At 43.8% G+C, this 125,058-nt stretch overlaps 1 pseudogene across 1 annotated transcript; it reads left to right on the top strand.

Annotated features, from left to right (window-relative positions):
- The first annotated feature begins 23,409 nt into the window (after positions 1–23,409).
- On the top strand, positions 23,410–108,922 carry LOC311137794 (talin-2-like; annotated as a pseudogene). The gene is made up of 56 exons: positions 23,410–23,545; positions 25,820–25,917; positions 26,123–26,252; positions 26,868–27,026; positions 29,677–29,819; positions 48,753–48,880; positions 48,982–49,045; positions 49,206–49,310; positions 50,650–50,805; positions 53,352–53,453; positions 53,582–53,658; positions 54,603–54,789; positions 54,931–55,044; positions 55,529–55,637; positions 56,301–56,509; positions 56,822–56,920; positions 57,242–57,409; positions 58,687–58,981; positions 60,340–60,506; positions 61,229–61,357; positions 62,663–62,776; positions 63,080–63,328; positions 63,430–63,558; positions 63,687–63,789; positions 64,346–64,428; positions 64,878–65,086; positions 66,018–66,137; positions 68,551–68,748; positions 72,442–72,581; positions 73,202–73,295; positions 73,965–74,054; positions 74,168–74,290; positions 74,651–74,794; positions 75,195–75,356; positions 75,976–76,116; positions 78,690–78,871; positions 80,107–80,242; positions 80,325–80,426; positions 84,539–84,709; positions 84,893–85,039; positions 85,695–85,796; positions 85,910–86,029; positions 91,174–91,320; positions 92,598–92,764; positions 93,046–93,229; positions 93,630–93,755; positions 95,098–95,214; positions 95,920–96,105; positions 96,975–97,082; positions 97,206–97,311; positions 104,668–104,792; positions 107,016–107,141; positions 107,237–107,299; positions 107,428–107,610; positions 107,729–107,854; positions 108,794–108,922. The product of its transcript is annotated as a talin-2-like (transcript).
- Positions 108,923–125,058: the final 16,136 nt, after the last annotated feature.

Below are 125,058 nucleotides of genomic sequence, written 5' to 3'. Positions count from 1 at the left end.
ATTGCCACTCCTATTTGCCATATCTTCAATTTAAGCCTACTAGAAAGTGTGTCCCCCAGTCCTGGAGGGAAGCTAAAGTCATTCCCCTACCCAAGAATAGTAAAGCCCCCTTTACTGGTTCAAATAGCCGACCAATCAGCCTGTTACCAACCCTTAGTAAACTTCTGAAAGAAATGCTGTTTGACCAGATACAATGCTATTCAACAGACTTTCAGCACGCTTATAGGGACGGACACTCAACAAGCAGAGCACTTACACAAATGACTGATGATTGGCTGAGAGAAATTGATGAAAAAATTATATTGGGGGCTGTCTTGTTAGACTTCAGTGCAGCTTTTGACATTATCGATCATAGTCTGCTGCTGGAAAAACGAATGTGTTATGGCTTTACACCCCCATCTATAATGTGGATAAAGAGTTACTTGTCTAACAGAACACAGAGGGTGTTCTTTAATGGAAGCCTATCAAACATAATCCAGGTAGAATCAGGAATTCCCCAAGGTAGCTGTTTAGGCCCCTTACTTTTTTAAAATCTTTACTAATGACATGCCACTGGCTTTGAGTAAAACCAGTGTGTCTATGTATGCGGATGACTCAACACTATACACGTCAGCTACTACAGGAACTGAAATGACTGCAACACTTAACAAAGAGCTGCAGTTAGTTTCAAATGGGTAGCAAGGAATAAGTTAGTCCTAAATATTTCCAAAACTAAAATCATTGTATTTGGGACAAATCATTCACTCAACTACATCTCGTAATGAATAATGTGGAAATTGAGCAAGTTGAGGTGACTAAACTGCTTGGAGTAACCCTGGATTGTAAACTGTCATGGTCAAAACATATTGATACAACAGTAGCTAAGATGGGGAGAAGTCTGTCCATAATAAAGAGCGGCTCTGCCTTAACAACACTATCAACAAGTTAGGTCCTACAGGCCCTAGTTTTGTCGCACCTAGACTACTGTTCAGTAGTGTGGTCAGGTGCCACAAAGAGGGACTTGGGAAAATTGCAGTTGGCTCAGAACAGGGCAGCACGGCTGGCCCTTAAAAGTACATGGAGACCTAATATTAATGACATACATGTCAATCTCTCATGGCTCAAAGTGGAAGAGAGATTGACTTCATCACGACTTGTTTTTGTAAGAGGTGTTGACAAGCTAAATGTACTGAGCTGTCTGTTTTAAAATACTAGCACACAGCTCGGACACCCATGCATACCCCACAAGACATATGCCACCAGAGGTCTCTTCACAGTCCCCAAGTCCAGAACAGACAAGGGAGGCGCACACTACTACATAGAGCCATGACTACATGGAACTCTATTCCACATCAATTAACTGATGCAAGTAGTAGAATCAGATTTAAAAAACTGGTAAATATACACCTTATGGAACAACAGGGACTGTGAAGAGACACACTCAAAGGTACAGATATTGTTGTATAGAGGTATTAAACATTTTGTATTGTGGGTATGTAGTGGTGTAATAATGTTATATGATGTATTGTTGTATCTTTTGTTTTATATTTAATGTAAGTGCTTTAATATGTTTGGACCCCAGGACGAATAGCTGCTGCGTTGGCAGCAGCTAATTGGGATTCCTAATAAATACAAATACAAAGTATGACCTCATGCTGCACTGAGTGGGCTGAGTTGCAAGGCGAGATAGTGTGGCAGATGCAAGCTGAACTCCTGACTCCACTCATACTCACTATGTCAGATCACTAACTTACACGTAAGACCAACATCAGATTTGTGGCAGAGATTTACAAAAGATCCAAGATCCCAGATGTTATATCAAGAAAAATCGATGTAATACTTTAATGCTGCTTAGGGAACAGCCAGGTAAGGGGCTCTGAAAACATCTCTTTCTCTGCCCTCTTCTGACCAGAGGGACCACTCAGGCTTGAAGAGAGGAATCCAAACATACCCTCCCACAGTCTTGAAGAGTGGAGCTAGGGAATCCAGTCAGGCTTGGAGGCCATGACAACCCTGGGTGTCTGTACACAGAGATGGAAGAAGCGACACCCTAATTATTTCTGGTTCATATACAGTCAATGAACTAAGCAAACCAGACCCAGCTGCTTATGCATTGGTGCCTATTGGAGAGCCACCCTGTTAAGAAGACCAGAACTGACACATTTTTTGAACGGCCTGAGTGGGACATCTTAAATTATCCACCATCCTTGGTGTACAGTCCAGTGACTGACTGACTGACTACAGCTGTTGAGTGGAGCTCTGCTCTTGCCTCTTCTTCTCTAGTAGCTCCTCCTACCATGGCCAAGTCACAGTCTGGTTCTTCATGTCTAACAGTGAGCCCAGCAAAGCTTTATTATAGTATACTGTATCCTGTGAGTGCCTGATCTATTCCCTCTAGAATTTCTTTAACATTACATAGTATATTATAAATCCTTTGTATGTTCTGCAATTACAATGCCTTCAGAAAGTATTCACACCCCTTGACTCTTTCCACATTTTGTTGTGTTACAGCCTGAATTTAAAATTGATTGAATTTATATGTTGTGTCACTGGCCTACACACAATACCCCATAATGTCAAATTGGAATTATGCTTTTTGAAATGTTTACACATTAATTAAAAATGAAAAGCTGAAATGTCTTGAGTCATTAAGTATTCAACCCCTTTGTTATGGCTAGCCTAAATATGTTCAGGAGTAAAAATTTGCTTAACAAGTCACATAAGTTGCGTGGACTGTGTGTTCAATAATAGTGTTTAACATGATTTTTTAATGACTACCTCATCGCTGTACCCCACATATACAATTATCTGTAAGGTCCCTCAGTCGAGCAGTGAATTGAAAACACAGATTCAACCACAAAGACCAGGGAGGTTTTCCAATGCCTCGCAAAGAAGGGCATCTGTTCACTAGTTTACTCCAATTAGGGAAGGGGTGGTGGGGTTGGAAAGTAATAGGGGAAATATATTTTTTAAAGGATGTGTATGTATGTATATCTGTGTATCTGTGTATCTGTGTATCTGTGTATCTGTGTATCTGTGTATCTGTGTATGTATGTATGTATGCATGTATGCATGTATGCATGTATGCATGTATGCATGTATGCATGTATGCATGTATGCATGTATGCATGTATGCATGTATGCATGTATGCATGCATGCATGCAGTGAGGGGAAAAAAGTATTTGATCCCCTGCTGATTTTGTACGTTTGCCCACTGACAAAGAAATGATCAGTCTATAATTTTAATGGTAGGTTTATTTGAACAGTGAGAGACAGAATAGCAACAAAAAAAATCCAGAAAAACGCATGTCAAAAATGTTATAAATTGATTTGCATTTTAATGAGGGAAATAAGTATTTGACCCCTCTGCAAAACATGACTTAGTACTTGGTGGCAAAAACCTTGTTGGCAATCACAGAGGTCAGACGTTTCTTGTAGTTGGCCACCAGGTTTGAACACATCTCAGGAGGCATTTTGTCCCTCAGGAAGCGGCACAGGTCCTAATCCAGGCACTTGTCATCTCCCGTCTGGATTACTGCAACTCGCTGTTGGCTGGGCTCCCTGCCTGTGCCATTAAACCCCTACAACTCATCCAGAATGCCGCAGCCCGTCTGGTGTTCAACCTTCCCAAGTTCTCTCACGTCACCCCCCTCCTCCGCACACTCCACTGGCTTCCAGTTGAAGCTCGCATCCGTTACAAGACCATGGTGCTTGCCTATGGAGCAGTGAGGGGAACGGCACCTCCGTACCTTCAGGCTCTGATCAGTCCCTACACCCAAACGAGGGCATTGCGTTCATCCACCTCTGGCCTGCTGGCTCCCCTTCCTCTGCGGAAGCATAGTTCCCGCTCAGCCCAGTCAAAACTGTTCGCTGCTCTGGCACCCCAATGGTGGAACAAGCTCCCTCACGACGCCAGGACAGCGGAGTCACTCACCACCTTCCGGAGACATTTGAAACCCCACCTCTTTAAGGAATACCTGGGATAGGATAAAGTAATCCTTCTACCCCCCCCCCCCCCCCCCCAAAAAAATATAAATGTAAATGTAAAATGTCCCACTCCTCTTTGCAGATCTTCTCCAAGTCATTAAGGTTTCGAGGCTGACGTTTGGCAACTCGAACCTTCAGCTCCCTCCACAGATTTTCTATGGGATTAAGGTCTGGAGACTGGCTAGGCCACTCCAGGACCTTAATGTGCTTCTTCTTGAGCCACTCCTTTGTTGCCTTGGCCGTGTGTTTTGGGTTATTGTCATTCTGGAATACCCATCCACGACCCATTTTCAATGCCCTGGCTGAGGGAAGGAGGTTCTCACCCAAGATTTGACGGTACATGGCCCCGTCCATCGTCCCTTTGATGCGGTGAAGTTGTCCTGTCCCCTTAGCAGGAAAACACCCCCAAAGCATAATGTTTCCACCTCCATGTTTGACGGTGGGGATGGTGTTCTTGGGGTCATAGGCAGCATTCCTCCTCCTCCAAACACTGCGAGTTGAGTTGATGCCAAAGAGCTCCATTTTGGTCTCATCTGACCACAACACTTTCACCCAGTTCTCCTCTGAATCATTCAGATGTTCATTGGAAAACTGCAGACGGGCATGTACAGTGGGGAGAACAAGTATTTGATACACTGCTGATTTTGCAGGTTTTCCTACTTACAAAGCATGTAGAGGTCTGTAATTTTTTATCGTTGGTACACTTCAACTGTGAGAGATGGAAACTAAAACCAAAATCCAGAAAATCACATTGTATGATTTTTAAGTAATTAATTTGCATTTTATTGCATGACATAAGTATTTGATCACCTACCAACCAGTAAGAATTCCGGCTCTCACAGACCTGTTCGTTTTTCTTTAAGAAGCCCTCCTGTTCTCCACTCATTACCTGTATTAACTGCACCTGTTTGAACTCGTTACCTGTATAAAAGACACCTGGCCACACACTCAATCAAACAGACTCCAACCTCTCCACAATAGCCAAGACCAGAGAGCTGTGTAAGGACATCAGGGATAAAATTGTAGACCTGCACAAGGCTGGGATGGGCTACAGGACAATAGGCAAGCAGCTTGGTGAGAAGGCAACAACTGTTGGCGCAATTATTAGAAAATGGAAGAAGTTCAAGATGACGGTCAATCACCCTCGGTCTGGGGCTCCATGTAAGATCTCACCTGGTGGGGCATCAATGATCATGAAGAAGGTGAGGGATCAGCCCAGAACTACACGGCAGGACCTGGTCAATGACCTGAAGAGAGCTGGGACCACAGTCTCAAAGAAAACCATTAGTAACACACTACGCCGTTATGGATTAAAATCCTGCAGCGCACGCAAGGTCCCCCTGCTCAAGCCAGCGCATGTCCAGGCCCGTCTGAAGTTTGCCAATGACCATCTGGATGATCCAGAGGAGGAATGGGAGAAGGTCATGTGGTCTGATGAGACAAAAATAGAGCTTTTTGGTCTAAACTCCACTCGCTGTGTTTGGAGGAAGAAGAAGGATGAGTACAACCCCAAGAACACCATCCCAACCGTGAAGCATGGAGGTTGAAACATCATTCTTTGGGGATGCTTTTCTGCAAAGGGGACAGGACGACTGCACCGTATTGAGGGGAGGATGGATGGGGCCATGTATCGCGAGATCTTGGCCAACAACCTCCTTCCCTCAGTAAGAGCATTGAAGATGGGTCGTGGCTGGGTCTTCCAGCATGACAACGACCCGAAACACACAGCCAGGGCAACTAAGGAGTGGCTCCGTAAGAAGCATCTCAAGGTCCTGGAGTGGCCTAGCCAGTCTCCAGACCTGAACCCAATAGAAAATCTTTGGAGGGAGCTGAATGTCCATATTGCCCAGCGACAGCCCCGAAACCTGGAGGATCTGGAGAAGGTCTGTATGGAGGAATGGGCCAAAATCCCTGCTGCAGTGTGTGCAAACCTGGTCAAGACCTACAGGAAACGTATGATCTCTGTAATTGCAAACAAAGGTTTCTGTACCAAATATTAAGTTCTGCTTTTCTGATGTATCAAATACTTATGTCATGCAATAAAATGCAAATTAATTTTTGTTTAGTCTGGATTTTTGTTTTAGATTCCGTCACTCACAGTTGAAGTGTACCTATGATAAAAATTACAGACCTCTACATGCTTTGTAAGTAGGAAAACCTGCAAAATCGGAAGTGTATAAAATACTTGTTCTCCCCACTGTATATGTGCTTTCTTGAGCAGGGGGACATTGCGGGTGCTGCAGGATTTCAGTCCTTCGCGGCGTAGTTTGTTACCAATTGTTTTCTTGGTGACTATGGTCCCAGCTGCCTTGAGATCATTGACAAGATCCTCCCGTGTAGTTCTGGGTTGATTCCTCACCGTTCTCATGATCATTGCAACTCCACGAGGTGAGATCTTGCATGGAGCCCCAGGCCGAGGGAGATTGACAGGTTTTTTGTGTTTCTTCCATTTGCGAATAATCGCACCAACTGTTTTCACCTTCTCACCAAGCTGCATGGCGATGGTCTTGTAGCCCATTCCAGCCTTGTGTAGGTCTACAATCTTGTCCCTGACATCCTTGGAGAGCTTATTGGTCTTGGCCATGGTGGAGAGTTTGGAATCTGATTGATTGATTGCCTCTGTGGACAGTTGTCTTTTATACAGGTAACAAGCTGAGATTAGGAGCACTCCCTTTAAGAGTGTGCTCCTAATCTCAGCTCGTTACCTGTATAAAAGACACCTGGGAGCCAGAAATCTTTCTGATTGAGAGGGGGTCAAATACTTATTTCCCTCATTAAAATGCAAATCAATTTATAACATTTTTGACATGCATTTTTCTGGATTTGTTTGTTGTTATTCTGTCTCTCACTGTTCAAATAAACCTACTATTAAAATGATAGACTGATCATTTCTTTGTCAGTGGGCAAATGTACAAAATCAGCAGGGGATCAAATACTTCAAAGACTGCAAAGAATGGGGCAAAGAATTTAACTATGTCCTGAATACAAAGCGTTATGTTTGGGGCAAATCCAACACAACTCATCACTGAGTACCACTCTTCATATTTTCAAGCATGGTGGTGGCTCAGTCATGTTATGGGTATGCTTGTCATCGGCAGGGAGTTTTTTAGGATGAAAAGAAACGCAATAGAGCTAAGCACAGGCTAAATCCTAGATAAAAACCTGGTTCTGTCTGCTTTCCAACAGACACTGGAAGACAAATTCACCTTTCAGGAGGACAAACTGACTATCCTACCGATCCTTGACTTCGGCGATGTCATTTACAAAATAGCCTCCAACACTCTACTCAGCAAATTGGATGTTGTCTATCACAGTGCCATCCGTTTTGTCTCCAAAGCCCCATATAATACCCACCACTGTGACCTGTACGCTCTTGTTGGCTGGTCCTCACTACATATTCGTCGCCAAACCCACTGGCTCCAGGCCATCTATAAATCACTGCTAGGCAAATCCCCGCCTTATCTTAGCTCATTGGTCACCATAGCAACACCCACCCGTAGTCTGCGCTCCAGCGGGTATATCTCACTGGTCATCCCCAAAGCCAACACCTCCTTTGGCCGCAATTCCTTCCAGTTCTCTGCTGCCAATGACTGGAACAAATTGCAAAAATCTCTGAAGCTGGAGACACTTATCTCCCTCACTAACTTTAAGCATCAGTTGTCAGAGCACCTTACCGATCACTGCACCTGTACACAGCCCATCTGAAATTAGCCCGCCCAACTACCTCATCCCTATATTGTTATTTATTTTGCTCATTTGTACCCCAGTATCTCTATTTGCACATCATCTCTTGCACATCTATCATTCCAGTGTTAATACTAATTGTAATTATTTTGCACTATAGCCTATTTTATTGCCTTACCTCCATAACTTGCTAAATTTGCACACTGTATATTATATGTATTTCTGTTGTATTTTTGACTTTGTTTTGTTTTACCCCATATGTAACTCTGTGTTGTTGTTTTTATCGCACTGCTTTGCTTTATCTTGGCCAGGTCGCAGTTGTAAATGAGAACTTGTTCTCAACTGGTTTACCTGGTTAAATAAAGGTGAAATAAAATAAATAAATAAAAAACAATAACCTAAAACACCAAAGGCCATGTTTACCGTGCATTGATGTGAAGGTTAAAACTAATACAGTGCCTTCGGAAAGTATTCAGACCCCTTGACTTTTTCCACATTTTGTTACGTTACATCCTTATTCTAAAATTGATCTTTTTTTTATGTCGTCTTCAATCTACACACATTAACCCATAATGACGAAGAAAAAATGTTCTGCAAATGTATTACAAATAAAAACATGATCACATTTACATAAGTATTCAGACCCTTTACTCAGTACTTTGTTGAAGCACCTTTGGCAGCGATTACAGGATCGAGTCTTCTTGGGTATGATGCTTCAAGCTTGGCAGAACTGTATTTGTGGAGTTTCTCCCATTCTTCTCTGCAGATCCTCAAGCTCTGTCAGGTTGGATGGGGAGTGTTGCTTCACAGCTATTTGCAGGTCTCTCCAGAGAGGCTCTGGCTGGGCCAATCAAGCACATTTAGAGACTTGTCCCCAAGCCACTCCTGCGTTGTCTTTGCTGTGTGCTTAGGTTCGTTGTCCTGTTGGAAGGTAAACCTTCGCCCCAGTCTGAGGTGCTGAGCGCTCTGGAGCAGGTTTTCATCAAGTGTCTCTCTGTACTTTGCTCCGTTCATCTTTGCCTCAAATCCTGACTAGTCCCCCAGTCCCTGCTGCTGAAAAACACCCCCACTACATGCTGCTGCCACCACCATGCTTCACGGTAGGGATGGTGCCAGGTTTCCTTCAGACGTGATGCTTGGCATTCAGGCCTGAAGAGTTCAATCTTGGTTTCATCAGACCAGAGAATCTTGTTTCTCATGGTCTGAGGGTCTTTAGGTGCCTTTTGGCAAACCCCAAGCGGGCTGTCATGTGTCTTTTACTGAGGAGTGGCTTCCGTCTGGCCACTCTACCATAAAGGCCTGATTGGTGGAGGGCTGCAGAGATGGTTGTCCTTCTGGGAGTTTCTCCCATCTCCACAGAGGAACTCTAGAGCTCTGTCAGAGTGACCATCGGGTTTTTGGTCACCTCCCTGACCAAGGCCCTTCTCCCCCGATTGCTCAGTTTGGCTGGGCGGCCAACTATAGGAAGAGCCTTGGGGGTTACAAACGTCTTCCATTTAAGAATGATGGAGGCCACTGTGTTCTTGGGGTCCTTCAATGCTGCAGACATTTTTTGGTACCCTTCCCCAGATCTATGCCTTGACACAATCCTGTCTCGGAGCTCTACGGACAATTGCTTCGACCTCATGGCTTGGTTTTTACTCTGACATGCACTGTCAACTGTGGGACCTTATATATACGGGTGTGTGCCTTTTTCAAATAATGTCCAACCAATTGAATTGACCACAGGTGGACTCCAAGTTGTAGAAACATCTCAAGGATGATCAATGGAAACAGGATGCACCTGAGCTCAATTTCAAGTGTCATAGCACTTGAAATAGCAATGGGTCTGAATACTTATGTAAATAAGGTATTTCTGTTTAAAGATTTTAATACATTTGCTAAAATTTCTAAAATAAACTGTTTTCGCTTTGTCATTATGGGGTATTGTGTGTAAATTGCTGAGGAATTTGTTTTATTTAATCCATTTCATAATAAGGCTGTAACGTAACAGAATGTGGAAAAGGTCAAGTGGTCGGAATACGTTCCAAAGGCATTGTACACTGGAGATGCTTAATAAGACGATATTGAATGATCCTGTGTGGCCTCGTTACAGTTTTGACTTAAATCGGCTTGAAAATATATGGCAAGACTTGAAAATGGCTGTCTAGCAATGATCAACAACTAACTTGACAGAGCTTGAAGAATTAAAAAAAGAATAATATGCAATTATTGTACAATCCAGGTTTGCAAAGTTCTTAGAGACGTACCTAGAAAGATTCACAGCTGTAATCGTTGCCAAATGTGATTCTAACATGTATTGACTCAGGGGTGTGAATACTTATGTAAATGAGATATTTCTATACAGAATAAAAATATAAACCAACGTGCAACAATTTCTACGATTTTTACTAAGTTTCAGTTCATTTAAGGAAATCAGTCAATTTAAATAAATTCATTAGGCCCTAATCTATGGATTTCACATGACTGGGAATACAGATATGCATATAAAAAAAAAGTTAGGGGTGTGGATCAGAACCAGTCAGTATCTGGTGTGACCATGCAGCACGACACATCTCCTTCACATAGAGTTGATCAGGCTGTTGATTGTGCCCTGTGGAAAGTTGTCCAACTCCTCTTCAATGGCTGTGCAAAGTTGCTGGATATTACGGTAACTGGATCACGCTGCCGTACAGGTTGTTCCATAGCATCCCAAACATGCTCATTGGGTGACATGTCTGGTGAGTATGCAGGCCTTGAAAGAACTTGGAATTTTTCAGCTTCCAGGAATTGTGTACAGATCCTTGCAACATGAGGCCATGCATTATCATGCTGAAACATGAGGTGATGGCGGCGGATGAATGGCATGACAATGTGCCTCAGGATCTCGTCACGTTATTTCTGTGCATTCAAATTGCCATTGATATTATGCAATTGTGTTCATTGTCCATAGCTTATGCCTGCCCCTACCATAACCCCACCACCACCATGAGGCACTCTGTTCACAACGTTGACATCAGCAAACCTCTCGCCCACACGACACCATACACATGGTCTGCAGTTGTGAGGCCTGTTGGACGTACTGCTAAATTCTCTAAAATTATGTTTGAGGCGGCTTAAGGTAGAGAAATGAACATTCAATTCTCTGGCAACAGCTCTGGTGGACATTCTGCAGTCAGCATGCCTATTGCACACTCCCTCAAAAACTTGAGACATCTGTGGCATTGTGTTGTGTGACAAAACTGCACATTTTAGAGTGGCCTTTTATTGTCCCCAGCACAAGGTGCACCTGTGTAATGATCATGCTTTTGAATCAGCTTCTTCATATGTCACACCTGTCAGGTGGATGGATAATGCTCACTAACAGGGATGTAAACACATTTGTTCACAACATTTGATAGAAATAAGCTTTTTGTGGGTATGGAACATTTCTGGGATCTGTTATTTCAGCACATGAAACATTGGGACCAACACTACATGTTGCGTTTATATTTTTGTTAAGTATATATTTCATTTTCGATACATTTGCAAAAATGTCTAAAAACATGTTTTCACATTTTCATTATGGGGTATAATCTGTAGATGGTGAGAGAGATAAATATATTGGATCCATTTTGAATTTAATCTAACACAACAAAATGTGGAATAAGTCAAGGGGTATGAATACTATCTGAAGGCACTGTAGTTGGAGAAATGTCAACAAATAAGCTGTGCTCCTTTTGAAAGTAATCAAAGTGGAGCAAGTATCATTTTAGAACTACCTCTTATTTCTTTCTTTCTTTTTTTTGGGGTGGGGGGGGGGGGGGGTAGATCAGCTTTAATATTGCAAATAGATTGTAACTTCCATCACTGTTCTTGTAGAGGGAAACCATCATATTAGCTCTACTAAATGGCAGAGTGGTTTCCTCTTAAATGCTTAGGAAGATGGGATCCCTGTGAAGCAGCACTTGAGGACATTCTACTTTGCTGGGTATTTTTAGCTAGAGTAAAAGGAGCTGCTTTCTCCCTGCCCCTGCGACGAGGGTAAGATTGACCATTTCTGTCAGCATCTGTATCTTCAAATGACATTAGAGGAAAGCCTATATCCTCTCTGAGTCAGCGCCAGTGGAGACACAACAGCCTGCTCCTCGTTACTGTCGGAGACATACTTCCTATATGCAGGGGTCAAATAGTGAATTTGCTGATGGCTTAACGTTGCAAGTGCTGAACCGTTTGCCTTACAGTCGGCATTCACAACCAAGAACACTCCAACTTAGGGTATTTTATTCCATACTGTAACATGAAGTATGACAGTTATTTCGAAGCCTCTCCTGATGACCTTACAATATCCCTCTGCTGAATAAAATTGTGTGCAATGCATTGTCTGTAGAGAAGGACAAACATGGGGGCGGTAGGTAGCCGCGAGGTTAGTGGGTTGGGCCAGTAATCAAAAGGTCGCTGGTTCAAATCCCAGAGCCGACCAGGTGAAAAATATGTCGCTGTGCCCTTGAGCAAGGCACTTAACCCCAATTGCTCCAGGGGCGCTGGACATTGGTGACCCTGGCCGTGACCCCTCTCCCAGCGGGTATCTCGGGGGAGTTGGGATATGCAAGAAACACATTTCCATTACACACTTGGAACAATTAACACTTGTACAAGAGTATAACTGGACAAATATAAGCACCCCCAAAATTATTATTATTGTTTTTACATGGTTCATTGTTCATGGGCACAAGGCCAGTCTGAAGATGTCTTTGTATTGGAAGAGAGGAACATTAGAGTGAAGGCCTCAGCTTGATGGTTAGTCACGGTGGTTGTATTTAGTTCAGCCCACAAATAGGCCAAACTATGGCTAAGTGTTCTGAGAACAGAAGTGGGTTTAACAAGGACATCTTGATATGTAAAGAATAGGAAGGTGATGTGTAGATTATGCCATTGCTTTGAATGCCATTGCTTTTGTGTGAGCCAAGTTTATTAGTCGTATGTACAGGATACACATTTTATACACCATCCATTGAAATGCTTACTTGCAGGTTCCTTCTCGACAATGCAAACCAAACTTTAGTTTTATGTACATTAGGGGAACAGATAATTACAGTATGTGTAATTACAGTATGTTTACTCAACTTCAAATCTGCTCACAGGAGCCTGGAAAGCCTACTCATACAAAAAGTGCAGTTTTTTATGATTAAGGTTAGTTAACGATCTCACTGGCTGCATGATAGATGTGATATTTATGTGAAACATGTAGATATATGATATGTGTGATGAGGATCAATCTGACAGAGTGATGTATCTCCTGTCTCATTTGGTATTCACAACCCAGGGTAGTTAAAGAGATGGGTCATCATTTGCTGCTGCAAGTTCTGTGGATAAATCAGGCCTGGCTCTTAACTGAGGATGTATTTATGATGGCTGCTTAATGCCTCTCTGCTAGCAAGCTGTTCTTCAAACCTCTGATTTACTCTTTTCCAATTAAAACGCGTTTCACTCGAATGTCATTAAATTCAGAAGTAGCACATGAGGCTAGTGGCCTTGAAATCAGATTAAATTAACTCACCTGACCTTGACTTTCTGCCTTAGTAAAGTGCTAATGTTTGTGTTAGGTTGTATCGTAATCATGGGGCTTGAATGTTATTTGCTATTGAGAGCTGGTGTTGTTAAGATTTGGATTTAATGATATCTGGATGGAATATATCAGGTCATCTTTAGTGGATGTGACTGCAGCTCCCAGAGGGCTATTAGCCCCATGTTGTTCAAACCTCATGTAGGTAATGGTACAGACCAGAACATGAAGGATATTCTATAGTGGGATATCCTACCTATCCTTGTCATGTTTTTACCAGATGGCCAACAATATATATTCTGTTGACATGTACACAATCTCTCTTATAGTGCTCCTAAGCATCACTTCGGATACGTCCGTGTGTTCCAGGCCTCCCCCACCCCTACTGTGTGCCTAGAGGTGACCCCAGGAGACATGCCCCAGGCCTGCAGCAGTTTGACCTGTCTTTTAATCAGAGCGGGATTGAAAGGGGGGATGAATGTGGAGCGTGAGTGGAGGGTATAGCGATGAGAGAAAGAAACCCAAGGAAAGATGGCATTCATCAGCATATCCTCCTAAGCACATGAAACCTTTCATCCGTCTCTCTCCCACCTTCTCAGAGAAACACTGATGATGGATTTATTCTCATCCCACTTGCCAGTCACATACAGATGTAGGATCTTAATTTCAAATCAAAAATACAATTTGATTGATTTGATTTGAGCACTCTTTTTTTGCTAAGTATTTGCAGATGAGCTTTGTGATTTACTGAAAACCCACACTAACACACAGTTATATTGCAATTTTCATGTAGTCTACTTTTGGCCAGCTAATTGCCTAACCACCGATCAAGCAACGTTATGGACTAAAGGTTCAAATCCTGTTGCTGCAGGATTATTTTGCTGTGACAATATAGGTCAAATTAAGATCCTACATATGTATTTGTTTAATTAACAATCATAACTAGAGAAGTACATTTCCTGAAGAAAATGTGTGTGCTTGCTAGCTTTTTAAAGTATTAATAGTTTTGAAATAAGTTACAGTAGTGGAAGTGGTAGTAATGGTAGTGACTGGTTATAGTAGAAAAAATAGTTAGATATACATTGATTGATTGATTGATTGATAGGATAGGATAGCTTGAACATGTGAAAGTTGGTTTGGTGTCTCTAGCTTGAACGGTTCAAGAGTTACTGTTGGTGAGTTATTTTATTGTAATTTATGCAAATGTATATAGTTATAGTTGATAAACATTTGTAAGAATTTGAAGTTAGGTTAGCCTGAATGTTTTAAAGTTGGCCAAGGAGCAGGAGCACTTTGAATAACTACCACTGAATGTCTATGATTCTCATTCAAAACCATGTTAATTTATGCACATTTAAAAGGGTTTTACTGTAGTTACAAAAGTATAAATAGTATCAAAAAGCCTTTGACAAGCAATCTAAGTAGGGTCAGTCTGAACATCTCAATGTTGGTTTGGTGTTGATAGCTTAAATGGTGTAGGAGTAGATGCGTGCCCGAATAAAACAAATGTCCCAACGAATGTAAGTCTATGGGCCTTTTATTGCCATTGAAATGCATTGGGAGCTCATTTAAATATTGTTGTAGTACAAAAAGTATAAATGCTATCAAAAATATGTTCTCAAGCACTCTAAGCTGGGGCAGTCTGCACATTTGAGCAGGCAGAATTATAGTAATAACAGTATGTAAGAAATTGAGAGCTGTGCTTTACCTTCACCACGACTATCCAATGAATTAATGTACAGCTTAGGCATTTGCATGCTCTTAGACAAGGGAATCAGTTATAGGTCTGAGGTTGTTTTAAATCTTATTAGAGCTTGTTAAAATCTCCTCACCCTGACTAGGCTGGGATATGGAGCTGGTATGCTAATCAACCTTTGATCCTTATAGGGCTCTGCTTCTGCTATTTACAGCTAGTGCTGCTGCATGAGAAGGTTGATTCTATTAGTAAATCCAGATAAATGCATTTTTAGCTTCAACCCGCATGTTTTCCTCTTATTTGCTGATAGAGGACTAGCGTTGTTGAGAAATTGTATGTTTATGATCATTATCCATGTTTCGGTAGGCCATTAAGATTTGTTAGTCTTTTCTTTGCCATGACCTTGAAATTCACTTAGTAGCTAAGGTGATGGGGGTGGGTGTTTTGTATCTATGTAGCCTAACACGGGTGTTGCAACAATACAGAATTTTGATTCTGGTGTTGTAAGAATAAAGGTGTGGTTTATGTTTTTGTTTTCTATTACTGCCTGATCTAATTTGGTTGTAAACCTTCATCTTTTATTAAGGTACTTGCTCTAATATAGGTCAGGAGGTTATTTATGTTTCATATGCTTGTGGGATTAATGTTTGTGTATGTAGATACAGTATGTTACTTTGTATTTGAATGTTCAGCAGCTTTTTTTTGTGTGTGTGTATTTATAATCACTGCACATTGTGTTGTCTGCATTGTGCACCCAATCTATTTGGGTTTGAACACATTGAGAGGGTTCATCAGTACTACAGTGGGGAAAAAAAGTATTTAGTCAGCCACCAATTGTGCAAGTTCTCCCACTTAAAAATATGAGAGAGGCCTGTAATTTTCATCATAGGTACACGTCAACTATGACAGACAAAATGAGAAAAAAAATTCCAGAAAATCACATTGTAGGATTTTTAATGAATTTATTTGCAAATTATGGTGGAAAATAAGTATTTGGTCACCTACAAACAAGCAAGATTTCTGGCTCTCACAGACCTGTAACTTCTTCTTTAAGAGGCTCCTCTGTCCTCCACTCGTTACCTGTATTAATGGCACCTGTTTGAGCTTGTTATCAGTATAAAAGACACCTGTCCACAACCTCAAACAGTCACACTCCAAACTCCACTATGGCCAAGACCAAAGAGCTGTCAAAGGACACCAGAAACAAAATTGTAGACCTGCACCAGGCTGGGAAGACTGAATCTGCAATAGGTAAGCAGCTTGGTTTGAAGAAATCAACTGTGGGAGCAATTATTAGGAAATGGAAGACATACAAGACCAGTGATAATCTCCCTCGATCTGGGGCTCCACGCAAGATCTACCTCGTGGGGTCAAAATGATCACAAGAACGGTGAGCAAAAATCCCAGAACCACACGGGGGGACCTAGTGAATGACCTGCAGAGAGCTGGGACCAAAGTAACAAAGCCTACCATCAGTAACACACTACGCCGCCAGGGACTCAAATCCTGCTTAAGCCAGTACATGTCCAGGACCGTCTGAAGTTTGCTAGAGTGCATTTGGATGATCCGGAAGAGGATTGGGAGAATGTCATATGGTCAGATGAAACCAAAATATAACTTTTTGGGAACAACTCAACTTGTCGTGTTTGGAGGACAAAGAATGCTGAGTTGCATCCAAAGAACACCATACCTACTGTGAAGCATGGGTGTGGAAACATCATGCTTTGGGGCTGTGTTTCTGCAAAGGGACCAGGACGACTGATCCGTGTAAAGGAAAGAATGAATGGGGCCATGTATCGTGAGATTTTGAGTGAAAACCTCCTTCCATCAGCAAGGGCATTGAAGATGAAACGTAACTGGGTCTTTCAGCATGACAATGATCCCAAACACACCGCCCGGGCAACGAAGGAGTGGCTTCGTAAGAAGCATTTCAAGGTCCTGGAGTGGCCTAGCCAGTCTCCAGATCTCAACCCCATAGAAAATCTTTGGAGGGAGTTGAAAGTCTGTGTTGCCCAGTGACAGCCCCAAAACATCACTGCTCTAGAGGAGATCTGCATGGAGGAATGGGCCAAAATACCAGCAACAGTGTGTGAAAACCTTGTGAAGACTTACAGAAAACGTTTGACCTGTGTCATTGCCAACAAAGGGTATATAACAAAGTATTGAGAAACTTTTGTTATTGACCAAATACTTATTTTCCACCATAATTTGCAAATAAATTCATTAAAAATCCTACAATGTGATTTTCTGGATTTTTTTTCCTCATTTTGTCTGTCATAGTTGACGTGTACCTATGATGAAAATTACAGGCCTCTCTCATCTTTTTAAGTGGGAGAACTTGCACAATTGGTGGCTGACTAAATACTTTTTTTCCCCACTGTATATGTTTCACTGTTGGCTTGTCTTTTGACTTTAAAGATGCTATATTAGGCCATCAAGCAGCTGTAAGATTTGACCATACACAGCTCGAAGTCATAGCCACAGCTAGCTTCCCATGTACCTCAGGAATTCTGGAGAACTAATTCCAGATTGTGTTGTAGCCTACATTGTCTGACTTTAATTTTGATGGGGCATGAGAAAATAGTTTAAACGATTTACTTGGGCCTATTCTGTTATTATTAGTTTAAAAGCCATCAAAAAAATTAAAATAAATCCATTGTGGCAATGGAGGTTTGTTGGTGATGCCCCAATTCCACAAAACATAGTGATCAGCAATCGCATTCAGCAATGATCAAACAGTCTCCAATGAAGTGATCATGTCCAACATGTCCATCCAGCTCCCTGTTGACTGTCTGACTCTATGACTGATACTCTACTAATCCAGGCTGAGTAGGAGACAGTGGCCGGTCGGGGGCTCTGCTCTCTGCTATTGTTATTACAACAAATCATTAGACATGAATCCCCTCCAGATGGCTTCTGACTTCAGCTCTTATTGAATTGCCCTCCAAGCTGCTCTTCTCTAATGTTTTGAGTAGTAAACAAACCTACCAGTAACTTAATACTGGAAGCCCTGTGGATAGATGAGAGAAAGCCCTGGTAATGGTACTATTTTAAGTCCACTTTTAAGCATAATGTTTCAGTGTATACAGTAGAAACCCATTCGTTCTGTGTTGATATATCTGTAGTTGCGATCTGCTTGCTCCATTTTGTGTCGTCTCTGCTCTGTGATGGGTCCGTGTCGGCCTGAAAGCTTAGCTAATGAGAAGCTTGCTGCTGCTGTTGAGTGTTTGCCAGAGGAGAGGAACTCTGTGAGAAATGGGTTCTCACACTGCTACTGCTACTGTTAGCTCCGCTCCAGAGTAGTGATTATCCCCCTGGGTTTCATAATGTGGCTGCTCCCTCTCTCTCATCCTCTCTCGCTCTCTCTCTCTGGAGTGACTGCTGGCCTTCACTTGAGAATTTCAGTGATTTGCAATGGCAAGGTCGATAATGGCGCCAGAGGGGATGGCTGCTGTTTTACTGGCTCCTAAACAACTGTGCTATTTTGTGTGTTTTTCGCATTGTTTGTAACTTATTTTGTACGTAATGTTTCTGCTACTGTCTCTTATGACCGAAAAGAGCTTCTGGATATCAGAACAGTGATTACTCACCTCGAACTGGACGAAGATTTTTTCTTAATGTGTCTGACGCAAAGGATATACTGTTGCTCCCGGACCAGGCCCAAATCCCCGTCATTCGCATGAAGAAAAGACGGAGATAGAGAGGGTGCAGATCCAGGTGACTTGTGAGAATTCGTCAGCGAGTGGGTAACCCGCCTCTACCATCCGTTCTATTGGCCAACGTGCAATCACTGGAGAATAAACTGGATGAGCTCCGTTCGAGACTATCCTACCAACGGGACACTAAAAACTGTAATATCTTATGTTTCACCGACTCGTGGCTGAATGACGACACAGATAATATACAGTTGGCTGGGTTTTCCGTGCCTCGGCAGGACAGAACAGCTCCGTCCAGTAAGACGAGGGGGGGTGGTGTGTGTCTATTTGTCAATAACAGCTGGTGCTCTGTCTAATATTAATGAAGTCTCGGGATTGCTCGCCTGAGGTAGAGTACCTCATGATAAGCTGTAGACCACACTACCTACCAAGATAATTTTCATCTATATTTTTTGTAGCTGTCTATTTACCACCACAAACCAATGCTGGCACTAAGACCGCACTCAACTAGCTATATAAGGCCATAAGCAAACAAGTGTGATGAGGTGTGAATGACGGAGTCAGGCGCAGGAGGTAAAACACCAAAATCCAGAGTTTATTCAGTGTACATGAATAAAGCGCAGCAAGCGTCAAAACGAAACAAGCACAAGGGAAAAATCCACCTTGGCTACATACAAGGAAAGAGTAGCTCAACCGAGCTACTCACTCTCACAATGAACAATCACTCACAAAGGACAAGGGGGGCAGAGGGAACACTTATACACAGACTAATGAGGGAATGAGTACCAGGTGTGTGTGATTGACAAGACAAGACAAGACAAATGGAGTGATGATAAATGGAGCGGTATTGGCTAGTAAGCCGGTGACGACGAACGCCGAAACCTGCCCGAGCAAGGAGGAGGGGCAGCCTCAGCTGAATTCGTGACAACAAGAAAATGCTCATCCAGAAGCGGCGCTCCTAGTGGCCGGGGACTTTAATGCAGGCAAACTTAAATACGTTTTTCCTAATTTCCAGAGGAAAAAAACTCTAGACCACCTTTACTCCACACTCAGAGACGCGTACAAAGCTCTCCCTCGCCCTCCATTTGGCAAATCTGACCATAATTCTATCCTCCTGATTCCTGCCTACAAGCAAAAACTAAAGCAGTGGTCAGATGATGCGGATGCTACGCTACAGGACTGTTTTGCCAGCACAGACTGGAATATGTTCCGGGATTCATCCAATGGCATTGAGTATACCACCTCAGTCACCGGCTTCATCAATAAGTGCATCGACGACGTCATCCCCACAGTGACCGTACGTACATATCACAACCAGAAGCCATGGATTACAGGCACATCCGCACCGAGCTAAAGGATAGAGTTGCCACTTTCAAGGAGCGGGACACTTATCCGGACGCTTATAAGAAATCCCTCTATGCCCTCAGACGAACCATCAAACAGGCAAAGCGTCAATACAGGACTAAAATTGAATCCTACTACACTGGCTCTGATGCTCGTCGGATGTGGCAGGGCTTGCAAACTATTATGGACTACAAAGGTAAACCCAGCCGCATAGCTGCCCAGTGACGAGATCCTACCAGACGAGCTATATTCCTTATATGCTCGCTTCGAGGCAAGCAACACTGAAGCATGCATGAGAGCAACAGCTGTTCCGGACGACTGTGTGATCACGCTCTCCGTAGCCGATGTGAGCAAGACCTTTAAATAGGTCAACATTCACAAGGCCGCAGAGCCAGACGGATTACCAAGCAGTGTACTCAGAGCATGCACGGACCAACTGGCAAGTGTCTTCACTGACATTTTCAACCTCTCCCTGACCGAGTCTGTAATACCTACATGTTTCAAGCAGACCACCATAATCCCTGTGCCCAAGAAAGCGACGGTAACCTGCATAAATGACTACCGCCCCGTAGTACTCTCGTTGGTAGCCATGCAATGCTTTGAAAGGCTGTTCATGGCTCACATCAACACCATCATCCCGGAAACCCTAGACCCACTCCAATTTGCATACCGCCCCAACAGGTCTACAGATGACGCAATCTCAATCGCACTCCACACTGCCCTTTCCCACCTGGACAAAAGGAACACCTATGTGAGAATGCTGTTCATTGACTACAGCTCAGCGTTCAACACCATAGTGCCCACAAAGCTCATCACTAAACTAAGGACCCTGGGACTAAACACCTCCCTCTGCAACTGGATCCTGGACTTCCTGACGGGCCGCCCCCAGGTGGTAAGGGTAGGCAACAACACATCTGCCACGCTGATCCTCAACACGGGGGCCTCTCACGGGTGGGTGCTTAGTCCCCTTCTGTACTCCCTGTTCACCCACGACTGTGAGGCCAAGCACGACTCCAACACCATCATTAAGTTTGCTGACGACACAACGGTGGTAGGCCTGATCACCGACAATGATGAGACAGCCTATAGGGAGGAGGTCAGAGACCTGGCAGTGTGGTGCCAGGACAACAACCTCTCCCTCAATGGGAGCAAGACAAAGGAGCTGATCGTGGACTACAGGAAAAGGAGGGAAGAACACACCCCCATTCACATCAACAGGGCTGTAGTGGAGCGGGTTGAGAGTTTCATGTTCCTTGGTGTCCACATCACCAACAAACTATCATGGTCCAAACACACCAAGACAGTGGTGAAGAGGGCACGACCATTCCTTTTCCCCCTCAGGAGACTGAAAAGATTTGTCATGGGTCCCCAGATCCTCAAAATTTCTACAGCTGCACCATCGAGAGCATCCTGACCGGTTGCATCACCGCCTGGTATGGCAACTGCTCTGCATCTGACCGTAAGGCGCTACACAGGGTAGTGCTTACGGCTTTGTACATCACTGGTGCCAAGCTTCCTGCCATCCAGGACCTCTATACCAGGTGGTGTCAGAGGAACGCCCTAAAAATTGTTAAAGACTCCAGCCACCCTAGTCATAGACTGTTCTCTCTGCTACCGCATGGCAAGCGGTACCGGAGCTACAAGTATAGGTCCAAAAGGCTCCTTAACAGCTTCTACCCCCATGCCATAAGACTGCTGAACAATTCATCAAATGGCCACCCGGGCTATTTGCATTGACCTGTGCATAGTCACTTTATCCCTACCTACATGTACAATTTACCTCGACTTACCTGTACCCCCACACATTGACTCGGTACCGGTACCCCCTGTATATAGCCTAGTTTTTGTTGTTTTATTGTGTTTTTCTATTTATTTTTTACTTTAGTTTATTTGGTAAATATTTTCTAACTCTATTTTCTGAAAACTGCATTGTTGGTTAAGGGCTTGTAAGTAAGCATTTCACGGTAAGGTCTACACCTGTTGTATTCAGCGCATGTGACAAATATAATTTGATTATACTTTTTTTTCCCCAAGGTCTTTTTGATGAAATGATATCCTTATTGACTACAACAGGAATGTTATAATTTTTCATGCATCATATATTAATTTGATTCTCATAAGCCTAAATGGCGGAGCTTTGTGCTTTTAGACAGAGCTTTGAGCTTTTGACGGTTGTAAAGCAAAAACTTGATAGAAAGGAACGGGTGTTCTATCCTTTACGCGCTGTCTGAGTTCCATTGAATGATTCTGGTTGTCTTCAGCTCCTCCTCCTACAATGTATATATTCCAAGGTCACAACGGAATATACTGTGCAGTTCCTGCTTTCAAAATACATCTTTAGACTTTTGAATATCACCACATAGTAAAAGGCCATGTTACACCCTACTGCCCTTATAATTTTCCCTGAATCAGGGCTTTGTGTGGCATAGCCCATCCTCTATGTGTGCACACATGCCTGTGTATGCAAGTGTGTGTGTGTGTGTGTGGCCTGGGCTAGCTGGGCCACATGTGGCCTGTATAACAGAGACTAACCACACATCTGAGCCACAAAGGCGCTGCAGGACTCCTGTGGCAGGTTGTATGGAGCAGGTTCCATGCAGAGCCATTACCTCTGGCTCTTTGTGCTGAGGGCCTATCAGGAGAGAAAAGTGGGGCTGCAGGAGCAGGGGAGAGTCACTACTATGAAAGACTGCTAGTCAGAGGGGACCTCATTCACAACCACATCATTATAAACTTTTTCTCTGAAATTGCTCACAGAATGATTGTATGGGGAAACATTTTGTCATGGCTATATTTCTCTTAATGGAGTCAATTGGATGATTCACAAGTACAGCTTACTTATGACCTTTGTCCCCAAGAAGGACATAGTGAATGTCAATTTATATTATCCATAATACAGTGTTCCCCTGTACAGTATATCTAACATAAATGATATGCGCCCCCTCTACCATAAAGGGGAAAATTGAGGGTTGACTGAAAATGGTCTTGTCATCCAGATTTGACAGTGCACTGGGTAGAGAAAATAATTGCTGAACTAAATTCGGGGAAAAAAGAGAGAGGCCTAACTGTTGGAGAGATCCATTGTGAACAGTTTTCCCTCCCAGCTAAGGGAAAGAGGGGTGGGGGTGGGGGGTGGTCAACACAGATAATGATGCTGCTCTACAATGTCATTTTCTGTGTAGCATCTTCTGTCCTATTATTGTAGCTGATTACAGAGACATTTGCTTTCTGCTGAAAGGTTATGCTGCTCACCTTGGCTCAGCTCAGCATATGCTAAACACTGCCAGTAAGCAATTCTACTTATTTCTTAACCTTTAAGAAATAGGGAGGGATGGAAACTAGCTGATGCATTACTCATTCAAAGCAGCACTTCTACAATGTACCTGAGGACAATTATATCCATATCCTGTGTATGCTGTTCTGATGTACATATCCAATGTCATGCTATTCACATTTCCCTGAGCCACAGATATCTAAACAGATCTGTTTGTGTTTTTCAGGTGTGTAGGTTGATGATACCAATACACCACCAGTGAAAATGGTGGCCCTGTCACTCAAGATATGTGTCCGCCAGTGCAATGTGGTGAAGACCATGCAGTTTGAGCCCTCCACTCCAGTGTATGACGCCTGCAGGATCATCAGGGAGAGGGTTCCGGAAGCCCAGACTGGCCAAGGTGAGAGATGCCTAAAAATTGGGCATATGTCTGTAAATGGGGCCTCTTTGAATGTCAGAAATCTTCACTTGCATGAGGCTCAGTTGCACTAAGAGAAAAAATAAATGTGAAAACTACATACAGTGAGGGAAAAAAGTATTTGATCCCCTGCTGATTTTGTACGTATGTCAATAATGTTATAAATTGATTTGCATTTTAATGAGGGAAATAAGTATTTGACCCCCTCTCAATCAGAAAGATTTGTGGCTACCAGGTGTCTTTTATACAGGTAACGAGCTGAGATCAGGAGCACACTCTTAAAGGGAGTGCTCCTAATCTCAGCTTGTTACTTGTATAAAAGACACCTGTCCACAGCTTGGTGAGAAGGTGACAACAGTTGGTGCGATTATTCGCAAATGGAAGAAACACAAAGAACTGTCAATCTCCCTCGGCCTGGGGCTCCATGCAAGATCTCACCTCGTGGAGTTGCAATGATCATGAGAACGGTGAGGAATCAACCCAGAACTACACGGGAGGATCTTGTCAATGATCTCAAGGCAGCTGGGACCATAGTCACCCAAAAAACAATTGGTAACACACTACGCCGTGAAGGACTGAAATCCTGCAGCGCCCGCAAGGTCCCCCTGCTCAAGAAAGCACATATACAGGCCCATCTGAAGTTTGCCAATGAACATCTGAATGATTCAGAGGAGAACTGGGTGAAAGTGTTGTGGTCAGATGAGACCAAAATGGAGCTCTTTCGCATCAACTCAACTCGCCGTGTTTGGAGGAGGAGGAATGCTGCCTATGACCCCAAGAACACCATCCCCACCATCAAACATGGAGGTGGAAACATTATGCTTTGTGGGTGTTTTTCTGCTAAGGGGACAGGACAACTTCACCGCATCAAGGGGACGATGGACGGGGCCATGTACCGTCAAATCTTGGGTGAGAACCTCCAGGGCATTGAAAATGTGTCGTGGATGGGTATTCCAGCATGACAATGACCCAAAACACACGGCCAAGGCAACAAATGAGTGGCTCAAGAAGAACCACATTAAAGTCCTAGAGTGGCCTAGCCAGTCTCCAGACCTTAATCCCATAGAAAATATGTGGAGGGAGCTGAAGGTTCGAGTTGCCAAACGTCAGCCTCGAAACCTTAATGACTTGGAGAAGATCTGCAAAGAGGAGTTGAACAAAATCCCTCCTGAGATGTGTGCAAACCTGGTGGCCAACTACAAGAAACGTCTGACCTCTGTGATTGCCAACAAGGGTTTTGCCACCAAGTACTAAATCATGTTTTGCAGAGGGGTCAAATACTTATTTCCCAGCTCGTTACCTGTATAAAAGACACCTGGGAGCCAGAAATCTTTCTGATTGAGAGGGGGTCAAATACTTATTTCCCTCATTAAAATGCAAATCAATTTCTAACATTTTTGACATGCGTTTTTCTGGATTTTTGTTGTTGTTATTCTGTCTCTCACTGTTCAAATAAACCTACCATTAAAATTATAGACTGATCATGTCTTTGTCAGTGGGCAAACGTACAAAATCAGCAGGGGATCAAATACTTTTTTCCCTCACTGTAATTACTTGTGTAAGTCGCTCTGTACTGAATGCTGTAGTCATATCTGCTAAAAAAAATGTCTAAATTGTAATGTAAAACAAGGCATTAGAGTGTCTGATCTCCAGTTCTGTTTCAGAGTGCATGAAAATGATACAAACGGTTCAGAGCTGTTTAAGCAGGAGATAAAACCCCATGTCACGCACAGCATGGCTTTCTGACTACAGAAAGACAGGAAACAGTTTCAAAGCCTTACAGTCTATGCTCTCTGTCTGAGGAGACTGGTTCGATCTGGGTCTGTGGGCGGTGTTCCTCCCTTGCGGAGGTGTCAGTTAGGCAGGCTGGAGAGGCTCTCTGTGGTGTTAGATAGTCAGGCTGGAGAGGCTTTTTAAGCTGTGAGCTCTCATTAGGCTTTAGAACAGATGTATATCAGCTAGAGAGTCTGATGTGCAGCCATGATACCCTTCTTTCCCAACTGAATGTCATTATATGGATTATTCATAGGAATGTCAATGAGATCAGAATAAGAGGCATCCTCTGCATCATGAAACAGTATCTACATGAGATGCAGTCAAAACATTGTTTTGTCAAAATAGACAGTAGTATCTTTCATTTGGACAGCCAGCAACATGTGTACTCTTTGGTGGCTCATACTATTTAAACAGTCAATCAAGCAACTGTTCCCATTATTTCTCTAATATACGTAAGTTCTCTCTGTGTCTCTGTTTCAGCCTCTGATTACGGCCTGTTTCTCTCTGATGATGATCCCAGAAAAGGAATCTGGTTGGAGTCTGGGAGGACTCTGGATTACTACATGCTCCGGAACGGGGTAAAGCCCAATCATAGAGCCCAATCAGACCCCTGGACCACACCTCACTCAGTTCTATTTAAATCTGAAGCAGTGTTGAGAAGTCTGTGGAAGATCTGACTTAGATTTTCTACTTACATACAGATGTTTAGGTGTTCTCTTCTTGGTTTATGTCACATTCCATCAAAGGTAATGCGTCTGATTCCTCTCTCCCCTTGTTTCTCAGGATGTCTTGGAGTACAAAAAGAAACAGAGGCCCCAGAAGATCAAGATGCTGGACGGGGCAGTTAAAACTATCATGGTGGATGACTCTAAAACCGTGGGAGAGCTGCTTGTTACCATATGCAGTAGAATAGGTGGGTAACCTCTCTCCAACTGGACGAGACCCAGTCAACCACTAGCCTTAAATTATTAAACATGGTCCTATTTTTAGCTCACTGTTACAGCATCTGCCTTACAGTATGGATGCACATCCCCTACCTTTCAGAACATGACAATTAGCTATGGTACTGGCATAGTCCAGGTTTTATATCATTTAGATATGTTTGATGGTGTAAAACGTATTTTTCCCCTCTGTTGAAATTATGGGTGGTAATTGTGAAGCCATAGACTGTACTGTCCTCTCCTCTCATGGAGGTGTTCCTTCCCACAGCCATATATTTCAATTACGCTGGGCTGCGTGTGCCCAAACTCAATTGGGTGAGGAGAAGAGAGACGTCTGTTTGATCTATTTATTGGCTGGTGTTTGTTTAGAGAGGGCTTTCTGCTTGGCTTCTCCTCTTATGAATTCCCACTTTAGTTTTCTGGCTGCTCTCCAGTTTCCCCCACTCTTTTTTCTGGGCAGAGGGAGGTAGAGAGGGAGGACGGAAGAAGCAGGGGATGGTTTCTCTGATATGGCACAGCTCAAAGTGCTGGCTCTATGCTCTAGACTGCTCCCTCTCTGAGAGTTTCCTGGCTGTGTCTCCTTTCAGGAATCACCAACTACGAGGAGTACTCCCTGCTCCAGGAGGGGGTGGAGGAGAAGAAGGAGGATGGTCATGGGACAGGCACCCTGAAGAAGGACAGGACTCTGCTCCGAGACGAGAGGAAGATGGAGAAGCTCAAAGCCAAACTCCACACAGACGATGACTGTGAGTTTGAAGAGCACTTCCAAAAGAACCCAAAATGTGTTGTTAATAGTCCAGTATTACATGCTCCCAGTCAACCTCCCTAGCTATCTCTCATTAATAAATACATGTAAGTCCAGTATCATCTCATTTTAACATGTGCTTTATAGTACTGTATCAATGTTTAATTAAATTCAAATGTTTATCTTACCACCATGTGACAGAAACAGGGACGTCACCAGGACCTGGCTTTCGGGGCTATAGCCCCGAATGATTTTGGGTCAGCCCTGAATCTTTTGCACTGCTGTGATGGTGTAAAAAAAAAAATGGTCAACTGAATGAGCCGCTTAGTTCATAAAGCTGTGATTAGGTGAAACTCCTGAAGTCATCCAATTGTTATAATAAGGGGTGTATAGTGCTTGCAACAGAGTGACTATGTCTCGCAACATCACTTAATGATTAATTAGTGTTCTACATAACAAACCGAATATAATAGCATAGATAATGTTAGGCTACTGTTAGACCAAAAGCAACACGTCATTTCTTATGACAATAAGATGATTGTGCTGAAATGTTGCTTTTTCTTTCTCATGAGGACAGAACTCAACAGTACACGCCATATGCTTTGATTGAAACAAAATACAGGTGGCTGTGTTTAACTCCATCTGCTCTAGAATTTGATTAAACATTAGTTAGGCTACTTAGCCTACATCATTCAAGAAGATCAAAATGCATTTTCCCATGATACTGATTGGGATCAAATAGTTGGCATGCATGCAGCATGGACGTTTCGCCTGTAAAACGTGAATAATTATCATTCACAATTGTCAGTGATGATTGCCTAATTTATAATAAGGTAGGCCTTATTTGATGTTTTAGGATTTAAAAAAATAGAACATTTTCATTGACCCACTTCTGTGTAGGCATAGGCAATTGTGCAATTTGAATGACGCATTGTATGTATATTCTAAAATGATTTTACACAATAGGCTACATGTTGGTACCAACTTTCATGACGTAATAATAATAAAAAAGTGTGCTCCGGTAGGCTACCTAACAAAATTGCACTACACCACTGGTTATAATACATGAAAAGCAATTGCCATGTGTGGTCAACTGATAATTCCAGCACCGTTTTGATTGGGACAGCATCATTGCGCTGCTTTGAGAAAAGTATGGGAACTCATCTTGATAAATCAATCAATGTCCGATAATTTTTTTCACTGAATCTTCGTTTGGATATTTGTTTACAATTAGGCTGGGAAGTGTTAGCTAAGTTGATGTGAGTTCTCATGATCATTAGTCTAGCAATTGAAAGCAATGCAGATCTTCTCCACACACACATTAGGCCAATAGCCTACCTGATGAGCTTCCCTGATGTTTTCCTGAACTTTTCAATAATCTTCTGATGCATTTCAGTCACAGCCTACTGATCCAAATGCACATTTTTACACTTTTCCCATAAGCTATTTAAGTCATTGACATATTTTCTTATTGGTTAAAAGGGTAATAAGGCCTACATTGTTTCAATAACAGTTTAGCTGAAACCACTATTGGCTTCATTGACTTACTGAATTTATTATTTTGTAATTGTAGGGTAGGCTACTTTCTGATACATTATTTTAAATATTATTGTACCAGTAGGCCTACCTACACAATAACCTCATATGGGGTTACTGACCACAATCCATTGAATTATTAATAAGAAGTGTTGATTATTTGGCCTTGGGGAGAGCAGAGTGCATGGAAGAAAACCTAGCGCCGCAGAAATAAAGGAAATCATTGAAAATACTACACCAGAGAGCATCATTTAGCCACAGAAGATCAATAGCTTCTTTAAAAAAATTGCTGTAGATTGAGTTTTGTCACATTATGAGCGCGTAAGCCTACAGTCGGGAATCCCGCAATTGGGCAGCCCGCGCCGCAAATATCAAACAGCTGATTGTCGAGTTATGGCTGTCAATGTGGATGTCAATGAACAGCAGGCAGCAGCTAAAAGGTCTTTTGCAATATTTCAAAATACAATTGAAGGAAAAACTGTTTGGATAAATGAGTGCCACTGGAAAGTTGCTGGACTATAATTTCCTCATATTGTAGGTCTAAGATCTGTGTATCCACTCTTTTCATTGGCCTATGCTATTTGTTGCATTTAAGACATGGGTCGTTAATTTTATTGATCTCAGTATGTCAATATCAGAGTAGCTTGTCATTTTGTGTGGTCTATATATATATTTTTTTGTATTATCAGTCATGTAAAATTAATGTAGAATTGCAGGAAATGATTTTAGAAAAGGCCATTTCTTTCTCGGACCGGCAAACCCCTTAGCCCCTGGTCTTCAGGACTGAGCCGTGAATGTTATGAAACTCCCTGGACAGACATTTTATTCTGAAAAGTTTTAATTCATAAATCATCTTCAAACTGTCACAAAATCTGTCTTTAGCAGAACAGTATGCAAATTACTGCCCTCATGTTCAGTCGAGAACTTCACTTGGTCATGATTAATTAGTTTGTTTTTAGACATAAAAAAGTAAAACAGACTTTTTGTCTGTTCTGTCATTATTTATTATCTAGACCTATCTGCTTATTTGACTGTCAGCATGCCCAATCCCAGTAGCAGAAGTGTATGTTTCTCTGTATATGTACGTGAGTGTGTTTTTCTTTTTCTGTTGCCAGTGAACTGGCTGGACCACAGCCGGACATTCAGAGAGCAGGGGGTGGAGGAGAGTGAGATGCTGCTGCTCAGACGCAAGTTCTTCTACTCCGACCAGAATGTGGACTCACGAGACCCTGTCCAGCTCAACCTCCTCTATGTACAGGTCAGACCTCTTTTTCTCACCATGCTCATTGCTGCCCAGCATAGAGTAATACAGCTGTAGTATACTAGCCTCCTCAATTCCCCTCAACTCTGCCCTCTCCTGACTCTTCATGTAGCCCTACGGTCAATAAAACAGACATCAGCACAAACACAGCTGAAACTGCTGCCCAATGCTATGGGGCTGTAGCTCCTAGACAGCCTAGCTTGATGTACTGTCCTATAGCCTTGCTGGCTTGTGCAGCTTTGCTGGTACTGCAGTTCTCAGAGAATGAGCTGGGCCTGGCTTACAGGAGTATGTGTATGTGGATCACAGACAGGGTAGCTTATGTTGCCGTGCCGTTGCTGCTGTGCTGTGGGGATTGGGTCAGCCTGGTAAGGCTGGTTATACACTACAGTGTTGTTGTACACTACAGTGTAGATGGAGTAAGAGAGAGGGCTGCTGACACAGGGGGTCCCCTGGGGGGGTCAGCTGAGCCTGCACTACATCAGGCAGGCTTTGCTCACTGCACACCTCACTGCATCCACATTAGCTTCCCCTGCCTAAAGGTTGAAAGGAGAGCTCCCCGCTGACACCTGGACTCACAGAGGAGCACGCTATACACAGTACTGTACACATATATACACACACACGCATGCGCGCACACACACACGCATGCGCGCACACTCACTTAGACACATAAACTCTGTCTTTCAAAGATAATTTGTAAAAATCCAAATAACTTCACAGATCTTCATTGTAAAGGGTTTAAATACTGTTTCCCATGCTTGTCCAATGAACCATAAACAATTAATGAACATGCACCTGTGGAACGGTTGTTAAGACACAGACGGTAGGCAATTAAGGTCACAGTTATGAAAACTTAGGACACTAAAGAGACCTTTCTACTGACTCTGAAAAACACCAAAAGAAAGATGCCCAGGGTCCCTGCTCATCTGAGTCAACGTGCCTTAGGCATGCTGCAAGGAGGCATGAGGACTGCAGATGTGGCCAGGGCAATAAATTGCAATGCCCGTACTGTGAGATGCCTAAGACAGCGCTACAGGGAGACAGGACGGACAGCTGATCGTCCTCGCAGCGGCAGACCACGTGTAACAACACCTGCACAGGATCGGTACATCCGAACATCACACCTGCGGGACAGGTACAGGATGGCAACAACAACTGCCCGAGTTACACCAGGAACGCATCAGGGCTCAGACTCTCCGCAATAGGCTGAGAGAGGCTGGACTGAGGGCTTGTAGGCCTGTTGTAAGGCAGGTCCTCACCAGACATCACCGGCAACAACGTCGCCTATGGGCACAAACCCACTGTCGCTGGACCAGACAGGACTGGCAGAAAATGCTCTTCACTGACGAGTCGCGGTTTTGTCTCACCAGGGGTGATGGTCGGATTCACGTTTATCGTCAAAGGAATGAGCGTTACACCAAGGCCTGTACATTTTTTTAAACATTTTTAGTCATTTAGCAGACGCTCTTATCCAGAGCGACTTACAGTTAGTGAATACATATTTTTTTTTTTTTATTATTATTATTTTTTTTTATTTTTTTATACTGGCCCCCCGTGGGAAACGAACCCACAACCCTGGCGTTGCAAACGCCATGCTCTATCAACTGAGCTACATCCCTGCCGGCCATTCCCTCCCCTACCCTGGACGACGCTGGGCCAATTGTGCGCCGCCCATGAGTCTCCCGGTCGCGGCCGGCTGCGACAGAGCCTGGATTCGAACCAGGATCTCTAGTGTCACAGTTAGAACTGCGATGCAGTGCCTTAGACCACTGCGCCACTCAGGAGGTCAGTGGGGCGGTGTGTCACAGCATCATCGGACTGAGCTTGTTGTCATTGCAAGCAATCTCAACGCTGTGCGTTACAGGGAAGACATCCTCCTCCCTCATGTGGTACCCTTCCTGCAGGCTCATCCTGACCCTCCAGCATGATAATGCCACCAGCCATACTGCTCGTTCTGTGCGTGATTTCCTGCAAGACAGGAATGTCAGTGTTCTGCCATGGCCAGCGAAGAGCCCGGATCTCAATCCATTGAGCACGTATGGGACCTGTTGAATCGGAGGGTGAGGGCTACGGCCATTCCCCCCAGAAATGTCAGGGAACTTGCAGGTGCCTTGGTGGAAGAGTGGGGTAACATCTCACAGCAAGAACTGGCAAATCTGGTGCAGTCCATGAGAAGGAGATGCACTACAGTACTTAACCTCTTCAGCCCGAGGTTCCCCATATCCTCCCGCAATCTCAAACAATGACGTAGTACGGTTTTTAAAAACGTGTGAATACCTGAATGTGATACACTACTGGAACGAGAAGCGTCTCAACTGTGAATCTAGCTAAACTGTTGTTGCCCAAATAAAATAATATTCAGACTCCAAGCAAATATATAAGCATATAGCAAAACCAGTACTGTATTTTGAAACCGTGCATGCTCGTATATTCGTAGACAGATAACTTATTTTTCTCAACCTATTTACACAAACGATACACCATTCGAAAGCTGCTACCTCACAGATTCCAACAGTGATAGCCGTGTTCCTCTATGACCAACACTAAACTATTAATCATTTTATTTATCACAACAACAAACTGCGTCTTACCTTTGTTGTTTTTGTTACCAAAGTAGTGTCTGATCGAATAAAACAACTTGAAAAGATACTCTAGTGTCTCTCTCTCATTCCGAGTCGATTTCAATGAGTTTACATTGTTTTACATGGCCAAGAATGTGTTTGAAGATGAATCAGTATTTTGTTTCAATCACAACAGGCACTGTTTTGTCGCCATCTTCTGGATATATAATGCAATCCCAGTGGCTTGCAATTGTGCTAATCTAATTCTACTGATCCAGAACTTTCGATAGAGGGGTCACATGTCAAAATCGACCAACCGGTTGTTGAAATATCCATGTGCGCAGCTCATTGTATCACATTAGTTGACTTGCTGCATTAAGCATGGTTACGCAGAGCGCACAACAGCACTTGAATTTCGGAGGGAAAACGCAAGGTTTCTAAAAATATGGCAGGCTCTAGTAAGAAATATACAGTTACAGAGGCGTTAGCAATTGTAACAGATGAAAGTTGGACTCCATGTATCCCCATTGACTCTGAATCGGACGATGAGGACCTGCTTAGACCAGATTAACCAGACCCCAATGACGAGAACGAAGGTTATCGTGTCCAGGGCCCTACTCAGCTTGCTAGCTAAACTAGCAAGCTAAACTAAGCTAGCTAGCGAGCTAAGCTAGCTAGCTAGTTACCTAAACTAGCGGTAATTTACGTTGAGCTTCAGTTAATCAAATAGATAGAATGAATGTAGCTAGCTAGCTAGTCCTGCAAGGATCACAATGTTTATTGTACGATAACACTTTTATTGGCTAAGTAGAGGCCCACACGCAAGTTTACTTACAATAGAATGCTATGTGTATTATTTCTTGTCACCGAATGATCACTTTAGTCAACACGTATAGAGGTCTGGGAGAACATTGGAAACAACATCAAAACAGTTGTATTTTGATGGAATGTACACATACAGTGATATGTTAGTGAAATTAAATGACTTTTGCTGTCTGGTACCTGATAAAAGTCAAATGGCACTGATGGTGCCCAAATCTATCCAAATGTCTCCATTTGGTAATCCGCCTAAACATACTTCAACTAAAACCCCTACAACTTTGGTTTACTTTACTTTATTGGCATCAAACTTCACATAAGTACTCATCAGATATTGGGCTATGGTCCCATAGTGTTTAGGGGCTGCAGCTGCATAAGTCCAATAAAGCATTCCCTATAAAACCTGAAGTTACTTTCAGGCGGAATCAAAACCTCCCAATTTATGCTGTGTTGTAGCTTCATGTACTCTGACACAGTAATACCCACATTAATTATTTCACTTCAAGATACATCTCACATGTGTTACCTTTTCTTTTGCTACCAAGATCATGTTTTGGAGATATACTCTATTCAATTTGGGCATGCATTTTCGAGGCAGGCACTTTAGCCAGGTGCCAAGTGATGAAGAGGTTAATGCAGCTGGTGGCCACACCAGATACTGACTGTTACTTTTGATTTTGATCCCCCCTTTGTTCAGGGACACATTATTCAATTTCTGTTAGTCACATGTCTGTGGAACTTGTTCAGTTTATGTCTCAGTTGTTGAATCTTTTTATGTTCATAAAAATATTTACACATGTTAAGTTACACATGGGCGGCAGGTAGCTTAGTGGTTAAGAGCGTTGTGCCAGTAACCGAAAGGTCGCTGGTTCTATTCCCCGAGCCCACTAGGTGAAAAATCTGTCGATGTGCCCTTGAGCAAGGCACTTAACCCTAATTGCTCCTGTAAGTCGCTCTGGATAAGAGCGTCTGCTAAATGACCAATTATTTATTATAATTATTAAGTTTGCTGAAAATAAACGCAGTTAACAGTGAGAGGACGTTTCTTTTTTTTGCTGAGTTTACATAAATACTGTACTGTACATCCATAGTTAACCCCCTCCTAGTAATACATGCTGCATCGGAGCTACAGTCCATAAATACAAAAATAAAAATATATACACTATCCATTCTCCCTATCCTCCCTTTCACTCTTTTATCTCTCCCTCTTGCCCTGACTCCCTCCGTCTTTCTCTGTTTTTGCCTCACACCCTCTCAATCCCATAAAAATCCTGACACATCCACACCCGCTTACCCTGGCACACATTGCAGTGCTTTGCTCCCTCATGCACTCCCTTCCCTCACAAACACAAGCCCGTATTCTTTCTCACAAAAACACATTTCCTTCCTCTAGCTGTTCCTCCCTTTGCTCCTCTTGCTGCCTTCCCCCTCCCTTTCTTTTTTTCACTCAGTCACACTCAGTCACACACACACATAGAAGCATGCACGCACACACACATACACACACACCCACACATGCTGAACACAGAGTCCCCCCCACATGGCATTGCCTCAGACTCCAGTGACTCTAATTTGTCACAATATTAAAGAGGCCTGACAAAGCAAGAAGAGAGGGAGTATTCTCTGGCTGGAACACACCCCAGGCCCCACATCCACTCTTTCTCTCCTTCCTTCCAAGACTTCTCCCTCTGCAGTGCTCTCAGATGCATCTCCGGAACATGACCGTACTACACATGCTTCTTGTCAATGTCTCTATTCTGCTACGATGGAATAGTCCTCATTCACCATGCAGCCATTACCATAGGAGACTGAGTTAGTAGGTTCATTTAGTGAGTGTAGATTATAATATCAACCCTGGGATTCCTTAGGGAGAGCCTCTTAGTGATGAGCCCCAATGTTTATTAATGATGTGCAGCTTCCATGATCTCATCCGCTCCCCCTCCACGCAGCGGGGGTCTCCAGCAGTTACAGCCCCAGCATTCATACCCAGACACCAGACAATCCCCTCCTGTCACACATCTATCTACTCCACTACTACAGGAAATACAGTACTGGAGCACCATGGCAACAACATTTCTGTTATGTGTGTGTGTGTGTGCGCATGTGTGTTTGAGCTCATTGTTTCTCCAAATGATGGGGTTTTGTCTAGGGTTGGGCGGTATCCAGATGTCCATACCTTCATACTGTTCCTGCACACAAGGGGCACCATTTCTTTCCAACGTATTATTTAAAATGTTGTTATGCTGAAAAATACTAACAAAGTACTAGCGAATTCCCATTGTGGACGCTAGCTAAATGCTAATGTAACGCAGGTTACTTTTCATTACTAGTGAGATTCCAGTAACCAATCATATTGTATTATATTGTGATATGTTTACAAGTTGACAGCTATTACAAATCAGCTGTCAGAAGCTGCATGACGTGCAGTTTATTTTGATCCAATCAAAACTCAATATTCTATCTTAGTCCCTCCTAACCTCACGTTCTACACCAGTGGGCGCCAACGTGTTGAAAAGGAGCTAGAACTGAACGTGAAGAGCTACCGCCATTCTATGGAAGAAAAACTAAGTTTCAAATCGTCGTGAAAAGTTGTATAAAACTGAACTAAAAAGAGAAAACCGGATATTAACACTCACTTATCTATCCGAACATGCTGTGAAGGGGTTGGGGGAAAGATTGTTTTTTGAGTATGGATTCAGTTCCACCAAGGATGGCGAGCCACCCGAACCCAGGACATCCCTATGAAGATTTGCATGCGAAGATTTATTTTTCCTTTTCCTTGGAGGACACTGAATTTGCACTGCCATACTACGGTGTGGTAGGATTCACAGTTGAAGATGGAGACGAGCTATTTGCAAAAAATGGTGAGAAGCCGTCCAGCTACTTGCAAAGGTTACAGGTTACCCTGAGCACGGCCATGAGAACAGGTGGTGTTCCAGCTGATGAACTTGATCGTCATCTCCTGAGGCAGTTCTGTCGAGGTTGCTGGGACAATGCTCTGATAACGGACCTCCAGCTGGAACAGAAGAAAAGCAAACCACCTTCATTTGCTGAATTGTTGCTCCTCCTTTTCATAGAAGAGGATAAGCATGAAGCAAAAATAACTCTCATGAAGCAACACCTTGGTGCTGCTAAGCAACTCTGGTGCCTCCAAGCATTGTGTAATGTCCCACCTGCAACAAGCATGTCTTAGTCCTTCCTCTGAGGATACCAGTGAAACTGAGCATTTAAAAAAACAGATAGCTGAACTCAAAAGTCAGCTCACAAACCTCAAGACACAAAATCGAACCCCCCCCCAAAAGACCTACTACCATTGTAGCTCCTAGTAAAGCCAAAACAAAACAAACTAATGCCTGTGAAGCAACCAAGTTCAAGCCACAAGCCTAACAGCAAGCCCCAGCCTTGGTATTGCTTTCAGTGCAGTGAAGATGGCCACATAGCAGCAACCTGTGAAAGTGAATCCAACCCCTCATTGGTTACAACTTAGAGAAAGACAGCTCCAGTGGGAGGCTCAAAATCCCTCTTCAGACACCAAACAGTTAAACTGAGGCCAGGTCCTGTTGAGGGACAAACAGGAGCAGAGGAAACCAAACCACATCCCACTGTAACCAAAAAATACTCACTCAAACGTGTCCAGATCAATGAGCACACAGTCAATCTCCCCAAAGGGTTAGTTTGTACCAAGAGCACAGCACAAGTTACTATTGCTGGAACATAAACAAACTGTCTCTTGGACACAGGTTCACAAGTCAGCACTGTCCCCCTGTCATTCTATGAGCAACATCTATGAAGCCAAGCAATTAACCCATTGAACAGTCTACTGGAAGTAGAGGGTGCCGATAGGCAGGAAGTTCCCTACCTGGGTTATCTAGATCTCACTCAATAATTGGGAATTTCCCAAAATAATTTGTAGGGACTGACATTGAAGTCCAGACCTTAGCATTGGTTATACTCAAGAACAAGTGCTGATTGGCACCAACACCCTTGACATTCTCTACTCTGATTATTCTCAGCTGTAACGTGACAATCACCAGCCATTACTACATGGCTACAGAGCAGTGTTAAAAATCCTTGAGCTCAGGCGTGAAGAAGCAGTCAACAGTAACCTAGCATTGGTTAGACTTCAGGGTAAAATCCCAGAGGTGGTTCCTGCAAATCAAACTGTTGTCCTCCAGGGGTCAGTCAGGGTCCATGAGTCCCACTCTGAGAAATGGGCCCTCATCGAGCCGCCATCGTTGTCCTCCTTGCCAGGCGGGATTATGGTGTCCAGCGAGTTGATCTCCCTTCCTACAAGGCAAAACTGCAAGTTACCTGTTGTTCTGAGAAACAAAACATGCCATGACATCATCATTCCAGCAAAGACTGTGTTGGCAGAGGTGCACGCCATCCAGTTGGTAAAGAAACACACTGTTTCTACATACAAGTCTCCAGACCATCCGAAAGAGTCAGCTGAAACCTCTAGTTTAAGCTTCAACTTTGAAGGATGCATATGCCCTTCCAAACCTGGAGGAGACTTTCTCCGTCCTAACTGGGTCTAAGTGGTTCTCCGTTCTTGATCTAAAATCAGGATACTACCAAATTGAAATGGAGGAGTCGGACAAAGAAAAAACAGCATTTGTGTGCCCCTTAGGGTTTTGGGAGTTCAATCGTATGCCACAAGGGATCACAAATGCACCAAGCACGTTTCAACAGCTAATGGAGCACTGTATGGATGACATTAACCTGAAGGAGGTTCTTGTTTTCATCGATGACCTAATCGTTTTCTCCGAGTCCATTGAAAAACATGAAAGCAGGCTGCTTAAAGTTCTTCAGCGTCTCAAGGAGTACGGGCTGAAATTATCGGCAGAAAAATGAAGGTTCTTCCAGACCTCTGACCTCATGTCAGAGAATGGAGTTGAAACTGACCCTGAAAAGATTGAAACGCTAAAAACCTGGCCATATCCAAGAACTCTCAAAGAGCTGCGGTCTGGTTATTTTACTGGAGGTTCATCCAGGACTACTCTAGTATCGTCAAGCCTCTAAACAACCTTACCTCTGGATATCCCCCACTACACAAGGGGAACAGAAAGAAAGAGAAAAGTAGTGAGGTGTCACAACCCCAAGGAACCATTTGGAAACCGATGGAAACCCATCTGTGAGCAAGCATTTGACACCGTCATTGAAAAGCTCACCTCAGCCCCTGTCCTGGGCTTTGCCAACCCCAAGCTCCCCTACATCCTGCACACAGATGCATCAAGATGGGATTCCAGTCATTCCTCATTTGTCAGAGAAGGTGCTGATGGAAAAACAAAGAGCTGACGCCAGCATCAGAGAGGTCGTCTCTCAGTTGGAAACAGGGGATAAACCTCCTCCCACTGTTGGAGCCGAGCTCCCAGAACTCCCTCTGTTGCTGTGTGAGTGGAACCGGTTGGAGCTAAATAATGGTGTTCTTTACAGGAGAAGGCAGGAAGGAGCCATCACTACTTTTCAGTTAGTGCTTCCTGAAGAGCTGAGAGCAGTTGCATTGAAAAGTCTGCATGATGATATGGGCCATATGGGCATCGAGCACACGCTGGATCTCATATGATCCCGGTTCTATTGGCCCAAGATGTCAATGTCTGTGGAGGAGAATATTAAGACCTGTGACCGCTGTGTGCAACGTGAAACCCTCCCAAAGAAAGCTGCACCTCTAGTTAGCGTTAAGACCAGCAGGCCTTTGGAGCTAGTATGCATGGACTTGCTTTCTTTGGAGCCTGATCATAGTAACATAAAGGATATACTGGTAATTACAGATACTTTTACCAAGTACGCAGTGGCCATACCGACTCCCAACCAGAAAGCCTGCACCGTTGCAAAGTCTCTCTGGGACCACTTCATTGTGCACCACGGCTTTCCTGAGCACCTCCACAGTGACCAAGGTCCTGATTTTGAATCACAAACAATCAAAGAGCTGTGTGAGATTTCTGGAATCAAGAAAGTGAGAACAACGCCATATCATCCAAGAGGAAATCCTGTTGAGCGTTTTAACAGGACGCTTCTCCAGATGCTTGGTACTCTGAGCATGAATGACAAAACTCACTGGCGTGACTTTGTTAAACCACTTGTACATGCATACAACTGCACAAAGAATGAAGTCACCGGCTACACTCCATATGAACTAATGTTCGGGAGACAACCTAGACTACCAGTTGACATAGCCTTCAACCTACCTGTTAATGACCAGAAGAGATTGCATTCACAGTATGTGCAAGACTTGAAGAGTCACCTGGAAGAGAGCTACAGGATATCCACCCGGAACGCTCTCAAAAGAGCTGAACGAAACAAGAACAGATTTGACAGGCATGTCACAGAGTCCACCCTTGACGTTGGTAACAGAGTTCTTGTGAGAAATGTTAAACTGAGAGAGAAACATAAGTTGGCTGATAAGTAGGAAACTGACATTTATGTAGTTACCAAACGTGCAAGTGATATATCAGTGTATATAGAGTCAAGCCTGAGAGAAAGGATGGTCCACTGCGCACTCTGCACCGTGACCTTTTACTGCCTTGTGGATTCTTGTCTACGACTACACCTGAAAAACCTGTCACGTCGCAGCACATCCAAAAACCTTGCACACGCCTTCATCCAGGTGCTGATGTGACCGAAAAGGATGAGACACATTCTGATGACGACTTCTGGGTTGAAAAACCGAAGTCAAGAGCCTGTTAGGGTTACCAAGGTCTATGATACTCACAGGTTGAGCAACCCTCCTTGTCGTTCCATCGAGGAAGAGCCTGATGAAGTTACAGCAGACCAAGAAGTCCTTGCAGAAGAAGTTGGAACAGTACATCAGACTGAACAGTACATTACCTGAACAAGACAACTTACCTGAACATTCTGCAGATCCTCTCGAAGAAGTTTCTCTCATCATAGACGAAGAGTTACACATTTTCTCTGACATGTCTGAAAGTGATGAAGAGACAAATAACACAAGGGATGTTGTCCCTGTTGAACGTGCTCCAGTTGACCCTGTATCTGTGGAGACAAATAATAGTAAACAGCAACATGAGGAAACTGCCAGCACTGTCCAGCATTCTTTCAGGCAGCGAGAGAGACCAGAAAGGCTTCAGTACTCTGTTTGGAAATCCCCTAAGCTTTGTTTTTCAGTCCTTGTTCCAAGGTTTAAGTGCAGCCCTCACAAGTTCACTGAATGGATCTGATCACTCAGAAGTTAAACAAAAAGTGTTTCCTGTGCAAGCTCATCCAGTGACCATACAGCCAACAAGAAGATGCAACGGGACGTGCATACCTTCAAGAGGGGAGGGTGTAACGCAGGTCAACTAATGTTGAATACTTGTGAGATTCCAGTAACCAATCATATTATATTATATTGTGATATGTTTAAAAGTTGTCAACTATTACAAATCAGCTGTCAGAAGCTGCATGATGAGCAATTTATTTTAGCCAATTAAAAATCAATATTATATCTTAGTCCCTCTCCTAACCTCACGTTCTACACCAGTGGGCGCCAACATGTTGAAAAGGAGCTAGAACGGAAAGTGAAGAGCTACCGCCATTCAATGGAAGAAAAACTAAGTTTCAAATCGTCGTGAGAAGTTGTATAAAACTGAACTAAAAAGAGATATATTAACACTCACTTATCTATCCGAACATGCTGTGAAGGGGTTGAGGGAAAGATTTGGTCAGGTTTTTTAAAGTATGGATTCAGTTCCACCAAGGATGGCGAGCCACCCGAACCCAGGACATCCCTAAGAAGATTTGCATGCGAAGACACTGAATTTCCACTGCCATACTACGGTGTAGTAGGATTCTTTGTTGCAAGACGACATAGCACCATACATTGCAGTGGGACTGTCATAAGCACATACCACATTTACACACCTTACAGTGTTTATTGATAGGCACAGTCACTCAAATGTGATTCCATCTCATAGTGGTTTATAAGTTATTATTTGTGAATTGGGTTGTTTATTGTATTTGTATTGAACTTTGAACATTGAAAGCTGAGATACCCTCAGATTAAAATAGTTGGGTGGACCCTAGTAAACTATAGGCGGGATATATGGCCGATATCTAAGTCTATTGTACTGTTGATGTATTGAATTCATATTGAGCTCATTGTACAAATTTCACATAGCAATATTTACTCAAGGAAATTATTTTCCTAAATTATTCAGTCTGCAGTCTTCATTTCTCCCTACTGCTCCAGTAGCGAACCTAACTGGTCCAATAGGCTTAAACATTCAGTACCCCATAGTGTTAAGCAAATGTTACACTAACGAATGCTAACAAACAACTATCTCAAAAGGCTATACTCACACTTGCCAAGTACCTCAACGCCTTGTTGAACACAGATTTAGAGTTTTTTTTTTAATTAGCCTCCGACTCCTTAGAGTCGCTATGCGTCGATAATAAAAATACATCTTAAATCCTTACCGTGTACCTATGTTTGTCATCTGTTGTTGCGTGCCTTTCTTTGTTTGCTCAAATCCATACTTTTTAATATAACGTTAATCAAATACAATCACCAACTGTTTCCTTGAGATTCAATTGGCAACTCTTAGAGCAACAGCAATGAGGAAACAGTCGGTGGTTCTATTTGATTAACATTTTTCTAAAATGTATGGATTTCAGCACTTGGCAATACTCACACTTGATCCAGAGGGGGATTGATTGTCTCTGCTGTAACCAAGAAGCTTAATATTGAAAGCTAGCCACCTAACATTATAGCTAGCAAGTTAGCAAACCAAATGCATAGCTGGAGACCTGAGCTGGAGAAAATGTGTTTGGCACATCTAAGATAGTTAACTTATAGTTATAAGATATTTAGCTGGCAAACATTAGTAGTGACTTTCAAGTGTAAGTTCATCACCTCTTGTGCTGATCAACAGTGGATCGGCACGTCACGTTTGTGCCATGTGGTTTTTGTAAACACACATTCCATTTCTTTGTGAGCGGGGGTAATGAAAATCATACCGGCGGTACTTCAAAGTACCCCGGTATACGGTAAATATGGTATAGCGCCCAAGCCTAGTTTTGTCCCCCTTTTCATCAGAGCTTCAGTTTCTTGATTGTTATTGTATGTAGATTCTCATGTAGATGCAGTATATGTTTAACCAATCCAGTCCATTCTAAATAGAATATCCATGTGTTTTGCTGTGGCACAGAGGTCCTTGTTATTGATTTGCCTATTGATTTATTGTCTGGTTAGTTGGGTGATTTACGGTGGTATGAATTAGGCAATTATCTCATTGTCAGCATTTGTTTATTGCTGTAATATTCCCCCCAGGTTAATGGTGGAACTCTTTAGGGTACAGTTGTAGACTGATGGGGAGAGTGGGGTATGTTGAGCTATGTTTTGCATTCAGCATCACTACGTCAAGGGAAATATAGTATTCTTTCTAACAAAGATATCTACATATATTTCAGAATGTTGTGTATCCCTGGAAATAATCAGAATTCATGTAAACATAACAGTTTTGAAAACATAGCTTGTCCAAAAAAAAGTGGTCTCTTGGCACAACTTATGGGGTAGGTTGAGGATAGTTACAGAGTAAGTTGAGCTGCCTTGGGGTTAGTGGGTGATAGTGTCCTGTGACAGTGGGTGATGGTGCTGGTAGGTCAAAGTTTAATTAATGGATGTGGGTGTGGTATATTTTATATCTTAAAGGTATGCCTACATTCAGATATACACTGAGTGTACAAAACATTAAGGACACGTGTTCCTTCCATGACATAGACTGACCAGGTGAATCCAGGTGAAAGCTATGATCCCTTATTGATGTCACATGTTAAATCCACTTCAATCACTGTAGATGAAGGGGAGGAGACAGGTTAAAGAAGGATTTTTAAGCCTTGAGACAATTGAGACATGGATTGTGTAGGTGTGCCATTTAGAGGTTGAATTGGCAAGACTAAATATTTGAGCGGGGTATGGTAGGTGATGCCAGGCACATGGTTTGTGTCAAGAACTGCAACGCTGCTGTGTTTTTCACGATCAACAGTTTCACATGTGTACCAAGAATGGCCGACCACCCAAAGGACATTCAGCCAACTTGATACAACTGTGGGAACCAATGGCGTCAACATGGGCCAGCATCCCTGTGGAACGCTTTCGACACTTTGTATAGTCCATGCCCCGACAAATTGAGGCTGTTCTGAGAGCGGGGGGCGGGGGGGGTCTGCGAGATTCTTAATATATTTAGCAAGCTCAAACTCCATGTCATCAGATAAGACCTTGTATGCCTCTGCTATTCTATCATAGCTTCTCTTTCTCACAGGTGCATGTTCATTTTCTTTTTTCTCAGTGTACCTCTTCAGTGTCATTCAGTAAAACAATGTATCCCTTGCTGCTGCTTAAATGGACTTCCTCCCTTCTCTCACTTCCTTGGCTGCTCTCTCAAGAACCTCAAGCGGGTTAAACCCCTGCTTGTTTTACGTTTGTATTCACAGTGTGTGATGATGTATGCTCTGTATCAATAAATTTTTTATCTTAAATTCATATGCATGACACATTGCAAAAATACTATGCATATTATGCATAAAACTGACTAAATGTAATCATCATTTGTATGGGGTATGGTGGCCATTGGCTCAATGCTAGAGGGCAGATAGCTCCACCCATACGGATCGCGAGAGAGAGAGCCAGCGAGAGAGAGAGCCAGCGAGAGAGAGAGAGACAGCGAGAGAGAGAGAGAGAGAGAGAGAGACAGCGAGAGAGAGAGAGAGACAGCGAGAGAGAGAGAGAGACAGCGAGAGAGAGAGAGAGAGACAGCGAGAGAGAGAGAGAGACAGCGAGAGAGAGAGAGAGAGAGAGACAGCGAGAGAGAGAGAGAGACAGCGAGAGAGAGAGAGAGAGAGAGAGCGAGACAGCGAGAGAGAGAGCGAGACAGCGAGAGAGAGAGAGAGACAGCGAGAGAGAGAGAGAGACAGCGAGAGAGAGAGAGAGAGAGAGAGAGAGAGAGACAGCGAGAGAGAGAGAGAGACAGCGAGAGAGAGAGACAGTGAGAGAGAGAGACAGCGAGAGAGAGAGACAGCGAGACAGCGAGAGAGAGAGCCAGCGAGAGAGAGAGAACAATATAGAGAGAACAATAGAGATATAGAGAGTGAGAGAGACGGAGAGTGAGAGAGCGAGAGAGACGGAGAGCGAGAGAGACGGAGAGCGAGAGAGACGGAGAGCGAGAGAGACGGAGAGCGAGAGAGACGGACAGAGAGCGAGAGAGACGGACAGAGAGCGAGAGAGACGGACAGAGAGCGAGAGAGACGGACAGAGAGCGAGAGAGACGGACAGAGAGCAAGAGAGACAGAGAGCGAGAGAGACAGAGCGACAGAGCAAGAGAGACAGAGAGCGAGAGAGACTGAGAGCGACGGAGATCGACAGAGACGGAGAGCGAGACATATACACACGCACACAGAGACAGAACTGACAGACCCCATGAGGAAACACAGGCCCCATGCTAATGGTTTGATGGACAAGACATTTAAATATAACAGATGTCTTAGATTATTGGTGCAAAATGATACTGTATATTCCAACTGAAGCCTTGATGGAAGTGTATCGAAACAGTCATTCCTGTTGTGGCCAGACAGGGGACAGGTTGCTACATGGTTCCTATCAAGCATTATTGAGGCCTGGCAATAAGTCTTCATTTTGACTTTATTTAGGCCTGCAGTACAGTGAGGGAAAAAAGTATTTGATCCCCTGCTGATTTTGTACGTTTGCCCACTGACAAAGACATGATCAGTCTATAATTTTAATGGTATGTTTATTTGAACAGTGAGAGACAGAATATCAACAAAAGAATCCAGAAAAATGCATGTCAAAAATGTTAGAAATTGATTTGCATTTTAATGAGGGAAATAAGTATTTGACCCCTCTGCAAAACATGACTTAGTACTTGGTGGCAAAACCCTTGTTGGTAATCACAGAGGTCAGATGTTTCATGTAGTTGGCCACCAAGTTTGCACACATCTCAGGAGGGATTTTGTCCCACTCCTCTTTGCAGATCCTCTCCAAGTCATTAAGGTTTCGAGGCTGACGTTTGGCAACTCGAACCTTCAGCTCCCTCCACAGATTTTCTATGGGATTAAGGTCTGGAGACTGGCTAGGCCACTCCAGGACTTTAATGTGCTTCTTCTTGAGCCACTCCTTTGTTGCCTTGGCCGTGTGTTTTGGGTCATTGTCATGCTGGAATACCCATCCACAACCCATTTTCAATGCCCTGGCTGAGGGAAGGAGGTTCTCACCCAAGATTTGACGGTACATGGCCCCGTCCATCGTCCCTTTGATGCGGTGAAGTTGTCCTGTCCCCTTAGCAGAAAAACACCCCCAAAGCATAATGTTTCCACCTCCATGTTTGACGGTAGGGATGGTGTTCTAGGCAGCATTCCTCCTCCTCCAAACATGGCGAGTTGGGTTGATGCCAAAGAGCTCGATTTTGGTCTCATCTGACCACAACACTTTCACCCAGTTCTCCTCTGAATCATTCAGATGTTCATAGGCAAACTTCAGACGGGCCTGTATATGTGCTTTCTTGAGCAGGGGGACCTTGCGGGCGCTGCAGGATTTCAGTCCTTCACGGCGTAGTGTGTTACCAATTGTTTTCTTGGTGACTATGGTCCCGGCTGCCTTGAGATCATTGACAAGATCCTCCTGTGTAGTTCTGGGCTGATACCTCACCGTTCTCATGATCATTGCAACTCCACGAGGTGAGATCTTGCATGGAGCCCCAGGCCAAGGGAGATTGACAGTTTTTTTGTGTTTCTTCCATTTGTGAATAATCGCACCAACTCTTGTCACCTTCTCACCAAGCTGCTTGGCGATGGTCTTGTAGCCCATTCCAGCCTTGTGTAGGTCTACAATCTTGTCCCTGACATCCTTGGAGAGCTCTTTGGTCTTGGCCATGGTGGAGAGTTTGGAATCTGATTGATTGATTGCTTCTGTGGACAAGTGTCTTTTATACAGGTAACAAGCTGAGATTAGGAGCACTCCATTTAAGAGTGTGCTCCTAATCTCAGCTCGTTACCTGTATAAAAGACACCTGCGATCCAGAAATCTTTCTGATTGAGAGGGGGTCAAATACTTATTTCCCTCATTAAAATGCAAATCAATTTATAACATTTTTGACATGCGTTTTTCTGGATTTCTTTGTTGTTATTCTGTCTCTCACTGTTCAAATAAACCTACCATTAAAATTATAGACTGATCGATTCTTTGTCAGTGGGCAAACTTACAAAATCAGCAGAGGATCAAATACTTTTTTCCCTCACTGTATGTTTTGTTTATTGTTTTGTATACAGTGGGGGAAAAAAGTATTTAGTCAGCCACCAATTGTGCAAGTTCTCCCAATTAAAAAGATGAGAGAGGCCTGTAATTTTCATCATAGGTACAGAAAATCACATTGTAGGATTTTTTATGAATTTATTTGAAAATTATGGTGGAAAATAAGTATTTGGTCACCTACAATCAAGCAAGATTTCTGGCTCTCACAGACCTGTAACTTCTTCTTTAAGAGGCTCCTCTGTCCTCCACTCGTTACCTGTATTAATGGCACCTGTTTGAACTTGTTATCAGTATAAAAGACACCTGTCCACAACCTCAAACAGTCACACTCCAAACTCCACTATGGCCAAGACCAAAGAGCTGTCAAAGGACACCAGAAACAAAATTGTAGACCTGCAACAGGCTGGGAAGACTAAATCTGAAATAGGTAAGCAGCTTGGTTTGAAGAATAATAATAATAATAATAATATAATAATAATATGCCATTTAGCAGACGCTTTTATCCAAAGCGACTTACAGTCATGCGTGCATAATTTTTTTTTTGTGTATGGGTGGTCCCGGGGATCGAACCCACTACCTTGGCGTTTCAAGCGCCGTGCTCTACCAGCTGAGCTAATCAACTGTGGGAGCAATTATTAGGAAATGGAAGACATACAAGACCACTGATAATCTCCCTCGATCTGGGGCTCCACGCAAGATCTCACCCCGTGGGGTCAAAATGATCACAAGAACGGTGAGCAAAAATCCCAGAACCACACGGGGGGACCTAGTGAATGACCTGCAGAGAGCTGGGACCAAAGTAACAAAGCCTACCATCAGTAACATACTACGCCACCAGGGACTCAAATCCTGCAGTGACAGACCAAATTATAACTTTTTGGTAAAAACTCAACTCGTCGTGTTTGGAGGACAAAGAATGCTGAGTTGCATCCAAAGAACACCATACCTACTGTGAAGCATGGGGGTGGAAACATCATGCTTTGGGGCTGTTTTTCTGCAAAGGGACCAGGACGACTGATCCGTGTAAAGGAAAGAATGAATGGGGCCATGTATCGTGAGATTTTGAGTGAAAACCTCCTTCCATCAGCAAGGGCATTGAAGATTAAACGTGGCTGGGTCTTTCAGCATGACAATGATCCCAAACACACCGCCCGGGCAACGAAGGAGTGGCTTCGTAAGAAGCATTTCAAGGTCCTGGAGTGGCCTAGCCAGTCTCCAGATCTCAACCCCATAGAACATCTTTGGAGGGAGTTGAAAGTCTGTGTTGCCCAGCGACAGCCCCAAAACATCACTGCTCTAGAGGAGATCTGCATGGAGGAATTGGCCAAAATACCAGCAACAGTGTGTGAAAACCTTGTGAAGACTTACAGAAAACGTTTGACCTGTGTCATTGCCAACAAAGGGTATATAACAAAGTATTGAGAAACTTTTGTTATTGACCAAATACTTATTTTCCACCATAATTTGCAAATAAATTCATTAAAAAATCCAACAATGTGATTTTCTGGGAAAAAAAATCTCATTTTGTCTGTCATAGTTGACGTGTACCTATGATGAAAATTACAGGCCTCTCTCATCTTTTTAAGTGGGAGAACTTGCACAATTGGTGGCTGACTAAATACTTTTTTCCCCCACTGTATACTTTGTACATATTGTAATAATTAAAAACCACTCAGTTAAAGTTGCTTTTTAACTTTCAAAGCAATATTATGAGAAATGTGCATGTTTATTGACGCCTTTGTTTCTGTTACTATGTCACCATTGACTGTAATGATGAATATTTTTTTTACTTTACCTTTATTTAATTAGGCAAGTCAGTTAAGAACAAATTCTTATTTACAATGGCGGCCTACACCGGCCAAACCCGGACGATGCTTGGCCAATTGTGCGCCGCCCTATGGGACTACGAATCACAGCCGGTAGTGATACAGCCTGGAATCGAACCAGGGGGTCTGTAGTGACGCCTCAAGCACTGAGATGCAGTGCCTTAGACCACTGCGCCACTCGGGAGCAGGCTGTTGGCCACAATGGTTGAGGCTGTTACATTTCATATGTTAGCAAATGGCTTGGATTGCTACAAACTAATCTTGTTTGTCTCCTCTGAGTCCATTAATCTAAGTTCAATATTTATGTTGTATCCCTGCTGTTGGTTTAAATTTTTTCACCTAGCAGGCACTCTTCTCTGAAGCTACTTTGAAAACAGAAAAAGCTACATCACTCTCTAGCTTGAACTCAGTGTAAAGTACACTCTTTCTTTTCTCTCTTCTGTCTCCTTCTCTCCTCTAGGCCAGAGATGACATACTGAACGGCTCCCACCCTGTGTCATTTGATAAAGCCTGTGAGTTTGCTGGAATTCAGGCTCAGATCCAGTTTGGACCCCATGTCGAACACAAACACAAGCCTGGATTCCTAGAGTAAGTCCTTTTATCAGATATAATTAACAAAGCATGTTTTGGAAAGGGAAATGCCTGTACATCATGAGTGTAAACTTGTCAAATGTGATTTATCACCATAGCCTGAAGGAGTTTCTACCCAAAGAGTACATCAAGCAGAGAGGGTCGGAGAAAAAAATATTTGTGGTATGTTCAGTATTGTCCAGTATGTTGTAAGCATGGATTTATATGTTATCAAAGGGAAATAAAAAGCATGTGAATTAAAATCAATAATATTCAGAAAATGTAACAATCTTAATACTCTGAAAAGTTCATATTGCTGTACCTATTTCCCTCTGACCCGCAGGATCACAAAACCTGTGGAGAAATGACAGAGATTGAGTCTAAAGTGAAGTATGCGAAACTAGCAAGGTCCCTTCCGACATATGGGGTCTCCTTCTTCCTGGTGAAGGTAAGATAAAATAAGAGAGGGTTGTATTTTCCAACAGAAAGTAAACTGAACGATTTACTATGTAAATACAGCTGACTGCAAAGTTAAGATTAGCCTTGAGAGCTGTGTGTGCATGCGAGCGAGAGATAGCGAAAGAGTGTGAGAGAGCGATAGAGAGTGAGTGAGTGAGAGAGAGATAGCGAAAGAGAGTGAGTGAGAGAGATAGAGTGAGTGAGAGAGAGACGAGGAGAGAGAGTTGGGGGTTTTAAGAGCATGATAAATAATTAATTTTAGCAGCACTCTCTCACACAGCAACCACAGCCAAAAACATAGATATACTGTAGGTAATGCACATTTTGGAAGTTTATTGCAACCTTTAATTTGTTAATTGTCACTCTTAAACCAGCTCAGTGCTCCCAGAACAAGCCTTCCATAACTGTAAGGCTCCTAAATATGATATGGAAGGAATTCAGCCTGTCTGTGATGGTGGGACTACGGCCAATGAAACCTCTCTGACAGTTCACCTGTGCTGTGAGTCCCAGACCAGAAGATGTTTCAAAACCTCACCCACCTGCTTTGTCCGAAATAAAAGGTTACAGATTTAAGATCTCTAACATGTCAAACCACTTCAGATTCCAAAATCTGACTTCCTGAGTTGAATACACTGTGAAAAACGACTTAAGCAAAGACAATGAACAATTGGAATAGTTCTCTAAACATAGCTACCATGATATTCAACATAATTTTATCTGACCTTGGATGAAAAGCATTGAGTCTGTACAAGTTGCTCTAAAGCTGTTCCCTTGTTCCTGTCTTGGAGCTATACTTTTTTAACCTGAAATAAAAACAATTGCCTGGAGACGTGAAAAGGTATTTTTCAACTCCCCGTCCTCCTAACTGTTAATTGTGTGTAGTGTTCAGCGTTGCTGGAGTGGTGCCTCTGAAGTGAGGCATAATGGATTGTGTGCGGGCAGAGAGGAGGAGGGCACTAGAGCCAGGCAGAGTCAGTGTGCTGCTGCTGGTGGAAGCTCCATCCTGACAAACTGACAGCCAGGCTGAGGCTCCCCTAGCAACAGAGGCCTGGCCTGGGGAAGGAGGGGGATGGCCTGTTCAGCAAAACAGCAGGGAGCCCCGGTTAAACAAGCCTGAACTCTGCAAGGTCACTCCCCATCCGCCCTCCTCCTCCACTGGGGCTCCTGACTCAGGACAGACAAACAGAACAGAGCATGTGTGCTATCTGTGGCAGGCAGTGCTGCTCCGCTGCTGTTTTAATTTCTCTGAATAAAGAGATGTCCCCAGTGAATCATCTGTGTAGGTGTTTAACACCTATGAAAATATTGTGTTATGTCTTGTCTGTTAGGAAAAGATGAAAAGCAAGAATAAGCTGGTCCCTCGGTTACTGGGGATAACCAAAGAGTCGGTGATGCGGGTAGAAGAGAAGACTAAAGACGTGGTTCAGGAGTGGCCCTTAACCACGGTGAAGAGATGGGCTGCTTCTCCCAAGAGCTTCACCCTGGTATGACCTGCCCTCAGTCTACTCCAATCCCACATTCACAGGAACACATTCCACTCTCTTAACCTCTCTTCTGTCCCTCACATCTCCATATACAGTGGGGAAAAAAAGTATTTAGTCAGCCACCAATTGTGCAAGTTCTCCCACTTAAAAAGATGAGAGAGGCCTGTAATTTTCATCATAGGTACATGTCAACAATGACAGACAAAATGAGAATTTTTTTTCCAGAAAATCACATTGTAGGATTTTTTATGAATTTATTTGCAAATTATGGTGGAAAATAAGTATTTGGTCAATAACAAAAGTTTCTCAATACTTTGTTATATACCCCTTGTTGGCAATGACACAGGTCAAATGTTTTCTGTAAGTCTTCACAAGGTTTTCACACACTGTTGCTGGTATTTTGGCCCATTCCTCCATGCAGATCTCCTCTAGAGCAGTGATGTTTTGGGGCTGTCGCTGGGCAACACGGACTTTCAACTCCCTCCAAAGATGTTCTATGGGGTTGAGATCTGGAGACTGGCTAGGCCATTCCAGGACCTTGAAATGCTTCTTACGAAGCCACTCCTTCGTTGCCCGGGCGGTGTGTTTGGGATCATTGTCATGCTAAAAGACCCAGCCACGTTTCATCTTCAATGCCCTTGCTGATGGAAGGAGGTTTTCACTCAAAATCTCACGATACATGGCCCCATTCATTCTTTCCTTTACACGGATCAGTCGTCCTGGTCCCTTTGCAGAAAAACAGCCCCAAAGCATGAAGTTTCCACCCCCATGCTTCACAGTAGGTATGGTGTTCTTTGGATGCAACTCAGCATTCTTTGTCCTCCAAACACGATGAGTTGAGTTTTTACCAAAAAGTTATATTTTGGTTTCATCTGACCATATGACATTCTCCCAATCCTCTTCTGGATCATCCAAATGCACTCTAGCAAACTTCAGATGGGCCTGGACATGTACTGGCTTAAGCAGGGGGACACGTCTGGCAATGCAGGATTTGAGTCCCTGGCGGAGTAGTGTGTTACTGATGGTAGGCTTTGTTACTTTGGTCCCAGCTCTCTGCAGGTCATTCACTAGGTCCCCCCGTGTGGTTCTGGGATTTTTGCTCACCGTTCTTGTGATCATTTTGACCCCACGGGGTGAGATCTTGCGTGGAGCCCCAGATCGAGGGAGATTATCAGTGGTCTTGTATGTCTTCCATTTCCTAATAATTGCTCCCACAGTTGATTTCTTCAAACCAAGCTGCTTACCTATTGCAGATTCAGTCTTCCCAGCCTGGTGCAGGTCTACAATTTTGTTTCTGGTGTCCTTTGACAGCTCTTTGGTCTTGACCATAGTGGAGTTTGGAGTGTGACTGTTTGAGGTTGTGGACAGGTGTCTTTTATACTGATAACAAGTTCAAACAGGTGCCATTAATACAGGTAACGAGTGGAGGACAGAGGAGCCTCTTAAAGAAGAAGTTACAGGTCTGTGAGAGCCAGAAATCTTGCTTGTTTGTAGGTGACCAAATACTTATTTTCCACCATAATTTGCAAATAAATTCATTAAAAATCCTACAATGTGATTTTCTGGAATTTATTTCTCAATTTGTCTGTCATAGTTGACGTGTACCTATGATGAAAATGACAGGCCTCTCTCATCTTTTTAAGTGGGAGAACTTGCACAATTGGTGGCTGACTAAATACTTTTTTTCCCCACTGTAGCAACATAAATAACTGCTAAATAGTCTGTTGTTGTTGTTACTACCCACAATCCACAGTGTTATTGTTCACTTTTCAATAAGCAGTTATTGTATATATTAGACTGTGTATACAAGGGATTTTACTGGAAGAATGTGAAGCACTTGGATGTTTTATTCATTTGAGTGCTTTTTCAATGTAGTATTTTTGTTGTTGTCAATATTGCTGGGTTTTTTTTCATCTCGCCTTATTAAGCAAGACTTCACTCAACTGGAATGAATAACCCATTTAAAGATTAATAGCAAGTGCAATTTTTAAACATACTCAAAGGTGCATTTGCCAACATTGATTTGAATTAAATATTACTTGTCTCACATAGGCAGCCTTTGAAGTGTATGATACTGATATTGAAAATGAGTATTTTCATATTTAATCAGCTCTTTGAGGACTCAGAATCGTAGTGGAACGGAGTCAAAGTGTGTCTGTTCATTAGGAGAAGGAATGGTGAAGTTGTTGCCGACATACCTTTAGTCCATTCAAAGCTTCTTTCTCAGTACTCCCACATCTTCCTGTGCTTGTGTGGATGGAAATAAACTTTGTGAACTTATAGCACAGCATGACAAAGAGCTGTGACACCTTGTGAAATTAGAAGGCCCTGGTTCAACCTTGATCTCTGAGAAAGCTGCTGTACTCCACATACGACATACACACACTTCTCCATTTCCTAGAGGTATCACCAGGATACTGTGGGCCTATGTACTGACAGATGGAGATTAGTTATGTGATGAAGATATTGCTACGAGAGGCGTACATTTTAGTGGACCTGTGCTGTAACTTCAGTATCTCTTCTGACTATCTGCTTGTACCCTGCAGGACTTTGGGGAGTACCAGGAGAGTTACTACTCTGTTCAGACCACAGAGGGGGAACAGATTTCTCAGCTAATTGCAGGATACATCGACATCATCCTCAAAAAGGTAAGTCAAGGCAAACCAGAAATGACCAAACCAGAAATTACCAAACCAGAAATGACCAAACCAGAAATGACACTTCCCAAGTACTGTATTTTCTTTATTATGACACCTTTTGATATTCCCTTCCACAGAAGCAGAGTAAGGATCGTTTTGGCTTGGAGGGAGATGAGGAGTCCACCATGCTGGAGGAATCGGTCTCTCCAAAGAAGTAAGAAAGGTTCATAATGCACATACTAAATGGTCTTAATAGGGTGTAGTCCCATTTACGTTGAGAATGCTGACCAGCCATATTCAGAAACTACAGACTAGTTCCTCATGTGAATGTAAACCTTGGTTTAATTGTGCATATAATCACATTTCTGCCTGCCCCGCATTACACCCCTTAGAAAAAGAACACAAAATGAGTTAGACTGAATTGACCTATAACATACTGTATAGTATCTGTGAGTTAACATGTTCTCTGAAACACTATCCCAGAATGCCCTCTGTTGTCCCTCTCTCCTTCAGGAATGTTAGCTTTTAATTTTTCCTAACCTCCATAAGAAAAAGCCCCCAGGGCAAGACAGCTATATTATTCTGCAAAAAAAGCACGAAATCATCAGGAAGACATGAATGAAGATATCATGTTCCTGGAAGCAAAAAAAAAATTTCTCCACTGAGTTCATCCCAGTTGCCTAGTTTTCCTCCTGGCCTGGCCTTGCAGCCAGACTCCTAAAGACTCCCTAATACAGATGGACTCTTGTCCTGTCACGCGAAACCTGACACAGGTTGTTATTGGAAATCTGTTTGTCTCATAGCGGATCCTGCTGTGATAGACACTGGGCATCATATCACTCCCTGCTGTTTAGGTGCCAATGGACTCATGTTTTTGTTCTCAGCACAGAACATAATTGCTGCCTCTCAACATAAGCAGTAATTAACCAATAGTGAGTGTGGCTTCTGTTGACAAGGGCAGGGAATAGCGCATTTCATGTGTTTCAGTGCCTATCGGTGCTAACTCACTGTAATGGCTTTGTTACTACTGTCCCATTATTAGGGAGAAAATAATGAGCATTGACATTCCTTGTCAGAGGTTGTCCTGTAAAGGTCCAAATCTCTCTCTCTCTGTCTCTCTCTCTCTCTCTTTCTCTCTCTCTCTCTCTCTCCTCTCAGGTCCACCATCCTACAGCAGCAGTTCAACAGGGTGGGTCGTGTGGAGCATGGTTCGGTAGCACTGCCAGGTATCATCCGCTCTGGGTCCATCGGCGGCCCTGACAACACCTTCAACATGGGCACCATGCCCTCTGCACAGCAGCAGATCACCACAGGGCAGATGCACAGAGGACACATGCCCCCACTGGTGAGCATGCCCGCTGGCACCCATGCCAATGTCAAACAGTAGGAGCAGTGATGTGCAGAGAACCTTGCTTACACCATCACTAACTACGATCTTTGTGTTTGTGTATAAAAATCTGTAAATTCTGTGTGTATGTATTGTCAGAGCTTGGCCCAGCAGGCCCTGATGGGGACCATTAACACCAGTATGCAGGCTGTGCAGCAGGCCCATGCTGATCTGGGGGAGGTAGATAACCTGCCTCCTCTGGGCCAGGACATGGTGAGTTCCCACCTCCATTCACTAGACTAATCCCTTTATACACTACAGCCACAAAATCTCACCATTCAAAACTTTTCAAACACTCAGAACCTTTTGGTCAATGCATCCTGGTCAGTGAAGATTAATTTGCTATTTTAGGTTGTTTTTGGAAAATAGATACAATTATTAATCCCATTGAATGTCTTTTTTTTTTAAGATGCAATTTTGGCATTTTCCCTCTGTGTTGGTTTGCTAAGCTAAGCATAGAGAAGCTCTGAGTTTATTTTAAATTCCATTTGAACTCCCATGTTCCACGTGTAATTAGGTGGTGGAAATTGACTATAAATATGAAAGATGTACTTTAAAGCTCGAGACTGGTGCTTCAAAAGCTGTAGGAGTTGTGAAGAAACCCTAGTCCTTTAATCACTGATAATAAAGTTTATATGAGTTGAAAATCTCCCACTCTGATGAAAGCTAATACCCGTCCTTCTCCCTCTCCTGAAAGGCGTCCAGAGTTTGGGTTCAGAACAAAGTGGATGAGTCCAAACATGAAATCCACTCTCAAGTAGATGCCATAACAGCCGGAACGGCATCTGTGGTTAATCTTACAGCAGGTGAGTGCAAGAGGTTACCTACTGACATTTTGAACCATGTACTCATGTAGAGTTTTCTGTTATATTTGCACTGGAATCCTTGTTTTCTAAAGGCCTCTAGACCTAGCTTGAGAGAAAAGGCGCTTATCTTCAAATGCAAACCCATAGGGATAGAATCAATACACACGTTTTCCGAGTCAGTGTGGAGCACTCAGAGAGGAGGGGCTCTGAGTTCCCTTTACATAATGGAGCATTTCCCATTTGCCCTAATACATTTTTCCATTGATGGAATAAATATTGTGTTGTCTTGAATCTGAACTGGATGGCAGCCTCTCCCTCCTCTCCCTGGCTGGAGCTGTGCCATGCTGCTCCACACTGCTCCCTGCCAGCCTTTTGTTAAGTTTTAATCTATCCCAGCCATCTGTTGGATGGCACTGAGGCTCCCTGTTATCGTCCAATAGAAACTTTTACCTCTCCACAAATGACTATCACTTCTCACTTTCTCTGTACTTATCTCCACAGTAGCATATCCAATGTGTTTTCATTATGATGGTGACACTGATGTGTGTATTATGACACCACCAAGGTTGCTGCTTGTGGTTTGGGCTGAGAGAGTGGAGACTGTGTCAGAGGCAGAGCAGAAGGCACTGGAAAGGGTTAACAAGGATTTTCTCTCTTCTCTAGGTGACCCCACAGACACAGACTACACGGCGGTGGGCTGTGCTATCACAACCATCTCCTCCAACCTGACAGAGATGTCTAGGGGGGTGAAGCTGCTGGCAGCGCTGGTGGAGGACCAGGTGGGCAGCGGGCAGAACCTGATGGGAGCTGCCAGGACCCTGACAGGGGCCGTCTCTGACCTGCTCAGGTCTGTGGAGCCTGCGGCTGGAGAGGTACAGACACAACACAGCACTGTTCTAACCATCACATCTGTTCTATTCTCCTTATTGCAATGATTACACAGAGATTAATAAGACCTGCATGTGTACTGCCTTTTTAACAAAGGCACTAGTGTGTTTCTATAGTATGTTTTCTAAAACAGTTGAAGGACACAATAATTATGTGTCCTGTAGATATAATCACTGGGAGCTATTTTGGTTCGTGATGTGAACTGTGTCTGAGAACAGCCAAGTTCTGTGATTGGGCTGTGGTGCCGCGGTGGGGTCAGTGTTGTGAATGTGGTGATGTCATCCTCTCCCATGCAGCCCAGACAGATGGTGCTCACTGCAGCAGGAAGCATAGGCCAGGCCAGCGGGGACCTGCTGCGTCACATGGGGGAGGGCGAGACTGACGAGAGGTTCCAGGTTGGACTGCACTTTACTCACTGTTTCTATAGTTCCGCTGCCAAACAGGAAAACACGCATGTTCCCAGTTCCTGTTTAAAGCTGCACATACACTTATGTAATGGTATCAGGCTTTGTTTTCTTTAGCTATTGTAATTGAGTGGACAGCAAATCCCTCATGAGAGAATGCCTGTATTTCCACTGTTTCTGCATACTAACTATACAGCTATATAGCTACCAGAGTTGAGACCACATAATGAAAATGTCCTTATTCAGTCCTTCCAGTCACATTTGCTTAGCTCTGCTGTGGCTGAGTGAGTGACGTTGATGAGTTTGTTTCAGGACATTCTGATGAGCCTGGCCAAAGCAGTGGCCAACGCAGCTGCCATGATGGTCCTCAAGGCCAAGAACGTGGCCCAGGTGGCAGAGGACACGGTGCTGCAGAACCAAGTGATTGCAGCTGCTACTCGGTGTGCCCTGTCCACCTCACAGCTGGTGGCCTGCACCAAGGTATTGCTCCAACTGACGCCCACACCCCTGTTCCCTGTCTCCTGTAGCCATGGAGGGCAGCTCAGGGCAAGGACTGGTGATAGGAGAAGACCTGGCTTACTGAACTGAAATGGCTGTGTTTGTCCTATCTCTTGATTTCCAGCACAGACTATACCCTATACTAAATGAGTTATGTCAAGAATAGCATTATCAGTCTTGTACACACCTAAATGAGTCCCCTAGGCCAGTGGTCACCAACCGGTCAATTGTGATCGACTGGTCGATCTCCAAGGCATTCCTAATTGCTCGCCAAACATTTCTGCAAGAAATCCAATGATAAAGCCTTGCATTCCTATTTCGTCTCGCGCTGTTGGTGGTAGGTGCACCCGATTCAGCTGCCGGGTAGGCGAAGTGTTCCCATTTTGAACCATTGAATGTGTCTGTCTGAAGGTACAAACTCTGCCTTCCCGGTGGGCCTGGAGAGCAAATCAAGTGCACCTATTGGCCTACCACTGGCCAATCTGATACGTCAGATTACAGTCTGCAGCTTCCTCGAGCGCACAACTAAGTTGATACTGTGAAATTTCAAAACGTTTTAAACCATGACTAGAGAGAGACTGTCAACGAATACAGCAAAAAGCTGCTGTTTCTATGAGTGAGTTAATGTTTAAGTTGTGCTACAAACAGCACTGCAGCTGCAATGAATGAGTAGGAAAGTGTATCGATAGGCTTGTGTTGTTATTATTATTAGCTTGGGTCTTTTTTAATATTGAGTAATATCAGTCTCAGTGGCGGGAGGGAGGGAGGGCAGAGTGACGTTGAGAGGCGGACCCTCTGCTGCTCTCCCCTCTGCTGAGAGTGACCATTAGATGCATTTCAGGCACCAGCCCAGTTAAATAAAAAAAAGCAAATTATTTAAATGTATGCTCACTCAGCTGTGCCTCACAAGTAATACAACTGATCTATTATCGGTGTGATCATATACCTCAAGTTTTGAAATATAATTTTGAAATTTTGAAACAATGCAATGGCAGGGCAATTCAAGCATAGCCAATATGTAGTGATAATGTATTGAGCCTATAGCATACTGCACAAACCTCATTGCTACAGAACTGTTTTTAATAGGTTCATGTTGAATTGACTTATGTTTTTTATGTCAATGTATCTCGGCTTGCATTTTGACTCAGAAAGTGATCTTGACTCAGAAAAGGTTGGTGACCACTGCCCTAGGCCTAGCATCTCTGAATGTGTTGTATTTTGAAAGTGGCCACTAGAGATTGTGGACTGTGTTCGTCCAGGTGGTGAGTCCCACCATCAGTTCCCCGGTGTGCCAGGAGCAGCTGGTTGAGGCAGGGAAGCTGGTGGACCGCTCGGTGGAGAGCTGTGTCAAGGCCTGCCTGGCGGCGACAGACGAAGGTGAGCTGCTGAAGCAGGTGGGTGCCGCGGCCAACACAGTGAGCCAGGCACTCAGTGACCTGCTGCAGCACGTACGCCACTATGCCAGCTGTGGTGAGCCCATTGGACGCTACGACCAGGCCACAGACACCATCATGACCGTGACTGAGAGCATCTTCACCTCCATGGGAGATGCAGGTGAGCTCTGGGAGAGGAGAGGAGGGGAGGGGAGGTGTGATAAGGGGAGAGACGGGTTTAGTGCGGAGGGGAGGGAAGTGGTTGATAACTATTTTGTTGGTGGTGGGGAGAGAACCTTTCACTCTTTTAATTAATCTTGCAAGTATTTTCACAGTTCTGGCATCCAGCAGTTTGAGTTTCAAACCTTTAGCTAGCTATTATCCAAGGACATAGTAAGTAAGAATTATCACTCAAGTAGGTACCAGTATTTAGCCTCTGTTTCTTGTCTTTTTTTCCTGAGACTTTCACTGGGGTTGTTCCCATGTATTTTGACTGAGTGGGACCGAAGATGTTGTCAGGTTATGGTTTATATTAACTGACCTTCAAAACCCTGCTGTTGAAACATTTTCAAAGACTGAAGTATTTGTTATGTTTCGCCATGAGTCTGAAGAATTCCTAATCCCAGCCTATCCTCAAGGGGTTGTAGAAAACATGTCATCGAAAACCACTACAGAGCTTCAAATCTGGTCTCAATCACTGTTCAATGGTGCTTTGAAACTTAAAAGAAAACATATGACCTGACCATTTTTGGAGGGTTAAAGGGATACTTCGGGATTTTGGCAATGAGGCCCTTTATCTACTTCCCTAGAGTCAGATGAACTCATGGATACTATTTTTATGTCTCTGTGTCCAGTATAACGGAAGTTAAGTTAGAGGTAGTTTCGCAAGCCAGTGCTAACTAGCATTAGCGCAATGACTGGAAGTCTATGGGTATCTGCTGGGGAAGTAGATAAAGGGCCTCATTGCCAAAATCCTGAAGTATCCCTTTAACACTCTGACTTTCATAAATTATAGTTTTTTTTTAATTGCTGTAGTTCAGCCAAGTATCCTTTATTATGAAATATGTCTTTAAACGTCCCATTTCACTGATGGAGACCATTTCTGTCTGTAAATACTGTAGGATGTAAAGTTGCCTGGATGTCATGCGTTTGATAGTCTTCTCTCTAGTTATTTCTAGCTGTAGGTGAGTGTTTAGGAATCACAGTTTTTTATAGGCTGACTGGGGGAAATATGGTAGCTTCTAAACAGCACTATAGCAGCTTTCTAGTGATTTTATGTGTATTTTTGTGAAGGAATACAAGAATAAAGAAATATTATTTTTTATAACCAGAGTGGAGAATGCCAAAGGAAACTGTTGTGATACTGTGAGTACGATACCAGAAGGTGAAAAGGAAGCCGTGTAGTGTGTGTGAGGCCCAATGAGGGATCAGTAATCAGAGAGTAATCTAGGCCATGTTTTTGTGGCGATAGCACAGTGGGGAGGTATTGATGTCGGTCTCTCCTCTCTGATCTCTCTCTTTCTCTGTGACCCTGTGTAGGGGAGATGGTGCGTCAGGCCAGGGTGCTGGCTCAGGCCACGTCGGACCTTGTCAATGCCATGAGGTCAGACGCTGAGGCCGAGGTTGACGTGGACAACTCTAAGAAGCTGCTAGCCGCAGCTAAACTCCTGGCTGATGCCACGGCCAGGATGGTAGAGGCTGCTAAGGTACTAAGACGGAAGACCACTGCGCTATGCTTATTATAATCCTCGGAAGGATTAGTGTATGCCATTAGTTTACAGTATGTCATATTAGTGTATTATCATTAGTGTCATGTCTGCAACTAAAACTAGAATTCTACTTATATAATTTGATAGAAAGGAGATTTTCAGTATTCCTGCTGTAGTCTGAGCCATTGCATCTCTTTAGAGAGGAAATAATGAAAGGGCAGCACCAATGGTTCTTAATAAGCCCTTGGAGCTGTAGACAAGTATAAATGAGCAGGATATTATCAATGTGAAAACGCCAGGCAAGTGAAACGTGTGACACATTCATCACGAATCCGCTGCTGTTACAAAGAAGAAATGGGACTCTTGCACTGACGGTTTCCTTGGAAACTGTCAGAAAGCAGACAGAGCCTAATGCCTCTGCATTTAATATACAGTCACGGTGTTGGGGAAATATTTAGAGTGCTACTGAGACTATGAGAGAGGGTTTGATCTTCCCTTTGCCACTGCAGAACTACGATTGTATTTAGTGGTGTTTTTGCTTGCTATACAGACATAGCAAGCAAGAACACCACTAAATACAATCGTAGTTCTGCAGTGGCAAAGGGAAGATCAAACCCTCTCTCATGTCTGCGTGTGTGTGCGTACGTGCTTATGTGTGTATGTGTTTGTGTGTGTGTATGTCTGTGTGTGCATGTCTGCATGCATGTCTGTGTGAACAGGGGGCTGCAGCGTACCCAGAGAATGAGGACCAGCAGCAGAGGCTAAGAGAGGCAGCAGAGGGGTTACGCGTTGCCACGAACGCTGCAGCTCAAAACGCCATCAAGAAGAAGCTGGTCAACAGGCTGGAGGTGGGTGGAGGGAGAACGAGAGCACATTGTAACCTTTGTGCTACCATTGAGACCCTGTCCTGCTGTAGCTTTGTAGCAATCAACATTTGTCCTTCCTCACAAACCCCATAAGTCCATCCAACACCATGACACACGATTAAAGAGGAGAGTGTGTGTCAGATTGAACTACCTAGATCTATGTGAAGATGGATGGATCTCCCCCCAAGCCTTGGGAAGTGCATAGCGAAAGGCTGAAATAATTTAGAATTAATTTGCACAAATGAGGCATATTTAGCATATTTTCTACTTTATTTATTCTCCTGCAGCAGGAGGATGTGAAGTCCATTAGTTGTGTGAATGAGTTAATCGTAGTGTAAAGATTTGGGTTTAGCCCTTTAGTATGAATCAGTCCCTAATGACAAGACCCTCACTTCAGTCATTTGGAGCTTCCATTGCTCACTAACCCAAGGCTGGAATCAGTTTTCTATCATAGATGCACATCTCTCTCTCTCTCTGCAGCCTGTAATAGTAATGGGTTCCACCCCAAACAGGATACAGAGATAATAAAAACCATTTAGAATGTAATGGGTTTAGATTAACTGAGAGCATACCTCCACCTGCCCACTCAAATGGCTGAAATCTCTCCTACTGATCACCTAAAGCTTTATATCTGTTTAGGTTTCCACACATAGCCATATGTATTGTATTCTTCCCAGCATGCTGTGCTCTTGGGAGCGTGATAAATATGTAGTCCATACATTTCGCCAGCTCTCTCTCCTCTCTCTCTCTCCGCCACTCATCTCCCTCCTCTCCTCTTGCGTTGTGCAGTCTGTTTGTTTTCCCCAGGACAAAGATAGCATTGTTGTTCAGGTTCTTGTTTCATCCGCCATCCTTCCGCCCACAAAACCTGGAATGTCTTTCCTCTTGCCGCTTTCCATTTTGTTGATACTTCAAAGGATGTCACCTCTGTGTGGATTAATGGCAGTAGAAAACATGTATTGTACACTGCTTATGTATTTTATGAATTGTCAACATTGCGTGTTGAGACAATGTTGTACTCGTCCCAAAATACAGTAGTAGGAAATGTTCAATGACTTGGATTCCACAAAAAGTTGTCATTTTTTTGTCAGGTGTCGATGTCCACTGGAAAATTCTGAAATAACTCTTTGGCTTAGTTTGTGACCCCTCATTTAGTTTGATCTATCTGGGAAGCTCAATCTGATACTGTATACAAATAAGTACTACACGACCCTCTTCTATGTATCTGATGTAAGCCATTTACCTACAATAAACCTCTGTCAATATCTCTCTCTGTTTCTGGAACAGATTGCTGCTAAGCAGGCTGCGGCTGCTGCTACTCAGACCATCGCAGCTGCCCAGAATGCTGCTGCGTCCAATAAGAACACTGCCTCTCATCAACAACTAGTACACAGCTGCAAGGTACAGTAATATGGATAGAGATTGACCCACAGCGAACAATATCACTCTTGGATCACTTTTGTGGAAATACCTACAGATCTAGGATCTTAATTTGACCTATATTGTCACAGCAAAATAATCACGAAGCTCATATGCATTTCTTGCGTTGCAGAAAAATTCTCAGCAACAAAAGAGTGACCAAATTAAGATCCTACATCTGTACACTATTGAACCAATCCTATCACTAGCCGGTTGCTATATTGGCAGCATTTATATTGCTGTTTTCATTACATTGGTTTAATCAAATGATATGTGTACTTGTAGGCAGTGGCAAACCACATCCCTCAGCTGGTCCAGGGGATGAGGAGTAACCAGGCCCAGCCAGAGGAGCTCAGTGCCCAGATAGCGCTTATCATGGCCAGCCAGAGCTTCCTACAGCCTGGCAGTAAGATGGTGACGTCTGCAAAGTCAACCGTCCCCACAGTGACGGACCAGGCTGCAGCAATGCAACTTGGCCAATGTGCCAAGAACCTGGCCACCTGCCTAGCTGAGTTACGGACAGCCACCCAAAAGGTAAGTCCTTTAACCCCCTATCCACAGCTACTGAAGGCCATGTTTTCATACAGCTCAGACAGCCTCTGGACTCTGTTTGAGAATGGTTTGTGTCTGTGTAGGCCCATGAAGCCTGTGGTCCATTGGAGATAGACTATGCCCTCAATGCTGTCCAAACTCTGAGGAGTGAGCTTCAAGATGCCAGGATGGCTGCACACGATGGACAGCTCAAACCACTTCCTGGGGAATCGGTCAGTGCATTAGCATAACCAAGTCCATTATAGAGCATTTGGAATACAGTGATTTGTGCCAATCATGCAAAGCAAATCTGCAGATGTGTGAAAAGGCGTGACTTGGTGCTCCTGTGTCATCCCTACAGCTAGAGAAGTGTGCCCAGGACCTGGGTAGTACCTCCAAGGCTGTTGGCTCCTCCATGGCTCAGCTGCTGACCTGTGCTGCCCAGGGCAATGAGCACTACACAGGTAGGAAATCAAACACAGAGAGAGTGCACTGCCAATGATTGAGCAGTACAAGAGGAATGTTCACCTAAACTCAAGGCAGACTTCATTGAGTGTCTGTGTAGATTGTTTTGGACTCTACTGATTATTTTCTGTCCTTTTGGTTAGATAGTATTAGATGATATTAGGAACAGTTTGCAAAATGTCACAATCAACTAAAGGGTCCCAGTAAAGCTCTACCAAGTGGGGTGAAAGAGGACAAGTAGGCAGCAGAAACCCTGACAGGCATTCGCTTTCCCTCCACCAATAGATATCCAAGTGTAATTCAATTCTTGATTTAGTGATGTTGTTATCACTATTGCCTATGAGGGAGGAATAAACCCGATGGGTTCTGCTGCACAGCTGGGCATTTTCTTTAGCCTTCATTCTAGCTCCATTTAGTCTCTCAGGAGAATTGATAAAGACACATTTTTGAATAGTGTATTCTAACAATGGCTGCTTCCTCCCTCCCAGGCTGTGCTGCTTCAAGCTGGGGCTCAGGGTGCTACTCTCTCTCTCTCATTCATCTTATTTTCACTAGATTTAACATTCCATCAGCAGTGGCTCCACTCGGCTGGATAATGCAATTTGATGTGATTTGCTGCATTCCCTCATCTCTGCTTTGTGTGTAATAAGTAAAGCCCCAATCCCACATGGTGCCTCATCTCCTATCTAACTCATTTGTTTTAACAATAGGGGTGCTTTAGATTGGGCTCACCGTGCTGTTCCTACTGTTCAGTTACACATTACCAACAACTCTTTCTATTCATTCTGAACACTAAAGCTGCACCCTTGAATGTGTGTATGTACATATTTTTGTGTAAGGACATATTTAGTGAAGGGATAATGAGATTGAAATGAGGTAGGATACAGCTTGGAGTTTGGCTAGTGAATAAATCATGATGTAGCTAGCCAGAGGCAGAGTAGGTTGTTTAGCTGCATCTTAAAGAACAATAATGAGGCACAGTGGGACGTTGACACCAGGTTTTCCATCATTATTTCCTGGACTAGCTTTGTTATTCTAACTCCCACACGTCCACTCACTTCCACATCTGTCTGTCTGTCATGTGTAGGCGTAGCTGCCAGGGAGACGGCCCAGGCCTTGAGGACATTGGCCCAGGCAGCCAGAGGTGTGGCGGCCAGCACCAAGGAACCCCAGTCTGCGGCGGCCATGTTGGATTCTGCCCAGTACGTCATGGAGGGATCTGCCATGCTCATCCATGAGGCCCACCAGGCCCTGGTCTCCCCTGGCGACACAGAGAGTCAGCAGAGGCTAGCACAGGTGAGGAACTCGCTGACTGACTGTATTGATGTCTTACTCCTAGACAATTGGGTTCGTGTTCCAAGCACAGTTTTTTCTGTCAGGATCTTTCCTCTCCTCTGCTTTCTGGCTGATAACTGATTTGTAAACACTGCTACTCTCCATAACAATTATCTGCTTTAAGTGTTGCTATTTTCTTTCCTCTGTCTCCTGCTTAGCGATCCTCTCACATGAACGCTAGCTGCAGGACAACTGCTTATTTGCAGCAGGGCCTTTGGGAGATAAACATATTGGTTGGCATATCAAATCAAATCACATTTTATTTGTCACATGCGCCGATTACAACAGGTGTAGACCTTACAGTGAAATGCTTATTTACAAGCCCTTAACCAACAATGCAGTTTTAAGAAAAATAAGTGTTAAGTAAGAAATAGATAACTAAAAAAAAAAAAAAAACTAAAGAGCAGCAGTAAAATAACAGTAGTGAGGCTATATACAGGGGGTACCGGTACAGAGTCAATGTGCGGGGGCACAGGTTAGTCGAGGTAATTGAGGTAATATGTACATGTAGGTAGAGTTAAAGTGACTATGCATAGATCCTCTGTATGCAGGGTCCTCTGTAGCTCAATTGGTAGAGCATGGCGCTTGTAACGCCAGGGTAGTGGGTTCGATCCCCGGGACCACCCATACGTACAAATGTATGCACACATGACTGTAAGTCGCTTTGGATAAAAGCGTCTGCTAAATGGCATATTATTATTATTATATTATTATTATTATTATAATAAACTGTCTGTGACAGTAGCATACATTTGTGACATGGATTGTCCTTCTCCGCTTGCAGGCTGATTTGCATTTGATATGTTTTTCGTTTTCATAGCTGTGCCCAGGGACTGTGGACACTGTGGACATTTGTCAGCACACTGACAGGCTTATCTGTGCTGTGTTGCAGGTGGCCAGGGCAGTGTCCCACTCTCTGAATAACTGTGTCAACTGCCTGCCTGGCCAGAAGGATGTGGACATGGCCCTAAGGAGCATCGGAGAGGCCAGCAAGAAACTGCTGGTGGACACTGTGAGTCCTGCTGCCAGATGCACGAGGCTGCAGTTTGGAGTGTTGTCTTATACACAACCTAAATATAAGGGCTTATAGAAGAGCACGGCAATGCTGTCCTTAACCTTAACACACATTTACCATTCATTACTGGAGTCATTAATCATCTATACAGGCATCTCACATCTATCCAGGGCAAATTCTAACATAAACATAAGACCAAATATGATATGGATTATGATCTACAGCCATTTTTATTTCAATATCCAATCATTTCTCGTTAGCAATTAAGTACCTATTTTCAAGTATTGTTTTTAATTAAAATGGTCGAAAAGAAACAAAAATAGCTTCTTACCGAAGATAACTTTCTCAAGCAAAAATTTTGCTAGGACTGTCTGGGAGTGGTCTGAGTGGGAAGGGGAAAACTGAAAACTAGCTGTTATTGGCAGAGAGGTTTGGAACTCTCTTTCTTATTGGTCTATTAACAAATTTACCAGGCAGGCCAAAACACCATCCCAGCAAAACAGGCTAAAATGTCAGGCGGTCTTTTCAAATGCTCTTAAACTGAAAGGGCATTATCATCATTTTCACAATTTCACAGTATTATTCCAACCTCATAGTTTAATATATATGCACAACTGAATGCATTCAACCAAAATGTGTCTTCAGCATTTAACCCAACCCTCAAACACAGGACAATTACGTTTTTGACTGTACTGGGCCTTTTAATGTTACAAATGATACTAATAATGAGTATTTACAGTATGTACAGTGAGGGGAAAAAAGTATTTGATCCCCTGCTGATTTTGTACGTTTGCCCACTGACAAAGACATGATCAGTCTATAATTTTAATGGTAGGTTTATTTGAACAGTGAGAGACAGAATAACAACAAAAAAATCCAGAAAAACGCATGTCAAAAATGTTAGAAATTGATTTGCATTTTAATGAGGGAAATAAGTATTTGACCCCTCTGCAAAACATGACCTAGTACTTGGTGGCAAAACCCTTGTTGGTAATCACAGAGGTCAGATGTTTCATGTAGTTGGCCACCAAGTTTGCACACATCTCAGGAGGGATTTTGTCCCACTCCTCTTTGCAGATCCTCTCCAAGTCATTAAGGTTTCGAGTCTGATGTTTGGCAACTCGAACCTTCAGCTCCCTCCACAGATTTTCTATGGGATTAAGGTCTGGAGACTGGCTAGGCCACTCCAGGACTTTAATGTGCTTCTTCTTGAGCCACTCCTTTGTTGCCTTAGCCGTGTGTTTTGGGTCATTGTCATGCTGGAATACCCATCCACAACCCATTTTCAATGCCCTGGCTGAGGGAAGGAGGTTCTCACCCAAGATTTGACGGTACATGGCCCCGTCCATCGTCCCTTTGATGCGGTGAAGTTGTCCTGTCCCCTTAGCAGAAAAACACCCCCAAAGCATAATGTTTCCACCTCCATGTTTGACGGTGTGGATGGTGTTCTTGGGGTCATAGGCAGCATTCCTCCTCCTCCAAACACGGCGAGTTAAGTTGATGCCAAAGAGCTCGATTTTGTCTCATCTGACCACAACACTTTCACCCAGTTCTCCTCTGAATCATTCAGATGTTCATTGGCAAACTTCAGACGGGCCTGTATATGTGCTTTCTTGAGCAGGGGGACCTTGCGGGCACTGCAGGATTTCAGTCCTTCACGGCGTAGTGTGTTACCAATTGTTTTCTTGGTGACTATGGTCCCAGCTGCCTTGAGATCATTGACAAGATCCTCCCGTGTAGTTCTGGGCTGATTCCTCACCGTTCTCATGATCATAGCAACTCCACGAGGTGAGATCTTGCATGGAGCCCCAGGCCGAGGGAGATTGACAGTTATTTTGTGTTTCTTCCATTTGCGAATAATCGCACCAACTGTTGTCACCTTCTCACCAAGCTGCTTGGCGATGGTCTTGTAGCCCATTCCAGCCTTGTGTAGGTCTACAATCTTGTCCCTGACATCCTTGGAGAGCTCTTTGGTCTTGGCCATGGTGGAGAGTTTGGAATCTGATTGATTGATTGCTTCTCTGGACAGGTGTCTTTTATACAGGTAACAAGCTGAAATTAGGAGCACTCCCTTTAAGAGTGTGCTCCTAATCTTAGCTCGTTGCCTGCATAAAAGACACCTGGGAGCCAGAAATCTTTCTGATTGAGAGGAGGTAAAATACTCATTTCCCTCATTAAAATGCAAATCAATTTATAACATTTTTGACATCCTTTTTTCTTTCTTTTTTTGTTGTTATTCTGTCTCTCACTGTTCAAATAAACCTACCATTAAAATTATAGACTGACCATTTCTTTGTCAGTGGGCAAACCTACAAAATCAGCAGGGGATCAAATACTTTTTTCCCTCACTGTACTTATAATGAGAAGGAGTACTGAGGCCTATAGTTGTTTCTCTTCTGTGTGTCTCCAGCTCCCTCCCTGCAGTAAGTCCTTCCAGGAGGCTCAGAGTGAGCTGAACCATACTGCAGCTGAGCTCAACCACTCTGCAGGGGACGTGGTCCACTCATCCCGGGGTACCAGCAGCCAGCTGGCCATGGCTTCTGGGAAATTCAGCGAGGATTTTGATGAGTTCCTGGACACCGGCATTGAGATGGCCGGACACACTCAAGTAGGTATCATTAACTGTAGAAGATTCCAACAGCCCCATACAGTGCATTCGGAAAGTATTCAGACCCCTTCCCTTTTTACACATTTTGTTACATTACAGCCTTATTCTAAAATTGATTAATTAAAACATTTTCCTCATCAATCTACACACAATACCCCATAATGACAAAGCGAAAACAGGTTTTTAGTAATTTTCGTAAATGTATTAAAAATAGAAAACAGAAATACCTTATTTACATAAGTATTCAGACCCTTTGCTATGAGACTCGAAATTGAGCTCAGGTGCATCCTGTTTCCATTGATTATTATTGAGATGTTTCTACAACTTGATTGGAGTCCACCTGTGGTAAATTCAATTGATTGGACATGATTTGGAAAGGCACACACCTGTCTATATAAGGTCCCACAGTTGACAGTGCATGTCAGAGCAAAAACCAAGCCATGAGTTTGAAGGAATTGTCTGTAGAGCTCTGAGACCGGATTGTGTCAAGGCACAGATCTGGGGAAGGGTACCAAAAAATGTCTGCAGCATTAAAGGTCCCCAAGAACACAGTGGCCTCCATCATTCTTAAATGGAAGAAGTTTGGAGCGACCAAGACTCTTCCTAGAGCTGGCCGTCCGGCCAAACTGAGCAATCGGGGGAAAAGGGCCCTTGGTCAGGGAGGAGACCAAGAAACCAATGGGCACTCTGACAGAGCTCCAGAGTCCCTCTGTGGAGATGGGAGAACCTTCCAGAAGGACAGCCATCTCTGCAACACTCCACCAATCAGGCCTTTATGGTAGAGTGGCCAGACGGAAGCCACTCCTCAGTAAAAGGCACATGACAGCCTGCTTGGAGTTTGCCAAAAGGCACCTAAAGGGGAACTCTCAGACCATGAGAAACAAGATTCTCTGGTCTGATGAAACCAAGATGGAACTCTTTGGCCTGAATGCTGAGCATCACGTCTGGAGGAAACCTGGCACCATCCCTACGGGGAAGCATGTTGGTGACAGCATCATGCTGTGGGGATGTTTTTCAGCGGCAGGGACTGGGAAAGATGAATTGAGCAAAGTACAGAGAGGTCCTTGATGAAAACCTGCTCCAGAGCGCTCAGGACATCAGACTGTGCTGAAGGTTCAACTTCCAACAGGACCATGACCCTGAGCACACAGCCAAGACAACGCAAGAGTGGCTTCGGGACAAGTCTCTGAATGTCCTTAAGTGGCCCAGCCAGAGCCCAGACTTGAACCTGATCGAACATCTCTGGAGAGACCTGAAAATAGCTGTGCAGCGACGCTCCCCATCCAACCTGACAGAGTTTGAGAGGATCTGTAGAGAAGAATGGGAGAAACTCCCCAAATACAGGTGTGCCAAGCTTGTAGAGTCATACCCAAGAAGACTCAAGACTGTAATCCCTGCCAAATGTGCTTTAGCAAAGTACTGAGTAAAGGGTCTGAATACTTATGTAAATGTGATATGATATTTCCGTTTTTTATTTTTAATGAATGTGCAACAATTTCTAAAAACCTTTTTTTGCTTTGTCATTATGGGGTATTGTGTGTAGATTGATGAGGGGATAAAACTATTTTATCCATTTCAGAATAAGGCTGTAACGTAACAAAATGTGGAAAAAGTCAAGGGGTCTGAATACTTTCCGAATGCACTGTATATCTGATTCATCTCCCTGTGAAATAAATGTGGATAATTGTTACGACGCCTGAATATACTGTTGGTAGACAGTTTAGGTTAAATAGGATAAAACGGAAATGCCTCTGAGGTAGTCAAATGTTGAGTGGTTTCACATGTTTCTGTCACGTGAGCATTTAGGCTATTTAGATGTATTTGTTATTTAGACCTTTTTATCTAATTCACTTAGGCACATGATTGTCCCCGAGAGCACTAACACATTCAGACGTAAGGAGATCTTTGATGATGTTCTTGTTCAGGTTATTTTGCTCATTAATTTGGATAGATCGTGTGGGAGTGCAGTTGATGTACAGTGAGGGAAAAAAGTATTTGATCCCCTGCTGATTTTGAACGTTTGCCCACTGACAAAGACATGATCAGTCTATAATTTTTATGATAGGTTTATTTGAACAGTGAGAGACAGAATAACAACAACAAAATCCAGAAAAACGCATGTCAAAAATGTTATAAATTGATTTGCATTTTAACGAGGGAAATAAGTATTTGATCCCTCTGCAAAACATGACTTAGTACTTGGTGGCAAAACCCTTGTTGGCAATCACAGAGGTCAGACGTTTCTTGTAGTTGGCCACCAGGTTTGCACACATCTCAGGAGGGACTTTGTCCCACTCCTCTTTGCAGATATTCTACAAGTTATTAAGGTTTCGAGGCTAACGTTTGGCAACTTGAACCTTCAGCTCCCTCCACAGATTTTCTATGGGATTTAGGTCTGGAGACTGGCTAGGCCACTCCAGGACCTTAATGTGTTTCTTCTTGAGCCACTCCTTTGTTGCCTTGGCCGTGTGTTTTGGGTCATTGTCCTGTCCCCTTAGCAGAAAAACACCCCCAAAGCATAATGTTTCCACCTCCATGTTTGACAGTGGGGATGGTGTTCTTGGGGTCATAGGCAGCATTCCTCCTCCTCCAAATACGGTGAGTTGAGTGGATGCCAAAGAGCTCGATTTTGGTCTCATCTGACCACAACACTTTCACCCAGTTCTCCTCTGAATCATTCAGATGTTAATTGGCAAACTTCAGACGGGCCTGTATATGTGCTTTATTGAGTAGGGGGACCTTGCGGGCGCTGCAGGATTTCAGTCCTTCACGACGTAGTGTGTTACCAATTGTTTTCTTGGTGACTATGGTCCCAGCTGCCTTGAGATCATTGACAAGATCCTCCCGTGTAGTTCTGGGCTGTTTCCTCACCGTTCTCATGTTCATCAACTCCACGAGGTGAGATCTTGCATGGAGCCCCAGGCCAAGGGAGATTGACAGTTATTTTGTGTTTCTTCCATTTGCGAATAATCGCACCAACTGTTGTCACCTTCTCACCAAGCTGCTTGGCGATGGTCTTGTAGCCCATTCCAACCTTGTGTAGGTCTACAATCTTGTCCCTGACATCCTTGGAGAGCCCTTTGGTCTTGGCCATGGTGGAGAGTTTGGAATCTGATTGATTGATTGCTTCTGTGGACAGGTGTCTTTTATACAGGTAACAAGCTGAGATTAGGATCACTCCCTTTAAGAGTGTGCTCCTAATCTCAGCTCGTTACCTGTATAAAAGACACCTGGGAGCCAGAAATCTTTCTGATTGAGAGGGGGTCAAATACTTATTTCCCTCATTAAAATGCAAATCAATTTATAACATTTTTGACATGCGTTTTTCTGATTTTTGTTGTTGTTATTCCGTCTCTCACTGTTCAAATAAACCTACCATTACAATTATAGACTGATCATTTCTTTGTCAGTGGGCAAACGTACAAAATCAGCAGGGGATCAAATACTTTTTTCCCTCACTGTAGCATGACACACAGGCCTTAATCCGGTTTAAAGGGTTAGGGAATTGGCTGTCTGAGGTGGGGAACACGGTTCACCTGATGCCAATTTCATAGGCCATTCGAATGCATAGACGGTGTGACAGTGTGACAATAAGTACAGTTTCCTTTTCCTGGAAAGAGGTGTCTTGTAAAAAATGTCAACACATTTTTCTCTAAGAAACAGCTGACTTGTATTGTGACCTTGTCTTTGCAGTGCCAAGAGGACCAAATCGAAGTGATTGGCAACCTGAAGAACATCTCCATGGCATCCAGCAAGCTCCTTCTGGCAGCCAAGTCCCTGTCAGTGGATCCTGGAGCAGCTAACGCCAAGAACCTGTTAGCTGCTGCAGCAAGGTGAGGCCTCTCTATATGGAGCTTAATGTCATTGTGTAAGGATGTCTCTTATCACAAACTAGTGAGTATAAGGAGGATCTACATTTGCACAAAGAAAGAGTTTAAGGAGTGGCTATATTAGCTAGTCAGTTAGAACAAAAACATGCTCAATATTCAGAGCCATTCTGACCTAGTTTCCAGTCAAAGCTACACAAGACGAGTACACTAGTACCATGGTACATTCCCATGCACTGAAACATCTCTGCTGTGACTGTGGTTGTATGGCCCTCCTCACAGCATGCTACTAGGCTGAGAGATAGACGAAGGTAGTAGGCTAGAATCCCTCCTGCTGGAGACATGGCAGGCAGCTGGCCGCACTGGGCTTCGAGCCTGACTGACTTCCCTCTCTTTAATTAGGCAGATGGATGGAAGCCATGGCTGGAGCTTGTCTGTGATCACGGAGGCTGAGCGCAGCCTTGACATTACTGTACAGTGTTAGATTGTCACAGGGAGAGAGGGGTGATGGGCTCTGCCATGCGTGTGTAAAGGGGAGGGCTGAGAGGTGTGTGTGTGTGCTGTGTGTACATGTGGAAAGAGATGTGAGAGCTAAAAAACCCTGTGCTGCTGCCCTTGTGTTTCAGAGCGGTGACAGAGAGTATTAACCAGCTCATCACACTGTGTACCCAGCAGGCACCGGGCCAGAAGGAGTGTGACAACGCTCTGAGAGAACTGGAGGTAGCCTTTTTACCATACACTACACAGACCTTTTTATGTTCAGGCTAGACAATGTTTGTTTCCGTCTAGACAAAATAAAGGGTTTTGATATAATACTTTCTTTCTTTTTTTTCTTTATTCTGACAAAGCAATGTTTTACCAGTACAGATCATTCATGATGGATGAAATGGGATGATATTTAACGACTGAATGAGATGCATGTTGCTGTGGGTTTCTATATTGACATTATTGTATGCACAGCAGTGCTCTGTCTCTATGGGAAATAATGACTAAGTCATTTACTTCCTCTGTGCCTTGAGTCCCTTCAGCCCACGTTCCCTCCTCTTCACCCGCTCTGACAAGTGTTACCTGTCTCTCTCTACATCCATCCATCAACAGAGCCTGCTCAACATTTAATGACAGTCACCATTCATTTCAACCCCTTGAGTAACACTAATGATACTGTTATGTAACTAACAGATCTGTGGTTTCTTCTCCAAGTAAAGACCAAGTAATAATGTTTAGCGACATGACTTGCCTCTATAAATTAAAGATTAACATGACTTCAAAACAGACAGATTACATTTTTTTCATATAGCACACATTTTACTGCCCCAACACTGTGGGTATCAGATTGGTAGAGTAGCTTGTGCTGTCCTTATTGTTGAGCCCCTCTCCCTCTGTGTACAGGCTGTAAGAGGATTGCTGGACAACCCCAGTGAGCCTGTCAGTGAGCTCTCCTACTTTGACTGCATCGAGAGTGTCATGGAGAACTCAAAGGTAAAGCCTTACAAAAGTCACATGGACCATAGACTTTAAATGTCAGTGATGTGTAATGTGATAGACAGCTGAAGAGGTAATCTTAAAGTTTATTTCCATTTCTCCATGTGCAGGTTCTTGGAGAGTCCATGGCGGGGATTTCCCAGCACTGTAAGACGGGCGACGTGCCAGCGTTTGGGCATTGCGTGGGAGTGGCGTCCAAGGCCCTGTGTGGGTTGACGGAGGCGGCTGGACAGGTGAGATCCCAGCCTAGCACTGACTGACTGTCTGGAGCTTCCAGGCTCCCTCCCACTCCTCCCTGCTATCAGCCCTGGGCCTGGGTCTGGCACACAACCAACAGTCTCTATCAGCTCTAAACCTCTATTCATGTTTAGTTACAGCACCTAGCTGTCTCTAAAGCAGAAACTAAGCCATGAGCATTCCTCTCACCCTCTGTTCATGTTTAGTTACAGCACCTAGCTGTCTCTAAAGCAGAAACTAAGCCATGAGCATTCCTCTCACCCTCTGTTCATGTTTAATAACATAATCTTTCTCCTTAGCAGAAACTAAAGCTATGTGGCATTCCTCTCTTCTCTCTCCTTCTCTCCACACTGCAGGCCTCCTACCTGGTGGGTGTGTCTGATCCAAACAGCCAATCGGGTCATGAGGGGCTGGTGGATCCCATCCAGTTTGCCCGGGCCAACCAGGCTATTCAGATGGCCTGTCAAAACCTGGTGGACCCTGCCAGTAGCCCCTCTCAGGTGAGAAGACCGATGTAGTGGGACTCATGCAGGGACATTTGTTGACATTGAATCTATTATACGAATAGTTACTTGGTAAATTTATTTATTTATTTTATTTATTTTATTTATTTTTGGTCATTTAGCAGACGCTCTTATCCAGAGCGACTTACAGGAGCAATTAGGGTTAAGTGCCTTGCTCAAGGGCACATCGACAGATATTTCACCTAGTCGGCTCGGGGATTAGAACCAGCGACCTTTCGGTTACTGGCACAACGCTCTTACCCACTAAGCTACCTGCCGCCCTGAACATCAACTTAACATCAAACTTCTTCCCACAATATGCCTCTTTAGAGAAATTACCCATGTTTATAATGCTTTGTTTGTCATTTGTTTGTTTGTGTGTTTGGCTGTTTGTTAGGTTCTGTCCGCAGCAACGATTGTAGCCAAGCATACCTCAGCTCTTTGCAATGCCTGCCGCCTGGCCTCGTCCAAGACATCCAACCCTGTGGCCAGGAGACACTTTGTTCAGTCTGCCAAAGAGGTTGCAAACACCACGGCCAACCTTGTCAAAACTATAAAGGTATGTGTGCTCTCTGCCATGGTCCACTCATAAATGGGATTATTGTCCTTTGTACCTTCGGCAATACTAGATTAATTAATGTTCTCTGTTTCAATTAAAATAATTCCATCATTAGTAATGAAGCAAGATGGCGCTATTGTGTATCTGCATTGGGGTGTTGGCTTAGGGCAGGGGTACTCAAGTACTAGTCCGGTCACACAAATTTCCTAGGTGGCAAAGGTCCGGATGGATAATGTAATTTATCGGCATAGTAACAAACCGCCACCTCACAACCCATGCGACCCCAAATTGTTCACACCCCTCTTGTTGGCGGAGATAACATTTTGCAGTTTTAAAGCTAATTTCTCGCAGTTCTACACATTTTGCATGGGGCAAAGATTTATTTTGCTCATTTAAAGCGAATTTCCTGCAATTCTACTCATTCTTCCATGTCTTATCTGTGTTTATATGATACCAGGGGTCGAAGCCTGACCGAGTAAATTATTATTATTTTAAAATTATTGTATTTCTTTTTTCGGGACCCGCAGTCCGTATTGACCCCCTTCTGGGTCCGGATTTAGTCCACGGTCCACCAGTTGAGTATGGGGGGCTTAGGGCATGTCCTGTTATTTTCTTCCAGGCCTTGGATGGTGACTTCTCAGAGGAGAACAGAGACAGGTGCCGTGTCGCTACAACTCCACTCATCGAGGCAGTAGAGAATCTATCCACATTTGCCTCCAACCCAGAGTTTGCTAGTATCCCTGCACAGATCAGCAATGAGGTTCGTGAAGCTGCTTGTTCAGGGGGGGACTTTGTATTGTGCGATAAAGTGCATTCAGAAAGTATTCAGACCCCTTGACTTTTTCTTACGTTACAGCCTTATTCTAAAATGGATTAAATAAAACATTTCCTCATCAATCTACACACAATACCCCATAATGACAAAGCGAAAACAGGTTTTTAGAAATTGTTGCACATTTATAAAAAAATTAAAACGGAAATATCACATTTACATAAGTATTCAGACCCTTTACTCAGTACTTTGTTAAAGCACATTTGGCAGCGATTACAGTCTTGAGTCTTCTTGGGTATGACGCTACAAGCTTGGCACACCTGTATTTGAGGAGTTTCTCCCATTCTTCTCTACAGATCCTCTCAAACTCTGTCAGGTTGGATGGGGAGCGTCGCTGCACAGCTATTTTCAGGTCACTCCAGAGATGTTCGATCAGGTTCAAGTCCGGGCTCTGGCTGGGCCACTCAAGGACATTTTACATAAGTATTCAGACCCTTTGCTTTGAGACTCGAAATTGAGCTCAGGTGCATCCTATTTCCATTGATCATCCTGGAGATGTTACAACTTGATTGGAGTCCACCTGTGGTCAATTCAATTGATTGGACATGATTTAGAAAGGCACACACCTGTCTATATAAGGTCCCACAGTTGACAGTGCATGTCAGGGCAAAAACCAAGCAATGAGGTCGAAGGAATTGTCCGTAGAGCTCCGAGACAGGATTGTGTCGAGGCACAGATCTGGGGAAGGGTACCAAAACATTTCCGCAGCATTGAAGGTCCCCAAGAACACAGTGGCCTCCATCATTCTTAAATGGAAGAAGTTTGAAACCACCAAGACTCTTCCTAGAGCTGGCTGCACGGCCAAACTGAGCAATCGGGGGAGAATGGCCTTGGTCAGGGAGGTGATCAAGAACCCGATGGTCACTCTGACAGAGCTCCAGAGTTCCTCTGTGGATATGGGAGAACCTTCCAGAAGGACAACCATCTCTGCAGCACTCCACCAATCAGGCCTTTATGGTAGAGTGGCCAGACTGAACCCACTCCTTAGTAAGAGGCACATGACAGCCTGCTTGGAGTATGCCAAAAGGCACCTAAAGGACTCTCAGACCATGAGAATCAATATTCTCTGTTCTGATGAAATCAAGATTGAAATCTTTGGCCTGAATGCCAAGCGTCTCACGTCTGGAGGAAACCTGGCACCATCCCTACGGGGAAGCATGGTGGTGGCAGCATCATGCTGTAGGGATGTTTTTCAGCGGGAAGGACTGGGAGACTAGTCATGATCAAGGGAAAGATGAATGGAGCAAAATACAGAGAGATCCTTGATGAAAACCTGCTCCAGAGCGCTCAGGACCTCAGACTGGGGCGAAAGTTCACGCAGGAGTGGCTTCGGGACAAGTCTCTGAATGTCCAGCCAGCCAGTGCCCAGACTTGAACTCGATCGAACATCTCTGGAGAGACCTGAACATAGCTGTGCAGCGACGCTATCCATCCAACCTGACAGAGCTTGAGAGGATCTGCAGAGAAGAATGGGAGAAACTCCTCAAATACAGGTGTGCCAAGCTTGTAGCGTCATACCCAAGAAGACTCAAGGCTGTAATCGCTGCCGAAGGTGCTTCAACAAAGTACTGAGTAAAGGGTCTGAATACTTAAGTAAATGTGATATTTTTGTTTTTTATTTTGAATAAATTTGTAAACATTTCTATTTAAAAAAAATCTGTTTTTCCTTTGTCATTATGGGGTATTGTGTGTATTTTGATGAGGGGAAAAAATGATTGAATCCATTTTAGAATAAGGCTGTAACGTAACAAAATGTGGGAAAAGTCAAGGGGTCTGAATACTTTCCGTATGCACTGTATGTAAGCTCTTCAATGAAAATGTATGAACATTTAAATGCAGTTCTTGCTCAGAGGACTATTTTTTTTTCAGCATATATTGTCACATTGTTTTATTTGTCTGATTCCTCATATATTCTGTAGTATAAACGAAACGGCAAAGCTACTCCTACAGATTCCATGAATACATTGGTAACTACGGCATTCAATCTTTCTTGAAATAGAACCTTAAATATAGAGCCAGTACAGAGTTGTTTGTGCAGGAAAGCTTGGGGAATTGGTTTGATATACTATTTCTCTCTAGTTTATATAATGTGGCTCAAGGAGAAATGTTATGTATTTTATGTTACAATCTAGCAGAAAGAGTCCTCACACAGCACTAAAAGCTTTATGACTGTAATTAGTTGGAGGGCAGTATTTAGCCACTCTCTCAGCACAGCTGCTCTAAGCTTCAGCTTGTTAATATAATTGTCGAGGGAGGCTTTGGCTGCCATCTTAACGACTGAAGGTGTGCCTCTGCGTCTCTATGTAAAGCTGGATCTCTAATCTCATCCCCCCTGTGATACGCGGCTCTGATTACACCTTTGATCCATCGGAAGTCGGGCTGAATAATAAGAGATCAGGGACAGCTGTGTAGTATGTTGCTATTGAGCTGTTCTGTTAGTTAAGATATCTTTAACCTGTGTTCTATCACCTCCACTGTCCTCCCCTCTCTTCCATGTCCAGGGCTCGGCAGCCCAGGAGCCCATTGTACGTTCAGCCCGCTCCATGCTGGACAGCTCCACCCTGCTCCTGGAGACCGCCCGTTCACTCATCATCAACCCCAAAGACCCACCCACCTGGTCCATCCTGGCTGGGCACTCCCGCACCGTCTCCGACTCCATCAAGAGCCTCATCACCTCCATCAGGTCAGCACTGACCCCTCTGGTTCGACACTATGGTGCTCTGGATATTATTCTGTTGAGGCTGAGGGTGATGGGGAGTTCAGCTAGCTCTGGGTAAGTATCGGTTCGACTGAGCAGTGCGTTGTCATGGTAATTTATGGTGGCTGGGTATCCACCTCCCATGTATTATGAAGAGGAACGCTCTAGGGCACTGATAAAGATGAGTAGGTAGAGTTGCGTGGAGGATCTGCTGTGCTGCTGGTGCTGCTTACGCAGCTTTCTTATACTGAGAAAGTCCCTCCTGCTGTCATGAATAGAGGTGTCTCTCCTCATTATCTGACACACACACAGTGAATTGCCCCTTAGCTCCAGCACAATCTGCATCTGGTCAACCTCTAGAGACCATGTTTGCAAAACATGTACCTACTGTAGGTCCTGTAATACTGCATTGATAACCTGTTTGTAGAAGTACTGCCTTGTTCGTATGTATCATGGTTAGGGTTGCAAAGCTATGGTAATTTACCAAAGTTACTGGAATCTTTGGTAATTTTGGTAATTAACTGAAAATCTATGGTAATCTATAGTAACTTTGGTCATTTATACTTGAATAACTTGTTTTAAAATGTATTCATATATAGTATAATTTTTTTATATCTGTGTCCATATTGTCCATGAGTTTCTAGTAGATATACCATATGGTTCAAGAGAAAATAGCCTAATTAATGAAAAAAGCATCTAATCAACAATGGCCTTATTTTCAATTAACTCTGCAACTCTTCCAACTACTGCCACCAGTTTGACGCTGAAACATTGACAACAAATACATATTGACATAGTAAAATAAATAAGTGTGTAAAAAAATTAAGGATATTTCATGCCGAAATCTTCATATTAAACACCAATGGTATTCACTAAGTTGATGGTTTGTATTTAGGATAATGTTTTACAGCTTTGTCATCACATGTTTTTATTTTGAAATCATCTTATTTAATTATTTCATATATTTTACATGTGATAAGGCCACACAGGGGGCCAGAGATAATTACATACACCTGTGATAATCTGAAGTACCCAAAAGGGCCACTAGATGTCTTGTGATAGATTACATCAAATCCTTGAAAGATACAGTACCAATATTCTGGTAGTTTACTGGTTTCCAGTAATATACCCTCCCTTTGCAACCCTAACTGTGATGCTGCATTCATAACCTGCTTGTAAAAGTACTGCCTTGTTCATATATATCATGATACTGTTGTTAGGGACAAGGCACCAGGGCAGAGGGAGTGTGACTACTCCATTGATAACATCAACAAGTGTATCCGGGACATTGAGCAGGCTTCTCTAGCTGCTGTGGGCCAGAGCCTACAGGGATGTAGGGATGACATCTCTTTAGAAGTAAGTTCAAATGGTCAATATAATTGGTTTCTTGAGCTTTCATTTTCAGTTTCTGCTTCATAATTCTTTGCCACTCCCCTAGGCTTTGCAAGAGCAGTTGACATCGTCGGTGCAGGAGATTGGACATCTCATCGATCCCATCAATACTGCAGCCAGGGGTGAAGCTGCCCAGCTGGGGCACAAGGTACTAGGCTGGGACTATTCCCCTATAGCAGTGGTCACCAACCTTTTCTGAGTCAAGATCACTTTCGCAAGCCGAGATCTACCGCTCAGAATTTCTATAAACATGACTTACATTACATTTTTACATTTACATTTTAGTCATTTAGCAGACGCTCTTAACCAGAGCGACTTACAGGAGCAATTAGGGTTAAGTGCCTTGCTCAAGGGCACATTAACGTCATTTAGCAGACGCTCTTAGCCAGAGCGACTCACAAATTGGTGCGTTCACCCTATAGCCAGTGGGATAACCACTTTACAATTTGGGGGGGGGGGGGGGGGGGTTAGAAGGAATACTTTATCCTATCCCAGGTATTCCTTAAAGAGGTGGGGTTTCAAATGTCTCCGGAAGGTGGTGAGTGACTCCGCTGTCCTGGCGTCGTGAGGGAGCTTGTTCCACCATTGGGGTGCCAGAGCAGCGAACAGTTTTGACTGGGCTGAGCGGGAGCTGTGCTTCCGCAGAGGAAGGGGAGCCAGCAGGCCAGAGGTGGATGAACGCAATGTCCTCGTTTGGGTGTAGGGACTGATCAGAGCCTGAAGGTACAGAGGTGCCGTTCCCCTCACTGCTCCATAGGCAAGCACCATGGTCTTGTAGCGGATGCGAGCTTCAACTGGAAGCCAGTGGAGTGTGCGGAGGAGGGGGGTGACGTGAGAGAACTTGGGAAGGTTGAACACCAGACGGGCTGCGGCATTCTGGATGAGTTGTAGGGGTTTAATGGCACAGGCAGGGAGCCCAGCCAACAGCGAGTTGCAGTAGTCCAGACGGGAGATGACAAGTGCCTGGACCAGGACCTGCGCCGCTTCCTGTGTAAGGCAGGGTCGCACTCTCCGAATGTTGTAGAGCATGAACCTGCAGGAGCGGGTCACCGCCTTGATGTTGGCGGAGAACGACAGGGTGTTGTCCAGGGTCACGCCTAGGCTCTTCGCACTCTGGGAGGAGGACACAGCGGAGTTGTCAACCGTGATGGCGAGATCATGGAACGGGCAGTCCTTCCCCGGGAGGAAGAGCAGCTCCGTCTTGCCAGGGTTCAGCTTGAGGTGGTGATCCGTCATCCATACTGATATGTCTGCCAGACATGCAGAGATGCGATTCGCCACCTGGTTATCCGAAGGGGGAAAGGAGAAGATTAGTTGTGTATCGTCAGCGTAGCAATGATAGGAGAGACCATGTGAGGATATGACAGAGCCAAGTGACTTGGTGTATAGGGAGAAAAGGAGAGGGCCCAGAACCGATCCCTGGGGGACACCAGTGGTGAGAGCACGTGGTGCGGAGACAGCTTCCCGCCACGCCACTTGGTAGGAGCGACCGGTCAGGTAGGACGCAATCCAGGAGTGAGCCGCGCCGGAGATGCCCATCTCGGAGAGGGTGGAGAGGAGGATCTGATGGTTCACAGTATCAAAGGCAGCAGACAGGTCTAGAAGGACAAGAGCAGAGGAGAGAGAGTTAGCTTTAGCAGTGCGGAGAGTCTCCGTGACACAGAGAAGAGCAGTCTCAGTTGAATGACCAGTCCTGAAACCTGATTGGTTTGGATCAAGAAGGTCATTCTGAGAGAGATAGCAAGAGAGTTGGCTAAAGACGGCACGCTCAATAGTTTTGGAAAGAAAAGAAAGAAGGGATACTGGTCTGTAGTTGTTGACATCAGTGGGGTCGAGTGTTGGTTTTTTGAGGAGGGGAGCAACTCTCGCTCTCTTGAAGACGGAAGGGACATGGCCAGCGGTCAAGGATGAGTTGATCAGCGAGGTGAGGTAGGGGAGAAGGTCACCGGAGATGGTCTGGAGAAGGGAGGAGGGGATGGGGTCAAGCGGGCAGGTTGTTGGGCGGCCTGCAGTCACAAGTCGCAGGATTTTATCTGGAGAGAGAGGGGAGAAAGAAGTCAAAGCATAGGGTAGGGCAGTGTGAGCAGGACCAGCAGTGTTATTAGACTTAACAAACGAGGATCGGATGTCGTCAACCTTCTTTTCAAAGTGGTTGACGAAGTCATCCACAGAGAGAGAGGAGGTGGGGGGGGGGGGAGGAGGATTCAGGAGGGAGGAAAATGTGGCAAAGAGCTTCCTAGGGTTAGAGGCAGATGCTTGGAATTTAGAGTGGTAGAAGGTGGCCTTAGCAGCAGAAACAGATGAAGAAAATGTAGAGAGGAGGGAGTGAAAAGATGCCAGGTCGGTAGGGAGTTTAGTTTTCTTCCATTTCCGCTCCGCTGCCCGGAGCTCTGTTCTGTGAGCTCGCAGTGAGTCATCAAGCCACGGAGCTGGGGGGGAGGACCGAGCCGGCCGGGAGGATAGGGGACACAGAGAGTCAAAGGATGCAGAAAGGGAGGAGAGGAGGGTTGAGGAGGCAGAATCAGGAGATTGGAGGGAGAAGGATTGAGCAGAGGGAAGAGATGATAGGATGGAAGAGGAGAGAGTAGTGGGAGAGAGAGAGCGAAGGTTGCGGCGGCGCATTACCATCTGTGTAGGGGCAGAGTGAGTAGTGTGGGAGGAAAGCGAGAGAGAAAAGGAAACAAAGTAGTGGTCGGAGACTTGGAGGGGAGTTGCAGTGAGATTAGTAGAGGAGCAGCATCTAGTGAAGATGAGGTCAAGCGTATTGCCTGCCTTGTGAGTAGGGGGGGACGGTGAGAGGGTGAGGTCAAAAGAGGAGAGGAGTGGAAAGAAGGAGGCAGAGAGAAATGAGTCAAACGTGGACATAGGGAGGTTGAAATCCCCCAAAACTGTGAGGGGTGAGCCATCCTCAGGAAAGGAACTTATCAAGGCGTCAAGCTCGTTGATGAACTCTCCAAGGGAACCTGGAGGGCGATAGATGACAAGGATATTAAGCTTAAACATTATTTTTTTACATTAACCTAATGAAAATAGTTCTGTAAGAATGAGGTTTTTGCAGTATGCCTAATATATTATCACAGCATATTGGCTATATGCCTTGCCTGCCAATATTGTTCTTCTCAGACCATATTATATTTCAAAACCTCGAGCTTTGATTACAAAATAGATCAGTCGGTGTAGCATTTGCAAGCATAAATTGAAATAATTAGCAAATAATTAGCTTTTTTATTTTACTGGACTGATGGGACCTGCATCTGATGGTCATGGTGCTTTCAAGACAACTGGGAACTCTGGAGAAAAAAAAAACGTTCCCCCAAAAAAGTCCCAGTCGGATCTCGTTTTTTCCAGAGTTCCCAGTTGTCTTGAACACACGGAAGTCGAAAGTTGGAGATTTCCGAGTTCCCAGTTGTTAGTCTCAGCAGAGGGAGGGAGAGAGCAGCAGAGTGTCCGACTCTCACGGTCCCTGCTCTCTCCTTCCTTTCCTCCGGTGAGACTGACCAGAGAGAGGGAACACCGTCTTCCACCTGATGGCGAAATTCAAGTAGCACCGCATCTGCCTCATGGACAAATTCATGTTGTTCCAGTGGCCAGAGAAAGTGAAATGCTCCTTGATATTTAAATAACACGACGAGCTGCTAATAATAATAAAAACGCAGGGCTATCGATACACTTGGCTACTCATTCATTACAGCTGCAGCGCGAGTGGAAGTAGGGAGAAGCATGTTTTATGTTTTGTAATAGAGTTGAATAAAAACAGTGTTTACAGTGCTGAATGAAATTAGACATAAACTCACTCATAAAAACAGTAGCTCTTTGCTGTATTCTTTGACAGTCTCTCTGTGGTCATGGTTTTAAAATGTATTCAATCTTATGTAGGCTAGTATCAAACTGTGCTGTGGCCGGGGTCATGGAAGCTCTGTAGGCACTGTGATTTGAGCTATCCAATTGGCCAGCGCAGTAGGCGTACTCGATTTAGCCACAGGCAGAGTTTGTCTTTTCAGCCAAATGAAATGGTTCAAAATGGGAACTCTTTGCTTACCCGGTGGGCAGGGCTTCCGAATCAAGTGCACCTACCGACAACAGCACAACACGAATAAAGTGCTTTTCTACAGAAATGTTTGGTGATCGACTAGTAATTCCGCGATCGACCAGTTGACCGGTTGGTGACCACTGCCCTATAGGGAGAAAGTCCTTTTTCCTAGAGCCACTCCTCTTATTCAATCTGTGTCTCATACTGTTACATGATACTGCCTCTCCCAGGTGACCCAGCTGGCCAGCTACTTTGAGCCGCTGATTGTGGCGTCTGTTGGCCTGGCCTCTAAGATCGTGGATCAGCAGCAGCAGATGAACATCCTGGACCAGACTAAGACCCTGTCAGAGTCCGCTCTGCAGATGCTCTACGCAGCCAAGGAGGGAGGTGGAAATCCTAAGGTAATGTTACTGGGCACAAAAGCCATGTTGGAGCAATGGAGCAGTACTAAATTAGTATAGATTTCTGTGCACCTCATTCCACAATATATCATATTGTTTATTGTCATGTGCATCGCCATGTATATTGTTATGATGAAGATTGTTGAGTTTCACGGTGGTCTGGTGTGTTTACTGCGTGTCCAGGCTGCCCACACCCACGACGCCATAGCAGAGGCTATCCAGCTGATGAAGGAGGCTGTGGACGACATTATGGTGACGCTGAATGAGGCGGCCAGCGAGGGCGGCATGGTGGGAGGCATGGTGGAGGCTGTCGCTGAGGCCATGGGCAGGGTGAGTGGGGGCTGGCGCACTATACAGTAGGGGGTGTCTTACTGTATAGTAGTGTGTGTGTGTGTGTGTGTGTGTGTGTGTAAATGTGCATATGTGCGTGCGCACGTGCATGCGTGTACGCATGTGTGTACTGTAGCCACAGGCAGCTCAGGAGTAGAGCTCTGCTGTTAACACTCATCTCTTCCTACTGCTTTAAGATGTTTCCTCCACAGTGGGCAGGCAGAGAAACATGCCCCTCTAACTGACACTCATTTGTGAGATGCATGGGAAGTGTCAGCTCCAGGCCTCAGAGCTGACAGCTGTCACTTATCCACTGGCTGTCACCCTCCATCCACTGTGATCTGTCACAGTCTTGATGATGGAGCTCCTAATAATGAATTATATTTGATTGCCTGAATGCTTCTATCAGATGTTGGTCTCTATATGTTTCCACCCCAGTGAATTCCATTTCTATTTCTGCATAGAAACTAACACATTGTCTGGCCTTTTGTGGATATCTGCATTCTGCAACATATTTATGCATAGAATTAATTGAATAAATAAAAGCTTTATTCAAATGTGTGGTAGATGCTTGGTTGGTATTCTTATGTGTATATTAAGTACAATAAGTAGCTAAATTGAATATATTGAATGAGTCGTGGTTTTTCCTCTGCAGTTGGATGAAGGCACTCCCCCTGAACCAGAAGGATCCTTTGTGGATTACCAGACCACCATGGTGAAATACTCCAAAGCCATCGCCATCACAACTCAGGAGATGGTGAGCACAAACAACTACTCCCTGAATATGTCATGTGTCCTTATAGCTGTATAAAACTCTTTATCAAAACTCTTTAACATGTCATGTTATGGCCTTGTTCTGACTGTCTACAGATGACTAAGTCAGTGACGTGTCCAGAGGAGCTGGGTGGCCTAGCCTCTCAGGTGACTGTAGACTACAGCCAATTAGCCCACCAAGGTCGCCTGGCAGCCGCCACCGCAGAACCAGAAGAGGTGAGATGTCAAACAGTGCCTGTCAAAGCAGGAAACACAGTTAAAATATAGCATTATGAACTCTAAGAAGGCATATGGAATGCGATTTCTCTGTGGTGCACCTATAGGCAAGCCCTATGTCTTTACAGGGCAACATATCAAAAGAGGTTTGAGATGCAAGAGATTTGCAAATGCTTAGAAATAAATATGCAGAAATATCACACAGAAAGGATTCATACACCTTGACTTATTCCACATTTTGTTGTGTTACAGCCTGAATTCAACATTTATTAAATTGATTTCTCACCCATCTACACACAATACCCCATAATGACAAAGCAAAAACAATACTTTGTAGAAGCACCTTTGGCAGCGATTACATCTGTGAGTCTTTCTGGGTAAGTCTCTAAAGCCTTGTTCACATTTATAATATATAATAATATAATATAATAATAATAATATAATATGCCATTTAGCAGACGCTTTTATCCAAAGCGACTTACAGTCATGCGTGCATACATTTTAGTGTATGGGTGGTCCCGGGGATCGAACCCACTACCCTGGCGTTACAAGCGCCGTGCTCTACCAGCTGAGCTACAGAGGACCACATTTGCAGTTTGAAGTGACTCAATCCTATTTTTTTGCATATCCGATTCGAATATGTTCTCACGTGGAATTTGATATTTCAAGCCACATTTCAAACCACCTTCGTAGGTGGTTTGAAGTCAGATACAAATCTTATTCCTAGCCATGCGACTTATTTATTTGCCCTCAAGTGGATTTTAGACTTATTTGGCATATCTTGTTGATTACTAGCTACTCTGTTGACAGTTTGACAAGAACATGTGGCAGATAACTAGCTTGTTAATTGTTTACAAACAACTTAGTGAATGTTCTAGAAAGCTAAACCGCTACCTAGCTAGCTAGTTGACTGCTGTGGCTAGCCAAAAAGGACTTGTTTTGAAAGTTGGATCATCTTATCCTTTGAGGCTTTAAAGGTGTTCTTACACTATGATTTTGAACATTCAAAGCAACTGGGAAACGTCCATGGCAGGCATTGTTGTCACCTTAACTTGCTACATAACTTCTGAGTGATGTGAACCACGAGCACTACCACCAATCAGCCTACACCACTGCGCAGTGCGCACACCCCCGTTGTTTCTATGACAACTAGTGTATTCATGTCAGCAAATGACTGCTGTCTGAACACACACAATTTGATCGCTTGTAACATGCTGTTTGGACAGTCAGTATTCCAAAACAGATTTGAAAAACAAAACCGATTTGAGCATTAAGGCCTGCAATGTGAACAAGGCTTAAGAGCTTTGCACACATGGATTGTACTATATTTGCACATTATTTGTCTTTTTTTTAAATCTAGCTCTGTCAAGTTGGTTGTTGATCATTGCTAGACAGCCATTTTCAAGTCTTGCCATAGATTTTCAAGCCGATTTAAGTCAAAACTGTAACTAGGCCACTCAGGAACATTCAATGTCGTCTTGGTAAGCAACTCCAGCGTATATTTTCTGTTTCTTTTTATCCTAGAAAACTCCTGAGTCCTTGCCGATTACAACCGTACCCATAACATGATGCAGCCACCACCATGCTTGAAAATAATATGAAGAGTGGTACTCAGTGATGTGTTGTGTTGGATCTGCCCCAAACATATTGCTTTGTATTCAGGACATAAAGTTCATTTCTTTGCCAAATTTTTTGCAGTTTTACTTTAGTGACTTATTGCAAACAGGATGCATGTTTTGGAATATTTGTATTATGTACAGGCTTCCTTCTTTTCACTCGCGGACATTTAGGTTAGTATTGTGGAGTAACTACAATGTTGTTGATCCATCCTCAGTTTCCTCCTATCACAATCATTAAACTCTAACTTTTTTAAAGTCACCATTGGCCTCGTGGTGAAATCCCTGAGCGGTTTCCTTCCTCTCCGGCAATGGGGTAAGGAAGGACGCCTGTATCTCTGTAGTGACTGGGTGTATTGATACACCACCCAAAGTGTAATTAATAACTTCACCATGCTCAAAGGGATATTCAATGGACCTTTACAAATAATTGTATTTTTTTTGTTTTGTCATTTAGCAGACGCTCTTATCCAGAGCGACTTACAGGAGCAATTACAGTTAAGTGCCTTGCTCAAGGGCACATCGGCAGATTTTTCACCTAGTCGGCTCGGGGATTAGAACCAGCGACCTTTCGGTTACTGGCACTACGCTCTTAACCACTAAGCTACCTGCCGCCCCTATTATTGTATGTGTGGGGTACAGAGATGAGGTAGTCATTCACAAATCATGTTAAACACTATTGTTGCACACAGAGTCCATGGAACTTATGTGACTTGTTAAGCAAACTTTAGGCTTGCCATAACAAAGGGGTTGAATACTTATTGACTCAAGACATTTCAGCTTTTCCTTTTTTATAAATGTTTAAACATTTCTAAAAACATAATTCCACTTTGACATTATGGCGTATTGTGTGTAGGCCAGTGACACAAAATCGCTATTTAATCAATTTAAAATTCTGGCTGTAACACAACAAAGTGTGGAAAAAGTCAAGGGGTGTGAATAATTTCTGAAGGCACCGTATGTACAGATACAGTGCATTCGGAAAGTATTCAGATCCCTTCCCTTTTCCACATTTTGTTACGTTACAGCCTTATTCTAAATTGGATTAAATCAATTGTTTTCCTCATCAATCTACACACAATACCCCATAATGACGAAGCGAAAACAGGTTTTTAGAAATGTATGCAAATGTATACAAATTTAAAAACAGCAATGCCTTATTTACGGAAGTATTCAGACCCTTTGCTATGAGACTCAGAATTGAGCTCATGTGCATCCTGTTTCCATTGATCATCCTTGAGATGTTTCTACAACTTGATTGGAGTCCACCTGTGGTAAATTCAATTGATTAGACATGATTTGGAAAGGCACACACCTGTCTATATAAGGTCCCACAGTTGACAGTGCATGTCAGAGCAAAAACCAAGCCATGAGGTCGAAGGAATTGTCCGTAGAGCTCTGAGACAGGATTGTGTCGAGGCACAGATCTGGGGAAGGGTACCAAAAAATGTCTGCAGCACTGAAGGTCCCCAAGAACACAGTGGCCTCCATCATTCTTAAATGGAAGAAGTTTGGAACCACCAAGACTCTTCCTAGAGCTGGCCGCCCGGCAAACTGAGCAATCAGGGGAGAAGGGCCTTGGTCAGGGAGGTGACCAAGAACCTGATGGTCACTCTGACAGAGCTCCAGAGTTCCTCTGTGGTGATGGGAGAACCTTCCAGAAGTACAACCATCTCTGCAGCACTCCACCAATCAGGCCTTTATGTTAGGGTGGCCAGACGGAAGCCGCCACTCAGTAAAAGGCACATGACAACCCGCTTGGAGTTTGCCAAAAGCCACCTAAAGGACTCTCAGACCATGAGAAACAAGATTCTCTGATCTGATGAAACCAAAATGTAACTCTTTGGCCTGAATGACAAGCGTGACATCTGGAGGAAACCTTTTATTTATTTCTTTATTTTCTTATTTTTGGTATTTTTACCCCTTTTTCTCCCAAATTTCGTGATATCCAATTGGTAGTTACAGTCTTGCCCCTTCGCTGCAACTCCCGTACGGGCTCGGGAGAGGCGAAAGTCGAGAGCCATGCTTCCTCCGAAACATGACCCCGCCAAGCCGCACTGCTTCTTGAAACTCTGTACAGCTGGCGACCGAAGTCAGCGTTAATGCGCCTGGCCGCCACAAGGAGTCGCTAGAGCGCGATGGGACAAGGACATCCCAGCCGGCCAAACCCTCCCCTAATCTTGACGACTCTGGGTCAATTGTGCGCCGCCTCATGGGTCTCCCGGTTGTGGCCGGCTGCAACACAGCCCGGGATCAAATCCGGATCTGTAGTGACGCATCTAGCACTGCGATGTAGTGCCTTAGACCGCTGCGCCATTCGGGAGGCCATCTGGAGGAAACCTGGCATCATCCCTGTGGTGGCAGCATCATACTGTGGGGATGTTTTTCAGCGGCAGGGACTGGGAGACTAGTCAGGATTGAGGGAAAGATGAACGGAGCAAAGTACAGAGAGATCCTTGATGAAAACCTGCTCCAGAGCGCTCAGAACCTCAGACTGAGGCGAAGGTTCACCTTCCAACAGAACAAAGACCCTAAGCACACAGCCAAGACAACGCAGGAGTGCCTTCGGGACAAGTCTCTGAATGTCCTTGAGTGGTCCAGCAAGAGCCCGGACTTGAACCCGATCGAACATCTCTGGACAGACCTGAAAATAGCTGTGCAGTGACACTCCCCATCCAACCTGACAGAGCTTGAGAGGATCTGCAGAAAAGAATGGGAGAAACTCGCCAAATACAGGTGTGCCAAGCTTGTAGTGTCATACCTAAGAAGACTCGAGGCTGTAATCGCTGCCAAAGGTGCTTCAACAAAGTACTGAGTAAAGGGTCTGAGTACTTATGTAAATGTTATATTTCAATTGTTTTTTTTTTTATACATTTGGCAAAACTTCTAAAAAACTATTTTTGCTTCGTTGGGTATTGTGTGTAGATTGATGAGGGAATAGAAACAAATGTAATCCATTTTAGAATAAGGCTGTAACGTAACAAAATGTGGAAAAAGTCAAGGGGTCTGAATACTTTCCGAATGCACTGTATGTCACAGGGTGGATGGCACTCTTTGATATGATGCATCTTCCTTGAGGCTGTACTCCATAATGTGAAATCAAACTGGAATATATTTTCACCTCTCAAACCTCTGTCTCCCTGTCTCAGCTGCACCAACATAGTCTGTGTTTAAAGATAATCTCTGCTATGAGAGGGAGACTGCTAACGACAGTATGTGTGAAAACATAACCTAATAACAACACACTCTTATCAATAGCCTTTACATAACTGGCTGCTGGAAATCCTTGTTACCATAGTGACATTGTACCCCTCCAAGCCTAAAAGCCTATAGTGATGCTGGTAATGAAGTACCACCCACCCATGAATCAGGTTAACCCAGCAGCCTGATAAGAGTCAGTCAGTCAGTCGAGGACATGAGGCATTGTCTGCTGTGTGGAGGGAAGGGAGGGAGGGAGTGAGTGGGTGGATGGCAGCTCTCTGAGAGATGACTCTGTGGTACTGATGGACTGGCTGGCTGTGCTTGCAGGTGGGCTTCCAGATTAAGACTCGGGTCCAGGAGCTGGGCCATGGATGTATCTACCTGGTTCAGAAGGCTGGGGCCCTGCAGATGAGCCCCACTGACAGCTTCTCCAAGAGGGAGCTCATTGAGTGTGCCCGTGGTGTCACTGAGAAGGTAGGTTGGGAACGGGGCTGATATAGTGTAATTCTTGAACCTTGAGGTAAATTGTGATAACTTTAAAGTCTGCAATGAAATATAGATATTCAGTTGAATCGTTCTGTACATTGGCTTTTGTTACTGCATTTTAACATTGCTAAGCTTAAAGTAAGTTGAGGTTTCTATTTTAAGTGAAACCAAGAATGTCATCCCCTTGAACGGCAGTTGCTTACTGTGTTCTGTGTCTGATGCCGGTAGCAGAATCACAAAGGGGTTTTGTGAAGAAAGAGTCCAGGTGTGAATGTCGTTCTGGTGTCAGGGGAATAGCTGAGAATCGGCTCTAGGGATTATGGCTTGTTATAATGGAGCATTCGCCACTGTGCCCTTATTCCCCTGGGGGAAGAACTGGGGGAGTGAATCAAGCAGACCTACATTAGGTGTCATAAAACTGGAGTTATGTTTTCTATGTGTTGTATTAAGATAACAACTTGTGCTCTACAGTAGCCGTGAATATTAATATCAGTTCAGTGTTTTAGTTCATGTTCTCTTGATTGCACTTATATAGTGAACTTAGACCAATTTGTCCCTTCTGTGGCCCTAGAACTAGCAGAAGATATCACTGGTTCTCAATGAGTCTGCATTATAATTTATTCTCCTCACCTACCGCATGATTTGATTCAAGGGTCATATCAGACTTGAATAATTTGTGGCCTCATGCGTGTGAGGACTGGGTAGCTGAACTTTGCTATGCCTCATTTGAATGCTTCTCTCATGGCTTTTCGTTTGTTTGTGAGGGACTGCAGATGTCTGTCTGTCTGGACTGGGAGGGAGAGGGAGCACTGTGTGATGCAGCGTCAGATTCATTGGTTTAATGTGTTTGTGCAGCAGCAGGCTCAAGGCTAATGCATGGTTCCCCCTCTCTCTCCTTCTGCTAGCTCCCTAACAGCTCCCTGCTCAGTCCAGCACTCTCAGATTACCTCACAGTCGGCCCTCCCATTACCTTGATTCACATCTTGATTGGAATGCCAATGGGAAGCTTTAATCAAATGAGGATTTCACCAACATGTTATTTGATCATGTACTGTAAGCCGTGGATCCTGAGTGGTGGTTGTCATTCACAGATAATAGCAGATATTATGCCTAAGCTCCTTTGTTTTCTCTTAACATAATAAGGTCAGAGGGTATGATTAGTTTATGATCATGCTGTGTGTTTGGATGTTTATTGAGACAGACCTGGAGGTGCTGTTGTTAATCCTGTGTTGTGTGTTGCTCCCCCTGTCTGTCTGTCCATGCAGGTTTCCATGGTGCTGTCTGCGTTGCAGGCAGGTAACAAAGGCACTCAGGCCTGCATCACAGCAGCCAGCACTGTCTCTGGCATCATCGCTGACCTGGACACCACCATCATGTTCGCCTCGGCCGGAACACTCAATCCTGAGAACGAAGAGTCCTTCGCTGACCACAGGTGAGACCAGAGCAGGGCAGAGTAGTGAGGTGAACACTGTTCTGTTGAGGAGATGACCTTGGGCCAAACGTATTATGTCCACAGAAACCACAGGTCAAATATGGGTCAGTGAAGGAATATAATAGAATGGACTTTGACCTCATACAAGATGGCTTTCCTTGAGGAAAGGGAATGTTTCTTCCCATAAACTGCAGCTTCTGTATGACTATAGAGTATTACATTCAATAAATCTTAATTGTTCCCAATGGGTATTTGACAAGATGTTGTGTGGTGTTCCTCAGGGAGAGCATCCTGAAGACAGCCAAGGCTCTGGTGGAGGACACTAAGCGGCTGGTGTCTGGGGCAGCGTCCAGTCAGGACAGACTGGCCCAGGCTGCCCAGTCCTCAGCCAACACCATCACCATGCTCACTGACGTGGTCAAACTGGGAGCCACCAGCATGGGCTCTGACGACCCAGAGACTCAGGTAATACACTGACCACACCATGTTGGATTGAAATTACAACACATAAATGTAACACTACAACAATCTTTCAGACAATCTTTCCACATATTTATATCACATACCTCTAAATAGTCCAATCATAATTTAACCTGTACGCCATGTATTATGTAAAGGTAAACCTGACAGGCCCGTACTGTTCTGTTAGTCTTTTGTCATTCTGTCTAGCCATTCTGTAGCATACATTTCCTCCTGCTGTATCTCTCCCCTTCACTTTGCCAGAAGTATCATAGTTCCAGGAAGAAGTGATAAGGCCAGGCTCTGTTAAATCCTGCCCTGAGGTAGGCCTGATAAACCTGTACTCTGTCCATTGTGTTGTATTGATGTGGTGTCTCTCTCTCTCCCTCCCTCCCCCTCTTCTCAGGTGGTCCTCATAAATGCGGTGAGAGATGTGGCCAAGGCTCTAGCTGAGCTCATCGGCGCCACCAAGTGTGCTGCAGGCAAGCCAGCGGATGACCCGTCCATGTATCAGCTGAAGAGTGCTGCCAAGGTACTGTAAGACATACACTTCTCTAACATAGAGAATACCACACTGAATTTGTGTATTCAGCTGCCCTTGTTTTACAGAAATGTAGCTCCTGTACAGGGATATGCTTATCTATAGATACAGTATCTAATGCAATATGCTGTCTTTGTGTGTCACAGCAGTAGGTTCTCAAAGCAACGCGTATGATCCGGTTTCCAACAGGATATGACACTTTCTTATCACTGTTCGTGTTTGGCTGTGTGTTTGTATTTGTGTGTGTGTGTGTGTGTGTGTATGTGTGTGTGTGTGTGTTTGCCACTGTCACTGAGATGGGTGTCAGGGTGTGTGTGACTCATGCTTGTCACAGTGGGTGTGAGCTCTGAGCCATCTGTGATCACACCACTGTGACTGGAGAGGCTCCTTATCTCCAACACTATGGAGAGACAGCCACTGACTGGGGCTTTACTGAAGCCTAGCCAAACCTGCGTGCCCTGTCCTTTCTACTCACACTCTCCCTCCATATCTACCAACACATAGGCCAGCAGCTCAGAGATCAAAACTAAACTCCACAGTAATCTTTCTCAATTTTAATAGAGGATATCCAAGGAAACATTACACTAAACAGACTTGAGCATATCGTTTCGCAGTGTGCAGAGAGACCTCAATGTCATAGTTAACATGCCTTACACCCCGAGTCCAGTTATGGGCTTTAAGTATACCTGTCCTTGGTTATACCTTGGACCAGATCAAAGGATTTCATAGGTTGACTGTATAGCCAGCATCATATAACCATAATCAAAGTATTACCTCTCTAAGACATGCCCCTAATCCTTCTCACCCTTCAATCACTTCTCTCTTATCCTCCAACTATTCAGCCACACATATGCAACTCTAACTGTTACATTAGGCTTATTTTCCTCTCTAGTTTTAATCTAATTAGGGCCACCCATGTAACCTGCTCAAGCTCACAGCTTGTTTTCATTCCTCCAACATATGGTGACCTCCGAATGGGACCCTCTCTCAAACCCCTCCGTGCTCTGTTCGGGTTGTTGAAATATGTTCAGAGTTCCATGGCACAATCTGCTCCTCACAAACAAGCTGTACATGGTCTGTTTGAGGTTTTGATGCAGGGTTCTTGCTTATAAAACAAGTTTGTCTGTGGTTCTGCTTTAAGTTTTTTTTCCTCATGGTCTGAAATGTATAGTATTGTCCTTCCATACTGTTGGTGTTCTATCAGGGCTGGATCTACTGAGACCTGTCTGGTCTCTGGTGCTGGGGGGAGACGACACCACCTGTTGGCCTGGCTCTGTGTTTATTGAGTTTCATCCCCACTGCTACAGTCCCTCTATCTCTCTCTCTCTGAAAGGTGATGGTGACCAATGTGACTTCACTGCTGAAGACGGTCAAGGCTGTGGAGGATGAGGCTACTCGCGGGACGAGGGCACTGGAGGCCACCATTGAGTGCATCAAACAGGAGTTGACAGTAAGACTCCCTGACAGGCTCCCCTCGCCAGGCTGGTTAAAGCAAGGGAGGTGTGCCTGTATATTGAATGCCATACCTAACAGTTAAAAAATATATATTTTCTCGACTTAAAATCTGATATCTATTCAACCTTTGCTGCTCCTCCTCTCCTCTCCTCTCCTCCCCAAAGCCCTGCAGTATTCTCGTTGCTCTTATCAGGGATTTTGTAGCAGACACAGGGGGAAAGGGAGGCTGAAATATTAGTCAGCTTGTTTTTCTTGTGATTTACTGCTAATCCTTATCAGTGTACCCTCAGGACCACAACAGGCTTTACCTAGGTTGCAAATCCAAATCAAACACAGCCCACTTAGCTCACAATTATAGTAGCATCAATAACACTAGGAAACGTTTTTTTTTTTTTTTACCTTTATTTAACTAGGCAAGTCAGTTAAGGAAAAATTCTTATTTACAATGACGGCCTACCCCGGCCAAACCCGGACAACGCTGGGCCAATTGTGCACCGCCCTTACAGTGGTCGTGTACACCTCGGGCTGACTGTTGACTGTTTAAGACTAACAATAAGCGCCAGGAGTATTTTCTAGTCTGGTCATATCGTCAGGAAAAACTCCTGTCCTTGGTAATAATGCACGAACCTGTGCATCAAAGTAGATCATCCTCAGTGGCTGTCAGTGCAGTCACAGTTAGTCATGCTGTGAGTGTGCGCAGGTGTTCCAGTCCAAGGACCTCCCCGAGAAGTCGACCACGCCGGAAGAGTTTATCCGCATGACAAAGGGCATCACCACAGCAACGTCCAAGGCTGTGGCAGCGGGCAACTCTGCCCAGCAGGAGCACGTCATCGCCACAGCCAACCTGAGCCGCAAAGCCATCTCTGATATGCTGACCACCTGCAAGGTGATAATCCACCCCAACCCTGCCAGCTCAGGGCTCACATCCTCACACTGACACTACAGCACAGCACTCAGTCCCATAATGCTGCTCTGCCAGGGAAAATGTGACAGCAGGACAGCAGGGGCTAGTTCAGATGGCTGGTGTGACGTACTCATGGTTCAATGTCACTCAGCCTGGAACATTAGGCATGATGCCCTTCAGGCACATCACAATACTTTACTTCTAGCAGTGAAAAGACCAGGAAAGAAGTATCAAAAAGCATTTGGAGACCTTAACAAACTGGCCCATACTGCTCTAAGTAACATACAGTCTGGATAACAGGAGGTTGGTGGCACCTTAATTGGGGAGAACGGGCTTGTGGTAATGACTGGAGCGGAATCAGTGGAATGGTATCAAAGACATCAAACACATGGTTTCCATGTGTTTGATGCTATTCCATTTGCTCCGTTCCGACCATTATTATGAGCCGTCCTCCCCTCAGCAGCCTCCTGTGGTCTGGATAGTATATCCTAATGTAATGTTTCCCAACTCCAGTCCTCGTGTACCATCTGTGGTAGCCCCGGACAACCAGACCTGATTCAACTCATTGAGGGCTTGAATAATTAGTTGACAAGTTGAATCAGGTGTGCTTGTCAGGGGCTACAACAAAAAAAGTGTACTGTTGGAGGTACTGGAGGACTGGAGTTGGGAAACACTGGACTAGTGGTCACACTATGTTTTAGACATTGACTCACTGACTAGACAAGAGCATATCACTAGGCAGAGCATATCTCTAGGCAGAGCATATTTCTAGGCAGAGCATATCACTAGGCAGAGCATATCACTAAGCAGAGAAAATGTCACCTTTTCTAAGTTGTTGTTTCTTCTTCCAGCAAGCGGCCTGTCATCCAGAGGTGAGTGATGAGGTGAGGAGCAAGGCCCTGCACTACGGGTCAGAGTGCACCACTGGATACATCGACCTGCTGGAGCAAGTACTGCTGGTGAGGGGGAGAATACAATACATCACACAGACAACACCTTAGAACTCATAACCTCTATTAGCTTGGCCTGATGGCATGTGGCTCCATGAGGAAGGTTGTGTCTGTGTCTGTGTGTGTGTCCAGGTGCTCCAGAAGCCCACGGCTGACCAGAGGCAGCAGCTGGCGGTACACTCCAAGTGCGTGGCGGGATGTGTGACAGAGCTCATCCAGACAGCTGAGGCCATGAAGGGTGAGACAGCACACAGCGCTGCCACACACACACACTTGCATACATGCACACACACACAAATTCACCTAGAGGAGCATAGTTCGACCAGACTACTGCATTCTGCAGAAACCCAGCATACCATTCTGGCTATAAATTCAAACAATGTAAATTAGTTTAGGGATGTTTTCTTCCCAGGGCCTATAATGGATTTGTGTGTGTATAATATTCACAATAATGTTGTTTTTTTTAAAACCACCCCATTAATCCACAGGTTATGTGGACAGGTAATATAGAAAATGTGCTGTAGAGTGGGCCTAACATCCTGAGTAATTGCAAGTGTCAACATTAGATTAGTAGGTTGGCTATCACATGTATACCAGGAATGTGTCCTTCAGAAGCCCTGCTGCCTGCCTTCCATATCTCTGACAGCACTAATATATGTGATGTTTTATTTGTGCTTCCCATGACTGTGTTTTTGTATTTGAATGTATGTGTGTGTGTGTATATACAGTGCATTCGGAATGTATTCAGACCCCTTGATTTTCTCCACATTTTGTTACGTTACAGCCTTATTCTAAAATGGATTAAATTGTTTTTTTCCCTCATCAATCTTCACACTATACCCCATAATGACAAAGCAAAAACAGGTTTTTAGAAAATTTTGCTAATTTATTAAAATAAAACACTGAAATATCGCATTTACATAAGTATTCAGACCCTTTACTCAGTACTTTGTTGACGCACCTTTGGCACCTGTATTTGGGGAGGTTCTCCCATTCTACACTGCAGATCCTCCCAAGCTCTGTCAGGTTGGATGGGGAGCGTCGCTGCACAGCTATTTTCAGGTCTCTCCAGAGATGTTTGATTGGGTTCAAGTCTGGGCTCTGATTGGGCCAATCAAGGAGACTTGTCCCAAAGCCACTCCTGTGTTGTCTTGGCTGTGTGCTTAAGGTTGTTGTCCTGTTGGAAGGCGACCCTTCGCCCCAGTCTGAGGTCCTGAGCACTCTGGAGCAGGTTTTCATCAAGGATCTCTCTGTACTTTGCTCCGTTCATCTTTCCCTCGATCATGACTAGTCTCCCAGTCCCTGCCGCTGAGAAACATCCCCACAGCATGATGCTGCCACCACCATGCTTCACCGTAAGGATGGTGCCAGGTTTCCTCCAGATGTGACGCTTAGCATTCAGGCCAAAGAGTTAAATCTTGGTTTCATCAGACCAGAGAATCTTGTTTCTCATGGTCTGAGTGTCCTTTAGGTGGCTTTTGGCAAAATCCAAACAGGCTATCATGTGCCTTTTACTGAGGAGTGGCTTCCATCTGGCCACCCTACCATAAAGGCCTGATTGGTGGAGTGCTGCAGAGATGGTTGTACTTCTGGAAGGTTCTCCCATCACCACAGAGGAACTCTGGAGCTCTGTCAGAGTGACCATCAGGTTCTTGGTCACCTCCCTGACCAAGGCCCTTCTCCCCCGATTGCTCAGTTTGCCGGGCGGCCAGCTCTAGGAAGAGTCTTGGTGGTTCCAAACTTCTTCCATTTAAGAATGATGGAGGCCACTGTGTTCTTGGGGACCTTCAGTGCTGCAGACATTTTTTGGTACCCTTCCCCAGATCAGTGCCTCGACACAATCCTGTCGGAGCTCTACGGACAATTCCTTCGACCTCATGGCTTGGTTTTTGCTCTGACCTGCACTGTCAACTGTGGGACCTTGTATAGACAGGTGTGTGCCTTTCCAAATCATGTCCAGTCAGTTGAATTTAACACAGGTGAACTCCAATCAAGTTGTAGAAACATCTCAAGGATGATCAATGGAAACAGAATGCACCTGAGCTCAGTTTCGAGTCTCATAGCAAAGGGTCTTAATAGTTATGTAAATAAGGTATTTCTGTTTTTAATTTTTAATACATTTGCAAAAAATTCCAAAAACCTGTTTTCGCTTTGACATTATGGGGTATTGTCTGTAGATTGATAAAGGAAAATGTTTTATTTAATCCATTTTAGAATAAGGCTGTAACGTAACAAAATGTGGAAAAAGTCAAGGGGTCTGAATACTTTCTGAATGCACTGTGTATATATATATATATATATAACTATAGTTTTGTGCATGACACAAGTAATCTTTCCAACAATTGTTTACAGACAGATTATTTAACTTATAATTCACTGTATCACAATTCCAGTGGGTCAGAAGTTGATTGGAGGTGTACCTGTGGATGTATTTCAAGGCCTACCTTCAAACTCAGTGCCTTTTTGCTTGACATCATGGGAAAATCAAAAGAAATCAGCCATGACCTCAGAAAAAAAATTGTAGACCTCCACAAGTCTGGTTCATCCTTGGGAGCAATTTCCAAACGTCTGAAAGTACCACGTTCATCTGTACAAACAATAGTACGCAAGTATAAACACCATGGGACCACGCAGCCGTCATACCGCTCAGGAAGGAGACGCGTTCTGTCTCCTAGAGATTAACGTACTTTGGTGCGAAAAGTGCAAATCAATCCCAGTACAACAGCAAAGGACCTTGTGAAGATGCTGGAGGAAACAGGTACAAAAGTATCTACAGTGGGGGAAAAAAGTATTTAGTCAGCCACCAATTGTGCAAGTTCTCCCACTTAAAAAGATGAGAGAGGCCTGTAATTTTCATCATAGGTACACGTCAACTAGGACAGACAAAATGAGAAAAGAAATTCCAGAAATTACATTGTAGGATTTTTAATGAATTTATTTGCAAATTATGGTGCAAAATAAGTATTTTGTCAATAACAAAAATTCTCAATACTTTGTTATATACCCTTTGTTGGCAATGACACAGGTCAAACGTTTTCTGTAAGTCTTCACAAGGTTTGCTGGTATTTTGGCCCATTCCTCCATGCAGATCTCCTCTAGAGCAGTGATGTTTTGGGGCTGTCGCTGGGCAACACGGACTTTCAACTCCCTCCAAAGATTTTCTATGGGGTTGAGATCTGGAGACTGGCTAGGCCACTCCAGGACCTTGAAATGCTTCTTACGAAGCCACTCCTTCGTTGCCCGGGCGGTGTGTTTGGGATCATTGTCATGCTGAAAGACCCAGCCACGTTTCATCTTTAATGCCCTTGCTGATGGAAGGAGGTTTTCACTCAAAATCTCACGATACATGGCCCCATTCATTCTTTCCTTTACACGGATCAGTCGTCCTGGTCCCTTTGCAGAAAAACAGCCCCAAAGCATGATGTTTCCACCCCCATGCTTCACAGTAGGTATGGTGTTCTTTGGATACAACTCAGCCTTCTTTGTCCTCCAAACACGACGAGTTGAGTTTTTACCAAAAAGTTCTATTTTGGTTTCATCTGACCATATGACATTCTCCCAATCCTCTTCTGGATCATCCAAATGCACTCTAGCAAACTTCAGACGGGCCTGGACATGTACTGGCTTAAGCAGGGGGACACGTCTTGCACTGCAGGATTCGAGTCCCTGGCGGCGTAGTGTGTTACTGATGGTAGGCTTTGTTACTTTGGTCCCAGCTCTCTGCAGGTCATTCACTAGGTCCCCGGGTGGTTCTGGGATTATTGCTCACCGTTCTTGTGATCATTTTGACCCCACGGGGTGAGATCTTGCGTGGAGCCCCAGATCGAGGGAGATTATCAGTGGTCTTGTATGTCTTCCATTTCCTAATAATTGCTCCCACAGTTGATTTCTTCAAACCAAGCTGTTTACCTATTTCAGATTCAGTCTTCCCAGCCTGGTGCAGGTCTACAATTTTGTTTCTGGTGTCCTTTGACAGCTCTTTGGTCTTGGCCATAGTGGAGTTTGGAGTGTGACTTTTTGAGGTTGTGGACTTGTGTGTCTTGTGTGTCTTTTATACTGATAACAAGTTCAAACAGGTGCCATTAATACAGGTAACGAGTGGAGGACAGAGGAGCCTCTTAAAGAAGAAGTTACTGATCTGTGCGAGCCAGAAATCTTGCTTGTTTGTAGGTGCGAGCCAGAAATCTTGCTTGTTTGTAGGTGACCAAATACTTATTTTCCACCATAATTTGCAAATAAATTCAATAAAAATCCTACAATGTGATTTTCTGGAAAACATTTTCTCAATTTGTCTGTCATAGTTGCCGTGTACCTATGATGAAAATTACAGGCCTCTCTCATCTTTTTAAGTGGGAGAACTTGCACAATTGGTGGCTGACTAAATACTTTTTATCCACAGTAAAACGAGTCCTATATCGACATAACCTGAAAGGCCCTCAGCAAGGAAGAAGCCACTGCTCCAAAACCTCCATAAAAAAGCCAGACTAGAGTTTGCAACTGCACATGGGGACAAAGAACGTACTTTTTGGAGAAATGTCCTCTGGTCTGATTAAACAAAAATAGAACTGTTTGGCCATAATGACCATCGTTATGTTTGGAGGAAAAAGGGGGACGCTTGCAGGCCAAAGAACACCATCCCTACCGTGAAGCACGGGGGTGGCAGCATCATGCTGTGGGGGTGCTTTGCTGCAGGAGGGACTGGTGCACTTCACAAAATAGATGGCATCATGAGGAAGTAAAATTATGTGGATATATTGAAGCAACCTCTCAAGACATCAGTCAGGAAGTTAAAGCTTGGAGTGGCCATCACAAAGCCCTGACCTCAATCCTATAGAAAATGTGTGGGCAGAACTGAAAAGGCGTGTGCGAGCAAGGAGGCCTACAAACCTGACTCAGTTACACCAGCCCTGTCTGGAGGAATGGGCCAAAATTCACCCAATTTATTGTGGGAAGCTTGTGGATGGCTACCTGAAACGTTTGACCCAAGTTAAACAATTTAAAGGCAATGCTTCCAAATACTAATTGAGTGTATGTAAACTTCTGATCCACTGGGAATGTGATGAAAGAAATAAAAGCTGAAATAAATCATTCCAATCAACACCTACTCACTTTATTTTTACTATTTTCTACATTGTAGTGAAAAAGTTTGGGGTCACTTAGAAATGTCCTTGTTTTCGAAAGGAAAGCCATTTTTTGTCCATTAAAATAACATCAAATTGATCAGAAATACAGTGTAGACATTGTTAAAGTTGTAAATGGCTATTGTAGCTGGATTTGGCTGATTTTTAATGGAATATCTACATAGGCGTACAGAGGCCCATTATCAGCAACCATCAGCCATCATTAGAAAACCCTTTTGCAATTATGTTAGCACAGCTGAAAACTGTTGTGCTGATTAAAGAAGCAATAAAACTGGCCTTCTTGAGACTAGTTGTGGATCTGGAGCATCAGCAATTGTGGGTTCGATTACAGGCTCAAAATGGCCAGAAACAAATAACTTTCTTCTGAAACTCGTCAGTCTATTCTTGTTCTGAGAAATGAAGGCTATTCCATGCGAGAAATTGCCATGAAACTGAAGATCTCGTACAACGCTGTGTACTACGCCCTTCACAGAACAGCACAAACTGTCTCTAACCAGAATAGAAAGAGGAGTGGGAGGCCCCAGTGCACAACTGAGCAAGAGGACAAATACATTAGAGTGTCTAGTTTGAGAAACAGATGTCTTCAGTTTCTTGGCAATTCCTCGCATGGAATAGCCTTCATTTCTCAGAACAAGAATAGACTGACGAGTTTCAGAAGAAAGTTCTTTGTTTCTGGCCATTTTGATCCTGTAATCGAACCCACAATTGCTGATGCTCCAGATACTCAACTAGTCTCAAGAAGGCCAGTTTTATTGCTTCTTTACTCAGCACAACAGTTTTCAGCTGTGGCAACATAATTGCAAAAGGGTTTTCTAATGCTCAATTAGCCTTTTAAAATGATAAACTTGGAATAGCAAACACAACGTGCCATTGGAACACAGGACTGATGGTTGCTGATAATGGGCCTCTGTACGCCTATGTAGATATTCCATTAAAAATCAGCCGTTTCCAGCTACAATAGCCATTTACAACATTAACAATCTCTACACTGTATTTCTGATCAATTTGATGTTATTTTAATGGACCAAAAAATTGATTTTTGTTTTGAAAACAAGTACATTTCTAAGTGAGCCCAAACTTTTGAACGGTAGTGTATATATACAGTTTAAGTCGGAAGTTTACATACACCTTAGCCAACTACATTTAAACTCAGTTTTTCACAATTCCTGACATTTAATCCTAGTAAAAACGCCCTGTTTTAGGTCAGTTAGGATTTCTTTTGATTTTCCCATGATGTCAAGCAAAGAGGCCCTGAGTTTGAAGGTAGGCCTTGAAATAAATCCACAGGTACAACTCCAATGGACTCAAATTATGTCAATTAGCCTATCAGAAGCTTCTAAAGCCATGACATCATTTTCTGGAATTTTCCAAGCTGTTTAAAGGCACAGTCAACTTAGTGTATGTAAACTTCTGACCCACTGGAATTGTGATACAGTGAATTATAAGTGAAATAATCTGTCTGTAAACAATTGTTGGAAAAATTACTTGTGTCATGCACAAAGTAGATGTCCTAACCGACTTGCCAAAACTATAGTTTGTTAACAAGACATTTGTGGAGTGGTTGAAAAATGAGTTTTAATGACACCAACCTAAGTGTATGTAAACTTCCGACTTCAACTGTGTGTGTGTATATATATATATATATATATATATATATATATATATATAGTTAGGGTATAATGTGTATATTTATGTTGTATATACAGGGCGCATTTGTAAAAGAGACCTAGGTCTCAATATGTCTTCCCTGTTAAAATAAAGGTTCATTAAAAAATAAGAATATTGTGTTTGGGTGAGAATTGGATCCCAGTGTACAGCCAATGACCCACTGGGGCTATCCATTTCACCTCTCTAATGCCTCTTGTTTTCCCTCTCTCTGTCCTGCCTCAGATGGAGGTAAGTGAGAGATGGGGCTGTTTGGTTCCTGCAGATCACTTTTCACACAGGCACAGAGGGTAGGGAGAGAAGTAGGGGAGGGGAGGGGAGGGGATGGGGGGAAGGGAAGGGTGACTGAACAGATTTCCCCAGGGTTCAACATAATCTGCATCAACATAATTCCATCTGTTTTCCAAGCTGTTCCCAAATAGTCCCGTTTTATGGCCACTTTAAAACCTATAAAGAGAGACAATAATCCATTGAAAGTACATTTCTTCAAACTCTTATTTAACCGTATTTAACTTTGAGGCATTAGAATCACTATAGACAGAACTTGGCGGAGTGGAAAACCTGCAAGGTAGATCTGGGTGGCTTTGTATGTTCAGAAGTATAATGCTCATTATCATTGCATGTGTGGAGTTGTGTTTGTGTGTTGTAAATTGACTGGTGTGATGTGGATTTGTTTAGAAAGGGCATAAGTGAACTGGCTTTGTCTGAACTGGTGAGGTATTTTTGTGTATGTTAAGAGTTATAGGGTTTCTATAATGTGATTATGACCTCTCGGTGGTGTGGTTTAGGATCAGAATGGGTGGACCCCGAGGACCCCACAGTCATCGCAGAGACTGAGCTGTTGGGAGCGGCAGCCTCAATCGAAGCCGCAGCCAAAAAACTGGAGCAGCTGAAACCCAGAGCCAAGCCCAAGGTAGGCCTACCAGTCCCCTTCTCAACCACCTCCAACATCTCCCTCCACACCTCTCAGACCAGACCAGACCTCCAACACAGAACACACCTATCTACTAACCTATCTACTCACTCATCAGGAAGGCTACCTGGGCCAAAGATAACAAAAGTTCACATTGACTTTGAAGTACGGTAATCTGTTACAGTCTCAGAGCTGCTATTAGAGATTGGGATTTGTTGGGGGGAATTGGGAGTATTATGTGAACTGTAGCCCACCTGTAAAACTATGCTGACTCAAGACAGCCTACTTGTGTGTTCTGTGAGCTTGCAGAATGTTGAAGTATTTATGGACGTTGGAAAGTTTTGTCTGGGGAGCAATCTGGTGTTTTTATTGAGATTCTGTAGAACCGTGTTGCCAGGAGACAATTACATTACTGGGACCTTAAGCTTTTGTTGGAATGAGTTCACATTTGTGATGATCTGTCTGAAACCTATTGAAGGAAAGTTCATCCTCCTTGTTGAACCCATTTCCTTTGTTTTATTACAGCATTCCTTTGTTTTCAGACTAAAATAAGAAGGGCCTTTCTCGGCCCAAGGTGTTCACCCACTTCATGGAGTGATATTGCACAACCCAACTTTACTGCTCTTAAAAAAACTGTCTGTAACAAAACTATGACTATCTCTGTGAGTACTTATGCATTGTCTGAAATTTGATTACGAAAGTTGAACAGCAAGTATGTAAGGTGTGAGCTGTATACATTTGTGTGTTTGTTTGTGTGTGATGTGTGTAGATTGAACCTCTGATCCTCCCTATACTCTTCCTCCTTCTCCTGTAGTACTCTGTGGTGTTCTTGTTTTGTGTCATTGGTTGATCAGATCTGGTCCCTCTCTCCAGCTCTCTGGTGATGTACTAAACATGGCTGGAGAATCTCCTGTTTTCATAAGAGACTTCCTACAGTCTCAGGTCCAGACTTCAGCAGAGCCCAGTGTTTATGAGAGGGGGGTGTAGGGAGGTTTGCTTCTTTTGGATGTCAGTATCTGTCTGCCCTCTAGTGAACTGTTAACAATGGTGCATGCTTTCTTCTTCCACAAGGCAGAGAGACAGGGCAGAGATTTTGAGATCTTTGTTTATATCATGAAACAATCATTCTTACCAGCTACGGTATATGATGTTTACTACTATATTATGGAAGGTGTAGAATACCTTAGACCTCAAAATATCAAACCCACAGTACACCTTCAGAAAGGGACACTGAATAAAACATCTAAATCAGTGTAAACAATGTTTCCTCTAATGACGAGGTAGTGTCTGTGACTATTTACAACCCCTTCTGTTCACCTTCTACTCCCTCCTTCCATACTTCCCTCTCTGTGCCCCTTCTCCCCTCCCTCCCACCCTGTAGAAGGGCCTCTCTCGCCCCAGCATGCTTCACTCTTCCTCCATTCTCTTGAGATGTTGTAGACCTGGAAGCCTTCTCTGCAGGCCTCTGTCTGATATGTTTGATATATTAGGTTGTTATTCAGTCCAGCTATATATCAAACATATTCCTACAGTGTCCCGCCCTGTCTCCAGCCACGTGTGCCTTGTGTGTTGGTGATGCTGGCATGATCTGTGGTCACTGACTAGTGTAGTCTACTGAGACAGGAGTGACATTATTCGTATTTCCCAAGTAATCTATTTTCCTTTTTAGAATGGGTGCTTCTGTATCTTGCAAAGTGTTTTGTTTGGACTTTTCAACAGCAAACAGTATTTGAAGATCTGTGGAATGATTCCCCATTATGAAATGTGTTGGTGGATGTGATTGGCCAGTAACTCAACATGGCACCATAAAACAACCAATGGAGTTTGGTCTCCCGAGTGGCGCAGTTGCAGTGCTAACTGTGCAACTAGAGATCCTGGTTCGAATCCAGGCTCTGTCGTAGCCGGCCGCGACCGGGAGACCCATGGGGCGGCGCACAATTGGCTCAGCGTCGTCCAGGGTAGGGGAGGGAATGGCCGGCAGGGATGTAGCTCAGTTGGTAGAGCATGGCGTTTGCAATGCCAGGGTTGTGGGTTCGATTCCCACAGGGTGCCAGTATGAAAAATAAAAAAAATAATGTATGCACTCACTAACTGTAAGTCGCTCTGGATAAGAGCGTCTGCTAAATGACTCAAATGTAAATGTAAAATGTTGTTTTGTCTTATTGCCACAAGATATCGCCCCCTAGTGCATTTCCATGGTTAAATGTGTGCTTTTGCTTTTAGCAAGCAGATGAGATGCTGGACTTTGAGGAGCAGATCCTGGAGGCAGCAAAGTCCATAGCTGCAGCCACTAGTGCCCTGGTGAAGTCTGCTTCTGCAGCACAGAGAGAGCTGGTGGCACAGGGCAAGGTCAGTTACAACTGTTTTGGAATCATAATTGTCTGAATGTCACCTCAGCAACAAAAAACATAAGTCTGTGAAATGTATCTTTCTCTGCCCTCCAGGTGGGATCCATTCTTGCCAATGCTGTGGATGATGGCCAGTGGTCACAGGGTCTCATATCTGCTGTGAGTTTCCAGCATTGTTTCTTTTTTACATGTAATATTAAAACATAACTTGACCATGAAACTGTGCATGGTGAATCAATGTTTCTGTCTGAGGCTGTACCCTGATGTGTGGTTGCTATTCCCTGTAGGCGAGGATGGTGGCGGCAGCGACCAGTAACCTGTGTGAGGCGGCCAATGCCTCAGTCCAGGGACACGCCAGTGAAGAGAAGCTCATCTCCTCAGCCAAGCAGGTGGCAGCCTCCACAGCTCAGCTCCTAGTGGCCTGCAAGGTCAAAGCTCAACCGGACTCCGAGGCCATGAGGAGACTGCAGGTATAGCCCTACTAAACACAACACAACCCACTGGGTTCCACTGCTGTCTCTCTGACTTCGCCTCCACACACTATGATCACACTATGATGGCATTAACCATGGGTTCTGTATCCCTAAGGCTGCTGGGAACGCGGTCAAGCGGGCATCAGACAACCTGGTGAAGGCGGCTCAGAAAGCAGCCTTTGACAAAGCTGATGACGACAGTGTGGTGGTCAAGACCAAGTTCGTGGGTGGCATTGCTCAGGTGAGATTTTAGAGTTTATATTCTAAATACCCTATAAGTGACACATTGAAGTGTCACTTCAATTTTACTTTGTGCATTTTCCACCTCTACCTCCTCAACTGTTCCCAACTTTAATGTTGCCTTCACATGCAAATGTTTCCTCTCTAATGAAATGGTTTTGAAATTGAGGTAGGCCACTACAGTATGACTGAATAGAACAACAGCTGCGATTCAAATCTGTGGTTTAGCAGGCATCCACAGCTGCCTCAACATCAAGTCCCTTGAAAAGTTTTTACATTCTTCTGGCCCAGCAGACAAGTTATCCACTCCCTTTTCATCCATGGCCATATGTAGAGTAATTGAGGAGTGGATGTCTATTTCATAGCCTAGGGCTAACTTCTACCTAAGAAGCTTTGTTTTCAACTGAGGAAGGTGATTGAGTGTCTTCCAGAAATCATATTGTGCGTGCATTTGTGCATATTTGTGTGTGCCTGAGTGTGCGGGCGTGCGTGCATGGGTGTGTATAACACTGAAGGGCTTCTAGCCAGCACCCCTCCAGAGGCACTCTCCCAAAGCGGGTCTCTCTCAAGTGGGCTAGTCATAACCCACCCGCCGCCATCTCCCAAATCCACAAGAGCTCCTTGCTTAAGAAAATAAATAGATACTTACTGCATACTTACATTTAAGACATTCCACTAGTTACCACAGAACAGTTATGTTAATTCTAGGTTTTCTATAACCCGCTTTAAAGAAACCTACTGTGAAATGGAGTATGAGCAGTATTCCAAATGTTCTGAAGAAAATACTTCCTTTGTAGAACTCAATCAAGTCCATATGTACATTAAAGGGACTCAAGGAAATGGTTTCATGATTTTATTACCTGTTGGGTTGGAGTGTTACAGGACAGATTGGAGATGAGCAGACTGAAGCATGTATTTAACCCTTTCCTCCCCTCTTCAGATCATTGCAGCCCAGGAGGAGATGCTGAGGAAAGAGAGAGAGCTGGAGGAGGCCAGGAAAAAGCTGGCTCAGATCAGACAGCAGCAGTACAAGTTCCTGCCCACTGAACTGAGGGAGGATGAGAGATGATTGGTCCAGAGGAAAGTTGATGGACATCCGATTGGAACCTATTTTTACACAGAGATGTAGCTGACACCTGTGATTGGCTGTTTCTCTCTCACTTACGGGTGGATTGTATAACGTACTTGGGCCAGGCCTGTTTTATGAGAGGAACTAGTGCCTGTGTTCATATGTGTGCGTGCGTATGTGTTTCACAGAGGGTGATATTGACATTATGCTGGCTGTAGCTGTACTGTATTAGCAGGGTTAGGACCTGCAATCTTAAGGTTGAGACAGATTATCTTACTGATCTTATGGTAGGATACATGAATAAGGACATCACAGTTAAATGAACATTATTGCACCCAATAATGGCAAATACTGTTAATACTTACAGCTTTCATGGATACATCTCTAAATCAGTTGAAGGTAGTTTAAAAAATGTAAAAGCTCATGAAAATGGGTAGCTCACTCCAACTGGCACAGCTGACATAGGGATCTATAGTTTAAGTTCCTCAGACAGTATTCTTAGTGTTGATCTAAGTATTGCTGTACTTTATTTAATCATTGGCCTGCATGCACCATTATAACTATACATATAAATAAAGCTACTAACCAATAGTGTAGCTTAGAATTGGGCATTTGTAATATGTTAGTATATGAATGTGAGCTTTGGATTTGCTGTTGAATAAGTAAACGTTTGAATTTTATGTACTGTATTTAATGTAATAGAACTTCAGCTTCACACTAAATTCATAGTGTCAGTGGGTCTGGTCTGAGTGGATAGGAAAGCCAACAGCAGACGCTAGTACAGCATCATAATACCTTTTAAAGTAATAATTCTCTAAGTAATAATTATCCCTGGTGTGTGAGTAGGGTGATCACTGCCTCCCTTCTTTGGACATTCAGTTGTCACTCATATTTAAGGAGCAGGGAGCAGTCACATGCAGAGGGTCATTAAGGGGCTAAATCTTGGGGTCTATGTGCGATCCTATATGTAATGCTTGTCAGACTAGTATTCTCTCCCCCCACCCCTCACACTCTTTCTGGGCTGCCTGCTGCCTCTGTTTACATTCTTTGTCATGTTTGTTCTCTCTTGTCTTTGTGTTTTAATTCCAGTCTAATTGACAGTAGCCAGAGTTGGTAGTTCCACCATACGCACGCAACAGCAAAGCTATACTCTGTCTGGCCATGCCCTTTTCAGCTGGTAGTGTTTATACTTATTACAGATTCCATTGAATTTGGGAGATGAGCTTCTTCTCGTGTTCATGTTCTTATTGTTACTCTCAGCTATGACCATAGCAATACATTAACACTCAATATACTGTATCAGATTGATGAGAGTGCAGCACTGATTGGAATTGCATATGCAGCTGTGTATGGTGGTTTCACTCTTAAACAGCACTGAGATGACTGGTATAACCTTATGCACTGAGCAGCGCAAGCAATGCCTTCCATGTTCAACCATTCAGGATTACTACTAACGCTCTTGTCAAATGTAACACGTGATGAAACTATATACAGTCCAGTCCTGACTAGGAAACTAGTTAATTTATGTTATTACAGTATTGGTGTAGTATAAGGTCATTAGTATTGCTTCCACTCCAACACTTAAACCTTTCTTGTCAGTGTCTGGTCTGCATTGTGTACTAGTGCCTTAATTGATTCTGCTGTACCAACAGCTCAAGGCTGTATCTAAGCCTCGTCCTTCTGGATGAGAACATGTCTCTACCAGCCTTTCCCAAACTCGGTCCTCGGGACCCCAAGGGGTGCACGTTTTGGTTTTTGCCCTAACACTACACAGCTGATTCAAATTATCAAAGCTTGATGATTAGTTGATTATTTGAATCAGTTGTGTAATGCTAGGGCAAAAATCAATACTTGCACCCATTGGGGTCCCGAGGACCGAGTTTGGGAAACCCTGCGAGTCTAGTCTAACCCCAACTCTTTAGATCTTTAACTACCACCTAGTCCTATGCCATAACACAATGTATTGCCTTGGCTGGTAGCCCATCTGCCTGCCTTAAACCCTGCTGGTATATAAAGTGCATCCATGGGTCGTAAAGGTTTTAGACTATATAGGAAACCACTGCATTCCATGAGGATGTGGCAAGTTGTTATTGAACTCTTAAAGATGTGAATTTGCTCTGCCTTGAAATTCATTCAACATACAAGTAATCCTTATAAATAGGACTAATCAACTTCCTTGTTTAATTGTTAAACCACTATAAATTAGTTTTTATCGATAAATGTAATGACTATCCTGAGATAATGTATATTGTCTAAGCAGTTTGTCTATAAGCATTAACTGAAATAGGACAAATGTAGGTGTTGTGCTTTCTTTAACAGACTGAATTTGTTTCAACAGTTAAAATGAACTGATACTGTATGTATAATATTTATCTGGTCACAAAGGTATTTTTTATATTCACTGAAAATAAAGAGTTTGAAACAAGCATGGCCCAGTTTGTTAGTGGTAATTCTGATTAATGTACTGTATGTATCATTCATTCTTGAACAGGAATCCTGAATTGACTGAAAGGGAAATAGAATTTAATAGCAAAGCAACGACTTCATCAGCTCACCAACATTCTTTCCTGTAGAGGTCCCTGTTAGTCTTGTCAATGCTGCGGTTGGGGTCACTGGGTGTTCTGAGAACTATGCTGTAATACTGGATGGCCATTACATTGCAAATTCAGTCAGCCAGACCAAATATGGTCATACAGTATGTGCTTTATTCCCCTGGTTCACAGAACAGACTGTTGTGGAAACCATGCAGGGACTGGCTGCCATTTTAGATGATGGTTGGTATTTCAATTCACTTCAATAGAATGCAAATAGATGGAAAGGAATTGCCCATTTCTATATTGTTGCTGATATTAAAAGTCCTCTGATGTTTAAGGAATGCCATGTACTGTAGATTAGACTGATTCTGTGTCTAGTAGACCTGACAGTGGCATTGGGCACATTCTCTTCAGGTGGCCATTCTTCAAGTCAGTCTGGAGCTCACATGCCAGTCCTCAAAATGCACAACCCTGGGCTTCCCAGGACAGGCTGTATGAAATATGGTCAGAGCAGAGGTGCGCAGCAGTACAATACACAGAGCCAACCTAATGAACGCCAAATTTGGCCATTTGACTGTTTGGGTCTCATGTGAGGCCTGCCCACATAGTGGAGAGGGGAAACTCAAGCCATGTGTTCAGCAGGGAAGGGAGTGCCATTCCACCACAACACAGACCAGAGGAAGAGGAGGATGTTTGGGGAGCTTTGGCTCTGGAATTGGACTATCAAAACCCTCAATGGGATGACTAATGCTGTGTAGAACCCACAATTTTCAGTACGTCCATCCTCTTATTGTCATGAACTTCATGATTGCAGGCTGATTAGGAAACCACTCTATTAGAACTGAAATCAAGTTCCCACACTGGCCATTATTAGAGAAAAAAAATTCTGCACACCAACATGAATACCTTCATGGCTCCAACATGATTGCACCAGTGGCATGTATTCATGGATGCCAAGGGAAGCCAGGTTTCCCAAAAAAGTTTCCCAATAAAAAAACATAAAATAATGTATCTTTCATCTCTCTGTGTTTCATAATTGTCCTTCAATTCGCAATAGGCTGAATGTATCTCACAGGAGAAAGCATCCGAACGAGTAAAACAGCGCCCCTCTGTCTCTCTGCATTTAGGCCATCTATCTGATGATGTCTGGTCCAAATGAGTATGACATTGTTGCCGCCCGTAGCATTGAAGGCAAGGGATGCCAGTGAGCATTTGGCGAGCTCAACTGTGAATGGTCCTGGCGCACCAAAAAAAAGTGTCAAGGGAAGCCAGCTTGGATTTTGGCATCACTCCTATCAAATCTCATTGAGAGCATACATCATTGACAGAAAAACTTGAATTGTTGCATCTCGTTGTCCTCCAGTGGCTAGCTAGCTAGCTAAAATTGGCCCTTTCCTAAATTAGCCATGGATGGAGATAGGGATTTGGACTTGTGGTTTTACTTAATTCTCCATACTGGCCAATGATTATAATGGCGATTCTGATCCAGCCATTAATTCATACATTGTTGTGCCCCTGGCCTGAGAGGATGAAAGTTCAATATTTTGCTAGGTGTAGAAGGCTAATGTTAACTAGTTAACGTTGCCCATGAATGGAAGTTAGGCTAGCAAGAAAACATTTTAGCCAAGTAGCCTAGGTCAACAAAACATAAAAGTGTTTACTGTGTGACAGAGTGATGGCATTGGCGTTTCTCTACAAGTAGGGTGAGTCAACATGTTGTTCTACTTGCACGAACGCACGCACAGAAATCAGAACCATGGACAGCCAAATCATATTTAGCTTACGTTGATTGGACTAAATTGTTTTTGGTATCTTTTAGTTGTTACTGTATTAGAGTAAGCAGAGGTGATTTGATGATGTTGAAATGGTGCTGGAATAGTGGCGGCAGCTCCTGTTTTCTTTGCGACTTGCAGTAACTCTCTGTGGTTCTAAATCAATAGTTGTTTAGTGGTCCGAAAATGTCGGAAACATTAACTTGCTTAACCATGCTGTAGGCCATGTAACTGTCTGGTTACTGTACATGCAATATGCTTTGTGGACTTCACTGGACAGAGGTTGCTATCCGGTTTTGTGAGAAAATAAAGGTGTCGTTGAATTTATTCTGCCACTGTGTCTTCTTATTGTCTTAGCCTTTAGGCCTATACACTGTATATCATGGTCGCAAGGCATATGAATAAACAGGTTATAGAGCAAGTGATTTTACCCACGCATCGCTACTGGATTTCACTGATAGTGACTATTTCTTTATATATTTATACACCCCTCTCTCACACACACACACACACACTTCAATCTTCACTCTCTCATACTCTCTCACTTTTCTCGAGTCTTGATCAGGTCCATCCAAAGGTAAGAGTGGAAGCCTAGAGAGAAAGACATCTGTTGCTGTTATAATGTAGACGTGGAGTTCTTGCCCACTGACCCCAGCTGCGCCTGGCAGTAGTTATGATGTCAGATCTGTTTCATGAGGGAGCATGTCATTAATAACCAGAGAACCTCCGAAGGGCCTCTTTGGGCTCCTAGAGGCTCACGGGACATCCAGTAATCCCAGGCACCCACACCAGGGAACTGTAACCCTCCAAATGTGTTACATTAACAGTGTGGAGTGTTTTTATTAGAGGGACTGTGGCTTGTGCCGTGCCTAATCCCCTCAGCATGGTAGCCATTTACTCCCTGCTTCGTTCCATGCTCAAGTTCACAGAGAAGGGGCCATGTCAAGCCATGGCTAAACTGGATGACAATAGGTTAATGTTTGGATTTCATTTTTGCAAACAGGTGATATTCGTCAATGTGCAAGTAACTAGAGAGGGGTTCATACGCACTTAACCGATAAAGTATGTAGCACTTCATACACCTTGTAAAAGCAAATATCAGAATTTAATTGGACTATTGCCTGAATGCTTTTTGTGTTGTTGACTATGTTTAAATGGGGTAGTTCAGTCATGTTGTATTATGTAAATTAAACTGAACTGACTCAGAATTGGCTGACATTAGTGTAAATGGCTGGGAATAAATGGATCCATAATTAACGTGCTAAGGAATGTCTTGGTAACATGTCTTACTGTCGTTCCTGATGATTGACTGGAGATGGTACCAAGGGTTGAACAGTGCAATCCCACAACATTTTTCAGAAAGTTTCTTGTGGTCTGTCATGATGTTACTAATTATGTAGTTTGAAATAGCTGTATTTTAAACATTTACTGTATATTGGTATTTTGGTGGTATTGCTTGTCAGTTCTATTGCAAGACTAAACATAATTAAGGGATCTATAAAATGAGACCGCACAAACACACTAAATTCTTGGGATAGAAGAAGCCCATTGTCTGTGAATGGACCCTGTCAGGTTTGCAGAGACTTATTCTCTTGGAAACCAGTCCAAGATAAGTAAGGCTGATGTTAGACTGAGTTCAGATGGCATCATGCTTTTTTCTCATTTACAGTATATCCATACTGAAGCAGTAACTGCTCAGAAACAAATGTATCTGGTTCTACTCCTGCTGCAGAAATGGGAGAGAGAGGAAGCAGAGAGAGTTTGTAAAAAAAAAAAATTGCATGTCAGGAAAGGAATCTTTTTAGGTTTGGGCTGTGCCTTTTTCAACATCTCAGGGCCCTACAGACATGATGTTATTTAGACTGTTAAAGTGTAAGCTCTGAGTATGTGGATTGAAATCAAAAGTTAAATGTGAAACTAAAGAGAAAATCCAAAGCTTATGAAACAGACAAAAGAGCGGAAGTCATTATTGGGTAAAATGCCATGTAGCATATTTTGGTCCTTTTTGTCAGGATGTTCCATTAACCGCAGCCCAGAGCCTGGAGCACACGAATGGTGGTGTGATGGTTTTATTTGAATTGGCTCTTCAAAGCCAAGTCACAGGGTGATTTGTTATGGTGAAATCCCTTACAAGTCCTGAAAAAAAATCTCTAACCTTCCTGAAGTTTTTTTTCTTCAGTCCTTGTCTGTTTTAATTATATTTTTACAGCTGGTTTGCCAACTTTGTTTTGTATTTCTTCTTTCTCAATGTAAATGGTCTACCTCTGCTTAATGTTACAATACTCTATGTTATCTTTGACAATGCTCTATACTGTACCAATAAGCATTTACAATTGGGCCTTCTCTCCTATAACTCTGAAATAGCTAAGTGATGTCTTGACTAAGTTAGTGAGTGAGATCATTGTGTTAAAGTGAGCCTGCAGAGAATGGATGACTTTTAAACAAGTTCCGTCATCTTGTGTGGACTAAATGGAATCTGCTTGGAGAGGTATTGCTCTTCAACATAAACCCAGATGACAGCAGCTTATGGATGACAGAGAGGATTCTCCTCTGCTGCCCTATACATGACTATGTTAGGCCATCAATGGGGGCTCGCACAACGTCCTGGCTTTCACTCACCCAATATATAACGAGAGTCTTCTCAAGAGTACAGGACATAGTTCCAGTGATGCCGTCAGCGGTTTCATAACATGGGCCGCTGTCTATTCTCTTCCACATTTTGATCATCATCTCTAACACTTTCCCTTTCTCACTCATATCCAAAATTGTAAAATTATGAATGTGATGTATGGTGGTTGACTTGACAGCCATTACATCTGTCTGTTATACAGCGCTATTTGTACAATTCATTTGACCTTAGATCAGGTATGAGCAACTTTGATGGGGGTGCAGGGCTACAAAAATCTGAACTCACGAGGGGCCGCAGTGGTTCGTGGGTCTGTGTACACACATCAATACCCACACATGCAGGGGAAGTCGATCATAGCCTTTTGGAGGCCCTAAACTATACTATGAAACAAAGATAAATGATATAAAGAATGATAGTAAAAAGCTTAAATTACATTTTGGGCAAAAAGGCTAACTCAGCTCCATCATTCATTGAATCAGATGCCTAATTCATCACAAAACCGACTGATATTGCCAACTACTTTAATGATTTTTTCACTGGCAAGATCTGCAAACTTAGGCATGACATGCCAGCAACAAATGCCGACACTACACATCCAAGTATAACTCACCAAATTATGAAAGACAAGCATTGTAATTCTGAATTCCGTAAAGTGAGTGTGGAAGAGGTGAAATAATTATTGTTGTCTATCAACAATGACAAGCTACCTGGGTCTGACAACTTGGATGGAAAATTACTGAGGATAAGAGCGGAAGATATTGCCACTGCTATTTGCCATATCTTCAATCTAAGCCTACTAGAAAGACATTATCGATCATAGTCTGCTGCTGGAAAAACATGTGTTATTTCTTCACACCCCCTGTTATATTGTGGATAAAGAGTTACCTGTCTATCAGACCATAGAGGGTGTTCTTTAATGGAAGCCTCTCCAACATACTGTAATCCAGGTAGAATCACAAATTCCCCAGGGCAGCTGTCTAGGCCCCTTCCTTTATTCAACCTTTACTTATGACATGCCACTGGCTTTGAGTAAAGCCAGTGTGTCTATGTATGTGTATGACTCAACACTATACACGTCAGCTACTACAGCGAGTAAAATCACTGCAACACTTAACAAAGAGCTGCAGTTGGCAAGGAATAAGTTAGTCCTAAATATTTCAAAAACTAAAAGGATTGTATTTGGGACAAATCATTCACTAAACCCTAAACCTCAACTAAATCTTGCATTGAATAATGTGAAAATTGAGCAAGTTGAGGTGACTAAACTGCTTGGAGTAACCCTGGATTGTAAACTGTAATGGTAAAACCATGTTGATACAACAGTAGCTAAGATGGGGAGAAGTCTGTCCATAATAAAGATGGCGTAGCAGTGCGGTTGTGTATTCTGTAGTGTGCTCGTGTAAATAGCCTGTTTTTTAGTTTTTTGTCTTTTTCGTATATATTTCTTAATCTCACTTTTCATCCTTCAACTAAATATACTTTCCTGCAACCCGCCTCACCCAATGTGGAATGGATTCTATTATTTCTTATACCTTTTTATCTAGAACCGGCTGAAACTAGCCAGCTAGCCAGTTAACTAGCTACTTGTTAGCTACTTGCTAAAAGCCACCGTTAGCAGTTTTCACTGTTGTCCATGGCCTGCACTACCTACCAGCCAGCTCTAGCCTGGACAATTATCGGCCAGTCTGCACAGCGCGCTATCGACCCAGAACATATCGGATTTTCTGCCGGAATCACTGAATCACTGGACCTTTAACACCGGATCATCGCAACTAGCTAGCTGCAACCGAATGTTGTTGTTGGCTAATCACCACTGTCCCGAAGCTAGCACCAGTTAGCCTTGAGCTAGCCTCGAGCCAGGCCCATCTCCCGGCTATCTACCTCTCTGTCAACCGGACGGGACCTCCTAGTGTCGACACGGAGCCCTGCCGATCCATCACGACTGGTCTGCCGACGTAATCGCCTGATGTGGTTTCAACAGGCTTCCCGTTGCGAAGACCACGAAGATCCATCTGCTAGCCCCGGCCCGCTAGCACACGCAATCAACAGCCGTGCCTCCTGCTTGCCTGTGTCGTAGCAGCCATCGAACTGCTCCCGGCCTCCCCTATTGCTGTTCACTGGACCTTATGATCACTCAGCTACACAGCTGATGCCTGCTTGACTGTTCCTTACACGGTACCCCATCCTGTTTATGTGTCCTGTTTATCTGTTTAGCCTCAGCCCAAACTTTCGTCGCCATCACCAGTTGTTGTCTTAGCTCTCTCGAATAACACCGGTGATTGCTTTATGCCTCTCTCCCATGTCATTATGCCTTGCCTATTGCTGTTTCGGTTAGTTCTTATTATACAATTTCACTGTAGAGCCCCCAGTCCTGCTCAACCTGCCTCAGATAGCTCCTTTGTCCCACCCCCCACACACGTGGAGACTGGCTAAATCGGTGCCTCCGGTGATGCTATCTCTTTCATCGTTACCCAACGCTTAGGTTTACCTCCACTGTACTCATATCCTTCCATATCCTTGTCTGTACATAATGCCCTGAATCTATTCTACAATGCCCGGAAATCTGCCCCTTTTATTCTCTGTACCCAACGCACTAGAAGACCAGTTCTTAAAGCCTTTAGCCGTATCCTTATTCTACTCCTCCTCTGTTCCTCTGGTGATGTAGAGGTTAACCCAGGCCCTGTAGCCCCCAGTATCACTCCTACTCCCCAGGCGCTATCATTTGTTGACTTCTGTAACCGTAAAAGCCTTGGTTTCTTGTATGTTAACATCAGAAGCCTCCTCCGTAAGTTTGAGTTATTCACTGCGTTAGCACACTCCGCCAACCCTGATGTTCTAGCAGTGTCTGAATCCTGGCTTAGGAAGGCCACCAAAAACTCTGAAATGTCCATCCCCAACTACAACATTTTCTGTCTAGATAGAACTGCCAAAGGGAGCAGAGTTGCAATCTACTGTAGAGATAGCCTGCAAAGCTCTATCATACTATCCAGGTCTGTGCCCAAACAGTTTGAGCTTCTACTTCTAAAATCCACCTTTCCAAAATTAAGTCTCTCACTGTTGCTGCTTGCTACAGACCCCCCTCAGCCTCCAGCTGTGCCCTGGACACCATATGTGAATTGATTGTCCCCCATCTATCCTCAGAGTTCATACTGCTTGGTGACCTAAACTGGGATATGCTTAACACCCCAGCCATCCTACAATCTAAACTAGTATCTCTATTTGCACATCATCTTCTGCACATCTATCACTCCAGTGTTAATACTAAATTGTAATTATTTTGCACTATGGCCTATTTATTGCCTTACCTCCATAACTTACTACATTTGCACACACTGTATATATATTTTCTATTGTGTTATTGACTGTATGTTTTGTTTATCCCATCTGTAACTCTGTGTTGTTGTTGTTTTTATCGCACTGCTTTGCTTTATCTTGGCCAGGTCGCAGTTGTAAATGAGAAGGTTTTTAAAATACAACTTTTAAAAAGCGCTACTCTGCCTTCTTAACAACACTATCAACAAGGCAGGTGCCTACAGGCCCTAGTTTTGTCGCACCTGGACTACTGTTCAGTCATGTGGTCAGAACAGGGCAGGGCAATTGGCTCAGAACAGGGCAGCACGGCTGGCCCTTAAATGTACACGGAGAGCTAACATTAATAATTTGCATGTCAATCTCTCATGGCTCAAAGTGGAGGAGAGAGTGACTTCATCACGATTTGTGTTGACATGCTGAATGCACCGAACTGTCTGTTTAAACTACTAGCACACAGCTCGGACACCAATGCATGCCCCACAAGACATGCCACCAGAGGTCTCTTCAAAATCCCTAAGTCCAGAACAGACTATGGGAGGCGCACAGTACTACATAGAGCCATCACTACATGGAACTCTATTCCACATCAGTCAGATTTTAAAAACACCTTATGGAATGCGGGGATTGTGAAGAGACACACACAAAGGTACAGACACACACATACGCCCACACACGCTAGCACACGCACTCTACACACACGTACATTGTAATATTGTTGTATGGTGGTATTATACATTTTGTATTCTAGATTTGTAGTGGTGTAATAATGTTATATGATGTACTGTTTTATCTTTAGTTTTATGTGTGATGTAAGTGGCTTAATGTGTTTGGACCCGAGGAAGAGTATCCCTAATAAAGAGTATTCACAATAAATAAAGTATAAAGTAACACAATAAAATAACAATAACGAGGCTATACACAGGGGGTACCGGTACCGAGTCAATGTGTGGGGGTACAGGTTAGTCGAGGTAATTTGTACATGTAGGTAGGGGTAAAGTGACTATGCATAGATAATAAACAGTGAGTAGCAGCAGTGTAAAAACAAATTGTCCGGGTGGCCATTTGATTAATTGTCAAGCAGTCTTATGGCTTGGGGGTAGAAGCTGTTAAGGAGCCTTTTGGACCTAGACTTGGCACTCTTTTACCGCTAGCAGAGAGAACAGTCTATGACTTGGGTGTGACTGGAGTCTTTGACAATTTTTTGGACCTTCCTCTGACACCACCTAGTATATAGGTCCTGGATGGCAGGAAAGTTGGCCCCAGTGATGTACTAGGCCGTACACACTACCCTCTGTAGCGCCTTACGGTTGGATGCCGAGCAGTTGCCATACCAGGTGGTGATGCAACCGTTCAGGATGCTCTTGATGGTGCAGCTGTAAAACCTTTTGAGGAGTTGGTCTCCTGAGGGGGAAAAGGTGTTGTCGTGCCCTCTTCACGACTGTCTTGGTGTGTTTGGACCATGAATATTTGTTGGTGATGTGGACACCAAGGAACTTGAAACTCTCAAACTCCCACTACAGCCCTGTTGATGTTAATGGGGCCTGTTCGGCCCTCCTTTTCCTGTAGTCCACGATCAGCTCCTTTGTCTTGCTCACATTGAGGGAGAGGTTATTGTCCTGATACCACACTGCCAGGTCTCTGGCCTCCTCCCTATAGGCTGTCTTATCGTTGTCAGTGATCAGGCCTACCACTGTTGTGTCGTCAGCAAACTTAATGATGGTGTTGGAGTCGTGCTTGGCCACGCAGTCGTGGCTGAACAGGGAGTACAGGAGGGGACACACCCCTGAGAGGCCCCCGTGTTGAGGATCAGCGTGGCAGATGTGTTGTTGCCTACCCTTACCACCTGGGGGCGGCCCGTCAGGAAGTCCAGGATCCAGTTGCAGAGGGGGGTGTTTAGTCCCAGGGTCCTTAGCTTAGTGATGAGCTTTGTGGGCACTATGGTGTTGAACGCTGAGCTGTAGTCAATGAACAGCATTCTCACATAGGTGTTCCTTTTGTCCAGGTGGGAAAGGGCAGTGTGGAGTGTGATTGATATTGCGTCATCTGTGGATCTGTTGGGGAGGTATGCGAATTGAAGTGGGTCTAGGGTTTCCGGGATGATGGTGTTGATGTGAGCCATGACCAGCCTTTCAAAGCACTTCATGGCTACCGACGTGAGTGCTATGGGTTGACCTGTTTTAATGTCTTGCTCACATCGGCTACGGAGAGCGTGATCACACAGTCATCTGGAACAGCTGGTGCTCTCATGCATGCTTCAGTGTTGCTTGCCCCGAAGTGAGCATAAAAGGCATTTAGGCACGCGTTGCTGGGCAGCTACGCGGCTGGGTTTCCCTTTGTAGTCCGTAATAGTTTGCAAGCCCTGCCACATCCGACGAGCATCAGAGCCGGTGTAGTAGGATTCAATCTTAGTCCTGTATTGACGCTTTGCCTGTTTGATGGTTCGTCAGAGGGCATAGCGGGATTTCTTATAAGCGTCCGGATCAGTGTCTCGCTCCTTGAAAGCGGCAGCGCTATTCTTTAGCTCGGTGCAGATGTTGCCTGTAATCCATGGCTTCTGGTTGGGATATATACGTACGGTCACTGTGGCGACAACGTTGTCGATGCACTTATTGATGAAGCCGGTGACTGAGGTGGCATACTCCTCAATGCCATTGGATGAATCGCTGAACATATTCCAGTCTTTGTTAGCAAAACAGTCCTGTAGCGTAGCATCCGCGTCATTTTGACCACTTCCTGCTTTAGTTTCTGCTTGTAAGCAGGAATCAGGAGGATAGAATTATGGTCAGATTTGCCAAATGGAGGGCGAGGGAGAGTTTGTATTGTCTCTGTGTGTCGAATAAAGGTGGTCTAGAGTTTTTTTTTCCTCTGGTTGCACATGTGACATGCTGATAGAAATGAGGTGAAACAGATTTAAGTTTGCCTGCATTAAAGTCCCCGCTCACTAGGAGCTCCGCTTCTGGATGAGCATTTTCTTGTTTGCTTATGGCCGTATACAGCTCGTTGAGTGCGGTCTTAGTGCCAAAATCGGTTTGTGGTGGTAAATAGACGGCTACGAATAATATAGAGAACTCTCTCGGTAGATAGTATGGTCTACAGTTTATCATGAGGTACTCTACCTCAGGCAAGCAATACCTTGAGACAGCGCACCAGCTGTTATTGACAAATAGACACACACCCCCGCACCTCGTTTTACCAGACGTAGCCATGCTGTCCTGCCGATGCATGGAAAACCCAGCCAGCTCTATATTATCCGTGTCGTCGTTCAGCCACAACTTGGTGAAACATAAGATATTACAGTTTTTAATGTCCCGTTGGTAGGATAGTCTTGATCGTAGATCATCCAGTTTATTTTCCAGTGATTGCACGTACAAATCTTCGTCCCGTTCGAGGTGAGTAACCTCTGTTCTGATGTCCAGAAGTTATTTTCGGTCATAAGAGACGGTAGCAGCAACATTATATACAAAATAAGTTATAAACAATGCGAAAAAACTAACAAAATAGCACAGTTGGTTAGGAGCCCGTAAAACGGCAGCCATCCCCTCCAGCGCCATTATTAATCCATTAATCTACATCTATAGGCCTGTTGTTATTTGACATTGGCTGAGGTCCCTGATGTAGTGTTTCTGAGTTACTGACCAGGTCCCCTTAGGAGCACCCCATCACCTTAGGAGTACCCTGTCCCTGCTCTGTGATGGTAATGCATGCCTCTCTCAGTCTCAGGCATGGCAGCGCCTTTACAGTGGGGGTGTAAGAAATATACAACATTTCTGAGTCAGCAGTGCAGTGAGAGCTGAGCTATATTGGGCCAGAGCTATAAAGCTCAAACCTACAGGGACTAATTTTGGACATCTCTTAAAAATAAGGAGGCACTATAATGTCAATGTATCTGCTACAGCTGGTCTCAAATAAAAATGTGCACCTATAACTGCCAACCCATACTAAACCCAATACCAAACCCAACCAGTAATGGATTTGCTCTGAGTTTTGGAGATGGGATATTTCAGCTCACATCTGAGACTCATGATGGCGAGCAGTGGGAGAGCTCTGTCTCAAACTGTGCTGCTACAGACTGGAACCGAACTGCAGTGTCCCCTGGGATTTAAGCTGTCTCGAATGAAATGTAACACTCCTCCCTCTGTCCTATCTCCTTCTGTCTTAATAAGGACACTTTGCAGTGCACACTACAGATGTAGGATCTTAATTTCAGCCAGTTTGATAAAGAAGGAAAATAATCCAGCAGCAGGAAATTTGAATTATTATGTGGATTATAATTAATGGACATTTTTGTAGGGGTTGATACATTTTCTGTAAGGGAAATCAAGTCAGATATCTAAGTGGAAATTACAAACTGTTGAAGTTATCCTGCAACAAAGGATTCAAATCAAGATCCTACAACTGTAGATGAGAGCCCACATTTCTGCACACAAACGTCCTGGCCTGGCTACTTCTTTCTCCCAATTACGTGGCTTCTCCTCCCTGTACAAAAGCTGAATAAACTATTACTCTGGATACTCAGCGGATTTTTCTCGCTAGACTGATGCCATTTTTCCTGAGGGTTTAGACTATGTTGAACAAGAGTGATTAATTGATGTGACTAAACTCTACGCTCTCTATTACTCTGAGAGCTTGGTTGTCCACTCTTCCGGTGTACTGTTTACCCAGCAGCTCTGACTGCAGAGACTGACCCAGAGACTGGGCTGGTTGAGGAAGTGGGATCCTGGGATAGCTAGAGCCAAGAGTTCTATCAGACTTCCTCTTTCATCAAGCCCTTTCCCAGTTTCTTTAGATGTGACTCATGATATAAGAGCAGGGACGGCCTGTTCAATAGGGCGATATGGGCGACGCACTGCCAAACGGGAAAAGGAAGGGATTTTTTTTCTAATCAATTATATCACGGCAACAGTAGTTATCAGTGTTCACGTCTGATCTGCCAGCCACTAAATGTCAAATCAGGCTGAAGTTGTGCTTCAAATGGCCCCGCCCGTTTTTGGGGCGATTTCAGTCAGGTTGAAAATCGCCCAGAAGTCTCTCATAGCCTGTCATGTAAAATCTATTTTTTTCAAATTTCAAAGCTTTCAATACATTCTCTATGGGTGTCTGTGGGCTTGCACTTACGCGCTTTCGTCATACGTGACGTAACCATGAACGCAACTAAGACAATAGCGGCTAGCAGCGTCTCTGTTGCGACCTGCAGTGTGGCGTTATTTTATGTTTTTAATTTGTAGACTTAGTTTACAAACATTCTGCCAACCCTGGATTTCCAGTGGTGGGTTTTGGACTGATCTTGTTGATCGTGTACATACCCGCTACGAACGGACTAAATAATGAAAACGCTGCTGGCAGCGGAATCCAATACAGCTGGGAGACTTGGCTGGATGACAGAGTCCCGGACAGAGAAGTGGAGCCGGCCGGCTTCACCCTGGTCAGAGCGGACCGCGATCCTGGTAAGAGAGCGACTCTGTACCCCGACATTGAACTGCTTTCTGTGTCATTGCGACCTTACTATCTGCCCCGTGAGTTCCCCCAATTGTTTGTTACCGTTGTGTACTGTTGATAATCACAAGTTTACTGGAGAACTGAGACCAAGTAGAGACTTTGGACAGGGTGGATATGGTATAATAAAGGCAGTTTATTCAGAGGTAAAGATATCTGGAATCGCGTGCACGGACTCGTTCGTCAAACTCTTAGGGAGAAGAGAGCCCCGAAAACATTGTGTGCAGACATTTTATACAATAAATGATGTAGGTTGAATCTAGTAGTTCTGATCTTCTGATTGGTCCTGATGAGTTGGGCGAGGTCCCCTCCACTGTTGCATTGGCTCTGAGTCGGGTTCTCTGTCTTTAAATGTTCAGCCTAAAGAGAGGGGATTTTTGTGTGTGTGTGTGTGTG

Source organism: Coregonus lavaretus, assembly GCF_964263955.1.
Source record: "Coregonus lavaretus genome assembly, chromosome: 11".
NCBI lineage: Eukaryota > Metazoa > Chordata > Actinopteri > Salmoniformes > Salmonidae > Coregonus > Coregonus lavaretus.
Note: the sequence above shows the minus strand (reverse complement) of the source record. Positions and strands in the feature narration are given on the sequence as shown.